The sequence below is a fragment of the Castor canadensis genome, chromosome 5, assembly GCF_047511655.1.
Source record: "Castor canadensis chromosome 5, mCasCan1.hap1v2, whole genome shotgun sequence".
NCBI lineage: Eukaryota > Metazoa > Chordata > Mammalia > Rodentia > Castoridae > Castor > Castor canadensis.
In genome coordinates, this window is record NC_133390.1 from 151885692 (window position 1) to 152029870 (window position 144179).

At 39.7% G+C, this 144179-nt stretch overlaps 2 long non-coding RNA genes and 3 pseudogenes across 2 annotated transcripts in view; 3 read left to right on the forward strand and 2 right to left on the reverse strand.

Annotated features, from left to right (window-relative positions):
• LOC109699375 (mitochondrial glutathione transporter SLC25A40 pseudogene) overlaps positions 1 to 866 on the forward strand; it is a 1095-nt pseudogene extending 229 nt beyond the window's left edge.
• A 6863-nt stretch (positions 867 to 7729) lies between these two features.
• On the forward strand, positions 7730 to 96877 carry LOC141423126 (uncharacterized). Its single transcript, XR_012447778.1, has 3 exons — positions 7730 to 7793; positions 7955 to 8080; positions 96747 to 96877. It is a non-coding gene; the product is annotated as an uncharacterized lncRNA (long non-coding RNA).
• Positions 69482 to 70029, reverse strand: LOC109674378 (double homeobox protein A-like; annotated as a pseudogene).
• On the reverse strand, positions 90288 to 90973 carry LOC141423125 (swi5-dependent recombination DNA repair protein 1 homolog pseudogene; annotated as a pseudogene).
• Positions 96878 to 134417: 37540 nt separating the features above from the next.
• LOC109702530 (uncharacterized) overlaps positions 134418 to 144179 on the forward strand; it is a 13821-nt gene continuing 4059 nt past the window's right edge. The window contains exons 1-2 of the long non-coding RNA XR_002213880.2: positions 134418 to 134628; positions 139365 to 139432. This is a non-coding gene — a long non-coding RNA (uncharacterized lncRNA). The remainder of the gene's footprint in view (positions 134629 to 139364; positions 139433 to 144179) is intronic.

A 144179-nucleotide genomic window follows, 5' to 3' on the forward strand; every position in this document is an offset into this window, starting at 1 on the left:
CTTTTTAAAAATCATTCGAAATGAGGGTATTAAATCCTTGTGGAGTGGCCTGCCTCCTACTCTAGTGATGGCAGTGCCTGCCACAGTTATTTATTTTACGTGCTATGAACAATTAACTGCTCTCCTGAGATCTAAATTAGGAGAAAATGAAACCTGAATACCAATTGTTGCTCGAATTATGGCCAGATTTGGTGCAGTAACTATGTTAAGCCCATTAGAATTGATTAGAACCAAGATGCAATCCAAGAAGTTTTCTTACAAGGAACTACATCGATTTGTCAGCAAGAAAGTGTCCGAAGATGGTTGGATTTCCCTTTGGAAGGGCTGGGCTCCGACTGTTCTTAGAGATGTACCTTTCTCAGCAATGTACTGGTATAACTATGAAAGTTTAAAGAAGTGGTTGTGTGAGAAATCTGGTTTATATGAACCAACATTTATGATCAACTTTACTTCAGGGGCATTGGTTCTTTTGCAGCTATTGTAACTTTACCATTTGATGTCGTAAAAACACAAAAGCAGACACAACTTTGGATATATGAAAGTCATAAAACTTCAATGCCTTTGCAATGTCAACCTGGGTTATAATGAAGAACATTGTTGCTAAAAACGGGTTTGTCGGACTATTTTCAGGCCTAATTCCTCGCTTGATTAAAATCGCTCCTGCTTGTGCCATTATGATCAGCACATATGAGTTTGGAAAGACTTTTTTCCAGAAACAAAATGCTCAAAGACAGCAACTCTAGTGATGCTATTTTAACATGAAATAATAACCATAGCCAAAAGAACTAGGCAAGAATTATTTTCACCATTATTCTCTTACAGTGATTTTATGTCTTTCTTCCCTATACTTAAATGGCAATTTATACTCTACCTTTAAATCATAATCTTAATTTTAAAATAATTTTTTTCTTATTTTTGGAGATTTTTAAAAAGATAAGAAATCACAGCCATTTAGTATTCTTCTAAAGAAAAGAAAATTACTCATTAGTATTGAAAGCAATCTCTTGAATTTGATACTACATTTCAGTGTAACTTAATCTTACTGTGAGTATGTCAGATACATCAGAACTTTTTGAATTGTGTGCTGAATGACATACAGTCTAGAAGGACAAAATTCAAGTTTTATGCACATTTAATTTAAATCACGTACATGGGTATTTTGGTATTTCAGTAGATAGTAAGAGGCCATCATTATTCACACTTGCCAACTATTACCCATTAATTTCTTTTGAATTAGGGATTTATACTTCCCACCCCTCCACACCCATGCCCACCATTGTTACTGTTTTACGATCTCACATGGATCAGGATTTCTCTGATTAAAGGTGAGGCTGTTTTATCTATACTACCCAAAATATAACTATTTGTGTGATGCAGATCTTGCCATTTTTTATGACTAAAGAACTTTATGTACTGTTTGTGTAAAAAAGGGAGTTTTTACAGATTAATACATGTTCACTTCATTCAAACTTGGGTTTGTAGTGGAAACCCACATTGCATTTAGACTAGTAAAAGTCAATAGGGCATAGGAATGGCCTCTAGTTTTTAGCCAACTTGTAATCGAAGTATCATTGTTTGTGGAGTTCTTTTGATCATTTCTGTGACTTTTTCTAACAAGAAACCAGTATGGGTTGAGCTTCCCTAATCTGAACCAAAGAGCACTAACATGCTACCACAAGTAGAAATTATATACCTGCCCTCATGTAAAGGCACATGAAATGCAGGCAGACAAAAAGTGCTGCATAAAATTACCTTCAGACTACATATGTATGTATAAAGTATATAAGAAAGGTGAATAAATTCTGTGTTTAGACTTGGGTCCTCTCCCTAAGACACTTCATTATGTATATGCAGATATTCCAAAATTGAAAAAAACTGAAAACATAAAACACTTCTTGTCCTAAGCATTTTGGATAAGAGGGTAGTGTATACACTAATAAAAGTCACAAAATATTTTCACAATGACCCTAGATTTTACATTGTCTCATATTGATGTGATAAACCAAAAAACTTAACAAGATGTTTCCATCAACACATTGTATGTGACCAAGTAAGTTAGCTCACTACTTTATGTAGGAATGAGATAAAGACATGATTGGGCTGGGGATATAGCTTAGAGGTAGAGTGCTTTCCTATCATATATGAGGCCATGGGTTTGATCCCTAGTACCAGGTTAAAAAAAACAGATGGCAGGACAAGAAAATGATATATTTTTTATATTTTTGTTTGATTTTCCCAGGATCCATGTCTTTCAGAAAAAGCACTTTATTGCATTCTGTGTGTGTATTAAAATGTAAAGCATTTTCCTTCCTAAAGGAAGCATAATGTATTTTGGTGACACATATGTGGCATGGTAAGGAAATTGATACAATTTGTATTATAGTAGAAAAGCATTTCACATGTTTGACCAGAAATAAACGATATAGGGTTTATACGTAACTTTGGGTGTTTTACCCTGTGTTGATTTACCTCAGATTTAGAATTTATATAACCATGTAAGTATTCATGACTTCTTAATATCTCTATTAAAATATTTATGCTCACTTGAAAAAAAAAAGAAATGCTGTTTATGAGGTCTTGGAATCTCCCCCTACTCCTAGTTCACTGAGAATTTTTAAAAAACATGAATAGATATTGAATTTTATTCAGCACTTTTTCTGCATCAATTTATATGATCATACAATTTTTCTTCTTTACGTTTATTGATATGGTAGAATACATTTCAAAACTTAAACTAGTCTTTTTGTCCCTGAAATAAATCTTAGTCTGTTAGAGTCTGTAAATATATCTATACATTTAATATTTTGTTAGATTCCATTTGCTAAAATTTTGTTGAGGATTTTGTTTTTAAGTGTATGAGAGATATTGGTCTTCTAGTTTCTTTGTTGTTTTTTAAATTGTGCTTTCTTAGTCGGGCTTTCTTATCAAGGTAACAGCGGCCTCAGGAAATAGGGTGGATGTGCCTTTCTCTCATATTTTCTGGAGGATATTGTTTAAAATTGCTGTTGGTTTTTCTCTGAATGTTTGGTTAAGTTCTCTAGCGAAACCATCTTGGCCTGGACTATCTTTTGGGAAATTTTAAATTATAGATTCAATTTGTTTAATAATTATAAGGCTATTCAGTTATCTATTTCATTTTGGCTAAGCTTGGTAGTTTGTGGTTTTTGAAGAATTCAACAACTTCTTCTAAGTTGTTGAATTTATAAATGTAAATTTGTTCATTCTAGTTCCTTATTGTCTTTTCATGGATGCGATATTCCTTATTTCATTCTGATATTATTGACTTCTGATTTACCTTTTCAAAGAACCAACTTTTTGTTTCATTTAATTTCTCTCTGATCTTCCTATTTTCAATCTCACTGATTTTTATTAAGTTTTTTCCTTCCTCTTGTTTGCTTTGGTCTTATTTTGCCTTTGTGTTTCTAATTTTCTTGAGGTAAGTACTCAGATCATTGATTTGAGATTTTTCCTCTTTTCTTATGGAAGTGGTCAGTACTATAAATTTCCTTCTCAGCCCTAGAACTTTACCCCACAAATTTTAATATGTTGTGATTTCATTTTCTTCTTTTTTTTTTTTAATTTTCATTAAATACAATTTTTTCCATAAATTTCCCTTAAAAGTTCTTTGACCCATGGGTTGTTTAGTATGTTGTTTAAATCTAAGTTTTTGGAGATTTTAATTTTGTTATTGGTTTCTAGTTTTATTTTGTTATTGTCATCAGGAAGCATACTTTGATTTCATTTCTATTGTATTTGTTCGGATTTGCTTATATCCCATATGTAGTGTGTCTTGGTGACTGTTTCACAGGCACTTGACAGGCACATACATTCTGCGATTCTTGGGTGTTCTATAAATGTCAGTTAGATCCTGTTGGGTGAAGGTATGGTTTAGTTCTCTTTGTGGATTTTCTGTACAATAGCACTTCTGTCAATTAGTGGGAGGACAGTATTGGCATCTCTAACTATAATAGTGGATTTGACAATTTCTCCTTTCAACTCTATCAGTTTTTGCTACATGTGTTTTAAAGATGTTTTTACTTGCTTATTAGTTTTCTTTGTTGTTTTTGGTGCATACATGTTTTATGTATTTAGTGTTGCTGTCTCTTGTTGGTGGATTGATCTTTCATTATTATATAATACTCTTCTCTGGTAATTTCTTTGCGCTGATGTCTACTTTGATATTTATGTAACCATTCTTCCTCTTTAAGAACTAATGTTTGCATGATGTATCTTTGTCTATCCTTTTACGTTTAATTTACCTAGGTCGTTATGCTTAAATTGAGGGTTATTTTTTGCTTATTTGTTTTGTTTCTTGCTGTAAACACACAGGTCATGTTTCCTATTGTACTCTGCCAATTCTATCCTTTAACTGGTATATTTAGACCACTCATGGTGCTGCTGTGCTAAGCCAGAGTGCACCTGACTTTGGGGAGTCCCAACAAACCAAGTTCAGCCACCCACCCCAGAAACCAGAAGAAAAAAGTAATGATGAAAAAGAGGAGAGGAATTTCACAAATATAGCTATCTCAGGGAAGACAAGCGGGACCAAGCGTCCTCTATCTTGTCTTTGGTGGTACTGCCAAAAGAGACAAATTGGGATAGAGGGCAAGAGGTATGTGCAATTAAGCCATCTTGGTCAAATTGTGGTCTGGTTGATCGTAATCTCAAGTCTGCTTCTGTGAGGTCCTGGAGAAGTCCTTATCTCTTCTGGCGCAATTCAGTTCCCTTAGGGACACAGACTTAGTTCTTTTCATGGGGTAATTGCTTCTAAGTATTACCTCTACATGCACATCAGCTGTTAGAACTTTTCCTGCAACATAAATATGATTGAGGAAACTGATGGGATGAAGGAGAGTCTGCTGAATTTTCTTCTACTTTGATCCATTCTATTCTTTGTTCCTTTCAGAAGGTCCTAGCCATCCATCATCATTTTCTTTCTGTTTTGAGGCCTTCCATGAACCATTCTTAAGGGTAGGTCTGCTGGCAACATATTTTCTTAGTTCCTCTGTCTATGTAGGATTTATGGTTCGTAGGTCTTTTTTTCAGTGCTTGAAAAATATGCTTTCTTCTGGATTCCATGGTTTCAATGAAAAACCTGTTCTTGTTCATATTGGTGCTCTTTTTTTTTTTGGTGGTACTGGGGTTTGAACTCAGGGCCTCATGCTTGCTCTGCCACTTAAGCCACACCGTCAGCCCCAAATTGGTACTCCTTTAAAGGCAATGTGTTGTTTCTCTTCAGCTGTACATAAGATTTTGTCTCTAGTTTTAAAAGTTGAATTATAATGGGTCTTGGTGTAGATTTTATTGTGTTTACTCTATTTGGAGTTTGCTAAGCTTTTTGGGTCTGCAATTTTACGTCTTTTGCCAAATTTGGACTTTTCAGCCAAATTGGTATTGCTTTAAATACCTTTTCAGGCCCATGGTCTTTTTCCTTTCCTTCTGGGACTTGAATGTCGGAACTTTTGTTATTGTCTCACAGGTCTTTGAGGCTCTGGCCATTTCTTTTGTAGTCTGTTTTCTCTTCATTGTTTAGGGTGAGTGCATTCTATTGATCTCTCCTCAAGTTCATTGGTTCTATCGTTGTCATCCACGGTTCCTGGCTCACAGCTCCTCTAAACCTTATAGTTTCCTAAGGGACTAGATCAATGAGAGCATCTTTTGTTAAAATGTTTAACCAACAGTTCCAGAGTGATGAAGGTGAAAGACGTGTCCTTTGTTCACAAAAAGGCCCTTTCAAGCACACCTGGGTTTATATTAAAAAGGTAAATTCTGGAAAGTTCCTAGATAACCACTGGATAGAAAGCCGGTTACCATGGGATCCAACCACAATTAGAGGGAGGAAAGCGCGGTTGAAGTTGAATTAATCCCCAATGACCAACTATGTCAGTTATGTCTGTATAACAAAGCTGCCACGAAATGCCCAAAGGACCAGGTTTGGAGAGCTTACTGAGGGCAGAGCACATGGATGTTCCTGGGGAGGGGGATCCTGGGAGAGGGCCCCATGCCCCTATGTCAGGCGCTAAATACTCTCCATATATTGTTATAGTCATTTTAGATTACCAGAGCCATGCCTATGCAAGTCAGATGGGTCAATCTTGCTTTATTTATTCTCATTTCAAAACCAGTTTAGTTAAATTTTATGTAATTAAGACTGGCTATTAATTTGAGGCAGGATCTCAGTATATAGCCCAGGCTGGCCTCAAATTGGTGATCCTCCTACTTCAGCCTCCAGAGCGTTGGGGTTACAGGCACACACCACCACTAATATCTTGGTAAAGACTGGCTATTTTAAAAATATTTTCTCAATTGTACTATTTGTAAACACTTGTAAACTAAGTCACATTTTAAATCATCATTTAAAATATGATGATTTATGTATGCGTGCTTTAATTGGCAAATAAACAATTATTTTTATAGCTTATATTCTTAAGTCTGCAGTTCTGTGGTATGTACTTAAGGGCCACTCTTTCTAAACCTCTTTGCTGCCCAAATTTCACAAACAAACAAACAAATGAAAAAAAAAAAGAAAGAAAGATGGTTGCCCTAATGTACATACCAATTCAGCAATAGACAGCACAGCACCCCAAATCCCTCAGGACTGAGGAATGGACAAAGAAAGGGGCCTTTGAATATTTTCTTTCTGCTTGTTCTTCTGTTGAGTGGAGTCCCCAGTAAATCTTTGATAGTGCTGTTAGTGAAGATGGAAAGCCATTGAGAACAAAATCTAGAGGTGTGGTTGCTGGCCTGTGGAAATCCAGGAGGCCAGAAGTGGAGGATCTGGGTGCCTGGTTTCCATTTCCTGCCTTTGAGTGAACCACGCTGCACAGGTATCTGCCTGAAACTATGATGGGCTAAGATCACACACATCTGCTTCTGTTTGCGGGCAAATCCCTTTACATCGTTGTATAACACCCCTCGCCCACCAAGATGGTTGAGATGGAAATTTTCACCTGTAACTACTCAGTGTGGGGTATTGGCCTAAGGTAAATATTTCATCAAAGATGATTCACATGGACCAGTTTGGCCTCCAAAAAGGTAGTTGAAGTCCTGACTGCAGTGCTTTAACAATGTGGCCTTATTTAGAATAGGGTCACTGAAGATGTAATTCATTATGAAAGTTACTTTGGAAAGTAATGTCAAGGGTTTGGGGATTTTGCTCAGTGAAAGAGTGCTTGCCTGGCAAGGGCAAGGCCCTGAGTTTTGTCCCCAGCACTGGAAAAAAAAAAGGAAAAATAGAAAAAAAAGCAAAAGGAAAGTAATGTCCTAGGACAGGTAGAAGAAAGCATTTCGTGAGAGCCAACTGTGTTCCAGCCAGCACACTGTGTTTGTCTCACTGAAGTCACCTCTGGTACCCTGTGGTACTGTGGTAGAGGGATAGTGAAGGAATCTTTTCAAATGGAAAGAATCTAGTTAAACCGCAGTGATGTGAATTAAAATATAAAAGAATATGCTAACTCTTCCTCTTACTAGAAACCCAGAACCCACTTTCTTAGAGTCTTATGAAATGAGCCCTTTCTTTGGAGACCCAATGACACCAGGGGTTTTGTAGCAGGAGCAGAATCTTGGCACGGGTTGGACCTTTCATCCCAGTGTAATGGATTCCTTGAGTCCTGCCAACCCAGGGGACCAGGGCTCCCTGAGAGGCCTGTTCGCAGAACAGAGGTCCTTTGTACTAAGCAATGTGATTCTGCCAAAAATTAATCCCACAAACTGCATCTTGAACAACAACCCCATCCCCACCCCTACCCAGGCTGCACATCCTGCAGACATTTGAGCTTGAAGGAGCCGGAAAGGTGGGAGGAGGTGGGGTGCTCAGTTGCCTGACCCAGGGGGGCCCATGGAGATCACTCTGCCGGCGATGAACAGAAAGTCTGGCCTTGATTCCTGGGTCATGATTAAGCAAAACTACATCAGGCTCTTAGCAAGTCCCTGACTGTTCTGTGTTTCCGTGCAGGTGGCCTGACTGCAAGGTCCAGGGACTTGGAATGAACTGGACTGGCCGTGTGTCCCGTGTGTCATATTTTTTGGCTGTCATTGCAGAGGTGTGATTATGGAAGCATCTTGACAAGACTTCCGGAAGGTGAGGTCATCTTATGAGACAAAACGATTAGCAAGCTCCCCCTGGTGGCTGATTTTGAAATTTTATTTTTAACTGACAACTATTTGTAGGTATTTATGGAGTACTGTGTGCCCAGCAGATGTTTCACTAAGGAAGTAAGCTTCCAGCGCAATGCCAATCTCTGCTGGTTCTCAAATGACAGTTACTATTTATACGTCCCCAAGAGTCTCAGGGCGTTATTTGTGGGAGCTGGCATGTGAAAGATGCAAACAGCTGTGACTTAGGCTTGCTGGGCCAGGCTCCATTCTGCCATATTCCCCTTCTTGCTCCTATCCTTTGTCCATCCCCCCACCCCGCCCCCTGCAACCCCCCCCCACAATTTGTGGAAGTGTAAGATTTGGGGACTTTGCATTTTGCATCTTTCTTTCTTTCTTTTTCTTCCTTCCTTCCTTCCTTGCTTCCCTCCCTCCCTTTCCTTCCCCTCCCTCCCTCCCTCCTTCCCTTCTCTCTCTCTCTCTCTCTCTCTCTCTCTCTTTCTTTCTTATAAATATTTTTGTTCAAACGTAAGTCAACCTGAATCACTGAATTTCTGGATGATGGAGGATAGAAATTTTAAACACTATCCTCCTGGGCAAATTTTACTAATATTAACCTGGGCAGGTGTGGCATTCTGGCCAAAGATGCCCCCCACACCCCATACATCCTCCAAAGTAACCAGTGTCCAAATATAAAATCTAGACTCTAGCCTGCCTTTCCAACTTGCCTACTCTCTCCTTACTCTGCAAAAAAACCCCCTAATCTACCTTGCCAAATGTCTTTTCCACTTACGTGTGTGTGTGTGTGTGTCTGTGCGTGTGTGTGATTCTTGAGTTTGAACTCAGGATTCACATTTGCTCCGTGCTCTACCACGGAGCTACATCCTCAGCCTTTTTGTTTTCTGTTTTGTTTTTGAGATGGTCTCCATTAACTTTTTCCATACTTGCCTTGAACTGTAGTCCTTCTGCCTCCAAGTAGTTGGTATTATAGATATGCATCACCACATCTGGTTCCATTTATTCTTTATTTGGAAAATCACACCATTTTTTCCAGAGTTATGAGAGACATGTTAATTTCCAGATCCCAAAAGTTCACATCCTCATAGCGGCCTCTGTGTGATTAGCACCAGGCAGCTGCCTACCTCTCCTGCCTCCCTAAATGTCTCCCTGCCTTACTTCCCACTCTACCACTCCCTCCTAGTTTTCAACAGCAGCTTCATTCTACCTGCCTCTTTGTGTGTATTTTCTTCCTTCTGTTCATTTTCCTTGGATTTCATAATGATAAGAATGACTAGCTACCACTCCTTGGGCTCTTCCCTGGTGTCAGGCACTGGGATCAGGGCTTTACAAATACATCTTATTTAATTCTCATGATTGCCTTGTATGGGAGGTTCTATTATTGTCCTCAGTTTACAGACTAAGGAATTGAGGCTCAGAGAGACTCAATAACGCACCAAAGTCAGTTTGTGACAGGACAGGACTTGAACTTGGGTCTAACATGTAGTCAATTATGTTAATTACCACCCTGAAAACTGTTCTTGGCCTTCCTCTCTTTCTGGTTTCTTCCCCTCCTTTTCTTCTCCCTCCCCCCCTTGTCTCCACTTGCCCCCTTCTCCTTTTTGGAAATCTCCCTTGACCTTGGAGCTTTTGCATGTCTGCCTAAGTGACCTCCCCTCAAAGCTCAGACTTTAGACTCCATGTTGTTATTGAACTCTGAATGTTCCCCCTGTTCGCCTCACACACACTGTAGATTCCTAAGGGCTATCTCTTCCTTCACAAGAGGCAGAATCCAAGGGAGCTCCTCACCTCCTCTGTCCTGCACTGCCTGAGTTACTCAGCCGGCAACTCTGTCCTCCTGCTCACTTAGATTCAGGGTCCTCTCTCCCTTGGGCCCCCTCCTCCCCTGCCAGATCCATATACCCAGCTAAACTCTCAACTCAGGCTTCTCCCCTTCCCTCCAGACTCACCTTTATTATCCATGTCAGGCTTGGTTACTGCTCATTTCCATCTTTGCAGGGGCCCCTGGTTTCAGAGCCTATTTTTCCAACTCTATCTAAATTCACATAGTGGTGTCAAATAATTGTTCATAAGACAAAACTTAAGTTGTGTAAAATCTCACTCTATATTTTACAGCTAGTAGGAGGCAGCACTGGTATTTAAATCCGGGCTGTCCGAATTCAAAGTGCTGATTAATAACCAGTACACATGCCTCATGCCACACTCCTACCCAAGATAGCTAGTGGTCCCCATTGCCTAGTGCAAACTGCCTCAAGGGCCCCTGTAATTTTGTCTCATCTTACTCACCTAACAGTAGCCCTTCTGCAATCCTTTCTGTTTCTGCTTCTTCAACCAAATGCCCTCCTTGCTGCTAAGCACACCTCTCTCCTTGAGACCTCCTGACTTCAGGTTTTGTTAACACCAGCCCTCTGCCAAGGAGTCCCACTCTCCTAGCACTACTGGCAAGCCATACTCTTCCTTTGAGGCCAGTCTCTAGTGTCACTGCCCCCATGTAGACCTGCCTAATTTCCTCCCAGGCAGGCAGGAGCGCCCTCCCGCCTCTGAACTCACCATCTCTTCTGCCACTACCTGTGTTCCCAACACTCCCTCCTCCCCACTGTAGTTGCTTATTTTCCTGCATGGGCTCTGCTAATAAATTCTGGGAGGCATCTTGCCATCCTTCTGTGTACTGCCCTGTGCCATCTGCACATCTGGAGCCCAAGAAGCACTGTCCAGTGAGGGAGCAAATGAATCATCAGAGTTGGTGTTAAGAATGTTATCTGGCACCTAAAAAACTAGCTAACATTTGTTGCCCTTAACGCAGAGAAACTAAAGCAGATACCTTAAAAGCAACTGAGGCCAATAGGAAAAGGGGACCAGGAACTAGAGAAAAGGTGAGATCAAAAAGAATTAACCTAGAAGGTAACACCCACGCACAGGAAATCAATGTGAGTCAATGCCCTGTATAGCTATCCTTATCTCAACCAGCAAAACCCTTGTTCCTTCCTATTATTGCTTATACTCTCTCTTCAACAAAATTAGAAATAAGGGCAAAATAGTTTCTGCTGGGTATTGAGGGGGTGGGGGGGAGAGGGAGGGGGCGGAGTGGTTGGTAAGGGAGGGGGTGGGGGCAGGGGGGAGAAATGACCCAAGCCTTGTATGCACATACGAATAAAAAAAAAAAAAAAAGAATGTTGTCTGGGAGCCGGCTCTCAGTGGCTCACACTTGTAATCTTAGCTATTTGGGAGGCTGAGATCAGGAGGATCATGGTTCGAGGCCAGCTCAGGAGAATAGGTTGAAAGACCCCCATCTCCAAAAATAACCAGAACTAAAGTGCAAAATGGACTGAGGTGTGGCTCAAGTGGTAGAGCACCTGCTTTGAGATCATGAAGCCCTGAGTTCAAACAAAACCCAGTTGAGAGAGAAAGAATGAGAGAGAGAGAGAGAGAGAGAGTGAGAGAGAGAGAGAGAGAGAGAGAGATGCCCATTTTATTGGAGAAGGGGAGGCCAGGGAAGAGAGACTACTTAGTGGGTATAGAGTCACTGGTGGTTCTGGAAGGGCCAGGCCCTGCCTACTCATCAGAGACAGTGGTTATAGATGGCAGAGAAGAGAGACAGGGTTGGAATCCAATTCTATACTTCCTAGCTTTGGAACCTTGGGCAAGTCATTTAACCTCTCTGCACCTTATGTATGCCAGAGGCCCTCACAGAAACCAGTGTTTCTAGTTCAGTGCCTGGCTCACAGGAAGGGCCTAGTAAGCCACAGTACTCATTCCCCACCACGTCCCACGCCGGGCATCCTATGCGATGTGGCTCAGGGTGTGGATGGAGGACCAGTTGCATCTACATCTGGGGGCTCGTCGAAGGGGAAACTTGGGAGTCCTATTCAGAACCTGCTGCCAGGGGATCTGTGTGCGGAACCTGGGAATGTGTTGTAGTAAGTCTTTCCTGGTTGATGTATGAGAAGCCTGAACTGGTGTTGTGGATGGTAAACATCCATCACTCAGGGCTAAAGAAAAGTGAACAGAGTCGAGGCTTAGCAACAGCTGGTTAAATTAGACTAGTCTTCAGAGATCAGCCCTTGGCAGAGGGCAGACCTCAGCCCCCACTGTCAAACTTGGTCCTTGTAGGTAGTCATGGTTTTATCACCATTCTATAAGCAGTTGACCCTATGGTGGGCAGCTTCTTGGGAGCAGTGAAGGGAGAGGACAGACTAGTGGAGAAGCTGGTGTCCTGCTAGCACTCTAGACATTGGGCACTGATGGCACCAACAGAGGGCTTTTTGCTCCTGCCAAGCAGTCAAGTGAATCTGTTGTCCCTCTTGGGGGCCTGTTCCCAGGAGAAATGCCAAGGGAGGCAGTGAGACAAAGATAAGGTGTCCATCCCACATTTATCTAGGGAGTTAGCGTTCAGATATGGTCTCCTCATATGGCTGTAAAGGGCAGAAAGAGCAACGTGACAACAATGAACACTGGCTACAACTAGGTTGATGTCACCAGAATGTGGAGGGGTCCAGGGAGCACTCTGTCGTCACACCTCCCTCCCTCCCTCAGGGGTGCTTACCTGGGGGAGGGAGAAAGACGATAACAACAGAGCCATCGGTTTCCCGCCTCCGTGTCTCGGACTAAGTCTGTTCCTGCTGCTGAGAAAGTCAGAGGGAGGCAACCCAGGACAAGACACAAAGCTCCATCCTCTACAAGCCCTGCTTTGTTTCACTGAGGTGATATGTGGGCCACTTATTATGGTTTAGGGGCAGATCTATGGTCTCTAGAGAAGGGACAAGTGTCCAGCTAGGACCCTCAGGGATTTTCTGGGGGAAGTCTCAGGGTCTGTTTTGCAAAGGACCCACCCCCTCTGGCACTGGTGCCTGTTGTTAAAAGAGCTGCTGTCATCTATCAGTCATAGACAGGGTTGATTCCCAGCCATGGCTCCTGCCCCTGAGCCCTGGACAAGGCCAAGGCCTTCACCTCCATGCCCTGTGTTAGCAATGTGAACTCTTAGCATGGAGGCCACGTACAGAATGGTCAGATGGGCTGGAGGAGCTGCTGATGCCTGGGATTCAAGGCACTGTGGGCTGCGTTGACTGTGGGAAGTTGGAAGACTCTGAAGTCTTTTATTTTTAATCACTTTTAAATTAGCATACGTTAATAGCAACAAGGGGTTTCACTGAGATAGCTCCATAGATATGTACAGTGTGCGTTGAACAGGTTCACCCCCTCTGTTATATTTCCTTTACCTCCCACCCCACCTTCATCCTTTTCAAACAGTATTTGGTGGATTTCATTATGCTACCTTCACACACACACACACACACACACACACATGCACACACACACACGTATGTATATGAAATATACTTCCATCTTCTTCACTTCCAATACCCACTCCTTTCCCCTTCCCCCTCCAGCCAATTCCCTCTCCACGGCAATCCTCCTTTTATACTTATGTCCCCATTGTTGTTAACACATTAATTTCTGCATGTGAGAGGAAACACGGAATATTTGGCTTTTTTGAGCTTGGCTTATCTTGCTCAACATGATGGTCTCTGGCTCCATCCATTTTCCTGCAAACAACAAGATTTCATTCTTCATGGTTGAATAATAAATACGTCATTGTGTATGTGTGTGTGTGTGGAAATATCTATCTACCTATCATCTATCTATCACAGTTTCTTATCCATTCATCAGCAGTTAAGGGCAGACTGATTCCACAGCTTGGCTGTTGTGACTAGCACAGTGATAAACATGGGTGTGCAGGTATTTCTTATGTATGCTGATTTACACTCCTTCAGCTAAGTGCCCAAGAGTGGTATGGCAGGATCATAAGGTAAGTTTACTTTTAACTTTTTGAGAAACTTCCATATTGATTTCCAAAGTAGCTATGTGAGTTTACATCCTCACCCACAGTGTATGAGGGTTCCTTTTCTCCTGCATCATTGCAGCATTTTTACTGCTCGTTTTTATAATTTTTTATTGGGAGATAAATTCATTTTATGGGGGGGATTCATAGTGACAATTCAGATTAGATTTACATTGTACACTAGTTTCATTGCCGTCATTATTTGTTCTCTTGAAGATGGCCATTCTGACTGGGGAGAGATGGAACCTCAGGGTAGTTTTGATTTGCATTTCTTTTACGGCTAAGGGTGTTGAACATTTCTTCATGTGTTTATTAGTCTTAAAATTTATTTAATTTTCTTTTTTACTGAGGTGAATTTCATACAACATAAAACTAACCATTTTAACACCCACAATCCTGTAGCTCTTAGCAGTCACAATGCTGTCAACCACCCAGCAGCAGTTAGGAGCATGGCTTAGAGGGACAGGGGCAAGCCAGGAGCCACCATGCTGCCAGAGGGAAGAGAATGAGGACATTTGCAGGTGTTGGTGGTGAGAGGAAAGCTTCAGAGGATCTGGTAGACAAGGCAAGATCTAGATCCAGAGTTGGGAAGAGAGCCAAGCCGTGGGACAGAGGCCCAGTTACAGCCAGTGTGTGAAGAGATTGTTGAGACAGAGAGCAACTGGGGGAAGAAAGGGGACCCTGGGAAGAGGCCAGGGACCTCTCACTCTTACGGGGGAGGAAATAGAATGGGGCAGAGGCTTCCACACAAGGTTGATGGAGGGTTCCTTTGAGACCGGCCTTCCTTCCTTTGTGCCTACCTCAGAAATGGGAAGCGAGGGGACTGCCATGACTTTCCCAGCCATTAGGGAGACTCAGTTAGCCCTTGCCAATGTTCCTTTCTGCCTCTATGTCTCACAGCAATACTGGGGATGACATCATCCTTCAGACTGTTGTTGAACAGAGACGCACTTTGTGACCACAACAGCACAGCAGTGGTTCTTGGGGTTCCTGTGGCCAGAAGAAGAGAGGCACCTGCCCCTGGCAGGGCTTTGGAGGCCCCTCTCTGGCCCTCTTCTTCAGAGAGGGAGCAGCCCATCGGCCCTGGGTTGTCTTGTACCCTTGTTTGTACATGCTCTGGTACCTTTTCCAGGCCTGGGGTGGATGCCTCCTGGGTCTGTCTTCCAGCATGAACTACAATCCACTTGAGCACCGCCTTTGAACTGAGGAGGCCGAGGGAAAACTTTTGGCGGAGGGTGTGGATACAGCTGCACTGTGCAGATAGATCCAAACAGACTGTGCTTATGTTAAATGCCCCTGGAGGCTGGATGGAGGAAGAAGGGCAGCTGGGGGTTTCTGCCTATGTTCTGTTGTGGGGTTCTAGGTGACCAAGCAGCCCTGTGTGTCCTTAGGAGGGTGCACTTGTTAGTAGAGGAGGATAGGCCAGCTTGATTTATCACCTGACCTCCTGGCTCAGGCCCTGTAGTGCCAGGAGCCTGTTGCCTCCTCCTTGGCCACATGGATGCACCCGGTGGAGCCATGATTTTGAACATACTTTCTCCTCTTTGGAGCCTGAATTGTGGTGGCAGGGAATCTTTCTTTAGGATCATAAGCTTGAATGAGGAGCTAGGTAAGTGACAGTTGGTCCCTTTGTAGCACTTTGTCCAGTGATGGATAGCCTTTCTGGCTTCTCCACTCCCTGATACCATCTTTTGGTGGGGGGGATAGGGAGCATAGATGTGTGTGTATGTGTGTGTGCGCGTGCGTGCCCATGTGCACGCGCTAGCAGTTCTCCCCCACTCAGCCTAGGAACCAAGTGCTCCTGCTTACATGTTGACAAACTGTCTCAGGGATTGAGGCTTCTAGAACCCTCTAGAAACCCTCATCCGGCCTGATATTAGATTCCACCTTTACAGAAGACCCTGATTAACCATAACACACTAAGCATCATGACCATTGCTACAGTATCTCCTTCTCAACTACTGTCACCTGCATCCCCCACATCAGCCATTGCCACCATTGCTACCACAGCCACCTCTGACACCATCACCCCCATCAATTTCCAAACCTCTCCCCTCATTACAAATCTCTTCTCATCAGCACCACCACAATGCAATCATTCAGCCAACAAACACTGGGTATCTGTGTCAGAAAGTGTCTTAGGCACTTGGTATACATCACTGTACAAAACAGACAACATGCCTGTAGAGCTTAAAATTAAGGGGGTAAAGAGAAGACCCCATAAATCATAAACAATAGATAAATAAATTATCAAAATTGTTGAGTTTGGGTTGGGCACCAGTGGCTCACACCTGTAATCTTAGCTACTCAGAAAGCAGAGATCAGGAGGATCATGGTTTGAAGCCAGCCCGGGCAAATAGTTCTGCGAGACCCTATCTTGAAAAAACCCTTCACAAAAAAGGGCTGGTGGAGTGGCTCAAGGTGAAGGCCCTAAATTCAAGGCCAAGCACTGCAAAAAGGAGAAAATGTTAGAACTTGGCACATGCTATAGAAAGAAAATATAGAGTCAGGGCAGGGAGGGTGAGGTGGAGGTCAGTGATAATGATTGGGTGAAGACATGAGTGAGGCGAGGGAGTTAGCTGTGCTCACTCATTGCATTTACTGAATGTTTATTATGTGCTGTTAATACAATCACTACTTTACACAGAGAACTCAGAGAAAGACTAAAATGTCAAGGACTAAGCTTTGAGAGTGCTGTAATCAGTCACATTTCCTGATGTGCAGAAACCGCACCAGGTTTCTTTTACAATGCTGCCCTCTAGTGCTTAGTAGAGGCACTACGGGGTCAGGAATTGAATTTACTTAGCATAGTAAACGTTTCAAACTATAGAAAAAAAAATTGAGATGCAAGCCAGGAGAGGCGAGGAACACCTGTAATTTCAATCCTTGGGAGGCTGAGGCAGGAAGATGATGAGTTTGAGGCCAGCCTGGGTTACAATAGTGAGACTTTACCTCAAAAAAACAACTAACAAATTGTGATACAAAAATGATTTAAATTTTAAAATCTAACACCGATAAGGCCAAAATAAAAGGCATGGGCCAATCTGAACAAATTTTTGCAATATTTGCAAAAATATAAATAAAATTGTATTGATTATATGAATAATTATTACATGTATTTGTGATATTTGTACAAGTTTTACCAAAATAGTTTATACTCATGGTCACATTGGGAAAAAAACTCAGAAGCACGACAGTGTTAACGAGAATTGAAGGAGCTGCACTTCCTGAGCACTTGCTGTGTGTCAGGCACTGTCTTGGTTTCCTTTAATTCTCAATTCAACTTCACAGCGTGCTCTGAGGGCGGCATTCCTGCATTTTACCTGAAGATCAAAAAGATCATTGGCATCCTAGAGCTGGTAGACAGATGTGGACGCTATCATTTAAGCAGGGCTTATCTAGTCTCAAACTTAAAGTTCTGACAGAATAGATGGTTTTTTTCCTTAGCCAGAGAGAGAGAGAGAGAGAGAGAGAGAGAGAGAGAGAGGATGTATTTTAACCAAGAATGAACCTCCTAGCTAATATGAAGAAAAAGGGATAGCTGGGCACCTCCTTCACAGGATAGCACACATCCACCTCAATTCAGATGTCAGCATCATGGATAATGGGAAAACATTAGAAGCCTCTTCATTTAGATAAGGAAGAGACAAGCCATCCAAGGATATCGTATTACCTAATATTCTGGAGGTCAATGCAATTAACCAGAAAGAATGATTTTAGTAGTTTAAAAATTAGAAATGAGGAGGTAAATCATTGATGAGCTGTACATTGTATACCCAGAAAGTCAGATGAAAAATATTACAGGTAGCAAGACAATCAAGTGTCAGGTGCGAAACAATCACTGGAAAGGAAATAAAGTCCATACAACAACCAGTTAGAAGATATAGCGGAAGAAGCCCCATTTACCATGCCAGTAAAAACATGAAATATATAGGCTTAAGTTTAATGGGAAGAGCTATTTCAGTAAGGCTTCAAAGTGCTTCTGAATGTACAGAGATTGAGACAAACAGAAAGGCAAACTATGTCCTTAAGATAGGAAAACTCAATATCCTAAACATCTCCCTAAATAAATTTAGCGGTATAAGGTAGCTGTAATGAAACTATCAATAAGAACTTTTGAGGGAAGAATTAGGTTAATCAATTTTATTTTTAGATTTATTCTAGAATTTAGGTGAAATAACCATTTGAGACTAGATTCATGATGTCTATAGGTAATAATTATGGACTATATATTTCAAAGTTGGTAAAAGAGTAAATTTCAAGTGTACTCACCACAAAAAAAATGTGACATGATGGATATGTTAATTAGCTTGATTTGATCATTCCACAATGCCTACACATAGCAAAGCATCGCACTGTACCCCTTAAGTATATTCAATTAGCATCTGTCAATTAAAAAAAGAATAGCTAAGAAACTTCTGCAATGGAGAATAAGGAGAGGGCAATCCTACAAATATTAAAATCTATTATAAAATTATAAGGATTTAAACACAATAGATCAATGGGATGCATTTGAGTAAGAAAGAGACTCAGTGCACACGGACATTTACTTATTTTAAAGATGGGGGCTCATATCAATGGGAGAAATAAAGCTGATTGGAATATTGGAATTAGGATAGCTGGGAGACAACCTGGTGAGAAGTGAAATTGGAGCAATGCCTTTCACTTCCATCATCAATCCTAGATGGACCAGAATTAATCTAAAAAAAATCTAAAGGGATCCCCTGGAAGCGAGAGAGTTTTTTATAACCTCAGAGGCATGAAGGCTTTCCAAAGTATGACACAAAAGCAGGAAGCCATAAAGCATGACTGACGACTCCACTCTCCAGCAATAGGCGAGAAGGAAACAGAGCGAATGAAAATGTGGACATGACACGGCACGGAGAAGGACAACACGGTTACACGATCTGCAGTAACAGAGCTGATTTCTTATGGTGCAAGGTGGGGAGGGGAGCAAGTGAGGGCTGCCTGAACCATGGACAGAAGTCGCTAGGGGGAAACTGCCAATTTCACGCATAGGGTTGGATCCTCGAGTGTTCCTGGCGAGGGAAGATGTGTTTAGCATCAACAAAGGCGTTCTTCCAATTGGCAAGGGTCAGCAGGTGTTCACTACACAACGTCATGTGTTCTTTGCGTATGAAAAAACAGCCAAAGATGAGAAATGAACTCAGTTGTCACTGAAAAGTCAAGATGATGGGGAGCCATTGTCTAGAGCACAAAAGGAGGAGGGACAGAGCACCCCGCGAAGCAGGAAGTCAGCCGTGCACTTCCATCAACACACTTGCACTTAAGAACCCCAATAAAATGGATTGTAATCCTGACAACACTCTGAGTTATTAGTCTAATGAACTGTAAAAGTAAGTGGCCAGGAGATTGTCTGAAACCACTGGGCTCTAATTAGCCTCTTCCTCTGGGACTTTCCAAACTGGAAGTAAAAGCCAAGGTCTTTCCTTGCTGGGACTGAACCTGGGAAGAGGGGACCCGAGCCACTATTTGGGGTCTGGTCTTGAGCAGTGGTGAGGTGATACAGAGACTGACATGAGGGTGGAGACTGTGAAGTGCGTGGTGTTTGAGCTCCTGCCTTGCTTGAAGCTTGCTACGTCAGCAAGCAAATCTTTGGCTTTGAATTAGGCATCTGTCCCTTTTGGCTGAAGAACTCTGATTAACAAATTGTCTACAGCATGGTACCATCTTTGTGGTAGGCTTGAGGCTTGAGGTCACCCATGATGATATGACTCCATCCCCATTTGATGACTTGTTGCCATAGTGTTGCATGATGCATGTACAGTTTTTAAATTTTTTACTTACTTATTTTTAAAATTTTGAAGCAAGGTCTTCTTATGTAGTCCAGGCTGGCTTTAAACTCATGCTTCTCTTACATCTTGCCTCTTGAGTGTTGGGATTATAGGTGTATGCCACCACACCCTGTTCCTATGTCCAGTTGCTTCAAAGTGAAGAGACTGCACATTGTTGAGACACCCACAAGGAAGCTCAGAATTCAACAGTGTGTCACCTTGAGAAAATTCATGGAGCAGAAAAGGCAAAGGTACAGAAGACTCTCATCTTGTAGAGTGGCCGCCAAAGAAAAAAGTGTTGGTACATCCTCATCCTCAGGTATCATCAAAAACTAAAGATGACACAGTGGTACTACTATCAGATCAAAAAGAATTTTAGAAGAAAAGCAGTAAAAAACACAAAGGGGATTATTTCATACTAAAAGATTCCACCAAGAAGACACACACACAAACCTGTATGTTCCAAAAAGTATAGTCTCAGAATTATAAGTCAATCACACAGTTACAAGCAAAGTAGAGACTTTAGGTTTTATCTCCCAGAACAGATTAAAAGGATAGGTTAAACAGATTGAAAGGATAAGAAGTAGAATCAGGATGAACAATGAATTCAGTGAATCAGGATTCATTGAAAATCAAGATTTCTATATCTAAGTAGAGGGAGGGGATTTGGGAAATCCAAATTCTTTCAAAGAGAGAGAAAGGGAGAGAGAGGGAGAGAGAGAGAGAGGGAGAGAGAGAGAGAGAGAGAGAGGGAGAGAGAGAGAGAGAGACAGACAGGAAGAGAGAGAGAGACACAGAGAGAGAGAGAGACAGAGAATCTTCAACTCCACAGAGAGTACACCTTTTTCCTCCCACAATACTGACCATAGACTGGGCTACAGAAAACATTTCAACAGATTCCAAAGAATTTGTTTACAGACCATATTTTTCTTTTCCTTTTTTTTGTTTTTTATTTCTTTTATTCATATGTGCATACAATGTTTGGGTCATTTCTCCCCTCTTCTCCCCGCCCCCTCCCTTTCCCTCCTCCCCCTCCCTCTCCCATGCTACCCCCTAGCTACCAGGGAAAAAACTATTTTGCCCTTATCTCTAATTTTGTTGAAGAGAGAGTATAAGCAATAATAGGAAGGACCAAGGGTTTTTGGTAGTTGAGATAAGGATAGCTATACAGGGAGTTGACCCACATTGATTTCCTATACATATGTGTTACATTCTAAATTAATTCTTCTCTAATTAACTTTTTCTCTAGTTCCTGGTCCCCTTCTCCTATTGGCCTCTGTTGCTTTAAAGTTTCTGCCTTAGTTTCTCTGCACTGAGGGCAACAAATGCAATCTTGTTTTTTGGGTGTCTTACCTACCCTCATACCTCCTTTGTGTGCTCACACTTTATCATGTGAGCAAAGTCCAGTCCCCTTGTTGTGTTTACCCTTGATCTAATGTCCACATATGAGGGAGAACATATGATTTTTGGTCTTCTGAACCTGACTAACCTCGCTCAGAATGATGTTCTCCAGTTCCATCTATTTACTTGCGAATGATAAGATTTCATTCTTCTTCGTGGTTGCATAAAATTCCATTGTGTATAAATACCACATTTTCTTGATCCATTCGTCAGTGGTGGGGCATCTTGGCTGTTTCCATAACTTGGCTATTGTGAATAGCGCTGCAATAAACATGGGTGTGCAGGAGCCTCTGGAGTAACCTGTGTCACAGTCTTTTGGGTATATCCCCAAGAGTGGTATTGCTGGATCAAATGGTAGATCAATGTCTAGCCTTTTAAGTAGCCTCCAAATTTTTTTCCAGAGTGGTTGTACTAGTTTACATTCCCACCAACAGTGTAAGAGGGTTCCTTTTTTTCCCGCATCCTCGCCAACACCTGTTGGTGGTGGTGTTGCTAATGATGGCTATTCTAACAGGGGTGAGGTGGAATCTTAGTGTGGCTTTAATTTGCATTTCCTTTATTGCTAGAGATGGTGAGCATTTTTTCATGTGTTTTTTGGCCATTTGAATTTCTTCTTTTGAGAAAGTTCTGTTTAGTTCACTTGCCCATTTCTTTATTGGTTCATTAATTTTGGGAGAATTTAGTTTTTTGAGTTCCCTATATATTCTGGTTATCAGTCCTTTGTCTGATGTGTAGCTGGCAAATGTTTTCTCCCACTCTGTGGGTGTTCTCTTCAGTTTAGAGACCATTTCTTTTGTTGAGCAGAAGCTTTTTAGTTTTATGAAGTGCCATTTATCTATGCTATCTCTTAGTTGCTGAGCTGCTGGGGTTCCATTGAGAAAGTCCTTGCCTATACCTATTAGTTCCAAAGTATTTCCTACTCTTTCCTGTAACAACTTCAGAGTTTGAGGTCTGATATTAAGGTCCTTGATCCATTTTGAGTTAATATTGGTATAGGGTGATAAACATGGATCTAGTTTCAGTTTTTTGCAGACTGCTAACCAGTTTTTCCAGCAGTTTTTGTTGAAGAGGCTGTCTTTTCTCCATCGTGTATTTTTAGTGCCTTTGTCAAAGACAAGTTGGTTATAGTTGTGTGGCTTCATATCTGGGTCCTCTATTCTGTTCCATTGGCCTTCATGTCTGTTTCTGTGCCAGTACCATGCTGTTTTTATTGCTATTGCTTTGTAATATAGTTTGAAGTCAGGTATTGTGGTACCTCCATTTTTTACTGAGTATTACCTTGGCTATTCATGGTCTCTTGTGTTTCCAAATAAATTTAACAGTAGATTTTTCAGTGTCTTTGATGAATGTCATTGGTATTTTGATGGGAATTGCATTAAACATGTAGATTACTTTGGGAGTATAGACATTTTTACTATGTTGATTCTACCAATCCATGAGCATGGGAGATCTCTCCATTTTCTATAGTCTTCCTCAATCTCTTTCTTCAGAAGTTTATAGTTTTCCTTGTAAAGGTCATTCACATCCTTTGTTAAGTTTACTCCTAGGTATTTGATTCTTTTTAAGGCTATTGTAAATGGAATTGTTTTCATACATTCTTCTCAGTTTGTTCATTATTAGTGTATAGAAATGCTAATTATTTTTCTATGTTGATTTTATATCCTGCTACCTTGCTATAGCTGTTGATGGTGTCTGGGAGCTTTTGAGTAGAGTTTTTTGGCTCTTTAAGGTATAAGATCGTATCATCTGCAAATAGGGATATTTTGACAGTTTCTTTACCTATTAGTATTCCTTTTATACCTTCTTCTTGCCTAATTGCTCTGGCTAGGAATTCCAGTACTATGTTGAATAGGAGTGGAGATAGTGGGCATCCTTGTCTAGTTCCTGATTTTAGAGGTAATGGTTTCAGTTTTTCACCATTAAGTATAATGCTGGCTATAGGTTTGTCATATATAGCTTTTATAGTGTTGAGGTACTTTCCTTCTATTCCTAGTTTTCTTAGAGCTTTTATCATGAAATGGTGCTGGATCTTATCAAAGGCTTTTTCTGCATCTATTGAGATGATCAAGTGGTTTTTGTCTTTGCTTCTGTTAATGTGGTTTATTATGTTTATTGATTTTCGTATGTTGAACCACCCCTGCATTCTTGGGATGAAGCTTACTTGGTCATAGTGAATGATCTTTTTGATGTGTTGTTGAATTTATTTTGCCATTACTTTATTGAGGATTTTTGCATCAATGTTCATTAAGGAGATTGCCCTATAGTTCTCCTTTTTGGAGGTATGTTTGCCTGGTTTGGGGATAAGTGTAATACTGGCTTCATAAAATGTGTTAGGCAGTTTTCCTTCCCTTTCTATTTTGTGGAACAGTTTAAGGAGGGTTGGTGTCAGTTCTTCTTTAAAGGTCTGATAGAATTCAGCAGAGAATCCATCAGGTCCTGGGCTTTTCTTTTTAGGGAGACTCTTGATTGCTGCTTCAATTTCATTTTGTGTTATAGATCTCTTCAGGTGATTAATTTCCTCTTGGTTCAGTTTTGGGTGATCATAAGTATCTAGAAATCTGTCCATTTCTTTTAGATTTTCAAATTTATTTGACTATAGGTTCTCAAAGTAGTTGCTGGTGATTTCCTGGACTTCCATGGTGTTTGTTATTATCTTCCCTTTTGCATTCCTGATTTTACTGATTTGGGTTTTTCTCTCCTCATCTTAGTCAGGTTTGCCAGGCGTCTATTGATCTTGTTTATTTTTTCAAAGAACCAACTTTTTGTTTCATTAATTCTTTGTATTAATATTTTGGTTTCTATTTCATTGATTTCAGCTCTTATTTTTATTATTTCTTTCCTTCTATTTGTTTTGGGACTTGCTTGTTCTTGTTTTTCTAGGAGTTTGAGTTGTATCGTTAGGTCATTGATTTGAGATATTTCAGTCTTTTTAATATATGCACTCATGGCTATAAACTTTCCTGTCAGGACTGCCTTCACCATGTCCCATAGGTTCTGGTAGGTTGTGTTTTCATTTTTATTGACTTCCAGGAACCTTTTAATTTCCTCTTCTATTTCATCAATGATCCATTTTCATTAAGCAATGAGTTATTCAGTTTCCAGCTGTTTACATGTTTTTTGTCTTTATTTTTGTTGTTGAGTTCTAGTTTTATTGCATGGTGATCAGATAGAATGCATATAATTTCTATTTTCTTATATTTGCTGAGACTTGCTTTGTGCCCTAGGATATGATCTATTTTGGAGAAGGTTCCGTGGGCTGCTGAGAAAAATGTATATAGTGTAGAAGTTGGATGAAATGTTCTGTAGACATCAACTAGGTCCATTTGATCTATGGTAGGTTTTAGATCTAGGATTTCTTTATTGATTTTTTTGTTTGGATGACCTATCTATTGATGATAGTGGGGTGTTAACATCTCCCACTACCACTATGTTGGAGTTAATGTATGCTTTTAGGTCTTTCATGGTATGTTTGATGAAATTGGGTGCATTGATATTGGGTGCATATAGGTTGATAACTGTTATTTCCTTTTGGTCTATTTCCCCTTTTATTAGTATGGCATGTCCTTCTTTATCTTGTTTGACCTATGTAAGTTTTAAGTCTACTTTGTCTGAGATAAGTATTGCTATTCCTGCCTGTTTTTGGGGAACATTGGCTTGGTAAATCTTCTTTCAGCCTTTCATCCTAAGCCTATGCTTATTTCTATTGATGATATGGGTCTCCTGTAAACAACATATTGTTGGATCTTCCTTTTTAACCCAGTTTTGTCAAGCAGTGCCTTTTGATGGGGGAATTAAGTCCGTTAACATTAAGTGTTAGTATTGATAGGTATGTGGAGATTCCTGTCATTTAGTTGTCTTAGTTGTTTGAGAGTTTGATTGTGTGTAGCTAAATCGATGTTAATCTCTACTCTCTTGCCTTTTCTTCTCCTGTGATTTGGTGCTGCCTGCCCTTTCATGATTATGTTGGGTTTCTCTTTCTGTGTGCAGAATCCCTTGAAGAATCTTTTGTAGTGGTGGCTTTGTAGTCACATATTGTTTTAATTTCTGCTTATCATGGAAGGCTTTTATTGCTCCATCTATTTTGAATGATAGTTTTGCTGGGTAGAGTATCCTAGGGTTGAAGTTATTTTCATTCAGTGCCCAGAAGACCTCACCCCAAGCTCTTGCTTTTAATGTTTCTGTTGAGAAGTCTGCTGTGATTTTGATGGGTTTTTCCTTTGTATGTTGTTTTTTCCTCTCTTACAGCCTTCAATATTCTTTCTCTAGTCTCTGTACTTGTTGTTTTAATGATAATATGTTGTGGGGTAGTTCTATTTTGGTCAGATCTGTTTGGTGTTCTAGAGGCTCCTGTACCTGTGTGGGCATAGTTTTCTCTAGATTTGGGAAATTTTCTGTTATTATTTTGTTGAATATATTATGCATTCCTTTTGCTCTCACCTCTTCTCCTTCTTCAATGCCCATGATTCTCAGTTTTGGTCTTTTGATGGAGTCAGTGAGTTCTTGCATTTTCTTTTCACAGGTCTTGAGTTGTTTAACTAATAGTTCTTTGGTTTTTCCTTTAATTACCATTTCATCTTCTAGTTCTGAGATTCTGTCTTTTGCTTGTTCTAGTCTGCTGGATTGGACTTCCATTTTGTCTTGCATTTCTCTTTCGTTCTTTTTTCTGAGGTTTTCCATATCCTGAGTCGTTTCCTTTTTAATATTGTCTATTTTCATCCTGAGTTCATTTATCTCTTTATTTATCATGTTGTTTGTTTCACTTTGGTGTTTATACAGTGCTTCTATAGTTCTTTTAGTTGTTCTTGTGCTTTCTCAAATTCTATTTTTGTTGTCTTGGAATTTCTTGAGTGTCTCCTGTACATTTTGATTGACCATATCCAGTATCATCTCTATAAAATTCTCATTGATTACTTGCTGGATTTCTTCTTTCAGAGTGTTCTTGTGGGCTTCATTGGGTTCTTTGGCATAGTTTATCTTCGTTTTGTTGGAGTCTGGATTGGGGTATCTGTTTTCTTCATTTCCCTCTGGTTCTTGTACTAATTTATTATTGGGGGGAAAGTGGTTTCCCTCTTTTTTCCATCTTCCCATTGCCTTTCCTACTGCTACTGTCCCTGTACTGTGTGTAATTCAGTATTGTCTAGCTTATAATAGTAACTGTGATGATATCTAGAATGGAAGGGTAAGAGGAGAGGGAAAGCAAAGAAGATAAAGAAAAAAGGGGAAAAAAACAGAGCCAAAGAAATAAATAGGGAGAGATAGTGTACTAATCAACAGTGAGCTAAACAGGCATTAGAGAGACAGAGAGAGGATAAAAAAAATCTCCAAGTACAAATGCAATAAAGTTTCAGTCTTAATAGTTTTGGTGTTAGTCCTTCAGCACCCAGTCCTGGTGTAGTGTCTAAGTAGTAGTTCTATTGTTGTCTCATCAAAGGGGGGAAAAAAATCCCAAGTTTATATGCAATACAGTTTCAATTAGTCCTTCAGCATCCAGTCCTGATGTTGGTGTTTAAGTAGTTTTGTCGTTGTCTCATCAAAGGAAAAAAAAAAGAGTCTGGAGACAGCTTTGTGAATGTCTACCTGAGGCTGTGGCTCACCTGCCACCTACTGTCAGCCTGCTGCTGCTGCAAGCTTTATTTATTGCAGATCTCAGGAATGAGCTTTACACTCACCTAGCCTTGCAGCCTTTGTTTATTTAGAGTTCTCCTGGATGCATGCCCCTTTTGCTTTCTCCGGTATACAGCCCTACCTGCCTATTGCAATTGCAGCCTTTTAAAAAAAATTTATTTAGAGTTCGCATGGGTGTGCCCCTCCCCCACTCTCTGGTGGAGTGTGCCACACTTTAGCTGCTGTTGGACGCCTTCTCTTCTCCAAGCACACTGGGGGAGGTGGTGCCACATTGCTTTCTCCAGCCAACTAGTTTATTTACAGTTCATGTGGGGGAGTGCCCCCTGCCCCGGTGGAGCTTTCCACAGGACAGCCACTGTTGCAAGCTTTCCCCACTCCAAGGTTGCTGGGCGGGTGCTGCAGCTCCTGCCTTCTCCAGCCGGCTTGTTTATTTACAGTTCCATGAGGGAGTGCCCTCCCCCACTTTCTGGAGCTCAAGGCACCCGCCCTCTTTGCTACATGTCTTTTTTTTTTTCAGCTGTTTGTTTATTATTCAGTTTGGTTTTTTTCCTTTTTTCCCTGGGCAGGGGTCAGTCTGTCCAGGGGGCTATGCTGATTTGTTCCAGGGTTCTCTGTGGGAGTACCACATGCCGCTTATCTGCTCACCTGAGGGTCTGCCAAGCAGGGTAGGAGCTGGCGTCTGCCAGTGTGGGAGCCCTCCTGGTTTCTCCGTTTAACATGGAGTGGAGATGCTCTGCGCAGGCTGGGGGTGTGGAGGTGTCAGAGTTTTGTCTATTCTTGGTGGTTTTTCCTGCCAGGTGTATCTCCAGCATCTCTCCAAGATTTTACTTTAGGAAGCACGCTTTCTGCTTCCTCCCTCTAGTTGCCATCTTGGACTCTCTGTCTCCAGAGCATATTTTTCTGGTCACAATGAAATAAAAATAGGGATAACTCAGGGTTTATACAATGAAAATTTAATAGAAAATCTGAAAAATTTACAATTAAGCAATAATGCTAGTTTTACTTATCAAAACATGTCAGATGGAACTAAAGTATCCCTTAGAGGTAAATTTTTTATTCTAAAATAAACTTGTTAGAAAAAAGAAAGAGTGAAAATAAATTAAGTCACTTGTTAGAAACTAACAAAATCCAAATAATTCATGAGTGAGAAAGAAAAACACTTTAAACATGTAAAATGTTTCTTAAAATCATATTTTCAGGGTGCTGGGGCTCAAATCCAGGGCCTCATGCATTCTAGGCAAGTGCTCCACCTCTGAGCTACATCCCCAGTCTTCAAAAAATGTATTTTCATTATCAAAATTTGTCAAATGAAATAATCCAGCTGTGAGTTGGTGACTCATGCCTGTAATTCTAGCTACTTGGGAGGCTGAGGTCAGGAGGATCAAGGTTCAAGGCCAACCAAGAAAAAAAGTTCTCAAGACCCTATCTTCAAAATAACCAGAGCAAAATGGACTGGGGGTTTGGCTCAAGTGGTAGAGTGCCTGCTTTGCAAGCATAAAGCCCTGAGTTCAGATTCCAGTCTCACCAAAAAACCAAAAACAAAACCTGTTCCCCAAAACAAATGTGCATATCCTTTGTATACATACAAGGTTTAAAGAAATGAACACAGCATAACACACAAAACTCTCCACAACTTGCCTTTTTGCTTACACTCTGTTTACGAGATTCTTCTATGGGTTTACAGGCATATCTCACACATGCATTTGTGGTGACTGTACACATAACCACATGGGAGTGATGACAGCCAGATTTAAGTAAGACAATGAGCAACCCTAAGAAAACTGGGGAGGGAGACATGATTCTGGAGACACTGGGGTGTATGAAACTGTGTTGATTACAGGTGTTACATTTTAATAACGCTTGATATTGGATGCATGAGGGTGCATCATTTATTATTCATACTTCTCGGTCACTTTAACAATTATACCGCAAACAGTCACTGCTACATTTGGTATTTGTCATTACACAAATGTGCTTTTAAAAAATGTCTTACCTGTCTTAAATCTATCCATGAGCAAGGAGCTTTGCTGACACCTGGGCTAGAAGCTGAGGTAGGGCTGTCCATGGTATAAGCAATAAGCAAATTTTGAATGTTCCATTTGTGTGCATTACTCATTGGGTAAATAAGGAAAATTGGTTGGCTGTCTGAAAAAATAATATGAGATGGTATTCAACCCAGTAAATTTTTATCTAAGGGATATCTGGTTAGTGGAAGCAGAATATCAGTGTCTCATGTGCATTTCAGCTTTTCTTCTGGGATCTCAAACCATTTCCTGTTGGTAGAAGTAATTGGCTGCTAGATTCAACCTGCACCTATATCCCATTGAGTTTAATAAAACATTTCTTTGTAATGGCCTCATTGAAGGTATTGAATGTACACAAGGTAGTCTTCAATTTGTATCACAGCTAAGTTCAGGAAAAGCTGCATAAAAATGGAACTTAAATTTTATGCCTTCCCCCAGGGATTTACATCAGAATTTCAGATGTTTTGATTTCCCTCTTGAAAGCTTTTCAGTAAAAGGTGAAAAGAGCCAGTAACACTTTAGCTGCAGAAATCTCTTGAAATGGCTAATGATCTACCAGAAGCTTTTCAATTGCATTCAGTTCATTTTTAATGGAATCCTTCCCTAATATCTGTATTTATAGCTCCTATTCACCAAACCCCTCCATGAACAAATAATTATCCATCTGATTACTGCCACACCGTTCTATTATCAGCCAGCTCTCTCATGTTATACACAACAAAGAGTGTGTTGTGGTGAGCTAAGCTTTGTGTGTGTGTGTGCATGTGTGTGTCTAGGAGATGAGCAGAAAACATGCAACTTCTCTTTTTCTATGGAAATGCCTTGTTTCTATTTTTGTTTCTGAATTTGGAGAAACCATCCTACCTAGCCCTATGTGTCAAGATGGTTTATGTTCTGAGAAATTGGCTGCTATAGCAATGAGAGGGGCTCAGCCCTGGCTGAACTGTGAATTAGAGGTACCAAGAAGAAGACTTCTGCATGCAGCAGGTGGGGCTCACAGACCTGGAACTGTGACTCCAGGCCAGGGATAGTTGTCAGACTAGGAGAGGTGAGGAGCTGGTGACAGAGTGGGACTTTGGTACCTGTGCACAAGACCTCCAAGAACGTCAAATAACCAAAATAACAGTATCAATAATAAAACACAAGAGTGCTCACTGTATCTCAGACACACATCTAAGTGTTCAATCTATTATCTTAGGTTGGGTCTCTCCCCAGATATTCCTCCAGCTTTCTGTGATTACTTAAGATCTGCCCCAGAGGATCTGTAATTGTTAATTTTTTACACCATCTTGTCTGGGCCACAGGTTGATCAGATGTTAGTCTAGCATTATTTTGGGTGTTTCTGTGAGAATGTTTTGGGTGAGATTAACATTTAAACTGGTAGACTGAGCAAAGCAGGTTATTCTCCTTTAATGCTCTTCAAGGTGAGACATTAGCTTTTTCTCACCTTTGGATTTGAATGGAAATATAGGCTCTCCTTGCGCCTTGAGCCTCTTGGCTGTAAGATTGGGATGACACCTGCAGCTCCCTAGGTACTCGTTAGCTTCCATGATCATGAGTCAATTCCTTATTCTGTCTGTCTATCTATCTAGCAATCATCTGTCTATCTATCTACAGTCACATGCCATGTGTTTTGCTGGTCATGGACTGCATGTACCATCTAGTTTCCTGAGATTATATTGCCTGGTCATGTCATAACTTTTAATTTAAGTGCACTGTATGATTTTTTCACAACCACTAAATAGCTCAAGAAAGCATATTTCTCAGGACGTACTCCCATCATCAAGTGAGGCACGACTGTACATTCTATCAATTCCGTTTCCCTGGAACGCTCTCACTAACACAGGAATAAACAGATCCCTTTCTAGGCTGCTGTGTAGCTGGGGAGGTTCCAGGATCCTGGGACCGAGAGAAGCAGAGGCTGACTGTGCTCACAGGGAAGGCACGTCAGGGACAGAAGAGCAGGAACTGGGAGAGGCATGGAATGAATAGGAGGATGGGGGCACAGGTATGCAATACATAAGAGTCATTTACCTTGTACCATACTTGGGACATAGGTACTACAGTTATCTCCCACTTCACAGATGAGGAAACTGAGGCAATCAGGGATGCTAACTCAGTCCCTGACCATTGCAATGGAAAGAAGATGTAAAATCTGTTAAGCTATAGTAAGGACAGTGATAATCATTTACACTTCACCAGGTTGAGTCAATTCCAGAGTGGGTAGAGGCAGAACAAAAGAGGCAAGGAGGGGGAACTAGGTGGGGGGAACTGTGGGAAAATGCTTGGAACAGAGAGGAGGCGTGTGGAATCTCGGTCACTCTGACCTTGCCATTCTCCAGTGAGGACTACAGAGGAGTTGCAGAAGGAAGATCTCCGTGGACAATCTTCATGGTCCTCCCAGCCTGAGTGGACAGCTGCCGGCGGAGCCTGGAGTGACCAAAGGCTCATGCTCAGCGCTTGGCCAAAGGAGAGCCACATGCGGCCGCTAGAGGGCGCGCCTGCCTTGGGTACCAACTGGATCGCTGAGTGTGCCAGCAGCCTGGCGACCCGATGGTCCCCTTCAAGCTGTCTGCCAAGAAAGGTCCCCCCGAAGGCATTTCCTCAGAGCCTGCCAGCTCGGCCTTATTTTGGAGCCTCTTCCCACTAGGAACTGTAGATTCCACCCTCTCCCTTCTGCCACTCCACCGTTTCCTGCCCCTTTTCCCAAGTGGCGAAGAAGTGGTGATATTTAGATCCTATGGGGCTTATGGGATGTTTACCCCCACCCCACCACCATCACCATTCCTGGCATCCATATTCCGGTGCAAAATTGGCCTTGTTGGGGTCCTGAAATGTAAATCTGACAGAGAAAACAAAATCTAAACACTGCCTTCTGAATTCACACCCAGTCTTTGCTTCTGTTGGCATGGGGGAGGGGGGTGTCAAAGACACAGGAAATACAATGCCTCCTGTGAAAGGTGAGTTCTGTGACTCACCCTGTTCACATAACAAGTGGCTCTTTCTGCATGGACTACTGCCCCCCAACTATCTAAAGCAAGCCCATCCCGAGGGCTGCCTCCTCCAGGAGGTCTCCTAGGCAAGAGGACCCTCAAGGTCTGCAGCAGTCAAGGTCTTTCTCACCAGGCGCTTCCTGGGATGTGGCCTGCAAATACACCTGGCAGGGGCCACAGACACTGGGCGGCTGGGGATTGGTGATAGTCCCAGCTTGGAATGCAGGCTGTAGTCAGTGAGCTCCTAGGGCCGCCTGACTCCATCTCCCACCCCACCACATCCACCAGGCCAGAGCTGGCTACAGGTGGATGAGCAGTTGGTGAAAGGGGGCTCAAAGTTGTGCTTAGATGGTGGAGGAAAAGGAGGAGAGGGTTAATGTCCCACTGAGGTACTCCCCTGGGTTCTGGAATGAGTACACAAAAGAGTGTAAGGCCATATGGGGAAAATGAGACCCCCCAAAATAGGGCTCCTCCTACTTAGCCTCACACAAGTAATCAAAAAAAAATTGATTTGTCCAAACAGATTGAACCAATAGTCCAAAGATTTCAGTCCTGGAAGCTGTGCTACCTTGGACAACTTGTTTGGACCCAAAGGCCTACAGGTTCCCCATATGTAAAGTGGTGAGTTATGGGGTGTGTGGTGTAATAGGGGGGCCCAAGAGCAGTAGCTGGAGGATGCTGTCTTGCCTCTGTCTGTAAAGTACCCACCATGCAGTCACTCTCAGGACCTAGTTCTCTCATACAGATACAGGATGATAGCTCCTGCCACCAGCCAGAATTTACCCCAAGAATGAGCACCGGTTTACTATCAAGAAATCAAACAGTTTACACATCAAATTCCAAAACATTAGGAAGCGAGGTTATCTCGGCAGATCCTCAACCTGATCAATTGCGATAGAGCCGTCACTACTGGGAAGAAACTATGGTGAGCCAGGAGCAGAACAAACAAGGCCGTAGTACAGAAGGCGTTAGAACAGTGTTACACCGACGGTCAGTGCCATTCTTTACAGTTAATCAGTAAAGGCATTGTTTTAGTCCTACTAACTCCAGAGTATTTCCTACTCTTTCCTGTATCAACTTTAGAGTTTGTGATCTGATATTAAGATCCTTGATCCATTTTGAGTTAATATTGGTGTAGGGTGATATACATTGATCTAGTTTCAGTTTTTTGCAGACTGCTAACCAGTTTTCCCAGCAGTTTTTGTTGAAGAGGCTGCTATTTCTCCATCGTATATTTTTAGCTCCTTTGTCAAAGACAAGTTGGTTATAGTTGTGTGGCTTCATATCTGGGTCCTCTATTCTGTTCCATTGGCCTTCGTGTCTGTAGATTTTTCAATGTCTTTGATGAATGTCATTGGTATTTTGATGGGAATTGCATTAAACATGTAGATTACTTTGGGAGTATAGACATTTTTACTATGTTGATTCTGCCAATCCATGAGCATGGGAGATCTCTCCACTTTCTATAGTCTTCCTCAATCTCTTTCTTCAGAAGTGTATAGTTTTCCTTGTAAAGGTCATTCACATCCTTTGTTAAGTTTACTCCTAGGTATTTGATTCTTTTTAAGGCTATTGTAAATGGAATTGTTTTCATACATTCTTTTTCAGTTTCATTTCAGTTTTTTGCAGACTGCTAACCAGTTTTTGAGGAGGCTGTCTTTTTTCCATCGTATATTTTTAATGCCTTTGTCAAAGACAAGTTGGTTATAGTTGTGTGGCTTCATATCTGGGTCCTCTATTCTGTTCCACTGGTCTTCATTTTTGTTTTTGTGCCAGTACCATGCTGTTTTTATTGTTACTGCTTTGCAATATAGTTTGAAGTCAGGTATTGTGATACCTCCTGCATTGTTCTTTTGACTGAGTATTGCCTTGGCTATTTGTGGCCTCATATGTTTCCATATAAATTTAATGGTAGATTTTTTTCAATATCTTTAATGAATGTCATTGGAATTTTGATGGGAATTGCATTAAACATGTAGATTACTTTTGGGAGTATAGACATTTTTACTATGTTCATTCTACCAATCCATGAGCATGGGAGATCTCTCCACTTTCTATAGTGTTCCCTAGTCTCTTTCTTCAGAAGTTTATAGTTTTCCTTGTAGAGGTCATTCACATCCTTTGTTAGATTTACACCTAGGTATTTGATTTTTTTTGAGGCTATTGTAAATAGAATTGTTTTCATATATTCTTTTTCAGTTTGTTCATTATTAGTGTATAGAAATGCTAATGATTTTTCTATGTTGATTTTATATCCTGCTACCTTGCTATAGCTATTGATGGTATCTAGGAGCTTTTGAGTAGAGTTTTTTGGGTCTTTAAGGTATATGATCATATCATCTGCAAATAGGGATATTTTGACAGTTTTTTTACCTATTTGTATTCCTTTTATACCTTCTTCTTGCCTCATTACTCTGGGTAGGAATTCCAGTACTATGTTGAATAGGAGTGGAGATAGTGGGCATCCTTGTCTGGTTCTGATTTTAGAGGGAATGGTTTCAGTTTTTCATTGTTAAGTATAATGCTGGCTGTAGGTTTGTCATATATAGCTTTTATAGTGTTGAGTTACTTTCCTCCTATTCCTAGTTTTCTTAGAGCTTTTATCATGAAATGGTGTTGGAGCTTATCAAAGGCTTTTTCTGCATCTATTGAGATGATCAAGTGGTTTTTGTCTTTGCTTCTGTTAATGTGATGTGTTACATTTATTGATTTGTGTATGTTGAACCACCCCTGCATTCCTGGGATGAAGTCTACTTGGTCGTGGTGAATAATCTTTTTGATGCATTGTTGAATTCGGTTTGCCATTATTTTATTAAGGATTTTTGCATCAGTGTTCATTAAGGAGATTGGCCTACAGTTCTCTACTTTGGAGGTGTCTTTGCCTGGTTTTGGGATAAGTGTAATACTGGCTTCATAAAATGTGTTAGGCAGTTTTCCTTCCCTTTCTATTTCATGGAACAGTTTAAGGAGGGTTGGTATCAGTTCTTCTTTAAAGGTCTGGTAGAATTCAGCAAAGAATCCATCAGGTCCTGGTCTTTTCTTTTTGGGAAGACTCTTGATTGCTGCTTCAATTTCATTTTGTGTTATAGATCTATTCAGGTGGTTAATATCCTCTTGGTTCAGTTTTGGATGATCATATGTATCTAGAAATCTGTCCATTTCTTTAAGATTTTCAAATTTATTTGAATATAGGTTCTCAAAGTAGTCTCTGCTGATTTCCTGGACTTCCATGGTGTTTGTTTTTATCTCCCCTTTTGCATTCCTGATTCTACTAATTTGGGTTTCTTCTCTCCTCATTTTAGTCAGGTTTGCCAGGAGTCTGTTGATGTTATTTATTTTTTTAGAGAACCAACTTTTTGTTTCATTAATTCTTTGTATGGTTTTTTTGGTTTCTATTTCGTTGATTTCAGCTCTTATTTTTGTTATTTCTCTCCTTCTATTTGTTTTGGGATTTGCTTGTTCTTGTTTTTCTAGGAGTTTGAGATCTATCATTAGGTCATTGATTTGGGGTCTTTCAGTGTTTTTAATATATGCACTCATGGCTATAAACTTTCCTCTCAGTACTGCCTTTGCTGTGTCCCATAGGTTCTGGTAGGTTGTGTTTTCATTTTCATTGACTTCCAGGAATCTTTTAATTTCCTCTTTTATTTCATCAATGACCCATTGTTCATTTAAGCAATGAGTTATTTAGTTTCCAGCTGTTTGCATGTTTTTTGTCTTTACCTTTGTTGTTGAGTTCTAGTTTTATTGCATTGTGATAAGACAGAATGCATGGTATAATTTATGTCTTAGGATATGATCTATTTTGGAGAAGGTTCCATGGGCTGCTGAGAAGAATGTAGATTGTGTAGAAGTTGGATGACATGTCTGTAGACATCAACTAGTTCCATTTGATCTATTGTATATTTTAGATCTAGGATTTCTTCATTGATTTTTTTTTGGATGACCTATCTATTGATGATAATGGGGTGCTAAAATCTCCCATGACTGCCGTGTTGGAGTTAATATATACTTTTAGGTCCTTCAGGGTATGTTTGATGAAATTGGGTGCATTGACATTGGATGCATATAGGTTGATAATTATTATTTCCTTTTGGTCTATTTCCCCTTTTATTAGTATGGAATGTCCTTCTTTATCTCGTTTGATAAATGTAGGTTTGAAGTCTACTTTGTCAGAGATAAGTATTGCTACTCCTGCCTGTTTTCGGGGGCCACTGGCTTGGTAAATCTTCTTCTAGCCTTTCATCCTAAGCCTATGCTTATTTCTGTCAGTGAGATGGGTCTCCTGTAAGCAACAAATTGTTGGATCTTTCTTTTTAATCCAGTTCAACAAATGGTGCCTTTTGATGGGGAATTAAGTCCATTAGCATTAAGTGTTAGTACTGATAGGTATGTGGTGATTCTTGGTCATTTAGTTGTCTTAGTTGTTTGAAGGTTTGATTGTGTGTACCTAAGTTGAGGTTACTCTCTACTTTCTTGCTTTTTCTTTTCCTGTAGTTTGGTGCTGCCTGCCCTTTCATGGTTATGTTGGATTTCACTTTCTGTGTGCAGAATCCCTTGAAGAATCTTTTGTAGTGGTGGCTTTGTGGTCACATATTGTTTTAGTTTCTGCTTATCATGGAAGATTTTTATTGCTCCATTTATTTTGAATGATAATTTTGCTGGGTAGAGTATTCTAGGGTTGAAGTTATTTTCATTCAGTACCCAGAAGATCTCACCCCACACTCTTCTTGCTTTTACTGTTTCTGTTGAGAAGTCTGTTGTGATTTTGATGGGTTTACCTTTGTATGTTATTTGTTTTTTCTCTCTTACAGCCTTCAATATTCTTTCTTGGGTCTCTGTGTTTGTTGTTTTAATGATAATATGCCGTGGGGTAGATCTATTTTGGTCTGGTCTGTTTGGTGTCCTGGAGGCCTCTTGCATCTGTATGGGAATAGATTTCTCTAGATTTGGGAAATTTTCTGTTATTATTTTGTTGAATATATTATGCATTGCCTTTGCTTGCACTTCTTCTCCTTCTTCATTGCCCATATTTCTCAGGTTTGGTCTTTTGATGGAGTCAGTGAGTTCTTGCATTTTCTTTTCACAGGTCTTGAGTTGTTTAACTAATAGTTCTTCAGTTTTTCCTTTAATTACTGTTTCATCTTCAAGTTCTGAGATTCTGTCTTCTGTTTTTTCTGTTCTGCTGGACTGGCCTTCCATTTTGTTTTGCAATTCTGTTTTGTTCTTTTTTCTGAGGTTTTCCACATCCTGGCTGGTTTCCTCTTTAATGTTGTCTATTTTTGTCCTGAGTTCATTTATCTGTTTATTAATTGTGTTCTTTGTTTCACTTTGGTGTTTATACAGTGCTTCTATGGTTTCTTTTATTTCTTCTTGTGCTTTTTCAAATTCTCTACTTTTGTTGCCTTGGAATTTCTTGAGTGTCTCCTGTACATTTTGGTTGACCATATCCAGTATCATCTCTATAAAATTCTCATTGATTACCTGCAGTATTTTTTCTTTTAGATTATTCTTGTGGGCTTCATTGGGTTCTTTGGCATAGTTTATCTTCATTTTGTTGGAGTCTGGATCTGAGTATCTGTTTTCTTCATTTCCCTCTGGTTCCTGTACTAATTTTTTGCTGTGGAGAAACTGGTTTTTTCTGTCTTCCCATCATTGCCCTTGGAGTTGTTATTGCCCCTGTACTGTGTGCAATTAAGTATTTTCTAGCTTGTAATAATAACAATGGTAATATTTAGAATGGAAGGGTGAGCTGAGATGGAAAGCAAGAAGTTAAAGAAAAGGGGAAAACAAATATACAGACAAGAGGGAGAAAGCAGAACAAGGTATCAGACAAGAGTTTCAAAGGTATAAACAGGGAGTGTTAGTGTACTAATCGACAGTAAGCTGAACAGACATTAGAGAGACAGAGAGAGGATTGAAAATCAAAGATAAAAAAATAAGTAAATGAAAGAAATATCTATATATAAAAATGAATTAAAATAAAATGGAAAATAGAAAATGAAAAAACAAAAAACTTCCAAGTTTATATGCAATGCAGTTTCAGTCTTAATAATTTGGGTGTCCGTCTCAATCTGCAGTCCTGGAGTTGGTGCCTCAGATGTTGTTCTGTAGTTGTCTCATCAAAGGGGATGCATAAAGTAGAACAAAACTACACACTCACACACACACACACACACACACACACACACACACACACACAAAGCCCCACCAAGTGTCCCAAGTTCAAATGCAATACAGTTTCAGTAAGTTTTTCAGCTTGCAGGTGTAATTCCGTTGTTCTCTCATCAAAGGTAGGGAGAAAAAGAAAAAAAAAGAGTCTGGAGACCGTTCTGAGAGTGATATCTGCAACTGTGGTTTGCCTGCCTGCGAGAGTGATATCTGCAACTGTGGTTTGCCTGCCTGCTGCTGTCAGCCTGCTGTAAGGTGTATCTCCAGCATCTCTCCAAGATTTTACTTTAGGAAGCATGCTTTCTGCTTCCTCCCTCTAGCCACCATCTTGGAAATGCCCCATTTTTTCCTTTATTTTAGTTTTTATTAGCATAAATTAATAGTACAAAGGGATTTCAAGATGATAATTCCACAGACACATATGGTTCTTTGAACAATCTTCTCCTTTTATTTATGATATGTTCTCTATACAACATAAATAAAAAGGTTGAAGAACGCCTACACATGTGTGCCTGTATATGTAAGTGCATAATTATTTGTATATATTTAAGTTCATGTTTGCATGTGAAGATATGAGCATGGAAGGTTGCATATTAGGTTGTCCCAACAAGGACCACTTTGGGGGCATCTGTGATGTGAGTGGAGTGAGTGGGGCAGCAGGAAAGGAGAGGGAGAAAGCAAAAACCAAGAAAAAAAGCCAATATTAACAAATTCCACAAAACTGGATGGACTGATTCTACTTCTCCTAGGGGTGGCGTGGGGTGGCACAGGGTGGTCCTTCTTCTGCTCTGGCTCTGCTTTCTCTGAGGGACTCAGGGCAGTGGGGAGGGTGAGATGCAGCACATCAGGATCTTAGCCTCCTGCAGGGTTCCTTCTGCAGTCTGGAGAAGCTTATGCAGCCTGTTCAGAAACTTTACCTTTAAAGAATAAAGTGCTTGACTGTCAACAATAGCCAAGCTATGGAAGCAACCCAGATGCCCGAGAACTGATGAATGGATTTAGAAAATGTGGTGTATATACACAATGCAGTTTTATTCAGCCATAAGGAAGAATGAAATCACATGGTCTGAAGGTAAATGGATGCAATTGGAGGATATCATGTTAAGTGAAGTTAGCCAGTTTCAGAAAGACAAAGTCCACAGGTTTTCTTTCATTTGTGGGAGTTACACATAATGCAAGTACAAGCAATATTATGAAAAACAGGTCCTGTTAAGGGGAGGTCACTAATGGGAGAGGGAAGGTAAAAGAAGGAAGTTAAGAAGGTAAATATGGGTGATGTGCTTCCTATACAAGAATGAATATAGAATTTTTAAACCTGTTGAAATCAGCAGGAGAAGGGGACTAAGGTAGGAAGGAGAAAAATAGATGGGATGAACCAATTTGGGTTATAATACCTATATACATGGAAATGTCACAATGAAACTCCCTGTATGGCTATCTTAAAAAACAAAAATGCCTTTTTTTTTTTCAAAAATGGAGAACAGGAAGATAAAGCAGATCCTGTCTGGGGTTGGTACCAGTGGGATGGAGGGAGGACATAAGGAAAGGGTGTAGGAGGATGAATGTGGTGGACTATTATGTATCCATGTATGAAAATGGAAAAATGAAACCTGTTGAAACTGTTCCAAGAAAGGGAGGAGGAGGGGTAAAGGAGAATGATGGAGGGGGTAAATTCAACTATGACACTGTAAGAACTTTTGTAAATGTCACAATGTACCCCCAGTGCAATAATATGATAAGAAAAAAAGAATAAAATGCTTGGAATTACAAAGGAACCAATTACATTGACAAAATACTTTACTAAAACAAGTTGTGCCATAGTAATAAACACTTTAGTGGGGTAAATAAGTGTGTCTAGCAGCCAGGAAGCTACAATTCTGAAGTACCATTTGAACATAAATGACACATTGAGATGGCTGCCCCAGCTGTCATGTGACTTGAAACTGTGGGATTTCTTAGGGACAAAGCTGTCACTTGGGATGGCTTGTCATCTGTGATCACAAATGAAGGAGACACTTAACTTCAGTTGGAGAGCAGTGCCATGTGAGTTTGCAGATCCCTGAATTTTACCCAGGGACTCCTAGACAGAGGAGCTAGAGGTTAAGCACCTCTAGCTGTCGAGACTCTGAGACCCCAGCTTCCTCTCCTGGCCCCTCTAGGGTACCAGGAGGCTGAACCTTTCTTGGCCTTTGTTTCCAGTCCTTTGGAAACTGGCCAGTTTGTGTCCATCATGCCTGGTAAAAAAAGCGCAAGACTAAGTAGACTGGCTGTGTTGTGGCTCATACCTTCCCCAGCCTTCCCTGGCTTCGCTGGCCTTCCCTAGCCTTCCCTGGCCTTCCCTTGTCTTGCACCAGAATGCCCTAAAAGCAGAAGTTCTCAAACACAGAGAGTGGATGCACACATTTGTCTCAAGTCCCGTTCCTTATCCCTGTTTCAGGTGCAGTCAGAGGCTCATAGGGCACTCATAGGTGCTTCTGACTCTGGAATTTTCTTAGTCTGTTTTGTGTTGTTATAAACAAATGCCATAGTCTGGTTAACTTATAAAGAACAGAGATTTATTTAGTTCATAAGTCTGGAGCCTGGAATGTCTAAGAGCATGGCACTGGGATAAGTTTGGGCTTTCTTACTCCACTGGAACATGGTGGAGGGAATCTAGCTCAGGTGTCCCTTCCCTTTTTTATAAAGCCACTAATGCCATCTCATAGGCCCCACCTTATGACATCATTTAATTCTGATAGCCTCCCCTCCAAATCACATTACCCTAAGAATTTGGTGATTAAATTTCCAACCCATTGTGTGTGGGGGCACATTCAAACCACAGCAGAGACTATTAGATGGAGCTTCTGGATCTTTCCATTCCCAACCTTTCATATCGTGGGAGTGGGACCCATTGCCATTCCTGTGAGTTTTCTTCACTCTCCTTTTTTGTTTCTACTTAGCAGAGGGCTACTCTTCTCATGTGTTTGACTTTAGTCCGTGTTTCACTGAAAGATTCTGAGAATCTACTTATAATTTTATTTTGTCCCATCACCTCTGTGACTCAATGATTAATAATCCTTTCAAAGGGACCACATCGATTCTCTGATGCCTCTCACTAGAGATAAAACCTGTTTAATGGCCGTCTGCTAGACTTGTTATATCTTCATTGGGGATTATACTTTTCTTCAGTGTGAAATGAATCTCTTTGTTCCTTTTAATGCTGTGAATTCTATGTAGTCTGAAATGAATTTTGTTATTCTGGCTCTTTTTGTGTTTGCCTGATAAATCTCAGCTGTTTTGTTTTTTTTTAACATTTATTTTTAGCTTTTCCATATCATTTTGTTTTAGGTTTATCTCTTGAAAGCACCATATAACTAGAGTTTCTATTTTAACATTATAATTTGAGAAGTCTTCTTCAAAAACCTGTTTATAGTGTTTTTCTTGTTGCATGTATACAAATTCTCTATTGAAAGTACAGAGAAGCAAAGAGAAGTTTCACTATTCAGAAGTAGCCACTGTTTTCTGAACCTGACTTTGCATTTTTTTTGTTTGGTTTTGTTACCTCCCCTGTAAATTTCCAATGGTTCATTTTCTTCCCAGATTACAAAGACTTAGTTCTTGCTGCTCGCCCTGGCAACCCCTCACCAGCCTGTCCTCCTGGCTCTGAGGTGTGGCAAAGAGAGCCTTGGAAAGGCTGGGTAGGGCAGCTTGGCTCAGCTCTGCTGTAGGACCCAGGGGGATGCCTGTTCTCTTCAATGACTGTTTCCTGAGGTTTACCCAACTCTTTCTTATCACAGAAATGGGATGAGTATTGGGCCAAGTTGTGGGGGAGGATCTAGGGAAACTGGGTCAAAAGCCAAATGTGGTGATTTAAGAATATGCTCACAGATTTTTTGACAAACCTCTCTTGCAAAGGCGGAAGCTACTTCTTTCCCCCATCACCTTTGACCACTTTTAGGGATTGGGATGGGTTGCTGCAAAGCTTGGTCTGTGAGGAAGGTGGTCTACTAAGTCAATGTTATTCTCAGGGGATAGCCCTTTGGGTTGCTAACCACAAGTTAGGGTTTCATTCTTTATGGGGACTGGACTTTAGTTTTTTTGTCCCTTTAGCCTCTTGCAGCTAAACATACTGTTCTGATGGTCTCTTTGTCGCCTTTTCCAGAATGGGCACTGTCCTCCAGACAAAAAAAACTCAATGAGAGTGTTTTGTGTGTGTGTGTGTGTGTGTGTGTGTGTTTTCCTGAAACTTGACTGTAATTCTTCACCAATTTGTTAGCTCATGGATGCCTTCCATCAGTTGGCTTTTGTCCATTTTTTCTATCCTTCTCACTGTGATGGCTTGTCCAGTTTACCTAGCACACTGCTGAGATGGCTACTTTCAATTTTTTAGCTACTTCTTCAAATATGAACGTCCATGTTTCTAATGTGTACATTACTGTTAACATTTCAAGAAATTGCCTACTATCTTTCTTTTACAGTTTCCCTTTCAATTTACCTTATTCAATCTTCTCAATATAGTTAAACAAAAATGATTAAAAATAAAACAGATTAAATAAATGAGCTCTAGTACTGTTTTCTCTCTTATGCGATTTAAAATTTTCTGTGGGGCCAGGGATGTAGCTCAGTGGTAGAGCTTGTCTAGTGTGCAAAAAGCCCTGAGTTTGATTCCCTCACAACAGAAAAAGTCTTTTTTTCCTGTGAAATTAATAGCTGCTCTGTTTTGAAGTTTGGTTAGCTTTCTCTGTGACTGCTAAGCATTCTCCCTACCCTGAATTCCTTATATATTTGTGAAATACCTATCAGGCAGTCTGTGAGGCAGGAGCAAAACCAGAAGGGGATCATATTTGGGGATGTGGAGCTCAAAGTTGAGAAACCCTTGGCTGGTCCAAGCTCCCAATCAGATAAAGGTAAGGAGACTGAAGTATGACACGGGCTGTACAGGATTACAAAATCTGGCCAGTCCTCAAACAGGACCCCAGTTTTAGCATCTACCAGCTAGATCGCTTTTCATTATTTTTCTTTAAAATGTTTTAAAAGAATGATTTAAAGGTTATGTGAATGATAGAAGCTTTAACCTTGCTTTAAAGTGACTCAACATTGTAGAGGGTTTTGTTAGAACTTAGGCATGAGTGGACTGGGCTTCCTTAGCTCAGCTCTCTGATCAGTTCTTCCTTCCCTTCTCTCTTCCCAAGGTCTCAGGGTCTTCCAAGGGTCCCCTTCCATTGCTTCCTCTCTCCTTTGTTCTACGTCTGTGTCCCTTCCTCTGTTCGATCTCAGAATGTTCCACTGTCACTCGGCTCTCTCATCTGTCCCAGCAGACTTAAATGCCCAGGTGGAAGAGAGACCTAGAGAATTCTTGGACAAAGTGACCTGAGCAAGGCCCTGAGGAGATGCAGAGTGAGCTCAGAGTCTGTGGTCATCCATTTGGAACCCCAGGAAACCCAGCATGAGCTCATTCGCCACAAAATGAATATGCCTTGCATCCTGGAGACTGGTCTAGAGCCCTTTTCACCCTCTGAAGGAGTTAAAAATCCCTGCAGGTGGCATTTTTGAAAGATATCTGGGGCTCCAGCTGAGTCTTTTTCATTAAGGTATTATTTTTTCCCCCGGTCTCTGCCAAAATGTCTTGTAAGGACATAGAGGGGAAAGGAAATAAGATGTTCCTGTTCTTCCTTTGTGCAGTAATATTTTCTACCACAGATGTCTTTTTGGGTCTTGTTGGTGCAGTTACCTGGGAAGGGACAGAGTCATGCTATGTGTTAGATGGCAGGATAGATCCTTGTATTGGGAAAAAAACACTTAGATAAAACTCTTTTAAATGATATTAAAGCTTTCCTGTGTAGCAGGTTCATTTTCTCCATGTTATTGAGTGTCAACTGTGTACTTAGGGGGAGAGCACAGGAGCATTTACACTTAGTCCCTAACCTCCAGGTGCTCTCAAAACACTTGGAGAGACATCCTGAGCTGAACACTCATTTAAGAGTTAGTTTGTAAGAACTGTGGTAGGTGGAATAAGAGCCTTCACCCCTGTCCTAATCCTTAGAATGTGTGAAATGTTACATTGCAGAGTCAGAGGAATTAAGGTAATGGATTTTAAAACAGGAGATTATTTTGCGTTGTCCAGCTGGGCTCATCGTCATCACATGGCTCTTAAAAGTAGAAGAGGAAGGCAGGGCTTGGTCGGAGGGATATAAGTACTGAAGAAAAGCAGGGGAGACGCAAAGTGTGAGTGGTGCTCCACCTGGCTTTGCAGGTGGAGGAAGGAGGAGGCCACGGGCCAAGGAATGTGGCCAGATTCTAGACATGGAGAATAGTCCTTTGGTGACAGACAGCAAGGGAATGGGGGGGGTGTCTTCCACAGCAGGGATCACCAATTCTGCCCAAGAGTCTGCACATCAGACTTCTGACCTACAGAACTGTGAGATAATAAATATGCCTTTCTTAAAGATAATATGTTACAGTAGCAACTGAAAACTAATCAGGTGTACAGATAAGACAAAACAGGTTGCAATCGTGCAAAACACAGAGGCATGTCATGTTCAATACCATAGAATGGAATCATTTCACCTGTGTGTGTGGGTGAGAGGGGGAGAGGGGGAGGGGAAGGGGGAGGGGGGGAGAGGGAGAAGGAGAGAGATCCAGTCAATGGGAATGTTTAGGAGTATAGTGGCAGATTGAATAAATGGTTCCAAAATTTTGTCTCTCCTGTATTCATGCTCTGTGCTATGTGACTCTGTAGTCCCGCTCACTGAAGGACTTTCACTACATTTTTCCCACAGTTGACTCTGAACTTGGCCATGTGCCTTGCTTTAACCTCCAGCATTCACGTGCTCGCTCTTCAGCAGACCGCTCACTTTTGCCCAGAGAAGCCACTCTTCCTCGTAATTACGTCATTGTTTCTGAGCCACTGTAGCTGAGAGATCTGATTGGTCCACGCCAATCATGGGTGTATCATTCCTCTTGTCAGGGATTGGTTCAAGGGTGGGCTTGTGACCTAGTTTTGACCAATGGCATGAGGCTTATCCTGGGACTTTCTAGGAAATTGTTCCTTGATCTTAAAAATAAGGGAGATAAGAGAATCCTTTCTTTTCCTGACCGTGATCATTTCTGCATGTGAAATGAGGGGGAATCAACAAGAAGACAATGTTGATCTATGGCCCGAGGCAATGTGCAATTGGAGAGGTGTGTTGACCTTGGCGTTGTTTCAGAGCCCCTAAATTACCATCTTGAAGTGGGTCCACTTTGGTACTCATCACATGATACATCTCCTGAGTCATTCTGAGTTGGTGCTTGTGTCATTTAGAGTTGAAAATATTGTACATATCCAAAGTGTCACTTTTCTGGTTAGGCTTCTCAGTGCTTTTCCTGTGCTCAGAAAGATCAAAAATCTTTAGTGCACTGGCCAGGCCCTACCCCCTTGACCTTCCCTCTGCTCTCCAGTTCCCCCTCATGCGTCACCCTTCTCGAATGTGCCATACTCTCCTGCCTCAGGACTGTGGCAGGTGCTGTTCCTCTGTTGAAGAATTCCATCCCTTCTATTTATATGGTGGGCTCTTTCTTTCTTCCCCCTCCCAATTATTGACGCAAACACCTCTTCTCAGGCAGGGACTTCCTGCAGTCCCAAATAGAGGAAATTCCCTGGTCATAGGTGGTCGATGGAATTCTTCACCCTTCCTTGTTTCTTGTGGCCACGTGTCTGCAGTTACTCCTACAGGTGCTTCCCAGCTCCTTGACTCTGGGTTTGACTATGTGGCTTGCTTTTGGCCAATGGAAATGGTGGTTTGCTGGGTTCAAATTTAGGCCCTAACAAACCTAAGGAGTTTCTGGTTGCTCCTTTTCGCTTCTGCCATTTCCATGAGAATATACCCTGGCCAGTCCGTAGGGCCAAGGAAGATGAAATAAAAATAATGCAAACCTGGATCCTACTTGCCACTTAGAGATGTCCACCAGTGTCCAACCCAGACCAGGTAAAACCCAGCTGCAGAATGTGAGAAAAATACATGCTTATTTTTGAGAACCACTGAATTTGGATGGTTGTTGGACAGCAAGAGCTAATATGTCAGCTCATTTTGTATGCCCTTTTCTTTTCTTTTTTTATTGTTATTTTAAATTTTTTATTAGGATATGTCCATTATATAGGGGGATTCGTAGTGACAATTCCGATTAGACTCATGTTGTACACTATTTATGTTGCCCCCATCAACCTGTCCCCCTCAGCCCCCCCTTTTCTTGATATTATTACAAAATAAGCATACGTAGAATGGAGGGATCTGCTGAAGATTTAACCAGGAAACTCTATGATATTTAAAATTTTTTTTGAAATTTAAAACTTCTGAGTCTTCATTTATTAAAAAAAGCTAAAATATTAATAGAACCATTAAATAGGCAATGAAGATAACTGGGCTCCCCCTTGAAGTTTTTGTTTGTTTGTTTGCTTGTGGTGCCAGAGTTTGAACTCAGGGTCTCACGGTTGCTAGGCAGGTGCTCTATCACTTGAGTCATGCCTCCAGACCTTTTCACATTAGCTGTTTTTTTGCACAGGGTCTTGCATTGTTGTTTAGGCCAGCACAGACTGTGATCTTCCTGTTCAAGCCTCCCGCATAGCTGGGCTGACAGCCATATGTCGTTATGCCCAGCTTTTTTGCTGAGATGGAGTCTTGCTAACTTTTTGCCTGGACTGGCCTTAAACAGTGATTCTCTCAATCTCTGCCCTCCAAATAGCTGGGATTACAGGCATGTGCTGTAATCCTGACCCAATATTTTTCTTTCATGGAAGGATCAAAAACAATTTTCTCCCAAGTTTGAGACCCAGATCTGGGTTCAGCAAGTCAATGAGTTTTAAAGAATTGATTGAGGGGGGAAATTAATCCTTAAATTGAGAGAGTTAGAAAAGAAAATAACTCAGCCCAACTATTTTGGATACTTCATATAAATGGAATTATGCAGTAATACTGTGGCTTGTTTATTTCACTGCACAGTGTCCTCCAGGTTCATCCATGTTGTCATATGACAGGACTTCCTTTTGTTCTTAAGGGTGAATAATAATATTCCATCACGTTTATGTATACATATAAACATATAATTTTATTTATCCATTTGTGTGTGGATGGGCATTGAGATAGTTTTCATATCTTGACTATTATGAATGACACTGCGATAAATGTGGGAGTACAGCTATCTCTTCAAGACACTTGTTTCTTTTGGGTATATTTCCAGTAGTGAGATTTCTGGATCATATGATAATTCTATTTAAAATATATATTTTTTGTATTTTGAGACAGGATCTTGTTATATAGCCAAACTGTCCTGAAACTTACTATTTAGCCCAGGCTGGCCTTGAACACATAATCTTTGTGCCTCGGCCTCTAGAGAGCTGGGATTACAGGTGTGACCCACCATGCTCAGTTCTATTTTAATTTTTATGAGGAACTTCCACATTGCTTTCCACAACAGCTGATCCATTTTACATTTATAACAACAGTGTACATGGGTTCCAACTTCCCCCCATTCTTGCCTGCCAACACTTGTCTTTTGTGTTGTGATGATAGCTATCTTAACAAGTGAGTTTATACCTCATTGTGGTTTTGATTAGCATTTTTCCTGTTTATTAGTAGTGTTAAGCACTTTTCCACATATCCACTGGCCATTTGTATGTCTTCTTCAGATGAAAAATTTCCAGACATCTGTTCCACAATACTGTGCCTATAGTTATCAATATTTTATTGTGGACTTTAAAATTAGTTAAGAGAGCAGATTCCACAGTAAGTGTTCTTACCACAATAAAAAAGTAGAGTTTATTATTTTAAAATCCCAATTCTCCTAATCTAAATCAGATGGTGATGAGGTTCTGAGGTATGAAAACTCAGGCTTCCACAATTCCTCTCCACCTGTGGGCTTGTGAAAATAAGTAGTCAAGTGATCTGCTCCCAATCTTCCCAGCATTCAGCGGTGAGTTCAGCATAGGATATTAGGGAATTCTGGTTCAGAGGGGTTAGTAGGGTGGAGAGTGAAAAGAAAAAAAAAATTAGTGCAAAATAGTTCTGAAATTCTGCTAGGAGGATGCCAGGCAGTCTCAGAGGTCAAACCCTAGTAATAATCACACAGGAGGGCTCTTGGCTGTGCCATCTGTGTCTTTGGCTCTGCCCTCTGGGCTCTAGTCTCTTCTCTGTGAAGCATTCCTTTTTTTCCCCCATAAAATATATGTTTTTAGGTGAGTAGCTTTAGACACCTGTTTCTACCAGTAGAATTTGGGGAAGCAGGGGTTGAAAGTTTCTTCACATTTGTCTCTGGCTATTTCAATCCCCAATGGTACAGCTTTTGTTGATGTATTTTTTTCTCAAGAACTTTGTGGATCTCCTGTGGATAACATAAGGCTTCATTATGACTGAGCCAAATTCACAGATATTTTAGAGATGATATCTTGTCTACTTTTGGTTTCTCTGAGATGGATAAAACACATTGATTTTAAATTTCCTAGAGTCTCTCTTGGTTGAGATTCACAAGGAATATCCTTCAGGTCTAGGAAAAGATTTGTGTGTGGTTGAGTACACTCACCTTTTGATCTCCTCCTTTTCAGTTGATGAGATGAGATCTGAGGATTTTGCAAAGGGCTATCCAGTCACACTCACACTTTTCTCTTTACTTTCAACAGCCATTTTGGGCATTTAGCTTCTGTTGACATTGTGAAGAGCTGAAAAAAATGCCAAATCATCTTGGTTGATTTTTATTTAATGGTTATTCCTTAAGATTATCTCTCATTTGCCTTTTACTGTAAGCATTATGAAGAAATCAGGTAGCATCTTCAACTCAGCTAAATAGCCAGATTTGTCACTTGAAAGTTATGTTTTCCACATAACTACCGGATACAATTTTGGGAAGTATTTTGCTTCCACATAACAAGGATCTCCCTTTCTCCATTTCCAATAACAAATTACTCTCTTCCTTATCAGCATTCTTGCATTCAAAATTTCTATTAGATGTTTCTTCATGGGCTTACAACTTCCCTCCAGTACGCTTACAGTCTCTTTCTTGGAAACTGGATCTACTTTGTATGAGCAAGTTCATGTTAGCCTGCTGGAGAATGAAACCATGTGGAAGAAAAATGAGTTGTTTAACTGAGGCTATTTTAGACTATTTGGCCCACAAAAAACCCACCAGTTGACTGGAGACACATGAGTGAAGCCAGCCAAGATCTGCCAAGCTCAGCACAAACTAGAACACCCTATGTGGCCAATAAACTTGTGAACTAAATAAATACTTATTGCTTTATACCATTGAAGTTTTGTGATTGTTTGCTGTGCAGTATTATTGAATAGTGTATAACTGAAACACATAAGATTTACATTTAGTCTTTGGATTCTTCTCTCTCTCTCTCAGCTTAGACTAAACTTTAGAGTCCTCAGGCTTGTGAAATACACTACTGTTCTTCATAACTGCAGAAATACACATCAGTTTTCCAAGTAGTCACACTGAAGATCTCATTGCTGGCCTTGGATGACTTTGGGGGAATCCTTTCATCAATGCTCACAAGAAATTCTTCTCTCAAGTCCTCCACTTCTCTCCAACTATCCATGTCCCTTCTATTTGTCCTCTTTAAGGAAAAGTCTTAACAGACCTTTTCAAACTCATATGTTGATCTGACAACTCATTTTGGAATGTGTTAGGATACCTTATATGACACTTTCATTTTAATACGTGGTTACACTTGATTCGATTAACACCTGTCTCCTCCACTACACTCAGTTATGTGAGGCAAGAACTCCTTCTGCTCAATCCTCTAACATCAGCACCAAGAACAGTGCGAGACACATGCCGTGATCCACAAATGCTTATTCATGGAATCCTGTGATGAAACTGTTAGATCTTAGGTAATCAATATGAATGTGTAATTTGCCTATGTTTCTCTTTTGTAGGATGTGGCCACTTTTCAACACATTTTTTAAGTCTTTTAAGAAGTCCCTCATTAAGGAGTCCTTGTCAGAAATGCTTACTAAGGTGGGATTCCAGTTGATTTTCACACTGGAGGCCTTGAATTGGGCACAGTGAGGTAAGTCTTGCATGAAAGAGAGGTCTTTTCTGATAAGGTTCCCCTGAGAATTCTTCAACCTTAAAATCAAAGGGCAAACGAGTATATTAGGTTTTGCAGACATTACTAACATCTGTTCTTTGTTCTACCCACTTGTGTATATGAAGTGTCAACTCCAGCTCCTCTCTGACCAGAACATCCTTCCTGAGACTGACTATACAGAGGAGTGGTAATGAATCTCCTTTCACTCTAATTTTAAGGAAGCCCAATTAAAATGTGTGACTCACCCAGGCTGTTCATGGGGAGCATTCATGTGTCCATAAATTATGTGATGGGCTGTAAGGGCTCTGAACACTCCCTGGCAGCTGTCTTAGTATCTTTTTAGATAAGAAATGAATCCAGATTCTCCATCTTTTCAATTATTACCATTACTCATTATTATTCAAATTACATAGCATGATTCATGTCTGGAGATCAAGAGACAGAGGACTTTAAGGGTAAACTATGAAAATAAGAGGGAAGGAAGGAAGCGAGAAAGGCAGGGATCAAGAATTGAGGATTGGTGGGTTTTTTTCTTCCGATGACTTTTGACTTGGTGGTAAGTTGAGAGTCTCAATAATTTAGTAACTATTTACTGGTGGCATTAGTAAACACTTGTGGTGCTCTGGTAACAGATAAAAATATGACCCATATTGATATGATCTAAGTCTCAAGCCTAAAGGAAAAAAAATTATGATCTGAACAACCAATGGCTGGGGACAGAATGGGGTGAACGTAGCCATTCAGGAGTCATCTTCAGTAGGTGGAGTCTACCAAGAAAGGGATGAAAAATTACAAAAGACTAAATATTTCCCCTATGTGGTAGTTCAGATAATTATTCAAGAAATATTTGCTCTCCTTCCACCTCCAATTATGGGCAGAGTATACCTCCCCACCCCCACTCATATTAAATTTGGCTAGATAACTTTCTTGGGCTAGTGAAATGTTAGTGACTGTGATGCAAGCAGAAGCTTGAACTTGGTCTTTTCCTCTTGTACTTCTGCTATAGCCATGTGATACACATTCCATGGTTCATCTCTTGGAGCCAACCTAGACCCTAACACAGCTTCAAGCTGTGCTCAGTTAATCTCACCATAGATCAGTCAATCTACAAATGTGTGAGAACAAGTAATTGCTATTCTAAGCTACTATGTTTGGGAGAAGTATTATATAATAGAGGTTTGGTTGGTCTTTGTCCCCTACTTTTGGGACTTTTCTTACTGCTAGGTGTTGTCTTTGTTATTCATGGTGGACTGCTTAGACTAAACATAACTTTATGCTAATGAGATGACTTTGAGTGGGGGTTGGCCATGCCAGAAAGATCAACCTTGGGATTAGAAGGTTGAGCCTTTAATGACACTAGCCTCACCTACAGGAGAGGAGGGGAGATGGAGATTGAGTTCAAGTATATTTAATAAACTGTGCCTTCATAAAGAAATTCCAATGTAACATCAAAGCATGTTGAGTGCCCCTTGATTCATGTGTAGAACCCTTCCAGACCTTACCAGTGGGTCTTTTATTTGGGCTGGTATCAATTTGTATCATTTATAATAAAATGATAATCCTAAGTACAGAGTTTTCCTGAGTTCTCTGAGTCATTGTCATCAATCATTGAACCTGAGAAGGTAAGAGAATCCCTGAATTTGTAACCAGTTGCTCTGTCAGAAAGTGTATGTAGCCTGGCAACTCTTGAGCTTGTAGATGGTGTCTGAAGTGAGAGAGAATTTCTGACTAGACATCTGGTAAACTAATAATAAATGTCTTAATATGCTAGATAGTGTCAAGAGCTATGTGGGGTGGTTGTTGTTTTCCAGAAGAGGATGCAAAAAAAATGTTTGCTGAGTATATAACATTTGAACAAAGACCTGAAGAAAAGGAGATATTGAGCCTTGTGGATATCTGAAAGAAGATGATACCATGCCATAGCAAAGGGTCAGAGGTGACAGTGTCTTGGTGAATGTAAGCATTGGCAAGATAAGTGAGAGTGAGACAAAATGAACAGAGAGCAGACATGCTGAAATTGAGGCCAGAAATATTCCAAGGATGATAATGCAAGTCAGAGTGAAAATATTGGCTTTGATATTTTTAAGATTTTTTTTTCATTGTGCTGGGAGGTCAAACCCAGGCCCTTGCACATCCTAGGCAAGTGTTCTACCACTGAGCTGTGGTCTCACCTTGGCTTTGAGTTTTAAAATGAGATTTTTGAAGTCTATCTCCATCACCAGCTGCCATCTGTTTTTGGCCTTTTCCAGCCTCAGTCATCATCTCAGAACTCTCTATTTTAGCCGCAGTCCCTGATAACTGAGCCTCCGACCAGACCAAGAAAGCCAGTCCTGGACCCCTTTGAGACAAGAGGCAGAGTTGCATCAGCATCGGAGTTATCAATCATAAGCCATCAGTCACCAATATCAGTGTTGGATAATATCAGCTCCCTCCCTTCCTCCTTTCCTTTCTCCCTCACTCTTTCTTTCTATCTTTCATTTACATTTGAGGAAGTGGAACCTCAGAGAATTTATCAATCAGGTTTCTAGCAAGAAACAGATGGTACAGTCACAGGGTATAAGTGACAAGAGTTTGGCTTATTTACAAAGCAGTGGTCTTGGTTCAGGAAGCCAAAAAAATGTGACGAAGCACCAGGGATTGATAACTGATAGAACCGCTACCTCATTTGGCCTGAAGAGGCAAGAGAAGAGACATCTGCTATGTGTGGAGGGTGACACCCAGAACCCACTCTTGTCCTCAGTCAAGGATCACAGCAAACTCAGAGGCCTAGCAGGGAGGGAGCCAAGGGTGCAAATACCCCAACCTTTTTCTCCCCCTTCCTTTCTGGTCTTTTTGCTAATGCCTCCTATTGGCTGAACCCCACCGGAAACCAGAGGCAGAGAGCCCATTGTTTTGTAGTTGGCTTTGCAGACAAAGAGCAAGATGGGACAGGATAATGGAGCATCTTAGCAGCAAACAAAAGCATCCAGAGAGAACTTGAGAGTACACAGGTAGTCAGGCTTGAATTTTCACCTAGTTCTGTCCTGAGCCCATCCCCCCCGAATGACCACACTTTGCTTTTCTCCATGACATTTGCTATTTTTATTTGAACATTTCTTTTATGATACCATCATAAACTTCTCTTACTGAAGACCTCTCGGTAGAACACACGCTACCAGAAGGCCAGGACTGTGATCTTCCTGCCTCAGCCTATCGAGTGCTGGAATTACAGATGTGTGCCACCACACTTACCTGGGAGGAGGATTATGTTTGAAGCCCTGTATGCTCATAGTTTGGGAGTTGCATCCCACATATCTCATGAACTAAAGTCTAGAATCAAGTCTTTGTCCTCATAGTGATACTGGGGACTGAAAGAACCAGGGGACAGTGGGACAGAGGTCAGGCAGGAAAAGCGCTGCTTGTGTTCTCCAATCTCAGAACAGAGACAGCTTTGGACCTGATACAGTCCTGAGCAGACTTCCCAACTTTTCTCAGCCTCCTTAAATTATGTGAAGGCCTTTCATATAAAACAAATGTTACAGTGAATATTGTGTACTTCTCATTACCCAACAGTAACTAGATCTGTAAGGCATGTTCCCCAAGGTGGAATTGCTGGGTCAACGTCAGCAGCTACAGCTCAACCTCACTTGGCAATGTACACTCCTGTGATGGCACACAAAAGTGCCATTTTCCTCTTATATGTCAACAGGATGTGGGCCCATAAGTGAGTTAATAAAATCTTCGTGCCTCAGTTCCCTCATCTGTACAATGGGGATAATAATTGGATCCATGTCATGGGTTGCTGTGAGGACTGAATAAGCAAATACTTGCAACAGAGTCAGACATATAGCACATGCTATAGAAGTAATGGGAATTACTTTTTTTTTTATCATTGTCAAACTCTTGTGTTTTTTGAGGCAAGTTCTCACTATGTAGTCCATGCTGGCCTCAAACTCAGGATCCTCCTAGCTCCACTTCCAGCGTACTAAGATTACAGGTGTGCACTACCACTTCTGGCCTAAAACTTTTTGATACCTTCAGTCTGGTTGGTATAAAGTGGTATTTTGTTATAGTAGCTTTAGCTAGCATTTATTTTATTATAAGAAAAGTTAAGTATTGTTTCAATTGTTTAAAAAACATCTGTGTTTCTTTTTTTTTGTGGATTTTTGGTGTAAATTTTCTTATACTCTCATGTTACCTCCACTAATATTCTACTGGTCAAAATTGGCCATACGGCCACACCTGGGTTCAAAGAGGACACTGCTGGGAAACAGAGTCCACAAGAGAGCCTCTTTCTAGAAACAATTCTGTCTGTGTATGTGTCATATTTTTTATTATCCCTACCTTTTAAAACAAACTACTTGGGCTAGAGGTATGGCTCAAATAGAAGAGCACCTGCCTAACAGGTACAAAGTGCTGGGTTCAAACCCAGTATCACTAAAAAAAAAAAAGTAAAATAAAGTGAACATAGTTAACAGTTTACTAATTCAGTATTTTTTCAAACAATTTGCTAATGGACTTATGTATTTTATTTGTTGTTTTAAAATTTTAACTCATAAGTTTCTGTTTTAATTATTTTTCTTTCAATATGCAATCTTTAGGTTTATTTTGTTAATTTTAACACTCTTGACTTGGGTGCTTGCTTCATTTATTTTCATTTTATCTCTATTATTTTTGAAGTCTAATTTTTTCCTCTGAACTCTGCTCTAGCTTATCCCATGTATTATTATATAATCTTTGTTTTTTAGATAGTTGTCAGTTCTGAATTTTATATTTTTAGCTAAGAATTGGTCAAATTTTTAAAATTAAATTATTTTATTGGTTTACATTTCTGGGTGTATTGTACTAGTATCAGAGAATAGTACTAATTCCTTTTATGAGGATCCTGGTCTAGGGAGTCATTTTATGAGTATTCTGTGGGTAAAAGTTTATTCTTTAGTTTGAGGCACACCTCATTACAAAATCTATATGTATTTTATATACATCTTTATTACATATATACAATTCATAGAGGATGTAACATGAATTCACCTTAAGATCTTCAAAGGAAGCCCCAAACCAGAAGAGTGGGCACCTATAAAGGCATCCCAAGAATATTTACATGTGTCCTGAACTCCTTGGAACATGACATGTTTTTATTTTCCTTACAACTAGGGACAGATGTTATCCGTTTATCATGTTTTTAATTCTCTAGAAGGTAATAAAGCTCGCTTACATCAGCAAATTTGCAGTGTTTCGTAAATATTAATATATTTAAGAACATAGCTTTCCTTAAGAACTCTATGAGGTCTATGTACTCAAAGTTTATTTAGGTAGAGACCTGTCTCTGCATACCAAATAAATCAGATGACTTAATGAGATTTAGACTGGACAGAGATATATATAGACTTGGTCAAGGAGTAAGCACTAAGTAAATTTTGCCCTGAGTCTGAAAGTCCTATCTCAGAAATATTTACACCAGTGCTCAAAACCCCAACAGAACTTTGGTTAAAGTTTATGGGTTGTCATTGCCTATCTACAGTCACTAGAGGGGAAGCACTAGCTTGTGAGTGAATGAAGCCATCCACATGTAGGCAGAACTGGAAGAATCAAGGACAGTTAGATGCCAGGTAGCTTGAGTCTTGCATTTAACTGAGGGTGAAGAAGAGGTGAGATCTTTGGATCATGCTTTTTTTTTTGGCTGTACTGGGGTTTGAACTCAGAGCCTCACACTTGCTAGGCAGGCACTCTACTGCTTGAGCCACTCCTCCAGCCCAGATCATGCTTTCTTGATGTCCTAAATTTCCATCTCATTGAAAATAAAGAAAGTCTAATAGTTTCTGCCCCAGAATGGGAGGCATCTTTAATCATGTCAGATCTAACAGCAAAGGGAAATCATCATTGGGTCATCAAGAGTAACTCCTTCCAAAAACCAGCTTAGAATTCTCTAACTGCAAAGGTTGCCCCCCTTAGAGAAGAGGGTGGTCAGCTACACTGACCAAGAAAGGGAAGTAGAAATAGACTTTAAGACTTAAAGGAAACTCACTCACTAGTGGTGCAGACCCTCAGACATGTGAGGGGTCACGAAGTGGGGAAACCCAGTCTTGATCCTTAAAATCATTTGGTGATCTAAGAATTGGTTGTACATATGCACAAAAATAACTTAGCAACCAAGAACTGTAAGTTTGGGACACAGATAAGGACAGAAAGGTCCAGAAGGGCTTTTATGCACATCATTCTAGAATGACAGTATCTTGTCTATTATTTGGAAACTTAAAAAAAATTCTTATTTTCACCATGAGTTCATGGAGCAATTCTTAGTGATCAACTTATCTCAATCAATCCCACCTTTTCCTTCTGAATATGATTATATAATTTAGCATGATGTGGAAAATTATCCCAAGTCTTTCATCTGAATGTACAAACTTGCCTATAATTTCATGAGATTCTAGGAATATCTGAAACTTATCCATGACCCTCAAGTTATGGCCATTTTCATCATGAGGCAGGAAAAACTAACATTATTTCTGCCTTATCAATGAAGAAATGAGGAACTTAGAGTGGTCCAGTGACTTGTTTTATGTCACATTGCAATCTAATATCAGTTTCTAGTCTAGAACCCTGGTTTCCTAATTCCTCATCACTATAATAGCATCCACTGGAATGCAGTCAGCATCCTTCAGCAGAACGTGGAGGGGGTGCGTGCTGGGGCACACTGTAGTAATGTGAGACGTGCTCCTGGTCCACGTATTCAAAGAGAGAGCCGAGGCTGGGGGAGACTGCACTGCATTCTGCTTAATTTCTCCATCAATAACCTTGACAGTCTTGCCAGTCCTTGAAAATGCTGAGAAATTGCCTTGGCTTTGAATTTTTCTGTGCATTACTATGCTCCCAATCAATATGTGAATCTCTACAGGCCTCTTGCCCTTGGAAAAGGATGTCTCAGAGGACATTCATATTCTAATACTGCCTTGCAACTATTTGATGGAAGAGAAGTCCAGATCCAGGGCTTTCGAGAGGACAGGAGACAATTTTCATTGTGCCTGCTAGGCGCCTCTTGGTTCTGTACACGCCTGCCACAGCACCACCACACTTTCTCTTTAAAAATCGGTCAGAGAAGCCCCAGAACCTGATTGTGTAGAAGAATAACTCGCTTTTCTCCATCCTGTCACAATCTAGGGCTCTTGTCCCTTTTCCAAATGCTTGCCTCTCTCTCTGTCAACTGCTAACTGACATTGGCGTACATGTTAGTAACAGATCACAGATTTACATGTTTGATTTTGTGGCATTGTTTGCATGTTAATAAGACGCTCATGGAGAATATCGATAACAATGCTGTAATACTAGGCTGGCAGGCAACGTGACAGGCAAAGAGATACACTTTGGGGTCAGGGTATCCCCTGACTAGTATCTTGTAGAGAATCCCCTTTCCTCCTATGCATAAAAAGAACTTATTTATGGTGGACATTCTAGTGGCTTGCTCATCCTCCATTAAAACTCCTCCTATCATTATACAAACAGTCAGGAACTAAGACCTAGAGCAGTGACTGGTGTCTGTAATCCCAGGTAATTGGGTGGCAGAGACCAGAAGGATCACAGTCTAAGGCCAGTCCAGGCAAATAAGGTAGTGTGGTGGTACACACCTGTAATCGCACCTACACAGGAGGCATAGGTAGGAGGATGATGGCCCGAGGCTGGCCCTGGGCATAAAAGCAAAAATGCAAGACCCCATCTGCAAAATAATCTAAAAGCAAAAAGGACTAGAGGAATGACTCAAGTAGTAGAGTATTTGCCGAGCAAGCACAAGGCTATGAGTTCAAGCCTCAGTGTCACCACCACACACACAATAAAAGGTCAGGAACAAAGGCTTTATACCTCCCTAGAGTTAAAATCCAGTTATGTTTAGACTCCACCAATCAGATGAGTTTATGCAAAATTTGACTTGGAACTGAGTGGCAGGGGAAGAGAGGAAAGTGGGGGATATCTCTCTTGCTGGTAGGAATTCTTCAAGAGGTGACTTAGTTGGGAGCAGGTCCCTGGGGATAGGTTTCTTGGTCATGTCAGTAAATGACAGTGGGTAGCAGTGGGAAGGATTTCCTGACTCATCAGTTCTGTGACGGGGTGTAATTGTAGCTCAGGAACAACTGGATGCTTACTCTACAATTTTTTTCTTTGATCTTTTCAATAATTTGGAAGCATCAAATCCCCAGCTACACCAGCTACAGTGAATTCTGTTGCATGCACCCGAAGTCTGATAAATTTAGTAATTGTTACCAGAAATGGCCACAGGCAACAGATTTTCAAGGCAATGGGAACCTAGGTTTGACTACCTGACAAAGGTGGATTTGAAAATTATGTGGACTTGTTGTTCAGTTTTAAGTGGACAACTACATTTTTTATTAAAATAGAATAAATAAAATAATAATATAGTAAATAATATAATAATAATTATAAATAATAATAAATAATATAATAAATAATATAATTTCTAGCATATTATAAATACTAAATTGAGATTTCAAAATATAACAGCCACATCAGTTTTAATCATATCCAGTGAAATCTAGCCACCATGTGATTTCTTATCCTCAATAGCTCGCTTTTAGACATACGCAAAGTCTTCTTTAACAGTTAGAAAATGTATAATGTTTACATTTTATCCATGAATTTTTATTTCCATCTTTTACCTACCATTAATTATGTCTGAGTAGTATGTGTTTATACTCAAGATTCTTTTATTGTTTGTCCTAATAGAATTCTCTGTCAAAGAATAAGTTTATAAAAAGACATTTTAATTATTTGATACTTTCTGTGACTGTAAAATTTCTTAAATTTTAGAATTTACTTATGAATTATACTATCAAATTTACTAATATATGTTATCAATCAAAACAAAACAGAAGAGAATCAGGAATTCAAAGCCAGTCTGTGCTACATAGCAAGATGTTCCCTAACCAAATAAGCAAACAAACAAACCAAACTAAAAACCAAAAGCAACAAAATATATTTTTTAATTGGTACATAATTTTACATACTTATGTGGTACAGTGTGATACTTCAATACAATATGCAATGATCTGAATAGAGTTAATTGGGATATCCATCATTTCAAATACTTCCTTTTTCTTTCTCTCTCACTTTCCTCCCTTCCTTCCTTCTCCTCCTCCTCCTTCTTCTCTCTATCTCCTTCCTTCCTTCCTTCCTTCCTTCCTTTCTGCTGTGCTGGGGATCACTGTACCACTGAACCACATCCCCAGTCTTTGTTCTTTTGAGACAGGGTCCCCTACCTAGTTCAGACTGCCCTTGAAATTCCTATGTAGCCAAGGCTGGCCTAGAATTCCTCAGTCTCTTCAGTGCTGGGAATACAGGTATGTACCATCACGCTCAGCCATTACCTCAAACATTTATTATTTCTTAGTGTTGGGAACATCCCCAAAGCCTTGCAACTAGCTATTTTGAAATATACAATTAAGTGATGTCAACCATACTTACCCTACTCTGCTATAGGACAGCTATTGGAAGTTATTCCTCCTATCCAACTGCACCCTTGTATGAAAGTAAGGGTTTTGTGCAAAGAAATGGCTTAAATTTGTGTGTGGGGGGATGGTATTGGGGATTGAACTCAGGTCCTTTTGTATGTTAGGCAAGAACTCTGTCACTTGAGCTATATCCCCAGCCCTTTTGTTTTTGTTTTGTTTTTGTCTAATTAACTCCCTGGGCCTTAAAGTCATGAACCTTCTGCCTCCACCTCCGGTAAGTATGGTTATAAGTGTGCGCCACAACTCCCTGCTGTGTATTTTTAAACAACGTAAGTATATTACAACTTCAATAGGCAATTATTAAACATAATCACCGAGGTGCTGTTGGAAATATTTCTTTTGAGGAAATGAATAAAGCTATTTTTCCATTTATATTATATACATGAATAATACTATTTTTTACAAGAATGACAGAGTTTCAACATAAATTCTACTCTGATTTTTATCTCTCTATATAAATATATATGACTATTAAGTAGTGGAAATGGAAGGAATTTCATTCAATTTTTTTTCAACTACTCCCCAAAATAAGATAGCTACTATATTATTTTAATGATTGGTAGAAAATTCTAATGGCTCTTCTTCAACTTTTTAAAATATAAAAGCAGAAGCCTCTAAGTTGCAAATGATAAAAAAGGCAAAAGAAGTGTTGCTTAGTCACCAGATTTATCCACTTTCTCAATTACTGGGAAATGTACCAAAAAGGATTCATTAAGACTTAGAAATGACTATTAATTATACCTATTTCTCTTTCCCTTAAAGAGATTATTTAACTTTATAATTTGGAAAGATTTGGTAGAATTAAAAATATTCTTAATTTCAATATACTTTTACCAATTCTTTTTGGTGGTAAAGTACTTTTACCACACACTTTAAATATATTTTTATTAAAATCCTAGAGCTGAAGATTAAGCTCATTCAACTCATGGAGAACACTTGCCATCTATTCTGATTGACAAAGCCAATATTCACGGCCAAATGAAAGAGCAAAGTCAGACCTAATCTCTATCAGAAATACTCCGACCTCATTTTCCAATTCAAATAAGCACGTGATTATGTTTTCCTATGACAGCCAATTAACTTCTGAGTCGCTTTGTCTGAGACAGAAGGAGAAATAGGATAAGGCATAGATCCTTCCTGGAAGCTTGTCACCCATGTGAAATCACATGCCTCCATCTTCAACTCTTACTTAGGGCTTTTGCTTAGTTTTCATGGCACTTTCCGTAGGGATTGATACATCCTGTACCCAGAGCCAGGGAGCACAAGTGGTGAAGTCTTTATAATACATATCCTATTCCTTAAGATATGAAGACACCTTAACAGAAATCACCCATCTCTGATGTCACAGCCATTTCTTAACAGGTATATATGCAAGATAGGAAGTATTGGTTGTGATACACTTTGGATTAAGGAGGCTTCTTGGCACAAATATTTAGGATTATACTTTTGGTTGATGCCCTACAAATTTCCAGATCATAGGCCAGTGCTTCATACATAGATGAAATCTGATGTTCTCTTGAAAAGTAATTAATGGGTTTAAATGAGAAGTTAGAAATGGAAAACTAGTATGACATCCCAAGTCCGGGTAGATAAATTTTATTCAACACATGTGAAAAGTGATAATCTAGCTGATTATCTAACTGATTCCCTTAATAGATCACACACTTAAAATTTGACAAATATCACATCAATTTTCCTGGAAAATATTGAAAACAAGCAATAATAAAAATATATAACGTCCATATCTTGGAAAAGTGGGAGACATACTCTGTTGTTTAAAATGCTGAAAGAGGAGGGAGGAGGGGCTCTATTGTCTGCAACTGGAATCTGACAAATGAGAAGTATTCAGAAATGTTACCTGTAAAACTAGGTGTGTCTGGAGCATTATCATGGGAGATGGTGATGAACCTGGATGTGAACAAGGAAGGGGAGAATAACTGATAGTTTTCTCTTCCCAGCTGAACACTTTGCACCTTAGCAGTTATTTGTAGACCCGTCATCTCCTTCTTGGCCATGCTGAGGTGGATGTCTTATGAACCTCCTACCAATTCTGCTGGGGCAACCTTATATTTTAGTTTGTACCCAAGTATTCCTCTGCCACTGACTTCGGTCCTTCCATGTGTACACTAGGTGCTGAACAAATCTTTAGAGTCAGAAAGTGTCAAAAGTAGCTGAAACTTGAGTCCACATCTAATCTCATGATCTCAGTGTGGACTCAAGAAAATTGAGGTGCTAAACAGGGAAGTGATGGGTCAAAGGTGATAGTAGTCACTGAAGAGTGTTCAGCTAACTTGGCTCTTCTCTGTCCTCTTGCTGCTGAAAGTTTCCAACTCTAAGGTCAAATATACAAACTACAGATATAAATCTTATTTTGATTGTCTAGTAGTTACAACCATGTGATTCTTAGCCCCAGGAGGCTTCTGATCTGGATAGAGGCAGTATTGGTATGGCATAGAAAGAAGAGTAACTGGGGTCAGGCACTGGGCAGACAGAATCTGCTCCACATAGGAGAGAAAAATCTTGAGTTGAATCCATAGACAGCAAGTCTTAATATAATACATGAGCTTCAGATCTTTTTCATATTGGATTTCAGAAGTTATAACCTGTTCTAAATAAGAGGTAGTGGTTATCATTTACAAAACCATTACAATGGATCATTTTCAAAGCGAAAGACTGCTGAAGCTACTGAGTGGTGGGCAAGGCTGGACCCATAGACAAGTGAACAAGTGCACTGAACTGCAGGATAAATAGTGGAGGTAATGGAGTCGTGTGTGCAAAAAATTCATCAGTTGTGGAGAAGAGAAGCTTGGGTAGAGTGGGAGGCCTGGGCCCAATAGGGCATCACTCTTGACAAGAAGATAAGCATCTTTAAATAAGTCTTTCAAGCACCATCCAGCAGGGTTCAAATGAATTGGGATGAAGGACCAGGCAGATCTCAGTACCCAGCAGAAGAGCAGCAGACTAAGGTGGAGACTCTTCATATAATAAAGCTAAGATCCAGTTACAGAAAGAAGATAAATCATTGATAGAAAGGCAGTATGTCAAAGTGGTCAGGGTGCTGGCTATGGAGTCAGAAATGGAGGTGTGAAGGTTGACTACATAGGCAACAGGGTAGATTGATGGTAAAAAGAATGGCTTCGATTCTCTACATTTTCCTATATTTTTTATCCCTTCTAAAATAACTTTGCAGGTCTTTGAATCAAGAGGAGGCATCTATTTTTCCAACTTTTGAATCTAGGCTTGCCTGAACTATACTGTGGGCATAAGAATGGGACAGAATTGTGATGCCATGCCAGTGCTAGCCAAAAGCTCAAGAAGTACTTTGCTAGCAGAGTGGCTCAAGTAAGTGGTAGAGCACTTGCTTACCAAGCATGAGGCCCTGAGTTCAAACCCCAGTACTGAGGAAAAGAAAAAGAGCATGTCTGAGCTTCCTGTCTTGGAAGCCAATCTAGCTGCCATGTAAATCAGCTTGCATTCGCCTACAAGAACATAGATGAGTCAGTCTAATTGCATCACTTGAGTCCCAAGACATGTGAAAGAGCCCAGCTGATACAGAAAATGTGGTATGTATTTTGACAATAGACGCTATAGACAGCTCATTCAAGACCAGAACCACCCATCTGAGCTCAACCCAAACAGCGATCATGAGCCAAATAAATGGTTTTGTTTTAATTCAATTCACTAGGTTTGGGGTGACTTGTTATATACCAATAGGTAACTGATACAGTGATCCTAGGAAGTTAACTAGCTATTTTGTGCCTCAGTTTCTCCTAAGTAAAAATTCAGTGCCTGCCTCAAAGAATTATTTGTAAGAATCTACTGAATTCATGCTTAAAAGCATTACAAATGCTGTTTGGGAATTTCTAAAGACTCAATAATTGTTCTTGTGGCCATTATTACCAGCTTGGGCATAAGCAGAATATGGTGTGGTGACACAAGGGGGTCCTTAATCCTTCTCCCCCCATGCATTATCCTAAGATCTGGTAGGAAAGTAGCTTAGCAAATGCATCTTTGGGTAACAGGCAAGGGGAGAAAGCCAGCCTGCCTTTGTATTGAGTAACTATCTTCTTATTTATAAGGTTTGTGAATATGGGTTTTCAATATTTCAAGTTTTCTGGAAACTGGGATTGCTTGTTTTAAGGATCATAGGAACCCCAGCTCTCTGTGAGGCAGTGAAAACTTATTTTTAAAAAATGAATCTGAAGGTTGTTTAGGTACTAATTGCACTCAGACTATTTTTAATAAACCATTTTGGTTCAGTGTATGATTTTCCATCTGCTGATAGCTCTGCACAGGTATAATGAATTACAGTTCATCTTTCCAGACTAAAGTATTATCCATCTCTCACAGAATGGGTTTTAATCCCAAGCAAGAAATTAATTGTCATAGCCTAGTAATTACCAAGCAGGATGAGATTTCATAAAAATTAGTTTTGGATAGAACCACGACTCCATCCAATTTTGAAATTCTTTTTTGGCCTTCATCTCTGATTTATAAGCCAACTGTAAATGGCTGCAGCAGAATTTGGTGCCAGCCCTGTCCAAGTAAAATCTTACCCTCCATTTGGGTAATTAATGGAGGCCACTACCATTCAGGTCTGTGTGAGGCTTCTTTGTCACCAATTGCTTACAGTGATTGAAATTGAGACTTTCGGTTGGAGAACTTGAAACCAATTCAGTAACCTTAACATTGTCATTACTGTTTGTAAAACTTAAGTCATTTGAACTTGCCAAATATATTATCAAGTGCTAAGGGATGTCGAGGTCAGCAAGGTAGCCAAGGATGAAAGATTGGCAATAGATTCAGAAGAATCAAGATGTGGTTTCTAACAGCGGAATTTCTGCATGCTCTTAGGCAAGTGCTGTTATGTGGCCAAGTTGTTTCTTTCCCATTCAGAAAGGCAAACTCTGACAGTTGGATTAGTCTTTTCCATTAGAATAGCTACTCAGAAAAATTTTAAAAGTTCAAAACTTCTATTGTACAAAAATATTCACTGAGGTATTTTTCAGAAAATGCATGTGAATGGATATATGCTTGATTTGGTAGGTCTGAAGTAAGTATCTAGAATCTGAATTTTTAACAGGGTCACTCTTGTTGATTGAAATGTCATGTACTGCATGACTGTGGATAGTGTACAGCTGTACAATGGAACATTATTCAGATAGGAAAATTTGACACATACTGCAATACAGATGAATCTTGAAGACATTGTGCAAAGTGAAAGAAGTCAAACACAAAAGGGCAATTATTGCATCATTCCACTCATATGAGGTACCTTGGGTAATTAAGTTCACACTTGGTTAAGATGCAGTTGTCTGCATTTCTTCACTGTAAAATTACCAATTGTCCTTTTGTAATTAAGAAGTCTGTGACAGATGTAGTTTGCAAATATTTTCTCCCCTCCTATAGGTTGTCTCTTTACTCTGTTGATTGATTCCTTTGCTGCAGAGAAGCTTTTTGCTTTGATGCATTCCTATTGTCTATTTTTGCTTTTGTTTCTGGTGCTTTGACATCCTATCTAAACACATTTGTCCATACCACTGTCTTAAGGCATTTCTCCTGTATTCTCCCAGCACTTTCATGTGTAACATTTAATATCTAACATTTGAGTTGATGGTTGTATATGCTGAGAGACAGGGTCCTAGCTTCATTCTTCTGCATGTAAACTTCAACTTTTATCAGAAAGGCTACCTTTATTAAGGAAATGCAAATCAAAACCACACTAAGATTCCATCTCACTCCTGTTAGAATTGCCATCATTAGAAACACCACCAACAACAAGTGTTGGCAAGGATGTGGGGAAAAAGGAACCTTTATACACTGCTGGTGGGAATACAAGCAAGTACAACCACTCTGGAAAGAAATTTGGAGGCTTCTTAAAAATCTAAACATAGATCTGCCATATGATCCAGCAATACCACTCCTGGGGATATACCCAAAGGAATGCAACACAGGTTACTCCAAAGGCACTTGTGCACCCATGTTTATTGCAGTGCTATTCACAATAGCCAAGTTATGGAAACAGCCAAGATGCCCCACTATTGATGAATGGGTTAATAAAATGTGGTATTTATACACAATGGAATACTACTCAGCCATGAAGAAGAATGAAATCTTATCATTTGCAGGTAAATGGATGGAACTGGAGAACATCATCCTGAGTGAGGTTAGCCAGGCTCAGAAGACCAAAAATCGTATGTTCTCCCTCATATGCGGTCTTTAAATCAAGGGCAAACACAAGAGGATTGGACTTTGATCACATGATAGGCAAGAGCACACAAGGGAGGTATGAGGATAGGCAAGAAACCCAAAAAAAAACAAGATAGCATTTGATGTCCTCAACGCAAAGGAACTAATGCAGAAACTTTAAAGTGACAGAGACCAATAGGAGAAGGGGACCAGGAACTAGAGAAAAAGTTAGATCAAAAAGAATTAACCTAAAAGGTAACACACATGCACAGGAAATTAATGTGGGTCAACTCCCTGTATAGCTATCCTTATCTCAACTAGCAAAAACCCTTGTTCCTTCCTATTATTGCTTATACTCTCTTTACAACAAAATTAGAGATAAGGGCAAAATAGTTTCTGCCTGGTAGCGAGGGGGTGGGGGGGGAGAAGGAGGAAGCAGAGTGGGGGGGAGGAAGGGAGAGACCCTGGGGGGGAAGGGGGGAGAAATGACCCAAACATTGTATGCACATATGAATAAGAGAAATTAAAAAAAACCAAAAAACAAAAAAGGCTACCTTTCCCAATGTGTGTTCTTAGCATCTTCGTTGAAAATCAGTTCACTATAGATGTGTGGCTTACTTTTAGGCTCTCTGTTCTGTTCCACTGGTCCATATATCTGTTTTAATGCCCAAACCATGCTGTTTCGATTACTATAACTTTGTAATACATTTTGAATTCAAGTAGTGTAATGCTTCCTGATTTGCTCTTTTTTCTTTGCCTACTTGAGTTGGGTTTTTTTGTTGTTGTTGTTGCTGTTGGTCCATACAAATTTTAGTATTATTTTATCTATTTCTGTGAAGAATGTCATTGTATGTTCTTAGTAGTCATATTGAATCTGCAGATCACTTTGAGTAGCATGGAAATTTTAACAGTGTTGATTCTTCCAATTCATGAAAAGGGAATATCATTCCATTTTTGTGTCCTTTTCAATTTCTTTCAAAGTTTTATCATGTGCTCAAAGTCCAATCCCCTTGTTGTGTTTGCCCTTGATCTAATGTCCACATATGAGGGAGAACATATGATTTTTGGTCTTTTGGGCCAGGCTAACCTCACTCAGAATGATGTTCTCCAGTTCCATCCATTTACCAGCAAATGATAATATTTCGTTCTTCTTCATGGCTGCATAAAATTCCATTGTGTATAGATACCACGTTTTCTTGATCCATTCGTCAGTAGTGGGGCATCTTGGCTGTTTCCATAACTTGGCTATTGTGAATAGTGCTGCAATAAATGTGGGTGTGCAGGTGCCTCTGGAGTAACCTGTGTCACATTCTTTTGGGTATATCCCCAAGAGTGGTAAAAGCGAGAGCACACAAAGGAGGTTTGAGGATAAGTAAGACACCTAAAAAATTAGATAGCATTTGTTGCTCTCAATGCAGAGAAACTAAAGCAGATACCTTAAAAGCAACTGAGGCCAATAGGAGAAGGGGACCAGGAACTAGAGAAAAGGTTTGATCAAAAAGAATTAACTTAGAAGGTAACACACATGCACAGGAAATGTGAGTCAACTCCCTGTATAGCTATCCTTATCTCAACCAGCAAAAACCCTTGTTCCTTTTTTTTATTATTGCTTATACTCTCTCTTCAACAAAATTAGAGATAAGGGCAAAATAGTTTCTGCTGGGTATTGAGGGGGTGGGAGGGAGAGGGAGGGGGTGGAGTTGGTGGTAAGGGAGGGGGTGGGGGCAGGGGGGAGAAATGACCCAAGCATTGTATGCACATATGAATAATAAAACAATAAAAATTTTTAAAAAGTTTTAATAGTTTTTTTTATTATGGAGAACTTTTAGCTCTTTGGCTAAATCCATTCTTCAGTATTTCATATTCTTGTAGTTACTATAAATGGGATTACTTTCTTGATTTCTTGGGTTAACATTTGGAATATATAAGGGGCTCATACAATTCAACAGTGAAAAAATAAAAACATAGTTTAATTAAAAATGGGCATTAGATCTAAATTGAAAGTTTTCACAAGAAGACATGCGAGAGACCAAGAAGTATATGAATAAAATGGTCAATATCACTAGTCAGCAGGGAAATGCAAATAAAAATCACACCGAAACAATCACTTCAGTCCAGTTCACATGAGTATTTTCCAAAAAATAAAAGATAACCAGTGCTGGCAATTTGGAGAAAAGGAAGTCCTTATACCCTGTTGGTAGGAATGTAAACTAGTATAATCATTATGGAAAACAGTATGGACATCCCTTAAAAACTAAAACTAGAATGCCAGATAATCCAGCTATTCTACTACTGAATATATTTCCAAAGAAAAGAAAATCACTATGTTGAGTAGACATCTGCACTCCTATTTTATTTCAGCACTATTCACAATAGCCAAGAAATAAAATCAACCTACATGCCCAGTAACTGATGGATGGATAAAGAAAATGCAGCATATTCCACACTATGGAATACTATTCAGCCATAAAGATATAAAATCCTGTCATTTGCAACAACATGGATGGAATTAGAGGTGAAATTAGAGTGGAATTAGAATGAAATAAGGCAGGCACAAAAAGACAAATGCCACATAGTTGCATTCATATGTGGAATCTAAATAAAAGTTGATATAATAGAAATCAAGAGTAGAATAGTGCTCACTAGAGGCTGGGGAGAGCAGAGGGAGGGGGTATGGAGAGTGGAGTATGAGAAACCTATGAGAACGTGACATAAGCACGGCTATGTCAAATAATCTGCAGGCTGGGTTGGCACAGCCCCAGCTGCAGAAGGGGGTGAGGGTAAAATGCAGCACAGCTGCTTTTCCTAAGATGGTTACGTCCAGAGAGTAGCAATCGCAGGTTCCTCCTGTTCCCAATAACTATAGTGTCATGCCCCTGAGAACTGCTGCTCTACTTCTTTGTTTGCCACTGTATATAAGAAATTCTCTGGAGGTGGACGAGATTGTTGTGTCTCCACCAGAGCACCCAGCCAACCTGACCCCAGCTTTCTGCATGTCCATCTTCTGTCTTTAGTCCTTTCTTAATCTCCCGTCACTTCCAGTTAGGTTTCTAGAAGAAGTTCATGCAGGCTTCAAGAGGGGGGATGTGGAAATGTTGGTTAATGGGTAATAACTTACAGTTGGAAAGGAGAAATAAATTCTGGCATTTTATTGCACAGGAGGGTGATTATAGATGATGGCAATGTACTGTGTATTTCAAAGAAGCTAGAAGAAAGAATGTTGAATATTTTCACCACAAAGAAGTGATAATTTTTTAAGGAGATAGATATGCACACCCTAATTTGAACAATACCCCAAAAATATATGCAATTTTTATGTGTTAATTATAAAAAGCAGTATGTGTGAAGAGATTCTTTGAGATGATGTATATATCTTGTTCTTCATTAAAATTTTGCTCTAAGATTTTAATGTCAATCGATGATTTTTTTCCTTTCTCAATCATTAATGTAATTACTGAAAAATGATCATTAGTAAGTGTGCTTTCATCCTTTCAAGGCTTGCTAAAGATTGAAGCCAGGCTGGATGAATAGAGCGTTGTGGTGCCTTTTGTTTCTGTTCTGCCTCCTGAAGTCCTATTTAGCATCTTATATCATCTCCAAGAAGACTTACTGTGCAGCCTCAGCAGAGGGGTAAATTCCCAGGAAGACTATGGCCTGAGTTGATGATATCAAATGCTCTGAATTTGTCTCTGTGTCCACCATGCTGTTGCTTCAGAGAAGTAAGAGTTCCTGGTGAAGATGGTGCTAATTTATGTGCCTTCTGTGCCTTGAACTTGTATGTCAGAGAGCTTATCCCTGGTCTTCTTCTGAGGACTTATCAGGTTCTCTTTTTCTCTGGAAGTGGAATTTATATCTTTAATTTTGAAACCAAGTTTGGTCTCTTGATTCAGGAATGCTAGTTTCTTTAGCAAGTTGTTCTTTGGAATCAATCTCAGGGTAAGAGTTTTCATAAATGCCTTAATGAAGGTGTGTAATAAAAGGAGCTATAGCTGATAGGACACCATCTGACATCTCTACTTTGACTCTGTTCTTGAAGGTTATCCTGTTCATGGCCTTGGTTTGATTCTAAAGTGTCCTTAAGTTCTGGTCTTTTCTGGAATTTGATGCCTAGTTTTTCAATTCTAAAACCAAATGTTGATTCTTGAGTCTTCAGTGTTGATTTCCCAAGCAAGTTTTCATTTGGTAGTATAACTGGATTAAGGTTTTTGGTTGAAAGTGTCAGTGAAAATTTTCAGTTGCTCTTCTGTAAATTTGATGTGACTGTGCCTATGGCTTTTTGGCACAGACTTGTTGGAAGAATTGTCTTGGGCCAAGTTGGAAGATGTCCAAGCATCCATCCTTATTGGTTTCCCACATCATTATGTGTTTCTTTTCATTAAATATAATCTTTTCTGTCATTTCTTAGAATTTTTGAACAGGAAGGAACACAGTGATTCATCTCCATAATTAGTTTTGCCAGCAATTTAGTTTCTAAGTATTTTACCTTCTCTCTCTCTCTCTCTTGCTCTCTCTCATACTAGGGGTTGAACTCAGGGCCTCATGTCTGCTAGGCAGGTGTTCCACCTCTTCAGCCATGCCACCAACCATTTTTGCTTTGGTTATTTTTGAGACAGGGCCTTGCTTTGTACCAGAACTGGCCTGGACTGTGAACCTCCTATTGTGCTTCCCTATGTAGCTAGAATATCAAATACGTACCACTGTGTTCAGTCATTGATTGAGATGGGGCCTTACAAACTTTTTGCCTAGGCTGGCCACAAAACATGATCCTTCCAGTATCCACCTCCCAAGTAGCCAGGATTATAGGCTTGAGCCACCACACCTGGCCATACCTCTTCTTTTTTCTGTATTTTTCTTATCCAAACAGTTATCTCTCCCCATACCTGTTTTGTTAGTTAGCTTTGTGTCACTGTGATAAAGTACCTAATAGAATCAACTTTAAGAAGGAATTTATTTTTTGGCTCATGGTTTCAGTGGTTCCAGTTCATAGATCAATTGTCCTCAGTTGATTTTAGGTCTGTGACAAGGCAGCACATCTTGGTAGGGGCACATGTTGTTGGAGGCTGCTCACCTTATCGTATACCAGAAGCAAAAGAGAAAGACAGGAAAGGGCTAGGGTCCCAATATTCCCTTCAAGGACACATCCCTCATGATCTAACTTCCTTATGCTAGGCCCTTCACCCTCACCTCGTAAAGATCCCAATAGCTCCATAGGCTGAGGACCAAGCCTTTAACACATAGGCCTTTGGGGGACATTCAAAATTCAAACTACAACACCTGTGTAATGTAGACAGATTTGGGGTTTGGTAGTCTTGGATTCCAAAGTCCTGCCACTTTCAAGTTGTTATTTGAAAAAATAACATACCTAAGGATATATAAAGATGTGCTACAAAATTCACCACTTAAGTTACATAATTCAATACATTTTCAGTATATTTGCAGAGTTGTGCAACCTTCACCACTGACTTTAGACCTTTTTCATCACCACAAAAGGAAACTCCACATCCATTTGTAGTAATTCTTCATTCCCTGCTACCCTTTGGAAATCACTGGTATTTTCTGCCTTTCTGGATTTGCCTACCGAATGGAAGAAAATATTTGCAAATCTCTTATATGACAAGGGACCTATATTCAAAATATATAAAGATCTGTTAAGCTCAACAATACAAAAATGAAAGCTTGCTCAATTTAAAAGTGAGCAAAGGTACCTAAAAATGCTCCACAGTACTAGTCACTAGGAACATGCAATTAAAATTCCATTGAGATCTGTCTCCATATCTATAGGACAGCTATTATATTTAGAAAACAGACAATAGCAAATTCTAGCAAATATGTAGAGAATTGCAGCCCTCAGGTATCGCTAATGAGATTGTGAAGTGCTACAACTTTGGAAAAGAGTTTGAAAGTTCGTCGAAATGTTAAACATAGATGTTAAACATAGAATTATCAGGTGGCCCAGTGTTTCCATTCTTAGGAATCAAAAGAAATTTAAAAAAACCATATGCCCAGTACACATAAAAACCGTATGTGAATGTTCATAGCAGGATTTTTCATAAAAGCCAAAAAGTGGAAACAACCCGAACGCTCATCAGTGATGAATGGGTTTTGAAACTAGGGTGTATTAATGCAATGAAGTATTATTTGGCAATAAGAAGAAATGAAGTACTGATGCATGCTACAACATTGAAAACATTGTAAGTGAATGAAGCCAGGCATGAAACACTACCTGCTGTAAAACTGCAAGGTGTTTGGTTTGGGGATGCAAACTTTCTTTTTCTGTAAGAGGAGAACAATAATGCCTATCTTGAAGGATTGTTATAATATAAACAAATGTATGCAAGGTGCCTGGTGGGATGACTGGCACAGGATAGCATGTGAGTAGAGACGATAATGTTGCTGTCATCCTCTGACACTGAATTAGTTAGAGCAGATGTTATGAAAAGACATTTTGACAGCTTGATTTTCAGCTCCAAGGAATTCCACAGTTGGCTAAAATTCTGGGACACATCTGAACCAAAACTGTGAGTTTAACCACTGTTGGTTGGATAGATAAATACTTCTGATTTCTTGATCCAAGTCCTTTGCTTCAGCTCTCATGAAATTTCACACATCCTCCCCCATGGAGTATGCCAGCCACTACCAGCCTGATTTGCAAAAATGCTTTTTGAGCAGTGAAGTAATATAATATTCTCAGAAGATTTAAACCTGGTCTTCTGGGAAACCCAGTTTTCAGTTTCTTTCTTCCCCTGGCATTTTGTTCAATGTAACCTTCCTATCTCTTCACCCAGAATTAAACAGCACAATTTTATGGAGCAATTAACCTGTGGAAGACCTCACAGAGAAAAAGTTTGTGAGCCAAGGCAATAGAGTCCTTCTTGCCGTGGTAACTTAATCCTTAGAAGACAATATCCTTAAAAGACAATCCAGTTTTGCTTTTCTTGGGATCTGATTGAAGTAGAAACTTTAATGGGCTTTCTGTGTTAATATGGGCCTCTTGGAGTATTAAATATCTATGTAAACAAGTACACAGCACTCAGGGACATGGTGTAGGCATACACAAAGTTAAGCTTCCTAACTCTGATCTAGGGCACTTAAGAATGGTTATTCTCCAACTGGAGGGAGGAAAAAAGTTGAAAGGTAAAGAAAATAATCCTTTATCCCAAAGTTAAACAGGATTATGCGAAGGAGAGTTGGAGTGTTGATAAGAGCCCCAGGTTTGAGAAAGCTCTAAGCCTACCTCACTGTGCAATCTTGGATGAGTCTCTTCATGCTTGTTCTCCACTTCCTTATTAAGGATTTCAGCTTTGTTATCTCCAAGCTTTTTCTGTTTCTAGTTTTTCTGTTCTTATACTGTGATTCAAAAATTTGTAATAATAACCTCTTGGAAGAGTAGATTATAGCTGTGAAAGTGTGTTCACATTCTTGATTTCATTTGTTTGCAGCTCCAAATTTATGATGTCATCAGAGCTTGAATGTTTCATCATGTGAGAAACAAGAAAGACATTGAGAAATGAGGGATTTGCCCAAAGTTCCAGTGAGGAAATGGAAGAGCAGTGACCAGATAGTCAGGTAGTCAAGTCAATTCTAAGACACAAATAATCAACAACATTTGCAGTTAAGACCCTTGATGTTTGCTTCTTCCTTTCCCCCAGAACTTTTAAAAATTATTATTGTGTATTAATTGTACAAATTAACAAGTTTTATTGATACATTTCCATACACACAGATATTGTGATTTGATCATGTCTATCCTCCTTTCTATCCTCTCTTTTCCTTTTTTCTCTGCCTTCTCCCTCCCTTGTCCCCTCCCCTTTCTCTATAGTCCCTCTTCTACTTTCAGGTCTTTTTTAAAAGTTTTCACATATGAGAGAAAAAAATGATACTTGTTTTTCTGTGTCTTATTTTGTTTAATGTGATATTCTCCAGTTTCATTCATTTTCCTGCAAATGACAGGATTTTTTCATTTTTATGGCTTAATTATCCTCCACTGGGTATATATAATCACATTTTCTTTATCCGTTCATTTGTTGACTGGCACCTAGGTTGATCGCATTACTTGGCTATTGTGAAAATGCTGCAGATATCAAGGGTGTGTTAAGTATCTCTATTGTGTGATTTCATTTCCTGTGGGTAAATACACAGGAGTGGTATAGCTAGATCATATGGTTGTTTTGTTTTTTGAGACAGGGTCTCTCTATGTAGCCAAGGCTGACCTTGAACTCTTGATCTTCCTACCTCAACCTCCCAAGTGCTGGATTTATTGGCCTGAGACATCAGGCCCAGCTTGGTAGTTCTACTTTTAGTTTATTTAGGAACCTCCACATGACTTTCTAACTTACAGTCTCACTAACAGTGTATAGGGTTCATTTATCTCCACATCATTTGTTCTTGTTGTTTTTCTGATAATAGCTATTCTGACTGGTGAGATGGAATCTCAGTGTAGCTTTGGTTTGCATTTTCCTGGTGGGTAAGGATGTTGAGCATTTCTCATATTTTTATTGGCTACTTATATTTCTTCTTTTGAGAAGTGTTTGTTCATTTGCCTATTTAAAAAATTGGATTTTAAAAATCATTTTGCTGTTAAGTTTCTGTTGTTGTTGCTGCCTTCCTTAATTCACTTAGCTATTTATTCATATCCTCTTTTAATTAATTAATTGATCCTTTAGAGAATTGTTTTTTTTTGTGGTGCTGGGATTTGAACTCAGGGCCTCATGCTTGCTAGACAGGCACTCTATCACTTGAGCTACTCTGCTAGCTCCTAATTTATCTTTTAAATGTCATTCTTTTGGGTTCTTTGTCCAGCTTTTCATCCACTTTGATATCTTTGTAATCTATTATTAGAGAGTTATTAACTTTAGGAAGTGTAAGGTTGCCTTATTTTTCAAATTTCTTGTTTCTATGTTGAGATTTGTATATCTGTTGGTATGGGTATCTCTTGTTATTATCATTGCTGATATAGATGGGATTGTTTTCTTAATTCTCCTTTCAGAAAGTTCATTTTTGATGTATATAAACACCACTGATGTGTATGTTGATTTTGTATACTGCAACTTTACTGAATTTTATCAATTCTAACCGCTTTTTAAAAATGAAGTATTTAGCATTTTCTGCATATATGATCATGCACATTTGCTAACAAAGATAATTCTTCCCTTCCAATTAGAACATCTTTTATTTATCTTTCTTAATTGATAGCTCTGGCTAGGATTTCCATTATTAACCTGAGTGGAAGTGGAGTGAGTGGATATCTTTGTCTTGTTCCTGAGCTTAAAAGAAATGCTTTAAGGTTTTTACAGTTAAGTATGATTTCAGCTCTGAGTTCATCATTAATTGCTTTTAATACATTGAGCTACATTCCTTCTATACTTAGTTGCTGGGCATTTTGTCATGAAAAGGTATTGAATTTTGTCAAATGCTTTTCTGTATCTGTGGAGATGATCATGTGATTTTTTTCTTTCTTTTTGTTAGTGTGGTGTATCATATTTATTGATTTGCATATGTTGAAATATCCTTGCACTCAAGACATAAATAACATCCAATCATGGCTTATGATTTTTTTGCTGTACTATTGCATTTGCATTTGGTTTGCTAGTATTTGTGTGTGTGTGTGTGTGCGTGCACATGTGTGTTCTTTGCTCATGACATCATCCTCCACTTCCCAGGATCTTTGTTTTCCCAAACCGGGGACAGCTGCTTCCTCTGAAATAAAGCTTTTGTAGTCATGTGAGTTTCTTCTGCTGCACCTTAAAATAAGAAACCTTTAAGTCTTTATAGACACCATTTCTGTGCCTATGCCCTTTTTTTTATGAGACAAGGTCTCACTGCATAGCCCAAACTAGACTTGTACTCATGATCCTCCCGCCTCCACTTCCTAAGTGCTGGAATTAACCACCTATGGCTTTCACCACCACACCTAGCCAGGCTGGACTTACCTATTTACAATACCAATAAGACCTAACCACAAAGATAAAGTTCTTTCATTTTAATCCTTTTAATAGTCTGCAAATGTGTGACTAAGTTCTGAGGACTGAGGGAACTGAATCTGAACCTCAGGCCTTTGCTGATCCTGAAGACACTGGCCTGAATACTTCCCAGAATGGCTCCCTCCTTTCCTTCACTTTTTTTTCTTTGCCTTCCTCCTACCTGATTTTTTAAGGTAACCTATGAACTACCTGCCAAGATACAGACAGAAGCCTTTGTTGACTCTGATGTTCTCTGGTTTTATGATGGTTACTTCTAGGTCCATTTCCTATGACACAAAACCCTGCCCACATCAACTGCCATTAAAGCTGGACCTTAGGATAAACCAGAGACCTTGGAGGCTGAGCAGTTCCTCTTTCTTGGCAGTGTAGGCCTGGTCCATCTAGGGGGCGTTGTTGGCCCCAATTGTGTAATCTTACAGGGTACCTTGTTCTTATGTGTGGGTCATTTCCCTCTCTTTCTAGTATTTACTAGCCCAAGCATTGTCTGAGGCAGGAGGCCTGGAACTCCAAGTGGGCTTGGAAATAGAATTTAGGGAGCCTGTGGACTTGAACAGGAAAGAATAAAGTCTTAATTTTCATGGACTTGTGGTTGAAATTTAGTATTTCCTTCCATTAGTCAACATACTTTAATGAAATTAACAGTCACTATGACCTTTGTCACCAACAGAATCCAGATATTTTCATGTCATATGCCAGTGACGGACTGTCATAATGACTTCAAAATTATAGTCATTATTAGACTCAGAGTCTTATATTAATGCAGAGTCACTCAGAACCTGATCCATGGACCATGTCTATGGTCTATAGTGCCTATATTAATACAGGTTCATGGGTAGTAAGTACAGGCACTGAGAATATTTGGAAAATTTCCAAATTATTTAATAAAATAATTTAATGTGTTTTGTATCAAGTAATTAAAAATTGGGATTTATGTTCCATATTCTCTTTCATGTCATATTTTCATTTTATAAAAGTTGTCATTTCAAGATCAGTTGGAAAAATAAACTGGACTTTCCCCTCAGACAGTTTGAAAAGCACCCATTTAATGTGGTTAACAAGGAAGAAAACATTTTTAAAATATTTTGATAACTGTATCTTGACATAATTGGCTTCTTTTGTATTCCTACAAGAGCCTAAGGAAGCATGATTCTGAAACAGTCAGCTGGTCAACTTCACCAGACTGCCAAAAGAGTTCAGGCATACATAACAAGGTTGACATTAACTCTAGCAGAGTTTCTGTCTGATACCTACACATTGGAATTGTCTTGTTGACACGGATCCCATTCCCAGAGACAATGGCTTGATAATTCTGAGAAGCAGGATTGTTTTTTCCTTTTCACTTTTTAAAAATTTATAAAATGATCACTATGTTTTGGCACACTGCTCCACGGGTCTTCATAAATGCATTCACCCACGTTTCTACCTCCAAAGTTGTGATATAGAACAGTTCCATTGTACACAAAACTTCCTCCTGCTGGACCATTCTGTTCAAATTTCCCCAAACCTCGGACCCTGAAACCACTGATTCTTTTCTTTTGGTCTTTCAGTTCAGGTAATTTCTGTTGTTTTATCTTCAAGTTAACAGATTGTTTCCTCATCTGCATTGAGTCTGCTGATGAACCAGTCAAAGGATTCTTCACCTCTGTTACTGGAATTCTTGTAACTAGCATTTCCATTTTGTTTTATTTCTATACTTTTCATCTCTGTGGAAAGTTCATATCTGGTCTGCATGTAATACAATTTTTTCATTAGAAAAGTTGTTACTTTAGATTCTGTCTGATAGTTTCAATATTTGTGTCATGCCTAACAATGATCATATTGATTGTTTTGTTTCTTGGCAGAGTGTTTTTTCTTCTTGCCTTTTATATACACTTGATTTTTTTTGTTGTTGTTAAAAGCACCCAGACTTTTAAAGCAGGATTGGTTGAAGCAAAAGGTTTCATACTGAGAATAAAAAGGTTGTCTGAGCAAGGGCTCTAGGACATCAAAGAGACTTCCTCCTACATCTTACATCTCCTCTCAGTCCCATGGCTTGAGTGAAGGGCCTTCTCTGTGATCTCCTGGCCATGATGGGATGCCTGTTTGTCCAGAGGTTGTTCACATCCTTGCCTTAGTGCTTTGATTTCTAGTCCAGCCACAATTACTTCCTAGATCTGTAGAAAAGTCTTCTAGCTCCGTGGACTTGTTGCTGCTATATTCTTTCTTATAATTTCCTAAAATCTGTGCTTGCCTGAGTTCTATCCAGCTGACGCCCAACTTTCTCAAAAAAGATCAAGAAGAATGTGCTCGTCCTACACAAATCTCATCATTCTCTGAGCTTTTTTCTAGCCATGACCTGGCAGGTGGACAGAAGAGTGACTGGAAGTAGAGCCAGGTGATAGAGTCAAGCTCCAGCCATACTAGTTGGGGTCAGAACAATTATAGCCAGTTTAGTGAAGGAAATGCATTACTAAGCAACGTCAAACTGTGCCAAGACTTACACAGTACCCAGGTCAAAGAAGTCATTTGATTTATTTGTGTTATGTTAACACACTGCTGCACAGTGAGTCAAATACACGTTAGGCAAGCAAGTTTCTGGAAAGGTAGAAGAGGTAGAAGTAACAAAAGCAGAGATACTTTACTTGGAAAGTTCTGTAGTTAAATTTGTGTTCAACATAGGAAAAGTAAAAAAAAACCTTTCCCTTATTATAAGTATTTTATGTGTGTGTGTCTAATTACTGATGACTGTGATCTTGGTCAAGTTACTTTATGTCTTACCTGCAAAATCTCATAGGATTCAGTGAAGATTAAATGAGTTAATATTGGTAAAATGTATAGAATAGAGCCTAGTACTATATATGTCCTTGCTAAAAGCAGGGAGTTAGAATGCATCTTGTGAAGGAAGGGCATATCTCCTTTTCCTTCTCTTCTGATGGGTTTTGCCCACCATTACTACTGCCCATATGTTATCAGAGGCAGAGCTGTTCATCTGAGTGTGCAGTTTGCCGATATGATTGGACTATATCTCTTTGTTGGTTATAATCCCTGGATTCAATGTCTCTTTTTCTGGCCCCCTCTTCTGCCCATTTGGTGGGCCTCCCTCTCTTTAGTCATCACAAGCATAGGTGCGAATGTTGCTCTTTGCTTTCACTTAGATTTGCATTCACCACACAGTTTTGGTGGTCTCTGGTAATTAATATCCAATCACTTTTCCCCACTGCAGAGCTTGATTGGTTGTCTTCTGATGGTCAGATTGGCTTTTCCTAAACTCCAGCCTTATCTTTCCCTTGAAGAGGCAATGGAGATAGGCTCCTTATACATCTATCATTTGGTATCAGCGGCGTAGCATTTAGAACATGGTCAGTTAGCCTCAGGACAATCTGAAATTGGGGTCTGGATGAGAAGAAAACCTGTTGTAAATATCAAAGCACTGCCCCCAATCCACCCCATACCTTCCACTTCCACATCTCACTATACCATAATCACTCCAAGATCAGGCTGACTTGCAGAGTTCTAGGGGATTAAATAGCAATGTGACATCTTAAACTCAAAAATTAGCCCCCTGCTTAAATTCTATATTGGCTAAGCTTTCCTCCAAATTATAGAGTATTCTCCAGATCACCTCCCATTTCTGCTTCTTTTCACAATGATAACTACTCACCTTCCATAGTATGCAGCTGTGATCATTATTAAAAGAGGCAGCCAGGAGAAGTTTTTACTGTTCCTCTTCCTCCTTCTTTTCTTCTTACTCTGTCTCCTCTTTGTTCTCACCCTCCTTTCCTCTTACAGCACCAGCATCATGTTCCTTATCATTACTGTCACTAACATCAATCTGTGTGCCACAGACTAAACCTAAATTACTTCAGCTCATTCTCTCAGTGTCTGTTAAGACATATGCTATTATTACAATACTGTTCTCTTTCCTCATTAGAGAGGTTGTGCAGCCTCATGGTTAAGAGTTCAAGGCTCTGGAGTCAGAGGATTTGAATCAAATCTCACTCCAGTATTTATTATCTATGAGACCAGTTATTAAAACTCTTTAAGCTTTAATTCCCCCATCTATAAATAAGACAATACAGTGCCTACCATGTGCTTAAGAGTCATATTGAAAGTAGAAAAGAAAAAGGAAGAGCAGAAATGGCTAAATAATGATGATAGAAAGTCCTTACAGGTAAATGGTATGATTTCGCTATGAGTTGTGGGGGGAGTTAAAACAAATACGTGATTATAAGAGAGTTGGTTAAATTGGAAGAATTGAAACTTTGATCCAGAAGGTAATGGGAGGTGTATGGGTCATGATTTCCAGAGACTGGAAATCTGTGTTCTAAGATGGACACATATGTTAGTCAGCTTTCTATCACTGTTCCAAAATACTTGAGATAATCAACTTAGGAAGAGAGATGGTTTATTTTGGTTCATAATTTGGGGATTCTAGTCCCATGATTTTTTGGCTTATTACTTTGGGGTGGTGGTGAGGCAGCATATCATGGCAGAAATATGTGGCAGATTAAAACCACTCACCTCATGGCAAAGAAAAAAAGAACAAGGATGGAGCTGGGACTCCCACAATCCCCTTCCAGTGTATACCTGACCTAAAGATTTCTCACTAGGCACCCCCTTTTAAAGATCTAACCACCTCCCAATAACAACACCTTAGGGACCAAATCTTTAGCACATGGACCACTGGGACACATTCAATATCCAAACTATTTTTTTCTTTCTTTTTTTTATTATTCATACATGCATACAATGTTTGGGTCATTTCTCCACCCTTCCCCCACCCCCTCCCTTACCACCCCCCCCCCCGCTCCCTCCCTCTCCCCCCCACCCACTCGATACCCGGCAGAAACTATTTTGCCCTTATCTCTAATTTTGTTGAAGAGAGAGTATAAGCAATAATAAGAAGGAACAAGGGTTTTTGATGGTTGAGATAAGGATAGCTATGCAGGGAGTTGACTCGCATTGATTTCCTGTGCATGTGTGTTACCTTCTAAATTAATTCTTCTCAAACTAAACTTTTCTCTAGTTCCTGGTCCCCTTCTCCTATTGGCCTCTGTTGCTTTAAAGTATCTGCTTTAGTTTCTCCGCGCTGAGGGCAACAAATGCTATCTAGTTTTTTGGGTGTCTTACCTATCCTCATACCTCCCTTGTGTGCTCTCGCTTTTATCATGTGATCAAAGTCCAATCACCTTCTTGTGTTTGCCCTTGATCTAATGTCCGCATATGAGGGAGAACATACGATTTTTGGTCTTTTAGGCCAGGCTAACTTCAATCAGAATGATGTTCTCCAATTCCATCCATTTACCAGCAAATGATAACATTTCATTCTTCTTCACAGCTGCATAAAATTCCATTGTGTATAGATACCACATTTTCTTGATCCATTCATCAGTAGCGGGGCATCTTGGCTGTTTCCATAACTTGACTATTGTGAATAGTGCTGCAATAAACATGGGTGTGCAGGTGCCTCTGGAGTAACCTGTGTCACAGTCTTTTGGTTATATCCCCAGGAGTGGTATTGCTGGATCATATAGTAGATCAATGTTTAGCTTTTTAAGTAGCCTCCAAATTTTTTTCCAGAGTGGTTGTACTAGTTTACATACCCACCAGTAGTGTAAGAGGAATTCCTTTTTCCCCACATCTTCGCCAACACCTGTTGTTAGTGGTGTTGCTAATGATGGCTATTCTAACAGGGGTGAGGTGGAATCTTAGTGTGGTTTTAATTTGCATTTCCTTTATTGCTAGAGATGGTGAGCATTTTTTCATGTGTTTTTTGGCCATTTGAATTTCTTCTTTTGAGAAAGTTCTGTTTAGTTCACTTGCCCATTTCTTTATTGGTTCATTAGTTTTGGGAGAATTTAGTTTTTTAACTTCCCTATATATTCTGGTTATCAGTCCTTTGTCTGATGTGTAGCTAGCAAATATTTTCTTCCACTCTGTGGGTGTTCTCTTCAGTTTAGAGACCATTTCTTTTGTTGAGCAGAAGCTTTTTAGTTTTATAAAGTCCCATTTATCTATGCTATCTCTTAGTTACTGTGCTGCTGGGATTCCATTGAGAAAGTTCTTACCTATGCCTATTAATTCCAGGGTATTTCCTACTCTTTCCTGTATCAACTTTAGAGTTTGTGGCCTGATATTAAGATCCTTGATCCATTTTGAGTTAATATTGGTATAGGGTGCTATACATGGATCTAGTTTCAGTTTTTTGCAGACTGCTAACCAGTTTTCCCAGGAGTTTTTGTTGAAGAGGCTGTCTTTTCTCCATCACATATTTTTAGCACCTTTGTCAAAGACAAATTGGTTATAGTTGTGTGGATTCATATCGGGGTTCTCTATTCTGTTCCACTGGTCTTCATATCTGTTTTTGTGCCAGTACATGTTGTTTTTATTGTTATTGCTTTGTAATATAGTTTGAAGTTGGGTATCCAGCTCAATATCCAAACTATAGCAGCATATATCCTTGGCTGTGGGAATCTGGGAAAGGGGAGGGAGGCAACAGGAAACCTGGTTAAGCCAACTCTGCTGCTCAACTCTCCCCTTGGGGCACTCCTTGTTGGCCCTCTTACTGGCAATGTGTAGTGTTGGGAGCCTTGAGATAGAAATGGCTCCCCCCACCACAATAGCTGTGTCTCATTCTGCCTTCTGGGCTCTATTCAGTCAACTAGAAGTTTATTTCCCACATAGTCTTATATGTGGTCAAAGAGATATATTTGGAGGACAAAATGTAATCATCTCTTTTATTACTCATCCCTTCGTACACACATAACACACACACACACTCACAAAACTCACACACACACATATAGATTGCAAGATTTGCCATGTATAAAAGGGATCAATGCTTATTCTCCCAAAAATCTGATTAATGTTTTATGTATGAAAACTACACCACCTTGTAGACCCAGAAAATGATGACACCTCCACATCTGGAAATCTCAGTTTACAGATTGGCCTCCAAAAGGATGTTTCAGGTTTGATGATTAGAAACTCTCACTGAAAATTTTCTTATTAATAATTTTTTTGAGACAAGGTCTTGCTGTGAAGCCCAGGCTGCCCTCAAATTCATAATCCTACTTCTTCAGCCACATGAGTGCTGGGATTGCAGGTATGTGCCACCACACTGAGCACATTCTTAATAGAAGCTGTGTCCCCATAAAAGCCTCTATCACTCAAAGAGGCTGAAATGTGTATTTACAATAAAAACACAAAGTTACACTCTTTCATTGTTCATAAATGGAGTACTACATACTAATATTGAATATAATCAAGGCTTTTTGTTTTGTCTTGGATGTTGATAAGAAAACTTATTAGAGGAGGAAAGAAAGTCAATAAGGAATTTTATAGTCTTTGGACATAGCTAGACATCATTAAACATTTCCATTTTCTTGAAGTACAGCCCAAGTATTACTCATTTCAACCTTGGTTAAGGTTGTGTTTGGCTTATGTTTAGACCACAAAGGGTGGGAGAGAAAGCAAGAAAATACAAAGGAAGAGGAAAAAAAGTGAACATGGAGGAAGAGGGCATTTTTAAAGATGGATTTATAAATGAGAAATGTATTGCTTGATTTAAATTCTCTGAGCATGAGTGGGAAACAAGTTATATAAAGGTGAACATATTTAGAAATAAATACCAAGTTAGACAAATATTTGTACCAGCTTTCTTCTTGATTGTTTTCCATAACTGCAGGGGAGGGAAGAGAACAGAGTGTGGAGGAGATTTCTGAGTGGTCAGAAAAAAAGTGGAGGTAGTAAATGAAAATTAAACCTTGAAGGGTTAGGGTTAGGACCAAAACCTAAATTTAAAAAAGTGAAATTTTTGAAACTAGATCCATGTTTATCACCCTATACCAATATTAACTCAAAATGGATCAAGGATCTTAATATCAGACCACAAACTCTAAAGTTGATACAGGAAAGAGTAGGAAATACCCTGGAATTAATAGGCATAGGTAAGAACTTTCTCAATGGAATCCCAGCAGCACAGTAACTAAGAGATAGCATAGATAAATGGGACCTCATAAAACTAAAAAGCTTCTGCTCATCAAAAGAAATGGTCTGTAAACTGAAGAGAACACCACAGAGTGGGAGAAAATATTTGCTAGCTACACATCAGACAAAGGACTGATAACCAGAATATATAGGGAAGTTAAAAAACTAAATTCTCCCAAAACTAATGAACCAATAAAGAAATGGGCAAGTGAACTAAACAGAACTTTCTCAAAAGAAGAAATTCAAATGGCCAAAAAACACATGAAAAAATGCTCACCATCTCTAGCAATAAAGGAAATGCAAATTAAAACCACACTAAGATTCCACCTCACCCCTGTTAGAATAGCCATCATTAGCAACACCACCACCAACAGGTGTTGGCGAGGATGCGGGAGAAAAAGGAACCCTCTTACACTGTTGGTGGGAATGTAAACTAGTACAACCACTCTGGAAAAAAATTTGGAGGCTACTTAAAAAGCTAGACATTGATTTACCATTTGATCCAGCAATACCACTCTTGGGGATATACCCAAAAGACTGACACAGGTTACTCCAGAGGCACCTGCACACCCATGTTTATTGTGGCACTATTCACAATAGTCAAGTTATGGAAACAGCCAAGATGCCCCACCACTGACAAATGGATTAAGAAAATGTGGTATCTATACACAATGGAATTTTATGCAGCCATGAAAAAGAATGAGATGTTATCATTTGCTGGTAAATGGATGGAATTGGAGAACATCATTCTGAGTGAAGTTAGCCTGGCCCAAAAGACCAAAAATCGTATGTTCTCCCTCATATGTGGACATTAGATCAAGGGCAAACACAACAAGGGGATTGGACTTTGAGCACATGACAAAAGTGAGAGCACACAAGGGAGGGGTGAGGATAGGTAAGACACCTAAAAAATTAGCTAGCATTTGTTGCCCTTAACACAGAGAAACTAAAGCAGATACCTTAAAAGCAACTGAGGCCAATAGGAAAAGGGGACAGGAACTAGAAAAAAGGTGAGATCAAAAAGAATTAACCTAGAAGGTAACACACACGTATAGGAAATTAATGTGAGTCAACTCCCTGTATAGCTATCCTTATATCAACCAGCAAAAACCCTTGTTCCTTCCTATTATTGCTTATACTCTCTCTATAACAAAATTAGAAATAAGGGCAAAATAGTTTCTGCTGGGTATTGAGGGGGTGGGGGGGAGAGGGAAGGGGCGGAGTGGGTGGTAAGGGAGGGAGTGGGGGCAGGGGGGAGAAATGACCCAAGCCTTGTATGCACATATAATAATAAAGGGAAAAAAAAGGGGGTGGGAAGAACTAAGGGAAAAAAAAAAAAGAAAGTACACCCAACAGTTGACCTTCATTTGGATGGACCACCTGCTTGGCTGCAGATAACAACTCTAGAACCTCTGCCAGAACAAGGACTGAGATAATGACCAGCCAGACCACACCTGTGACTGAACTGTTTAGCTATGCATACCTTCTGTCTCCTGACCCCAGTTGTTTTGTCTACTTAAACCTATAGCTCATGTCTGTACCCTGAAGATGGCTGAGGATGAGCTGAGTGCTTACTCTGCCTCTTCCCATGGCATGTCCCTAGCTGTGTAATGAATCTCTTTTCTCTGTCAAATAAAATAAAATAAAATAAAATAATTTTAAAAAGTGAAATTTTGCATGTATAAGTCTTTGGAGAGTTAGATATCTCTAACTCAGGGAGTTCCTGTATTTACTTTATCCATGTTTTATGATATCTCATTCTGGTATCATTTCCACTGTCTAGAGTTTGACATTGACATGCCAGAAAGTGAGATTTCTGGATCTGAGTTACATTTTCTTATCCTTCCTCTGTGCCAGTGTGTTCCATTCCTTCACACATATATATGAGTGACCTTTTCCCAAGCATCACCAATCCTCTTGATCCACACCAATCTGCATCTCTAATTGTGTTATGAGTCCTCACAAATTGAGAAATACATGATGTCTCTCTACCACAGTGGTAAGAAAGAAGAATTTTGTGAATGGAAATATTTCTCTCAGCTAGACATAGCAGTTCAATAGAAATAAATGGTTATCAGATGAGTCATCCTTGACTCATCCTCTATGAATGGGAAATGAAGCTGCGCAGTGAAGTTTCTAGCCTTTGTTCTCAAGTCTGGAACATGTCTCAAATGATAGGTTATTGCCTAGGAAATTAAGATAATAATAGTTGGGTTCTTGAATAATAGAAATGCTTCTTAAGGTGAGGTGGAACTAAAATGCATGTCCTTAATATCAAGAACAAAGTCAGGTGTCTAAAAGACTCTCAATAAATATTTATTGGATGAACTAATTTATGAATGAATAGGTTGGTGAGGAAGAGAGAAAAGTTGAGGATCACTGTTGATTTTCTGGTTTGGGGGACAGTGTTGGCATGTGACAATATCAACTAAGAGAATATAAGAGGAAGTCTTGAAGGTTGACTATAGATCAATATATACAGTCGGCTCAGTTTTTAGCATGTTGAGTTGAGGGGTCTGTAGGGCATCCTTGCATATCTGGGAATGTGTTGTGGTGTATATATAATGAAAATAAAAAAGATCTTGCTACATAAGGGAACCTTGCCAGGATTAATTTTCCTTCCTTTCCTTTTACTCATTCAATCTTCTTTCTTTCTGGCTTTCCCACTTTCCTTTCTCAAACATTCCTGTGGGGTCTGTCATTAATTTGCAGAACTTTGTGATATATTCACAAAAAGGAGCAATTTTAATTCCATCATTTAACCAAGTTGAGCCAGGTACTGTCCCACAGCCGATACACTAGGGTGCCAAACAGACCTATTTCCTTCTCAGAAAGAATTTTAAACCATTTGAGTTATAAAACACAAACTCATGAAGCAAGTAAGTAATTGTTCAAGACCAAAGACCATTTTTTGCTCCCAGTACAAGATGTGTATATATTAAATGCTTATTCCACAATCAAATAAGTGATATATTACAATAAGACAATGACTTCCTCTTCAGCAGGATTCAATGGGTCATTCAATCCCAGTTCTTCTTGCTACATTGAGATTTTTAAGAATATACTTTTTAAGTGGGCAGAGAGCAACTTTATCCATTGTATTGATGGTGAGAAGACAAATCCCATGAGGTTTCCAAGGTTACCAAGAGGAGACTGAAGCCTTCAAAAGGGTCCCTTAGGAATGGAAACCTGATGACTACTGAAGTCCATTACTTTAATTGCTATTTTTGCAAAGCTGAGTAATAGATGACCTCATTCAATCCATCAAATACTGCTTTATAAATCCAAGAGAGAAAATTTAAAAACAACAAAATTAATTCAATTGTTCTGCTTTTAATACTACTTCTGAATGTCATAATTTAGCAAACATTTAAAAAATATTAAAAGGAAATACAAATTAAAAGCACATGGACATCCAATGGAATGTAGAATAACTAAAATAAACAGGCTGAAAGGTTGGAGAAGGATGTAGGGCAGTAGGAATTGTCATATGTTTCCATTGAGAATAAAATTAATGCAAATACTTCAAAAATTGTATTAAGTTTCTTGTAACATTAAATGCAATTGCCTTATGATTTCTGGCAACATGGTCAACAGAAATGAGTGCCTATTTTCATGAAAAGGCACTGACAAAACTGTCTATAGAGGTATTTATTAGTATCTCAAATGGGAAACAACTCAAACACTTACCTAAAATAAAAAAATAAACAAAGTAGATATAATCATGCTACTACACACTGTTACTTGGGAATAGCATAACACATTACTGCTGATCCATGCAACAACTTGGATGAATGTTTAGTAAAAGAAGACACATATTTAAAAACACATGCTTCAAAAGCGAGAGCACACAAGGAAGGGGTGAGGATAGGTAAGACACCTAAAAAACTAGCTAGCGTTTGTTGCCCTTAACGCAGAGAAACTAAAGCAGATACCTTAAAGCAACTGAGGCCAATAGGAAAAGGGGACAGGAACTAGAAAAAAGGTGAGATCAAAAAGAATTAACCTAGAAGGTAACACACACGTATAGGAAATTAATGTGAGTCAACTCCCTGTATAGCTATCCTTATATCAACCAGCAAAAACCCTTGTTCCTTCCTATTATTGCTTATACTCTCTCTACAACAAAATTAGAAATAAGGGCAAAATAGTTTCTGCTGGGTATTGAGCGGGGGAGAGGGAGGGGGCGGAGTGGGTGGTAAGGGAGGGGGTGGGGGCAGGGGGGAGAAATGAACCAAGCCTTGTATGCACATATGAATAATAAAAAAAAATGAAAAAAAAATAAATAAAAACACATGCTTCATGAGCTGGGGGCGTAGCTTAATGTCAGAGTGCTTGCTTAGCACATGCAAAGTCTTACTGGGTAACATCCCCAGCACACACACACACACACACACACACACACACACACACACACAAGATGCCTAAAACACAAGCTTCATGTTTTCATGCATATGACGTTCAAATACAGGCAAAACTAATGGGTGATGACAGAAGTTAGAATAGAAGTTGTCTTTGCAGGATATTGGTAGAAGGATTTTGAGAGTATCTTTTGGGGTGCTTCAAATGTTCTAGATCTTGATCTCGGATGTGATTATACAGGTACACACTCCAAAAAATTCACTGAGCTATATACTTAGAATTTGTGAATTTTACATAATGCTATTATTTGTTTTTGAGGTTTTTAAATGAATAAAATGAAAGAAATTTGCCCTATTGTGTTCTCCATTGAATACAGACACAGGAGTGACTAACAGCAATCCATTTGAGTGGTTCCTGAAGATACCCTTACCCTGCCACAGCCCTGACCACTCCTCCATCAGTTTGCTAAGTACCTACGGAGTGCTCACATTGTGGCCAATGACTGTAGGGGGCACTGCATAGCCCAGATGCTCCCCTAGCTCTTTCTTCTCTGTTTTACAATTGATGCTCACATCAACCCTGGTCTGGTATTCTCTGCCCTTCTCTCCTCCCACCTCTCTCCACCCACACCATTTAGAGATGAGGACATTCTACAATCCAGAAGCAAAGCCACACCATGGTAGATTTCTAGGCTATTGCGTCGAATCACCCTATTGAGAATCATTCCCTTACTATAAACAAAAGGAATAGGAATTCTCACCAGTTTGCCACAATGAAATGCTCGTTGTTCCCAATATAACCACATTAGCATAAGAGAGTAGACTTCTATGGGAATCTCTACTTCAAATATCTCTATTTAATAATCTTCCTAAGAATCTAAAGAGAAAAGTAGAGACTAATCCAATTAGTTATTCTTATCACTTTTAATTCAGAGATTCTTTAAAAGCATGAGATGATAGGCAAGTGAACTTAAAAAGGAACAAAGATAGAAAAAAACATGATGAAATAATGTAACTAGCAGTAATCACAATGATCTGAGCCCATAGTAAGTGACCAATACAAGTTAATTAAAGTCATGACCCATCTTCAGCATCCAGACACCAATTGGTATCAAAGGAAGCAGAGAGTGGGGTGGTAGGATGGGCAGAAAAAAGCAAGTGGGTGGGACAATAATACCACATGCATGGATAGTCTGAGGATTTGCTCTTTGTTGAATGAACTGGACATTTCCCAAGGACTGCAGGTGTGAGCACTGTATGGAGAGATGTGAGATGTGTTTCTCTTCCATGTGAGGAAGTGGGTGCTCATTTTGGAGAGAGCCAAGACTGCTTTGGCCCAGATATGCCAGTCTCTTTCAGTGGCCATGTGTTCTGCCATGTTGGCTGGTACAGAGCAGGTACCTATGGAAGTCCCACTAAGGTCTGATTGGGGGAGCAAGGGTGTTATCTTCCCATACTTGCTCACACCATGTGAAAGTCTCAGGTATATAACTTGGTCCCCATTGCCTGTTGTTTTCCCAGCATGATAGCCTTTTATGGAGAAAGAGAGTGGATCTTGGAGAGAATAGGATAAAAAGATCCTGTCTCTGGGTCCAGCCACTCCCTCAAGTAGCTGTGAAGCAACCTCTGAACCTCAGCATTGTCATATGTAAAAACTGATTATTACTGAGTCATCGATCTCTCATGCTTTTTTTTTTTAATTTTGGATATGAGTTTAATAACCTGCAAGGTAGTAGATGGAAAGTTATGGTAAATGGATGAAATGAGATTCATAAACTTATAAGAGGCAGGCACTTTCAAACCAGTTTAGGTTTAGACATTTACCAGACTGGACTATTTAACACTGAAAATAAAACCTTTTGCCCAGCAAACAAAAGAGTTATACTACAACTGATTTCCAGGATTGTTCAAATTGCCTTTCAAAGAACATTTAAATTTTTTTCTTATTTCTTTAAATACCAATTTTTCTTTGGCAAATCTATCTAAAATATTAAATTTCACTTTAGAATTTAGGTGATATATTAATTTAATGTTCATCAAGACACCTTCCAGAAAAAAAACCCAAAAAACAAAAACAGACACCTTCCTCTAAGCTGTACTGGCTTTCATTCTTCCTTTAAAAATGTGCTAATTAACTTCTCATTAAGTTTTCAAAGATATTCTGGAGCGGAGTTAAGGATGTGACTCAGTGATAGAGAGCATTCAAGGGTCTGAATTCAATCCCCAGTACTGAAAAACTAAAAACAAACAAAAGAAGATATTCTGATGAAAAAAAAAAAAACGGAATCAAACACCTATAACTTCTTCTTCAGTTCCGTTATAATGTAGCAATTTATCATCTAACCCATAGTGATCTATCAATTGAGTAAGGCTTAGTTTCTTGTTCTCTTCAGACATAGCTGGCTGCAATTCATAAAGTACTGGCTGCAGTTTTGCCTCTTCTTTGTTAATAACTGTAACTGTGACAGATCATTCTTTGATCTATACATTTTGACTAGTTTTAGCCTCCGAAGGTCTTCCTTCTCCTGAATTTGCTTTGCCAATTTTGCTCTTTCTTCCTTTAATCCTTGTTTTGGACTCTCATTCACAAAATCATTTTGGACAGCACTGTGTGACCCAGTATCAAGTGACTTAGATTCACATGCACTGATATCCTTCATGGTATTTTTCAAGTATGTGCTTTCTTCAGATTCACTGTCTATGTGTTTAAAACTTTCTTGAAATTCCGAACAGTTTTCTTCTGTTGAAGATGCTGTTTTTTCTGAAAGGATCTGATCATTTTCTTCATTCTCTACTTTAAGACGTTTCACCACACTGCAATTGGAATTAAATGAAGATCTTGCTTTCCTTAATCTTCCTCTAAGTATTGCACTCACAGGTTGCTTCCGTGAGCTGTTTGCATTGGGAGTTGGATTCCCACAGGCTGGAGCAGTGCTAGGGAAAATCACAGCTGAGTCTGATGGATATTCCATCTTGATAGGGCAGTCTTTATTAATTCATAAAGCACACACATCTCTCGCTTATGCTTTTGAGGATGGTAGAATGAGAAGGGCAATATGAAAATACCTGTACAAAGTTAAACATTTTCTCAATTAAAATGATATGGACAGAACTTTTACAAAAGAAAATATATGAGTGCCCCCAAAGCAAGTGGAAAGACACTCACCATGATACATCATCAATAAAATGCAAATTAATTCCACAAATATCACACTATACTGACTAGAGGGCCTAAAATTAAGGACTGGCAATGCCAAGAGTTGGTGAAAAGATAGAGCAACTAGAATTCTCATAGATTGCTGATGGGAATGGTAGGTTTCACAGCCACTTTGGAACTTTGTATATACAGCTGAGAGAAATAAAGGCGTATGTCCACAAAAACACTTGTACAAAAATGTTTATAGCAGGTTTATTCATAATAACCCCACATAGGAGACAGCCCAAATTCTGTCACAAAATAGTGGATTATGTAGCAATAAAAAAGCATCAACTTCTGACATAGCAAGGATGTATCTCAACACAATACGCTGAGAGATTGCATACCTTATGTTCCTGCTTATGTGAACTTCAAGAATAGATCAAAGTAATGCATGGTACTGAAAATAAGAGTAGAAGTGGCTCTGGGGTAGGATGGGATGGATTGGAACGGTGCAGAGAGAACTTTCAGGATAATGGAAGTATTCCACACCTTGATTTGACTGTTCTGCTGCATGGGTATATCCACTTGCCAAAATTTCTCCAACTCTGTATTTACAATTCTGTGTGTTTTATCATGTAAATCACATGCTTTCAGTTTTAAAATTGTATTTCTATGACTCAAAATAATTTAAAATCTTTAAAAAGTATAGAAAATACGCAGCCAGGTGGCACATGCCTGTAATTCTAGCATTCAGGAGACCGAAGCAGGGAGATTGTGAGGTTAAGCTCACCTGTGATATATAGTAAGTTCCAGGCCAGCCTGAGCTATATAGCAAGATCCTGTGTCAAAAAAGTATAGAAAAATCAGGGCATATTACAGAAAGTATAAAGAATAAAAATCCCTACAGAGACAACCACCATTAACTATGTTAATTTATGTCTTTCTGATATTTTTCTACAAGTACATTCTTTTCTTTGATGAGTCAGACTTTTAAAGGTAATAGTAAAATGCTTTTATTTACAGAAGATACCAAAATCTAGATGGACAAAAAAAAAAATCAAGGTAGTCCCTGTCCAAGCCAGATGGGACTCTGGCCCAATTCTTCAAACTCTAACCCTATGGTATAATAAAGAATATATCAGTCTGGTGCCAGTGGCTCATGCCTGTAATCCTAGCTACTTGGAGGGCTGAGACTGGGAAGATTGTAGTTTGAGGCCAACCTGGGAAAATAGTTCTCAGGACCCCATCTTCAAAATAACCGGAGCAAAATAGACTGGAGGTGTGGCTCATTCCACAAAAAAAAAAAAAAGAATGTATCTGGTTTACAATAATTTATATACTAGTAAATATTAATTTATATGTAATAAAGAATGCATCCCTGCTCTCTGGTATGGAGCTTCAAAAGCTCTTGGATTTTTTTTTTCATTTTTAAAATAGAATCTAATCAAAGGATTGATAACACAGGTGTTGGAAGAGAAAACACAAAGTAAAAAACTATAGAAAACAGTTACTGCTACCTTGCTTTGAGGAGAAATTGGAAGCATTTGGGTTTATCAGAATCTACAGGCTTGGCCTAAGACTTATGAGGTACAACACTTAGTTGTAAAAACCTCTTAGATTTTAGATGGGTCTGTAGATAGTACAAGGATGGGAGTTGGTTACCAAAACACTAACCACGTGGCTAGAGGATTGTGACTTTCAGCCACCAGACTTCCCAGGGAGGAGAGGAGGACTGGAGATTGAAGTCAATCCTTCAGCCAATCATTTAATTAATTCTGCCTTTGTAATGAAAACTCTAGCCACTGAAGCTCAGTGGAGCTCCTCCCTGGTTGGGGAAGATACCCAGTGCTCAGGAAGAGTGATGCACCACAACTCCAGAGAGAAGGAGCATGGGACCTCTGTGTCCAAGGCCTTTGCAGCCCTTGCCTACAAGTATCGTACATAATACAAGTGCAGCTATGATAATGCTTCCAGTGAGTTCTTTAAGGCATGTTGGTGAATTATTTAACCTGAGAGGGTCATGGGAGCCCCCAAAGTGATAGCCAGTTGTTCAGAAGTGGCCTGAGGACCCTGAAGTGCAGCTGGCATCTGCAGGGAAGGCAGTCTTGTAGAGGATTTGCCTTTCACCTGTGGGGTCTGTGCTAGTTCCAGGTAATTATTATCTGGATTGAATGGTAGAACATCCATGGAATCAGAATAGTCAGGGTGGAACCAGAACAACCCCCTTTTTCTTTCCTATTTCTTGCTTCTCTGTTTATTTGATATCCATCCCAAAGCCATCTCCTTCCCCTCTCCTGCTAGGAGGTTCAGCTCTCAGTTCTCCACTTTTGTGATTTACAACCAGAAACATGGATTAAGCTAACCACTTAGTAAGCTTCCTAGGTGGTAAGGAAGCTTACCACTTCCTTCCTTCAGAATGTAAGCTTCCATTCTGAACTAGGCCTTAACACCTCTCTCCCTTATATGCATGTGACACTAGTGGAAGACACTACCAATATCCCTCTTATGCGGACAAGGAAGCTGTGGCTCAGAGAGGAACACACAAGACTACAGAAGTTAATAAGTGCTGGCTCCACACCTGTGACCTCCCATCGCACATCACCTTCCAAGCCCAAATTCTCTCCCTCCCCTGTCTTTCCCTATGACTCCTGTTCCCTCAACTCCACAATATCTTTCCACACCCCACCACTATTCCAATAAGTATTAATTAATTGATTGATTAATATTAATCAATTAATTAATTAACAATTTTTATTTGATTACACATGTATTTACCTAAGAACTAGAGACTTTGCAGAAGCAAATCAGAGATCAATAAGAGACAAACTTTGCTTTGCTCCTTTGGACCCTGTAGCATTTGTTGCTTTTCCCACTGAACTTGTCGGCTAAGGTCAAGTCTTGTTAGCTTTGAAAATTCCACACTGGCCTCTGAGGGCCAAAGAGATGACCTCTGGCTGTTGGGATCATGATTCTAGTTCCAAGAGAGAAAAACATCTCCTTGCAGATTGCTAAGGGGTTTTGCTCTCAACGATTGTTATTTTAATCAATTTCCTTGTGTTTACAATGCAGGACGGCAGCCTTCCAAGCATTCAGGGAAATTAAACACATAAATCATTTAATCGCCTTCCTTCTACCCCTTCAAAACACACAGGCACTATGGAGAATTGTATCAATAATTATTCCAAGGAAGAAGATCTGGTGTCCCTTCATCTGATTGATTCAACAGCAAACTTCCTACAAATTACCTCAAATTTTCTGCTTCTATTACCAGCTTCTCATAGTACATGACTAAGCTCAGCAGATTTTTCTATTAAAAAGATTTAAATAGCACACTCTTCAACAGATTTAATTATATTATTCCCTTTCCTTCACAAGTCTGTGTCATTTTAAAATAGTCTGTGGCAAAAGTAAAGATCTAAATATTGGAGACCATGTCATGGTGTAAAAGGAACAACTGGTTTCTAGAAGGGGCCCTTAACCTGCTTACTTCCTTCTTGTGACTCAAGGAAAGCCTATTTGATTCTCTGTGAAGGCAAGTTAAAATAAATCATGTTTTTATTCCTTTGAAATTTAATCAGTTAATTCTTTCTTTTTTTCAATTTGCTAAAATACATATCACATAAAATTTACCATTTTAATGGAAGGGGTTGAATGAACCAAAATAAAGTATACCTACAGCAGGGATACATAGAGAAACCCCTTTGAACATCAACTTAGATATTAAAATGAAAGACAGGACTATAAAATAGGTATAATGTGTGGCAGGGGGAGTATTAGTGGGAGGGGAGAGAGGGAATGAAGGAGATTAAGGTGAAGGTATATGGTTGATGGACTTCATATACTTATATGAAAGAGAACAAAGAAACCTCTTGCAATTGCTTTAAATGGAGCAGGGTTGAGGGAGAGAGACAATGGGGGTGACCTAACCAGAGTACAATATAAGCCTAATTGAAATTGTCAATATGAATCCCCCCCCATGTAACAAATATATCCTAATAAAAATTTATTAAAAAAATTCAAAAGGAAAAAATTTGCCATTTTAGCTATTTAAGTGTACAACTCAATAGCATTAATTATATCTACAGTGTTACATTACCATCATCATTTCTAAAAATTTTCATCATCCCTAACAGAAACTCTATACCCATGAAACAATAATTCCCAATCCCAACTCCCAAGTCCCTGATCACTTCGGATCTACTTTTTTTAATGGATTTGCCTATTCTAGATATAAGTGGAAGCATTCCACATTTTCTTTTGCATTGGCTTAGTTCACTTAGCACATTTTCAAGGTTCATTCATTTTGTAGTAGGTATCAGAATGTTATTTCTTTTTATGGCTGCTTAGTGTTCTGTTACATGTGTATATCACATTTTGTTTATTTATTCACATGTTGATGACACTTGGGTTGTTTCTACCTTTTGGTTATTGTGAATATGCTTCTGTAAGTATTTGCATGCAAACATTCGTTTAAGCCCTTGTTTTTAATTATTTTGTATACATACCTAGAAGTGGAATTGAGGCAGGTTAGTAACAGAAAAAAAAAAATACAAACCTGCCATAGGACTCAACCCTCCTCAACAAAAGATCACTCCATGCTAAATTTCTCCTTACTCCAACCTCCCCCACTGCCACCTCTCCCTTTGCGATTTGTGTTTCTGTCCAGTTCTCTATTCCAGACAGAAAGACCTGAGATCTATACCAGGGATCTCCTTAGACCACTATCTGGTAACAGCATTAATGTATCCTTTTTGTTATGAGTATGGGGTCTGCTTGAGTCTGTACTTGTTCAGTCATCAAATCTTTATGTTTCTGTGGCTGTCAAGCCCTCCTCCCTCCCTCCCTCCAGTCCTTTCTTTCTCCCTGGAATTGACTATTATTTCCTTTTGGTCCAAGGGCCTGCAGACTTTTCCCCTCTTCATTACTAATTTTAGAACAATATAGAAAATACATGGTACTTACATCTATTGTTATTATAAACACTAACATACCTAAACTCATTTAAAAAATTCTTGTATTCACTCAATAATGTGCCTACTTCCTGGCCAATGTGGGTAGATCTATCTTGTTAAAAACTGCTGCACAGTGTTGCATAGCAAAAAGAGACATGGCTTGCTTGGACTTTTCCTTGTGGGTAGACATTTTGGTTGTAGTCATTGCTGCAACAATATCATAATAAACATTTTAGTGGGTGCCTTTTTTGTGGTACTGGGGTTTGAACTCAGGGCCTTGTGGTTACTAAGCAAGCACTCTACTACTTGAGCTATGTGCCCAGCCTTTAGGGTATGCCTTTTAAGGCCCATTTGTTAAGGCTTCTCAGATTAGTGCCAAGAAGTAGAGTTGCTGAGACACATAACAACCATGATTTGAATTTTAAAAGTCAGTGCCACATGTTCTGCCATTGACCTGTAATCAATTCACACTTCTGTAAGGTGCATATGGAAAACTCATTTACCTACATCCTCACCAACACTGATGTTCCATGAAGAGGTAACCAGCTGTCCACTAAGGAATCCTGCTCTTGTTCTCTACTCTAGAGTTGTTGCCAACAGATAGTCACCCAATTAAAGTCTTCATTTCCCTATGTCTCTTGCCCTTCCCTTTAGGCAAGTCCCTGTCACTGGGATGCTCAAAGAAAACTGGACAGAAGTAATGAACTGGTGCCTATAAACCTCTGGCACAGTCTGTCTTCTGAAGAGAGGCCAACAATCTAGGGAAGAGCTCTAAGACCTTCAGGAGACAACAGAGCCCCAAGAGGGAATCAACCTGAGTCCCCAAAATGGTAATATCTCTCCCACCATTGCTGATTGGTCTTAACTAGAGAGAAAATTATGTTTTGTTAAGTCACTGAGATTTTGATATTTATCTGTCAACAGCAGCAAGCATTGCCTTACTAACATCTTATCACACTTTAGTGTTTTTACCAGTCTGTGGGTAAAAATGATCATGTTTTATTTTGCATTTCCTTGGATGCTGGTGAAATTGGGCCTATTTTCATATATTTACTTTTACAGGCACTTTATATATGGACTTTTAAAATCTGTAATAGTTTAATAAGTAAGTTGCTATAGCCATTTCAGAATAAATATTTTGCCCTGGATGCTATTGCTAATAAGTGATGAAGGCAAATTCTAAACTTATCTGCCTAGCTCCAAAGCCATTTGGGTTGGTGGATAGGCAGGGTTTGGGGAAAGATGAACACTCATTCACCTCTACCAGGCATTAGTTTTCAAACTTTTATTTTTTGTCACAAAAACCTGTCTTTAAAGAAAAGAAAATTTTATATGAAGGCTTACTATCACTGGTGAAGATGATGCAGATGACAACGATGACGGTGGTGGTAATGATGGTGACAGAGATGATGAAGAGGAAGATGATGGGGTGATGAAGAGGAAGAAGATAATTAGCATTGGACAAGGTCCTAGACTGAAAAGAGACTAGATAATCCTTATGACTTTCTTTTGTTCATTTTTTTTGTTTATTCAAGTAATATTTGTTGAACATCTATATTTTATCTATATCCTATATCCTAGACACTTAAGAAACAACAGTAAACCAGACAATATTTCAACCCCCATAAAGGACTCTTACATCATACAACTCCAAGGGGGACACTATTCACTTTAGATTATATACGAATGGTACCTTCTGAAGCAGGGCAATTTGATAATGCTCGGCCAAGGACCTTACACTCTAGAGGTGATGACAGATAATAGACTAGGTAGACAAATGAGTGCAGACTGTCATATCTGGTACTCTCTTAGTGCTATGAAAACAAAATAAAGCAGGGCAAAGGTGTAGATGAAGGTATGTCTCATTTAATGGAAGTTATAAAACCAGTGAAGGATGAAAATGAGAAGGACTATGGAGAGTAAGAAATGGTGAAGTTTTCTGAGAATGCCTTGCATTGTCTGCTGGACATAGGTTCCTCTGGGCTCCCACAAATATTAATTGTAATAAAAGCAATGTTTCTTAAACTTGGCTGCAACTAAAATCAACTGGAATATTTTTTTAAATTATTTAATTCCTGAGGAAATTGAAAAAATTATTAATTCCCAGGGGTTCTTATTTAAATGATCTGGAGCACAATGTGAGCACCAGGAACTTTTCAAACCTCCCTGTCTTATAATAATGTCTTATCTTCTGAAAGATCTTGGCATTTGAGACAAGGAGCTGGATTTAGCCTCATCTTTGATGAGGGGAGATCTCTTGGGCTCTCCCTGTTTCCCCACCACCCCACCACCACAGATGCAGAATAATTGAAGGGTTTGTGGACAGGTTCATGTGGTACAGACATAACACCTGGTTTTGTGGTGACCAACTGTCCCAGGTCACTAATCAGTTGACAAGCCACTAGATTGGAGAAGAATTCTCCAAAAGCTCTGCTTGCAGGTGACAAGTTCCCCTCTCCCTGTTGTTAACTTGTAACCCTACCATCTGCTTACATGTAAGATTGACATGTTTTCCTCCTCTGTGTTGTGACAGTGGCTTTTTCCAAATCAGAAAATATTAAGAGAGTTTGTTCCAGTTATGCTGTTTTGAGATCAATCCTAGCTCTGCCAGTTATTTGATGTGGGGTCCTGAGAAGGTTACTTACTCCACCCTGACTTCCTCACCCATGAATGGGAATAATAATATCTACTTGAAACCACATTTGCAAGGAAGGGTTAAATGTAAGGCACATAGCAGTTTTCCTGGCATCCAGGCTTCAAAAATAGTAGTCCTCCTTCTCCACACAAACTCAAAAGCAATTATTGGGAACTATGTGTAGAATTCTCCCAAAATTCTCAATGAAAAAGTCCTATGACTTATTAGGCTTCTCTGATTTCTAAACGCACTCAAAGCCCGTCAGTCCATGGGCCAGGACCATGTTGTTCTAGTCTGACTTACCTCTAGGTTTACTCAAATCTAGCTTGGTCCAGTTAATTGTGATCCGTATGGCCACACAGTGAAAGTATGGCTGATTCCATAGTAAATGTGAAGGAGGGATTTTTCTGTTCCTGTGAGGGAAGTTGAAAGTGACTACAATTAAAGATTTATCATTCAAATATAATTTCTTCATTGATCCCAAAAGAAAAAACAATGCCCTTCCCCATCAGATGGATTGTGTTACTGTTAATGACTATGACAAATAATATTTTCCAAAGATGGTCACCATTACGTAACTCTATCCCATGTGTGCTTCTTATAATATGACATTAACTCTCCTCTCATTGGGTGGTACTTGTCCACATTCTCTCTCCTTGAACTTGAGTGGACTTTTGTGACTATCCACCAGTATAGCAAAGCAGGAGCAAAGCTCTCTGACTTTTGAGGGTAAATCACAAAATTCTGTCTTATTCTCTTTGGGTACTTAACTCTTGAAATCCAGCCAGTAGGCTGTGAAGCCCAGGAAGCCCATGGAGAAGACACATGTAAGTGTTGTGATCAATATGTGAGGTCCCAGCCAATAACCAATGTCAACTGTCAGGCATGCAAGAGACAGAAGTGTCTTCAGATGACCCTAGCTCTCTGCTATCAAGTTACCCCAGCTTTCAAGCCACTCCAGTTGATATCACACAGGGTAGAGATAAGCTATTCCTACTGAGCCCTGTCTAAATTATAGATTCATGAGCAAAACAAATGATTGTTGTCACTTAAAACACAAAATTTTGAGATGAACAAACAATGGATGATGGATACAGTAGTCATTTTGGCATATTGGTATTTAGTCATCTTAGGACCAAGCCACACTGTCGTTGGCTGAACAGGGTTCTGTTAGAAGGGAAGGCCTCATTCCTTGGACACAACTTTGTATTTCAGAAGAGAAAATGAAATTTAGAGTCAGGACTTAAGGAGGAATGTTGAACAAATTACTACTTTCCCCCATTGTGGATGGAGGGTTCTTCCCTGTCCTTCCTTGACTAGAGGCCAATTGGCTGTGGGTCAGTGGAAATGACATTGTGCCAGTTCTGATATGAAGCAGCATAGCGCATTTATCCTTGTGAGTATTTGCCATCTACCATGAGAATATGGGCCAGTAGTCACTGTTTCTGAAGCCTCAGTTCTAGAATGAAAACACATTTATAGACCTTGATCAGTTCTGAAGACCAAGGCCATCTAGGCTCATCTCTGCCCAGACAACCCACAGCCAAGCTACCGCTGACCCATACACCTGTGTTTCTTGCTATCAGCCACTGTGGGGTTGCAGCAGTGAATGACAAATTCAGGGGGCAAATGGAGCAGATCTATAAAAAGCATGTCATGTGTACAAGTACATGTCTAACCTTCCAACTCAAGTACATTGAGTCTTGGTTTTGCTACTGGTCAGTTGTATGACTTTGGGAAATTTATTGAACACCTCCGAGCTTCAATTTTCTCTTTTAAAAATAGGGATAATTACATTTACCTCATAAGATATTGTGAAGACAGTGTTTCTAAGTTATGCAATGCTGAATATTTGCTCCTTCTTCTTCCTCACTTTCATTCCCTTTCCCATTGTGGTTCCAAGAGTTTTTCTTTTTTTCTTCTTCTTGTTTTTTTTTTTTTCCAGTGCTAGGGTTTGAACTCAGGGCCTACACCTTGAGCCACTTGACCAATCCTTTTTTTGTGATGGGTTTTTTCAAGTTAGGGTCTCTCAAACTGTTTGCCTGGACTGGCTTTGAACCATGATCCTCCTAATCTCTGCCTCCTGAGTAGCTAGGATTACAGGCATGAGCCACTGGCACCCACTTCTCACAGGTTTAAAAGCCTAAGAAGTATTTCTAGGAAGGAGTTTAAGGGTAACATCCACCAAACCCAAGATGTATGACAGAATTCAAGAATTTCTCAAATTAAGTAGTTCTGATGGAATCCCAGCCTTCTCTTTCTTTGGAAGTTGTCTTGTTTTGATCTGTGAGCATTTTGTTTCTTTCCCTTAGGGTTTAGCATTTTTCATGTTTCCAGTTATCTGAGCCATGTTGAAAGGACTGAAATGAAGGGGAGTTTTGTTCCCAAGTGGGCCAGGGTGTGACAGGGGAGCATCCTGGTGCTGGGAGCAGTGGGTTGATGGCATGAGATTCTCTAGGGGGAAACTGAAATTCAACTTTCCCATCAGAAATTTTCCTTTCATGATATCTCTCTCTCTCTCTCTCTCTCTCTCTCTCTCTCTCTCTCTCACACACACACACACACACACACACACCTAGGTATAAGTATCAGTCAGGATATAACCAGGGAGGTGAAAACCACTGTGAATATTACAAAGTAAGGGATTTATGTTGAAATTAAACTTATGCAAATATGGAAGGAGTTTAGAAAGTAGAGGTCCAGAAAAGGGAGTTGCAACAAGAGGAAAGTCTTTCACCAGCTTCTGAAGCACCAGCTTGGGAGGATAGGTTGGAGCTTTCTTGCAAGGGAAGAGGGGGCTTTCAGAGACACCAGCTGCTGAAGAAGGGCTGCAAAGGAAGGTGGACTTCAGTGGAAAGCTGCTGCCTCTCATAGCTAACATGTCTGCAAGATGGCACCCCAGAATTGGTAGGAAGGCTGCTGTTGTCCTGCAAGGGCAGGGTTGAGAAGAGCTAGATGTAGAGTAGGAGAGAATTAGAACAAGGTAGAACCTGCTGCTGCCTCTATGTTTTTGTCACTATATCTGACTATGACACCTTTCAGAGAATAAAGGCTGATTTCCTCTTGCCTTCCCTGTCTCTTAAAAACTTCTTTTTTCAGATAACTTGAACCCAGAACACACAATGATGGGGATTCTGGAAAGCAGCTCCAGTTCAACCAAGTAAACATCATAGGAAAAAAAACTGTACATACTGTGGGGAGTGTGTGGCTGTGTATTTAATTACAAAATTCATACATGCACGTGTCTGCTAAAACACATTCAAATGAAATCATAGAATAAAAAATGAAACAGGGAAGTTAATCCTTCCATTTCCATTTTGGGATAGCACTATAAAAGTCTCTATTTCCTGCGTGTGCGCGCACACACACACACATACATAAATATATCTAATTTATGTCTGTGCATTCATTGTTAATAAATGTGGAGAATTTGCCTATTCAATGAATGCCTTATGTCCTTTTCTCATCAATTTGTGGGGTTGTACACCATTGTTTCTATAAACTATATCACATAGCATTTTGTTGGCTTGAATATCATGTGTACGTATTCTCTAGTTTTGATTATCTTTTCATTTTGCTTATGGTATCTTTTTTAGTTCAGAAACTTAATATTTGTATGGATATTTCCTTTTATGGTTTATAGGCTTAATGATATGTTTAGACAGAAGTTCTATATGCTATGATTATAACATTTTAACTCCATTTAATTTTTTTTCCATTTATATAAACCTTTATTTATTTTATTTTTTTATTATTCATATGTGCATACAATGCTTGGGTCATTTCTCCCCCCTTCCCCCACCTCCTCCCTCCGCCCCCTCCACCCCCTCAATACCCAGCAGAAACTATTTTGCCCTTATCTCTAATTTTGTTGAAGAGAGAGTATAAGCAATAGTAGGAGGGAAAAAGGGTTTTTGCTAGTTGAGATAAGGATAGCTATACAGGGAGTTGACTCACATTGATTTCCTGTGCGTGGGTGTTACCTTCTAGGTTAATTCTTCTTGATCTAACCTTTTCTCTAGTTCCTGGTCCCCTTCTCCTATTGGCCTCAGTTGCTTTTAAGGTATCTGCTTTAGTTTCTCTGAGTTGAGGGCAACAAATGCTATCTAATTTTTTAGGTGTCTTACCTATCCTCATATCTCCCTTGTGTGCTCTCGCTTTTATCTTGTGATCAAAGTCCAATCACCTTCTTGTGTTTGCCCTTGATCTAATGTCCACATATGAGGGAGAACATACGATTTTTGGTCTTTTGGGCCAGGCTAACCTCACTCAGAATGATGTTCTCCAATTCCATCCATTCACCAGCGAATGATAACATTTCATTCTTCTTCATGACTGCATAAAATTCCATTGTGTATAGATACCACATTTTCTTAATCCATTCGTCAGTAGTGGGGCATCGTGGCTGTTTCCATAACTTGGCTATTGTGAATAGCGCTGCAATAAACATGGGTGTGCAGGTGCCTCTGGAGTAACCTGTGTCACAGTCTTTTGGGTATATCCCCAAGAGTGGTATTGCTGGATCAAATGGTAGATCAATGTTTAGCTTTTTAAGTAGCCTCCAAATTTTTTTCCAGAGTGGTTGTACTAGTTTACATTCCCACCAACAGTGTAAGAGGGTTCCTTTTTCCCCGCATCCTTGCCAACACCTGTTGTTGGTGGTGTTGCTGATGATGGCTATTCTAACAGGGGTGAGGTGGAATCTTAGTGTGGTTTTAATTTGCATTTCCTTTATTGCTAGAGATGGTGAGCATTTTTTCATATGTTTTCTGGCCATTTGAATTTCTTCTTTTGAGAAAGTTTTGTTTAGTTCACTTGCCCATTTCTTTATTGGTTCATTAGTTTTGGGAGAATTTAGTTTTTTAAGTTCCCTATATATTCTGGTTATCAGTCCTTTGTCTGATGTGTGGCTGGCAAATATTTTCTCCCACTCTGTGGGTGTTCTCTTCAGTTTAGAGACCATTTCTTTTGATGAGCAGAATCTTTTTAGTTTCATGAAGTCCCATTTATCTATGCTATGTCTTAGTTGCTGTGCTGCTGGGGTTTTGTTGAGAAAGTTCTTACCTATACCTACTAATTCCAGAGTATTTCCTACTCTTTCCTATATCAACTTTAGAGTTTGTGATCTGATATTAAGATCCTTGATCCATTTTGAGTTAATCTTGGTATAGGGTGATATACATGGATCTAGTTTCAGTTTTTTGCAGACTGCTAACCAGTTTTCCCAGTAGTTTTTGTTGAAGAGGCTGTCTTTTCTCCACTGCATATTTTTAGCGACTTTGTCAAAGACAAATTGGTTATAGTTGTGTGGCTTCATATCTGGGTCCTCTATTCTGTTCTACTGGTCTTCATGTCTGTTTTTGTGCCAATACCATGTTGTTTTTATTGTTATTGCTTTGTAATATAGTTTGAAGTCGAGTATCGTGATACCTCCAGTATTGTTCTTTTGACTGAATATTGCCTTGGCTATTCGTGGCCTCTTTTGTTTCCATATAAATTTAAAGGTAGATTTTTCAATCTCTTTAATGAATGTCATTGGAATTTTGATGAGAATTGCATTAAACATGTAGATTACTTTCGGGAGTATAGACATTTTTACTATGTTGATTCTATCAATCCATGTGCATGGGAGATCTTTCCACTTTCTATAGTCTTCCTCAGTCTCTTCAGAAGTTTATAGTTTTCTTGTAGAGTTTGTTCACATCCTTTGTTAGGTTTACACCTAGGTATTTGATTTTTTTTTCTTTTATTATTCATATGTGCATACAAGGCTTGGGTCATTTCTTCCCCCTGCCCCCACCCCCTCCCTTACCACCCACTCCGCCCCCTCTCTCTCCTCCCCACCCCCTCAATACCCAGCAGAAACTATTTTGCCCTTATTTCTAATTTTGTTGTAGAGAGAGTATAAGCAATAATAGGAAGGAACACGGGTTTTTGCTGGTTGATATAAGGATAGCTATACAGGGCATTGACTCACATTGATTTCCAGTGCGTGTGTGTTACCTTCTAGGTTAATTCTTTTTGATCTAACCTTTTCTCTAGTTCCTGGTCCCCTTTTCCTATTAGCCTCAGTTGCTTTTAAGGTATCTGCTTTAGTTTCTCTGCGTTAAGGGCAACAAATGCTAGCTAATTTTTAGGTGTCTTACCTATCCTCACCCCTCCCTTGTGTGCTCCCGCTTTTATCATGTGCTCAAAGTCCAATCCCCTTGTTGTGTTTGCCCTTGATCAAATGTCCACATATGAGGGAGAACATACGATTTTTGGTCTTTGGGCCAGGCTAACCTCACTCAGAATGATGTTCTCTAATTCCACCCATTTACCAGTGAATGATAACATTTCGTTCTTCTTCATGGCTACATAGAATTCCATTGTGTATAGATACCACATTTTCTTAATCCATTCGGCAGTGGTGGGGCATCTTGGCTGTTTCTATAACTTGGCTATTGTGAATAGTGCCGCAATAAACATGGGTGTGCAGGTGCCTCTGGAGTAACCTGTGTCACAGTCTTTTGGGTATATCCCCAAGAGTGGTATTGCTGGATCAAATGGTAGATCAATGTTTAGCTTTTTAAGTAGCCTCCAAATTTTTTTCCAGAGTGGTTGTACTAGTTTACATTCCCACCAACAGTGTATGAGGGTTCCTTTTTCCCCGCATCCTCACCAACACCTGTTGTTGGTGGTGTTGCTGATGATGGCTATTCTAACAGGAGTGAGATGGAATCTTAGCATGGTTTTAATTTGCATTTCCTTTATTGCTAGGGATGGTGAACATTTTTTCATGTTTTTTTGCCATTTGAATTTCTTCTTTTGAGAAAGTTCTGTTTAGTTCACTTGCCCATTTCTTTATTGGTTCATTAGTTTTGGGAGAATTTAGTTTTTTAAGTTCCCTATATATTCTGGTTATCAGTCCTTTGTCTGATGTGTGGCTGGCAAATATTTTCTCCCACTCTGTGGGTGTTCTCTTCAGTTTAGAGACCATTTCTTTTGATGAACAGAAGCTTTTTAGCTTTATGAGGTCCCATTTATCTATGCTATCTCTTAGTTGCTGTGCTGGTGGGATTTCGTTGAGAAAGTTCTTACTTATACCTACTACTCCAGAGTATTTCCTACTCTTTCCTGTATCAACTTTAGAGTTTGTGGTCTGATATTAAGATCCTTGATCCATTTTGAGTTAATCTTGGTATAGGGTGATATACATGGATCTAGTTTCAGTTTTTTGCAGACTGCTAACCAGTTTTCCCAGCAGTTTTTGTTGAAGAGGCCGCTATTTCTCCATCGTATATTTTTAGCTCCTTTGTCAAAGACAAGTTGGTTATAGTTGTGTGGCTTCATATCTGGGTCCTCTATTCTGTTCTACTGGTCTTCATGTCTGTTTTTGTGCCAGTACCATGTTGTTTTTATTGTTATTGCTTTGTAATATAGTTTGAAGTCAGGTATTGTGATACCTCCTGCATTGTTCTTTTGAATGAGTATTGTCTTGGTTATTCGTGGCCTCTTGTGTTTCCATATAAATTTCACAGTAGATTTTTCAATCTCTTTAATGAATGCCATTGGAATTTTGATGGGAATTGCATTAAACATGTAGATTACTTTTGGAAGTATCAACATTTTTACTATGTTGATTCTGCCAATCCATGAGCATGGGAGATCTCTCCACTTTCTATAGTCTTCCTCAATCTCTTTCTTCAGAAGTGTATAGTTTTCCTTGTAGAGGTCTTTCACATCTTTTGTTAGGTTTACACTTAGGTATTTGATTTTTTTTGAGGCTATTGTAAATGGAATTGTTTTCATACATTCTTTTTCAGTTTGCTCATTGTTAGTGTATAGAAATGCTAATGATTTTTCTATGTTGATTTTATATCCTGCTACCTTGCTATAGCTACTGATGATGTCTAGAAGCTTCTGAGTAGAGTTTTTTGGGTCTTTAAGGTATAGGATCATGTCATCTGCAAATAGGGATATTTTGACAGTTTCTTTACCTATTTGTATTCCTTTTATACCTTCTTCTTGCCTAATTGCTCTGGCTAGGAATTCCAGTACTATGTTGAATAGGAGTGGAGATAGTGGGCATCCTTGTCTGGTTCCTGATTTTAGAGGGAATGGTTTCAGTTTTTCTGTTAAGTATAATGCTGGCTGTAGGTTTGTCATATACAGCTTTTATAATGTTGAGGTACTTTCCTTCTATTTCTATTTTTCTAGAGCTTTTATCATGAAATGGTGTTGGATCTTATCAAAGGCTTTTTCTGCATCTATTGAGATGATCAAGTGGTTTTTGTCTTTGCTTCTGTTAATGTGGTTTATTACGTTTTTTGATTTTCGTATGTTGAACCGCCCCTGCATCCCTGGGATGAAGCCTACCTGGTCATGGTGAATAATCTTTTTGATGTGTTGTTGAATTCGGTTTGCCATTATTTTGTTGAGGATTTTTGCATCAATGTTCATTAAGGAGATTGGTCTATAGTTCTCCTTTTTGGGGGTGTCTTTGCCTGGTTTTGGGATAAGTGTAATACTGGCTTCATAAAATGTGTTAGGCAGTTTTCCTTCCCTTTCTATTTCATGGAACAGTTTAAGGAGGGTTGGTATCAGTTCTTTTTTAAAGGTCTGATAGAATTCAGCAGAGAATCCATCAAGTCCTGGACTTTTCTTTTTGGGGAGACTCTTGATTGCTGCTTCAATTTCATTTTGTGTTATAGATCTGTTCAGGTGATTAATTTCCTCTTGGTTCAGTTTTGGATGATCATATTGTCTAGAAATCTGTCCATTTCTTTAAGATTTTCAAATTTATTTGAATATAGGTTCTCAAAGTAGTCTCTGATGATTTCCTGGACTTCCATGGTGTTTGTTGTTATCTCCCCTTTCGCATTCCTGATTCTACTAATTTGGGTTTTTTCTCTCCTCATTTTAGTCAGGTTTGGCAGGAGTCTGTCGATCTTGTTTATTTTTTCAAAGAACCAACTTTTTGTTTCATTAATTCTTTGTATGGTTTTATTGGTTTCTATTTCGTTGATTTCAGCTCTTATTTTTGTTATTTCTCTCCTTCTATTTGTTTTGGGATTTGCTTGTTCTTGTTTTTCTATCACTCCATTTAATTTTGTTTGTTTTTTCTGGGACAGGTTCTCACTATGTATCCCAGGCTAGCCTAGAACTTTTGTTCCTCCTTCTTCAGCTTCCAAGAGCTGGGGTTACAGGCATGTGCCTGGTTTATAATGGTTCCTTTCTTTTTTATTTTTGGTAGTACTAGGGTTTGAACTCATACTAGCTAGGCTTGCTAGGCAGATGCTCTACCACTTGAGCAGCCCTGTTTTGTATTTGGTTTTTTGAGATAGGGTCTCGAGAACCATTTGCCTTGGCTGGCTTCAAACTGTGATCCTTGTGATCTCTGCCTCCTGAGTAGGTAGGATTACAGACATGAACCACCAGTGCCAGGTTAATGGGTTTTTGTTTGCCTTGAATGCATATGTGTGAGTGTATAGTAAAAAATTTAACTTTGCCCCCAAAGAGATTATGCCTTTAACTTTGGCTTTTGGGAGTTGATCCCTAAGCCCATAAATATGATATTCCTAAAAGAAATGTCTTAGTTTTCCTGGGAGCTTTGGGTCACACTGGATAGTCTAACATATGATTTATAGTAGGCCTTATCTTAGCTACACCAGAAAGACCAAACGTGCATTTTAGGGTGGAAGTTTTGGGTCATGTGGTATTGCCAGGCCTGGTACAGAATTCAACCACATGGACAATCAATCATAACTGTGTAATGAAGTCCTAATTAAAAAAAAAACTCTGAACATGAGGCTCAGTTGAGCTTTCCTGGTTGGTCATATTCTGTGCATATTGTCATTCATAGATGTTGACAAAATAATGCAACCTGACTCCATAGGGAGAGGGCAAGAAATGCTCCATGCTTGGTTCTTCCCAGATTCCACTCAATGAGCTTCTTTTGGCTGATTTTAACCTGTTTTCTTTTGTAATAAACCACAATCATGTATTTAACAGCTTTCAAAGAGTTCTATGAGTTCTTCTAGTGAATTATTGAGTATAGCTTTGGGAACCACTCAAACTTAACAGTTGCTGTCAGAAGTGAAGATGACCTTGCACGAATAGTTCTTCTAACATTGCTGTGGGCTGAGCTCCTGCAGAGAGAGAAGGTAGGAATCCAACACATTTTCTTTCTTTTCCCAGATGAACAGCCAATGTTGTCAATTCCTCTCCCAACTGACCTCGAAGGAAAGCTCAATCATATATTAAAGTTAGGGAGTTGTTTAGGAATAAAATATTGATCTGTTCAAACAAGAGACAAAACTGCTTATGGATGTTTGTGACTGCATTGAGCTAGACAGCATATGGCTTTATGGTGCTTCTTGGGGCCTTGATGAAATTAGCATTGTTCTGAGAGAATGAATAATGATCCAAGAGACTCTTCCCACATCCATGCCTTCCTCATTCCCTGTCCCCACAGTTATTACCATAGGTTTCATGCCCTGCCCTACCTCTAGGCCACCAGCTGCCACACAAATGAATCTTCAAGCAGGAAACTGACTAGACTCTTTTGGATGACACTGTGGAGCCATCATGACATGGAGGACTCATCTGAACATTCTTGTTTTACTGTCTGAGTCAACTTTATTCCCCAGAATCCCATTCTATGCGTCCCCTCATTGACTATGTATCGAATGACAGGAATGATCTTCAGCAGAGTCTTAACATGGGTCTCCTGGCTCCAATGGATACGTAGGTCCAGGAACCCTAGAATTTGCCTCAAGCAGTGGTCAAGTTTTTCCCACAATTCCACTGTTTTGTTTTGATATTTAATCAAAAGCACGTTATGCATAATTGCACAAGAATCATCTTGAAACTAGGGGGTCACTTCTCTCAGAGGAGAAAGTCATGGGAGAGAACAGCTTTTCTGACCCATTCTGTTTGGATTCTGGAAGCCCTGCCACTTACTCTTCATTTCTTCCTTTTCCTTCTTCTGGCCATGAAGATAGCACATTTCTGAATGCCTCATTTTTCTGTCTAGAAAGGACACATTCCATTGAGGGCAGACTAAAAATCTGGAAATTTCTCATTTCGGCTTCTCTTTCCCTCTGCACCTGGAGGCCAACTACCTTGGCCTTCATGCACTTTTATGCTTGTTGTCCAACTTTCCCATGCTGAGGTTTGCCCCTTCAGGCTGGCCACCTCCAAAGTGACAACTATTCCAACAACCCTGCATTCCTGAGCCCCTGCCACAGGGGATGGAACACAGCCAAACACTCCAAACAGCTCGAGTTGACACAAGAAACACTGGTGAACCCAACAGAACAAAAAGCAATTCGTAGAAAAACCCTGACTCTAGACCTCATGGTACAATACCATAGTCACTAGTCACATGTGGTTATTCAAATTCAAATTCAGTGAAATCTTTACAAAATTAGCAGTTCAGTTCCTTGTTGCACCAGCCACATTTCAATTGCTCAATAGCAATGAGAGACCAGGGGCTGCCATATTGGGCAATGCAGGTAGTAACTTCACACAGGAACTTCATAGTCAGGGAAAGCCTTTCCCTGCTTTCCTGGAGACCCAGATGCCAGCTCTGAGTCTTCTTGAACTCTGGCTTCCTTTTGTGACTAACACTGTCCCTATGGTTTTTATCTTTTCTATGGTTCTGAGTTTTGTTTTCACCTATGTATCCCAAGCCATATATTTTGACCAAGAATTTTATTTTCAAATTCCTGATGAATATTTACATTTGACTCTTAGTAGACCAGCTAACATGAGAAGGAGTGCCATCAGTTACAAGCATTGAAAATGAAGTAGATTTAAATGAAAATACATGCAATGGAAGAGTCCAGATTCTTCAAGAAACAGGTTTATTTCCTTATTTAGTACATTACTATATGGGTAGAGGCGAGGCTTAGGAAATCAGTGTTGTAGTGCCAAAATAAATTTACTAGGGAGAGCATTGTACATGCCTTTATACCTCAAAGCTGTCCTGGGAGGAATGTCTGTGGGTGGTAACAGCAGGCTGTCACTACTGCAAGCCTTCCCCAGTGATCACTGAAGTCCAACTCTCTCATTCTGACTTCCGCACCCTGCTCCTCTTATAGGCCATCTATACAGTGTGGTGACATTTTTATTTCATTGCCCAGAGCTTCCCAGATTTTCTCATTCTTGGGTTTCCTCCCCTGGGGTGTGAGTGGTGATGTTTCATAGCTTCTGCAGCTGGAGCAGGAAGCTTGATGGCATTTCCCTCTATCCATTACGATCAGTGACTGTTGCACCAGTGTTTTTCACTTCCTTTTTGGCTTCTGGTCTTTGCAGTGTTACTAGCATCTCTTGGAAATGCACCAAAGTTGACATAACAATTGCCCAGGAGGCTGGCAGAAAAACAAGTAGAAGTAAAATAACTACCTTCTGAAGACAAGCAAGGTATTCCTCTGTGCATTCCTTCAAAAACTAAAGCTCTCAGCCACTGGAATACTAGCTGTGTCCTTGCCCTGGGAGGACTGGCTGTCCAAAGTGGCAGAGAAAAAGGGAGGCATGGCTTCCCAGACATGGTTTACCTGGATTCTCAGATGTCACATACTGCCCTTGGAATGGGGTGGCTAAGGATGGCTGCAGGGACCAGTAGGTACAGCCAGCCAGAGGCAATTGGAAGGGCAGAGGAGACTGAGGGCATGGGGCCTGAGAAGCACTGCTGTCTGGGCACTGCCTTTCTCAGAGTGAGGCCTTGCACAGCCTCAGGAGAAAATGAAGATCTCTTTCAGGGCATCTCATGGATTTGTAGTGCTAAACTGAGGTGCACACATAATTGCATTTCTCAGATTGTAGCCAACTTTTATTGGGTAGGTGCTGGAGAAGCATCCTTCTTATCTGGTTCTCTGAAGGACCAGAACCTCTGAGAATCTCACAGCTGGCAGAATGTTTCTCTTAACTTGTTTAATTCATACTCACCCTGGGAAATCCCCACTCTGAGTTCTTCATGACCATACAGGTAAGTAGAGTATTCAAGTAGGAACACAACTACCTTACCTCGTTGTAGAATGAACGCTCTTTTTTAAATTAACAAGGAACATGGAGAATGTTACTCCTGTGATATTCTCACTCATTGATGGCCCTGATTCCTCACCTCTCCCCGTAGCTGCACTAATTGTGATGTAATATTTCAGTTTCTTTTGCTAAACAAGTGGTGTCTACTTCTCCACCCTTTGAATCTGGGCTCAACCATGTAATTTGCTTCAGCCAACAGAATGTTGTAGAAGTGACGGTATGACAGTTCTGAGCCTAGACATTAAGAAGCCCTGCACAGAGTTGATCTCATGGCCCTACTAGTTCTAGCCAAGACCAGCCTTTACCAGCTGACAGCCAGTCCCAGTCCCACAAGCAAGCCCTGCCAAGATTAGCAGAACTGCCTGGCTGACCCCAGCTGACCTCTGAAGCATGAGCAATAAACTTAGTGTGGAACACTGCTGAGGTTCTGTGACAGTCTCATCATTGTGGCAACAGGTAAGTGATTTCTCTTGTAGAATGAAGGACCCCCTTGTAACATGGGGGATAAACTGAGAGAATGTCTCTGAGAAGGGAAACAAGATTTTGGAAGCTTTTCTAGAAAGAAGTATGGACTTCAATGCTAAAGTCTCTACTACTGCAAGTTTTTAATTTTCACAAATGAGGTCATTGACTCCCCATTAGGTCCAAACTTGCCATAGCCCCTGAGTCAGTCCTTTTCCTAGTTAGCAAGATTTAGGTAACCCTACCTACAGCATTGCTCCATGATTCAGAAGGTCAGCATCAAGGCTGCTTTGCTGCTTTGCTGTAGGGTTTGTCTCTGACAGTGACACTTATTCTGCTAGTGTTCCTGTACCTGATCTCTGTTTTGCTCTCAGGTTCACACAGCTGTGACTACCATGGCTCTCAGGGTCCACCCATCTCTCCTCTCCTTTGAGTTACTGGAGTCCTCTGACCAAAGTGTGGTTTCTGAAAAGAAAGCTTTACCTATTACCCATGTGCTGCCAAAGCTACACATTTAGAGTGTAAGTAATAAGAGCAAAGCCAAAGTGAAAAAAAACAAAGTTTAGTTTTTCTAGTATCAGTGTTACTGAACCAGGACTGTTTTACCCACAGCTCACTATGCCAATCACTGGGAAAAATCTTTTACAAAAGAGGGTTCAATTCACAACATGGCCAAGTTTGTGGAGATTTGGAAGCAAGTCTCAAACCTGACTCTCTGAGGACAGGGTTTAAGGATATGAGTCAGTGGTCTACACATGCATAATCAGTCTTCATAGCTCCTTATAAGACGTGTTCAGAAAATGTTGGTATTAGCATTGACCCAATGGTAGAGTTTTAGGCTCCCTGATATCCCTGATGAGTACTTGCCATGAGCCCAAGTGAAAAGTTGGTGATTTCAACAAAAGCAACCCAGAAAAATAACCCATGTAACTGTTATCATCATGAATCATACATTAGAGGTATTTTCTACAGCAAAGCTGGTGGGAGACTTAATAATACATTGCTCAGCTGTGTGACCGCTAAAATTAGTGATTTTTTTAAAGTCATCTAAAAGCAAGTACCTAAAAGCATGCCTGGAGGTGTATTCAGGTTTTCCCTTGGTTTCGTTAGATCCAGACCCATGGGTTGTCTTTCTCTTTTCCTACCATCCTGGGCTGCTTTTACTCTCTGAGTTCTTCTCTACATTCACAGCTGGTCACTCTCTCATCACCACGCCCCAAGTGTCTGCTTTGCTCTCAAGGAGTGGTTGTTCTGCATTAAATGTCATCCTACCACCAACCGGAATTTCATGTCAGAAACAGGAAGCTATTAGGGAAACTGGCAGTCGGAGATAAATACTGTGACACTGACAGATGCCAGACAATGATGGTGTTGGGCATCAGGCCAGTGGCTTCCCCCCAAAAATACTGGTTTAGAATAAAAGCTGAAGAGACCTCTGATATTTTTTTTTATCAGAGGTCAGAAACCACCTTAGCAGCTGGAGAATCATTCTATTTTAAGCAGTCTTAACAGATGGTGAGAAATTAGGGCAGAATCTCCCCCAAGGGTGGTATTTGGGGATATTAGACATTACAGAAAAAAAATGCAAGGGGTAGCCCCATGGTCAAACAACATGAGGAATACTGAGCTCAACAGCAGGTCATTCTTCTTTACTGCAGTTCTTGGAAGTTTTTTTTTCTTCTTGTGGTGCTGGGGATGAAACCCAGTGCCACTTTTATGCTAGGCAAGCATTCTATCACCAAGCCACACTCCTCAGCCTCTTCTTGGAACTATTTATAAATGATTATGTATTCTCAGTCTCCCAAATGGAGGTTTCTAAAATTCATTTATCTTGGGGCTCTTCATCACAAAGCCTCTCAAGATACATTGTATAGCACTGATGTAGAAAACAGGTGTAATGGCTAACATGCAGCAAGGACAAGGAGCAAGCGGTCTACGCAGAGCAATCCCATCCTGGGAGAGAACGCAGGCTCTACAAAGCCAACATGCAATTCAGCCTGGAGAAGCCTGGAAGAACCAGAACACCTTCCCGTAGCCAGGGCTGATAGCAATATGGTGGCTTGGAGATAAGTCAAAACCAAAAGATCATTCTAGAAAATCTGAAGCCATTGTTTGCCAGGAGAGTGAATCCAACCCAAATCTCTCTTAAAACAAAGGCTGGAGTGTGTGCATCAGGAAGCATCCTGGAGTGGCTGAGCCACAGAGACTGAAATTCTCCTCTTCCTGTCACTTCCAGGACACCTCAAAACCCATGTCAGTTATTGTTATCTGTTCAAAACCAGGATCCGAAATCTGTATGCTAAATTGGTGCTTTGGAGTCACTCTCTCCAAGTCTTAACACTCCCCCTTTCATCTGTTTTGTGACTTTCACCTGAGAATTTTTATGGAGAATTTTGTTTTTTAGACATTAAAATTTTTTTCTACAGGCTATTTACCTGGGCTATTTACAATCCCCCATCAAGGACATAGGCTTTGCTTCCTGTAGAGATACAGTGCAATGAGGAATTTGCTGTTCAAATTGAGATGTTTTGAGAAAAAGGGGAACATAGTTCCTAGGACTGAGAAGACATCCTGAAGGCAGGACTGACCTGGCCCTCTGCAATGTGTGGTCACCCTGCGCATAGCTATATAACATCTGTGTGGCAGAGGACTTTGGAAAACAGATGTCAGGTCTGGTGCATCTGTGAGATGAGGGGACAGGGAGAATAAGTGGGTTAGTGACATGGAGGGACTTTAGGAGTGATGGGGGCCAAGGATCCTGGAAAAGGAAGAGACTCTGGTTATTAAGGGGCATAGATTGTCATAGTTCTGGAAAGGTTGTCTTGGTCTATCTTAAAATGCAGAGAAAAGGCTCTGTTTGTGGGAAGTTTGGAGAAGTGATATCTTTGAATTAGACTCAAGTAGCATAGCCTCTTCTCAGGTGGGTGAACACATGCACTGTAAGCTATGCAGGCTCTGGCTTCTCTACATCAGTCCAATACACTTATGGACCTTGCCCATAAAGTACTAGGGAACGCCCACGGAGAGGGAAAGTTTGAGTGGGGATTCTGTGTTTTAGTATTATTAAAATACATCCTATTTTTCTACCATGTGGTATCAGGATTTGTAAATTATTCATCATAGAATGCTTATTATCCATTAAAATATGATCATTGATGACAATTAAAATAAACTGGGGCAATTAGAGGTGTGGCATAGATCCAGGATTAGAAAATAGAAATTTCTTTAAGTGGAAGAAATATACTAATTTCATCAACATTGGTTATCATAAGAATTTTTTTTGTGTACGTGGGCCTGCGGTTTGAACTCAGGGACTCACATTTGGTAGGCAGGTGCTCTACCGCTTGAGCCAGAAGGATCATGTGTTCAAGGCCAGCCTCAACTATGTGGAGAGACCCTGCCTCAAAAACGCAAAGACAGCTGGGGGTGACTCAAGTGGTAGAGCGCCTGCCTAGCAAGTGCGAGGCCCTGAGTTCAAACCCCATTATCCCCCAAATAAATAATAAATGAATAAATAAAAACCCAAGGATTAGGGCTGTAGCTCAGTGGTACAGTGCTTACTTAGCATATGCAAGACCCTGGATTCGATCCTCAGCACTACAAAACAGCCCACAACTCCAGCTCCTAGTAGCTACTTAAAGGACAGTTGAAATAACTCCACTCTGGTTTCTCTTTTTTAGAATCGCTGTGAACTTCAAATCTACTGATTAAAGGTAGGAATATACAGAAACACAGGGTTTGAGACAAGAATAGCACTGAAAGAGAGATCACATGATCTGGGACTGTCACGAAGTGACTCTTAAATGAATGTGTGACACCGAGCCCATGTGTATGTCAGAGCCCACATTAAAAACCAGGAGAGCTTCAAACGGACTTCTATGTAGAATAGCATGCTTATGAAGGATAAGTGGTAAAAATGTGTTAATATGAAGCTTCCATTCACATTACTAAACCTTGTTTAGAAACTAGTCTAACAAAAGAGTTTTGGGTAGAGAATAATTTTTATCTCAGGGATTGTTTGGAATTGCTTGCACATGTGAAAATAAATAGCTTATTTTTAGTATTGATTTTTTTAAATTGTTATTTTAATTATACATATTTATAAGGTAAAGTGTAATAATTCAATAAACGTGTGTAATTTGTACTGATCAGTCAGGTAGTTTGCATCTCCATATCCTTAAGTATTTAAAAAGCACTTCTAATTAACACATAATAGTTGGGCATATTTATGGAGTACAGTATGATATTTCAGTACATCTGTACCATCTGTACTGATCAAGACAGGGCAATAAGTGTTTCCATTTCCTTATCATTACTGTGTGTTTGGCGCCTTCTAGCTCCTCCTAGTTATACAAAATATATAATAGTTTATTGTAAACTATTGTCATCCCACCGTGCTGTGTAACACAAGAATTTATTACTTCCAACTAACTGCATTTCTTTGTTTGCTGTTTGGTTGCTTGTTTTAGGTGGGGTTTTTGTTTTATTTTGCTTGTTTGTTTAAGACAGGGTCTTGCTGTATAGCCCAGGCTGGCCTGGAACTTGTAATTCTTCTGCCTCGGCCTCCTGAGTGCTGGGATTACAGGTGCATGCCACCATGCCTGCTTCACTGTATTGTGATACCTGATACCCAACTTCCCTCCCACCTTTCCCATTCTCTAAAATTCTCTGCAGACTTTGTACCCTTTATTGCCTTTACCCTGGCAGAACACTCCCAAATCTTGGTACCCCATTGCTTTGGGGAACCCCAACGTGTGCAAGGGCCATTGTCATCCCTTAGAGAATGCCTATATATCCAGAAGCTTTAGGAAGCATCCTATTTTAATAGAGGCCAATTCTTTGGGGGGAAATTCTCACTGGCTTACCTCTTTACAGAGAAGTGAGGTCAGGAAAACACAGCTGCTCTGGCAAACTCAGTCTGGTTTGGACTACAAGACAGGAGTGGGTACCATTCATTAAATAGGCCCTTGCCTTCTGCATCTGGTGGACTGCAGGCTTGCTGAAAGCAATTTCTGGATGCAGCTCTAGGGCTCCCCAGGGACCATGGGCAGGTGATGAGAGATACTGGCTTATCATCCAATCACCCTTTACCAGCTTGCCAGAGCTGAGTGGGATGGATGGGACTGGGTACAGAAGGTACACTGTGTTGAAGCATCAAATGTCACATATTCCTCCGAGTCTGCCAGATGATAGAAAGTAACAATTACACAATTCTGAACAAATTACAGAGGGGGACAGCTTGTGAATACTTACATGAAAGTTGGAAAGGTTGGATGCTTTACTGTTCTCGGTTATAAACTGCTCTTCTAAATTAATATCCAAAGCACTAGTGCCAAGTAGAGGTCTTGCCAAATGTACTTTAATGAATGAGAAATAATAATTTGTGATTATAATTCATGGTTGTATTCAATTAGGGCCCTGAGTGATTTAAAGAGAGTTTTCTTTACAATGTTATTTTCCTAATTCTGAAAAACAAAATCATTATAGAAATCACAGGAAATTGTTAAGAAGTCATAACCGCCCACTATGTTATCTCTCAGAACTCGTGACTATTAATATTATAGTACAATATAGATTTTAAAACCTTGCTCTTTTCACTTAATGGTAAGCTTAAGCATGTTCCTCTGTCATTCATTCTGTGGCAAGCTACTTCTAACAGATGTGCGTGACTTCACTGTGCGAGTTTGCCATCATTCAGGAATGCTATCCTTTAACATTGGCCTTTTATATTTTCATTTGTATATAATAGTGTTATGACAAGCATCCTTGCAGACAAATCTCTCTACAAGTTTCTGAATGCTCCCTTGTCATACATTCTAGATCATGGAGTTACTGCAGAAATGTATAGACGTCTTAAAACTCTTAGTGTATAATTCCAGGTTGCTTCTGTTACAGAGATTTTGGCCAACTTACCCTCCCACCCACCATCATGGAAAAGTTCTAAATCTTCCCCTCCTTTTTTTTTTTTTGCAATACTGGATTTGAACTCAGGACTTCACACTTGCTAGGTAGGTGCTCTACCACTTGAGCCACTCTGCCAGCCCTCTCCCAATTCAATTGAACAAAAGGGCATTGTTTGACTGTAAGTCGTTTAGGATGTCTGTGGGATAGAACAAATAATATATCTGTTCCTTTTTTATTAGCATACATTAATAGTACAGGGGGTTCTTTATGATAATTCTATAGATGTGTACTGTGTACTTTGCACAAGTTCACCTGATTTTTTTTTCTTTTATTATTCATATGTGCATACAAGGCTTGGGTCATTTCTCCCCAGTGCCCCCACCCCATCCCTTGCCACCCACTCCGCCCACTTCATCTCCTCCCCACCCCCTCAATACCCAGCAGAAACTATTTTGCCCTTATTTCTAATTTTGTTGAACAGAGAGTATAAGCAATAATAGGAAGGAACAAAGGTTTTTACTGGTTGAGATAAGGATAGCTATACAGGGAGTTGACTCACATTGATTTCCTGTGTGTGTGTGTTACCTTCTAGGTTAATTCTTTTTAATCTCACCTTTTCTCTAGTTCCTGGTCCCCTTCTCCTATTGGCCTCAGTTGCTTTAAAGGTATCTGCTTTAGTTTCTCTGCGTTAAGGGCAACAAATGCTAGCTAATTTTTTAGGTGTCTTACCTATCCTCACCCCTCCCTTGTGTGCTCTCGCTTTTATCATGTGCTCAAAGTCCAATCCCCTTGTTGTGTTTGCCCTTGATCAAATGTCCACATATGAGGGAGAACATAAGATTTTTTGGTCTTTTGGGCCAGGCTAACCTCACTCAGAATGATGTTCTCCAATTCCATCCATTTACCAGCGAATGATAACATTTTGTTCTTCTTCATGGCTGCATAAAATTCCATTGTGTATACATACCACATTTTTTTAATCCATTTGTCAGTGATGGGGCATCTTGGCTGTTTCTATAACTTGGCTATTGTGAATAGTGCCTCAATAAACATGGGTGTGCAGGTGCCTCTGGAGTAACCTGTGTCACAGTCTTTTGGGTATATCCCCAAGAGTGGTATTGCTGGATCATATGGTAGATCAATGTCTAGCTTTTTAAGTAGCCTCCAAATTTTTTTCCAGAGTGGTTGTACTACTTTACATTCCCACCAACAGCGTATGAGGGTTCCTTTTTCCCCACATCCTTGCCAACACCTGTTGTTGGTGGTGTTGCAAGTGATGGCTATTCTAACAGGGGTGAGGTGGAGTCTTAGTGTGGTTTTAATTTGCATTTCCTTTATTGCTAGAGATGATGAGCATTCTTCTTTTGAGAAAGTTCTGTTTAGTTCACTTGCCCATTTCTTTATTGGTTCATTAGTTTTGGGAGAATTTAGTTTTTTAAGTTCCCTATATATTCTGGTTATCAGTCCTTTGTCTGATGTGTGGCTGGCAAATATTTTCTCCCACTCTGTGGGTGTTCTAATCAGTTTAGTGACCATTTCTTTTGATGAACAGAAGATTTTTAGCTTTATGAGGTCCCATTTATCTATGCTATCTCTTAGTTGTTGTGCTGCTGGGGTTTCGTTGAGAAAGTTCTTACTTATACCTACTAACTCCAAAGTATTTCCTACTCTTTCCTGTATCAACTTTAGAGTTTGTGGTCTGATATTAAGATCCTTGATCCATTTTGAGTTAATCTTGGAATAGGGTGGTATACATGGATCTAGTTTCAGTTTTTTGCAGACTGCTAACCAGTTTTCCCAGCAGTTTTTGTTGAAGAGGCTGCTATTTCTCCATCATATATTTGTAGCTCCTTTGTCAAAGACAAATTGGTTATAGTTGTGTGGCTTCATATCTGGGTCCTCTATTCTGTTCCACTGGTTTTCATGTCTGTTTTTGTGCCAGTACCATTTTGTTTTTATTGTTATTGCTTTGTAATATAGTTTGAAGTCAGGTATTGTGATACCTCCTGCATTGTTCTTTTGACTGAGTATTGCCTTGGCTATTCGTGGCCTCTTGTGTTTCCATATAAATTTCACAGTAGATTTCTTGATCTCTTTAATGAATGTCATTGGAATTTTGATGGGAATTGCATTAAACATGTAGATTACTTTTGGGAGTATAGACATTTTTACTATGTTGATTCTACCAATCCATGAGCATGGGAGATCTCTCCACTTTCTGTAGTCTTCCTCAATCTCTTTCTTCAGAAGTGTATAGTTTTCCTTGTAGAGGTCTTTCACATCTTTTGTTAGGTTTACACCTAGGTATTTGATTTTTTTTGAGGCTATTGTAAATGGAATTGTTTTCATACATTCTTTTTCAGTTTGCTCATTGTTAGTGTATAGAAATGCTAATGATTTTTCTATGTTGATTTTATATCCTGCTACCTTGCTATAGCTACTGATGATGTCTAGAAGCTTCTGAGTAGAGTTTTTTGGGTCTTTAAGGTATAGGATCATGTCATCTGCAAATAGGGATATTTTGACAGTTTCTTTACCTATTTGTATTCCTTTTATTCCTTCTTCTTACCTAATTGCTCTGGCTAAGAATTCCAGAACTATGTTGAATAGAAGTGGAGATAGTGGGCATCCTTGTCTGGTTCCTGATTTTAGAGGGAATGGTTTCAGTTTCTCTGTTAAGTGTAATGCTGGCTGTAGGTTTGTCATATATAGTTTTTATAATGTTGGGTACTTTCCTTCTATTCCTAGTTTTCTTAGAGCTTTTATCATGAAATGGTGTTGGATCTTATCAAAGGCTTTTTCTGCATCTATTGAGATGATCAGGTGGTTTTTGTCTTTGCTTCTGTTAATGTGGTTTATTACGTTTTTTGATTTTCGTATGTTGAACCGCCCCTGTATCCCTGGGATGAAGCCAACTTGTTCATGGTGAATAATCTTTTTGATGTGTTGTTGAATTCGGTTTGCCATTATTTTGTTGAGGATTTTTGCGTCAATGTTCATTAAGCAGATTGGCCTATAGTTCTCCTTTTTGGAGGTGTCTTTGTCTGGTTTTGGGATAAGTGTAATACTGGCTTCATAAAATGTGTTCGGCAGTTTTCCTTCCCTTTCTATTTCATGGAACACTTTAAGGAGGGTTGGTATCAGTTCTTCTTTAAAGGTCTGATAGAATTTGGCAGAGAATCCATCAGGTCCTGGGCTTTTCTTTTTAGGGAGACTCTTTTTTTTTTTTCTATTTAACTTTTTGTATTTTATTCCTTATATCAATTAAGAACATAAAATCAATTAAGAACGTAAAATTTTCCCAAGTACTGATTTATAAATAATGTTTATAAGTGACACAAAAAGTTCAGTTTCGAAAGAGTAACGTTCAGTGATCTCTTTAAATGCAATTTTGATCCTTAGTTTAAACTAGTACAACAATAATTTAATGCTTAAGCTAATACACAAATCTTGCTTGCACCCACATCTGGTTTTAATCAAGCACACACTTCCACAATGAATTGGTACTTACAAATATGTTAATAAACACCACCCCAGCTACTCATAGGGAGACTCTTGATTGCTGCTTCAATTTCATTTTGTGTTATAGATCTATTCAGGTGATTAATTTCCTCTTGGTTCAGTTTTGAATGATCGTATGTATCTAGAAATCTGTCCATTTCTTTAAGATTTTCAAATTTCTTTGAATATAGGTTCTCAAAGTAGTCTCTGATGATTTCCTGGACTTCCATGGTGTTTGTTGTTATCTCCCCTTTTGCATTCCTGATTCTACTAATTTGGGTTTTTTCTCTCCTCATTTTAGTCAGGTTTGCCAGGGGTCTATCAATCTTGTTTATTTTTTCAAAGAACCAACTTTTGTTTCATTAATTCTTTGTATGGTTTTTTTTGGTTTCTATTTCATTGATTTCAGCTCTATTTCTCTCCTTCTATTTGTTTTGGGATTTGCTTGTTCTTGTTTTTCTAGGAGTTTGAGATGTATCATTAGGTCATTGATTTGGGATCTTTCAGTCTTTAATATATGCACTCATGGCTATAAACTTTCCTCTCAGGACTGCCTTAGCTGTGTCCCATAGGTTCCGGTAGGTTGTGTTTTCATTTTCATTGACTTCCAGGAACTTTTTAATTTCCTCTTTTATTTCATCTATGATCCATTCTTCATTAAGTAATTTAGTTAGTTATTTAGTTTCCAGCTGTTTGCATGTTTTTTGTCTTTACTTTTGTTGTTGAGTTCTACTTTTACTGCATTGTGATCAGATAGTATGCACGGTATAATTTCTGTTTTCTTATATTTGCTGAGACTTGCTTTGTGCCCTAGGATATGATCTATTTTGGAGAAGGTTCCATCGGCTGCTGAGAAGAATGTATATTGTGTAGAAGTTGGATGAAATGTTCTGTAGACATCAAGTAGGTCCATTTGATCTATTGCATATTTTAGATCTTGGATTTCTTTATTGATTTTTTGTTTGGATGACCTATCTATTGATGATAATGGGGTGTTAAAGTCTCCCAAAATCACTGTGTTGGCGTTTATATATGCTTTTAGGTCTTTCAGGGTATGTTTGATGAAATTGGGTGTGTTGACATTGGGTGCATACAGGTTGATAATTAGTATTTCCTTTTGGTCCATTTCCCCTTTTATTAGTATGGAATGTCCTTCTTTATCTTGTTTGATCAATGTAGGTTTGAAGTCTACTTTGTCAGAGATAAGTATTGCTACTCCTGCCTGTTTTCAGGGGCCATTGGCTTGGTAAATCTTCTTCTAGCCTTTCATCCTAAGCCTATGCTTATTTCTGTCGGTGAGATGGGTCTCCTGTAAGCTACAAATTGTTGGATCTTCTTTTTTAATCCATTTCGTCAAGCAGTGCCTTTTGATGGGTGAATTAAGTCTGTTAACATTAAGTGTTAGTACTGATAGGTATGTGGTGATTCCTGTCATTTAGTTGTCTTAGTTGTTTGAAGGTTTGATTGTGTGTACCTAAGTTGAGGTTACTCTCTACTGTTTTGCTTTTTCTTTTCCTGTGGTTTGGTGCTGCTTGTCTTTTCATGGTTAAGCTGGGTTTCACTTTCTGTGTGCAGAATCCCTTGCAGAATCTTTTGTAGTGGTGGCTTGGTGGTCACATATTGTTTTAGTTTCTGCTTATCATGGAAGACTTTTATCGCTCCATTTATTTTGAATGATAGTTTTGCTGGGTAGAGTATCCTGGGGTTGAAGTTATTTTCATTCAGTGCCTGGAAGATCTCACCCCATGCTCTTCTTGCTTTTAATGCTTCTGTTGAGAAGTCTGCTGTGATTTTGATGGGTTTACCTTTGTATGTTACTTGTTTTTTCTCTCTTACAGCCTTCAATATTCTTTCCTTAGTTTCTGAACTTGTTTTAATGATGATATGTCGTGGGGTAGTTCTATTTTGATCTGGTCTGTTTGGTGTCCTGGAAGCCTTTTGCATCTGTATGGGAATATCTTTCTCTAGATTTGGGAAATTTTCCATTATTATTTTGTTGAATATATTACGTATTCCCTTCACTTGCACCTCTTCTCCTTCTTCAATGCCCATGATTCTCAAGTTTGGTCTTTTGATGGAGTCAGTGAGTTCTTGTATTTTCTTTTCGCAGGTCTTGAGTTGTTTAATTAATAGTTCTTCGGTTTTTCCTTTAATTACCATTTCATCTTCAAGTTCTGAGATTCTGTCTTCTGTTTGTTCTATTCTGCTGGATTGGCCTTCCGTTTTGTTTTGCAGTTCTGTTTTGTTCTTTTTTCTGAGGTTTTCCATATCCTGGGTGGTTTCCTCTTTAATGTTGTCTATTTTTGTCCTGAGTTCATTTATCCATTTATTCATCATGTTCTCTGTTTCACTTTGGTGTTTATACAGTGCTTCTATGGTTTCCTTTATTTCTTCTTTTGATTTTTCAAATTCTCTGTTTTTGTTGTCTTAGAATTTCTTGAGTGTCTCCTATACATTTTGGTTGATCCTATCCAGTATCATCTCTATAAAATTCTCATTGAGTACCTGTAGTATGTCTTCTTTTAAATTATTCTTGTGGGCTTCATTGGGTCCTTTGGCATAGTTTATCTTCATTTTGTTGGAGTCTGGATCTGAGTTTCTGTTTTCTTCATTCCCCTCTGGTTCCTGTACTAATTTTTTGCTGTGGGGAAACTGGTTTCCCTGTTGCTGGAGGCATTATTTATGCAGATCTCTGGGGTGAGCTTAGCACTCACCTGGCCCTGCAGGCTTTGTTTACTCAGATTTCTCCTGTGCAGGAGCCTCTGCTACAAGCTTTCCCCTTTCCAAGCACACTGGGAAAGGTGACACTGCACCCACGTTCTCGGGCCTGCATGTTTATTTACAGTTCATGTGGGAGGTGGGTCTTCCTCCTTCTCCTGTGCAGTTTTCCTCCCACCACCACTTTCACAAGCTTTCCTGCTCCTGATTACTGGGCGGTGCTGCTGCTCCTGCCAGCCGCCATGTTTGTTTACAGTTTACGTGGGAAGTGGGTCTTCCCTCCTCTCCTGTGGAGTTTTCCTCCCTCCTCCACTCTCACAAGCTTCCCCGCTCCTGGTTGCTGGGCGTGCGCCCCCCACTTCCGCCAGAGTCTCTCCAGCCCACCCGGCTTGTTTATTTACAGTCCTGGGAAGGATTCCCTTCCCCCAATCTTCAGCGCTCAGGGTGCCCCACCCTCTTTCCCGCGTGTCTTACTTGTTTTTATTGCTTATTACTCAGTTTCTCTTTTTTCCCCAGGTAGAGGTCAGTCTGTCCAAGGGGCTATGCTGCTCTGGCCCAGGCTTGTCTGTAGGAGTACCACGGTACCGCGAAGCTCACCTGGTCCACGTCTTCCCAAGCCATCTGGGTGCTGGCGACTGGCGGCCCTGGGGCCCTCCTGGTTTCTCCATTTAATGTGAAGTGGAGATTCTCTGTGCCGGCTGGAGGTGTGGAGGGGTCAAAGTTATGCCTCTTCTCAGTGATTATGCCTGCATAGTGTGTCTCCAGTGTCTCTCCAAGATTTCACTATAGGAGGCTCGCTTTCTGCTTCCTCCCTCTAGTCGCCATCTTGGAATCCCTCACAAGTTCACTTGATATATCTCTTCTTTACCACCTGGTTTCTGTCACAAAGCTTCAGAAAACTTTGGAATTTCCTGACTGAGAGGAGTATTATTGGATATGACCTCAAAAGGACAGTCACTAAAAACAAAAATGAAAGTGGGACTACGTCAGATTTAAAAGGTTTCACACAGCCTAGGTAACAATCAACAGAATATAAGGGCATCTGGCTTATTTTGTAAGCCAGATATCCAATAGCATTAATATTCCAAAGATAAGAAGAGTTCACACAACTCAATAGAAAAAGCACTGATTTTAAAATGAGCAAAGGGCTTGTAGAGACATTTCTCACAGGTATACGAAAATATACTTAACATTACTAATTATCAGGGAAATGCAACTTAAACCACTATTGTGATGTTACCTCACACCTGTTAGAATGGTTGCACACTGTGGGTGGGAGTGTAAATTAGTACAGTCATTATGGAAAACAGTATGGAAATTTCTTCAAAAATTGAAAACAAAGCAACCAAATGATCCAGAAATTCATTTCTGGGTATGTATCCAAAATAGTTGAAATTAGAATAGCTTGAAAAGATATCATCACTTCCATGTTCATTCACAGAGAGCCAAGGCAGAGAACCAACCCAAGTGTTCTTTGATGGACTAATGGATAAAGAAATTATGCATCTATGTGTGTGCCTTTGATAGATACCCACAGAAATATTATTCAGCAATAAAAAGAAGGAAATCCCACCATTTTCAACAATGCGGATGGACCTTGAGGGCAGTAAATTTACTTTACTGAAGTAAATCAGACAGAAAAAGACACATACTGCATGATTTAAATGTAGAATGTAAAACAGTTGAACTCATGGAAGCAGAAAGTAGAACTGGAATGGTGGTGGCTAGATGCTAGTGGGAGGGGAAATGCGGAGGGAGTATTGATCAAAGGGTCCAAACTTCAGTTACAAGATGAATATGTTCTAGGGATCTAATGTATAGTCTGGTGAATATGGTTAACTGTACCATATTGTATTGCTGAAATTTTTTAAGCGTGTGTCTTAAATATTCTACAAACACAAAAAAATATGAAGTGATGGATAGATTAATTATCTAGCTTGTGGTCATCATTTCACTGTGTATACATATATCAAAACATTACATTGTACATAGCAAATATAGTCTGTTTTTGTAAATTATACCTCAATAAGGTGGAGGAAAAGATTCTTATAAATCCTAGTTAAATGAGAGTAAGTTGACTTGCAAGGAATTTTATAGTTGTATAAATTTACCTCACTCTAGGTGCATTTTATAGAAAGAATATTGATATTTCAGCATCAAGTCTTACTAAAAAGGCTTTGAATATTTTAAAGATTAACAATAGCTACTTGCTCCTTCTAACTCTCAACTAGAGAGTCCATCTCAACCATCCATCCCTTGAGTTTCAAAAGAAAAGCTACATTCTATAAGCACACATTGGACAAATGACTTCACATAATGCAGGTCTGTAAAACTGTGCTCTTGTGTCTGTGTATGCACATGAGTGCAGACATGCATGCAGGTGTGTGTATGATGGCAATACAGAGTTGCCTGTCTCAAAGATTTGGAGTGAGTTTCATTTTTTATTTTAAAATTATTCATTTAGTTAATTTTTTTTGTGAGCCACTCTACCAGCCATTTTCTATTTTACTTTTTTCACTGTCTTAATTTCTTTGTAATAAATACTACTTTCATAATCATAAAAAGTAGTAGCATTATTTCTGTTTTAAAAAAGATAGATGGCAACTTCTTGGCCAACAAAATTATCCTTTGTTTTCATCTCTGAGAACTGTGTTTGTGGACAGCCAAAATCTAAATGTAACTGGTCAGAGTGACGAGAGAAGTGTCCTGCCCGGGACTCAGGATTAGTCACTTCTCTGATCTGGTCAGTGCTCTGTCTCTGTTGTGCCCCATCCCTACAGCTCTCCCATCACACCTCATAAGATATTACAGGCATGCTATAATTTTTAACAACATGGGTCTCTTTGGACTTGGGATGTCACAAAGGAAGACAATTACCCTGATGCCACTGAGCATGTTTCCAAACAAATGAATGGGAGACTATTATTTGGCTCTTTCCAACTTTGTGCCCATCAGATGTGACAAGGCCTCTCAAATTTCTATTTCAAATGAACAGATCCTGCTTATAATTTACCTGAGCTAAATTTTAAATTGTCTTCTTCCCCCTAAGGGAGGGGGAACCTATTTTGCCTTATTTTTTTCTGAGTCTAGCTGGCTGTTTCTTTTGATATTCCACCTTCTATCTTTTCTTCTGGCTTATGTTTTCTAGTTCAGTGCTTCTCAAAGCTTGATGCATATAGAATCATCTGAATATTTTGAACAGTGCAGGTTTTGGCTCAGAGGGTCTGGGGTGAGGCCTGAAACTCTGTATTCCTAAGGAATACTCAGGTAAATTGCTAGACCAGAGACCACGTTGTAATGAGTTGCACTTCTGTGGCTCACACAAGGACGCATGGAAGAGAAATGTGGTACCGTTGGACTCTGATGGCCTAGGTCTTTAACATCCTGTTTGCCACTGTTCCCCAGTGTTAGGTGCCCCCATTTTTTATGATCCAGGTGAACTCCGTAAGTTCATGGGCCAGGTTTAACTGATCTAAGCTTGATATGCCATGTGTCCACATGTTCTTGATAAAATTTGGTAAGTTCACAGGTGGTAATCTTTTGCTTGCATAAAGAAGTTATTTATCTGTCCCATGGTTTGCGCTGGACAGATGGCAGTTGTAAAACAAGTTGTAAAATCATTCCCCTCAGCATGCACACTCAAAAGGGAGCAAAGTGTTTTGGTTTTTTTTATATGTAAAATGGAGTCACTCAGGACAAAATACAGCCTGGAAGCTACTGTTCTACAGAATATGGAGTGACTATGGAGCAGGGCACAGCCTGATCGCCATGAACAGGCACTGGGAGGAGGGCCATGGCAGTGACCACATGGCTTTAGAGAAGTTGTTCTCAAATTTGTTCTTCCTCATCCACCCACCCCCCCACACACCAGGCCACAGCACTTTAAGGGCTAGGGAGAGACAAAGGCTTTAGTTGGATGTCACTGGGCTGGCACACTCCAGGGTGACTGGCTGGCTCTCTTCATCTGACCCTCAGGGGGCCCCTGGGATGGCCTTGGAACCCCAGCCTCAGAGCAACCGGCTCCTCCCTCTGGGCACAATTGGCAGCCTGCCCTGCAGCCTAAAAGTGGCCACTGACAGAAGTTGAACTTGAATAAACACTTGCTTTGTACCTTGTGCTCAGTGCCAAATGTTGAAGGAGTGACAGTGGCATTGCTCAGATATCAGCTTCTCTCTGTGGATTGGCCCTGAGGTCCTTCCACTCAAAGCCCCCCAGGGGGCTGAGCCTTACCAGCAACCACCTTGGCTTTGCCTGGTGCTGGCCTTTCTCTCTTCAGGTCTTGATGGCCTTGTTTCTGACCTTGCTGTATGTCTGCTTTGCCTCTTCTCTGCTCCTTTGGTCATCCATGGTAAAGGCGTCATTTGGCTTTAACAGTTTTCAGCTACAGGTTCCCAACAGTCCCTCCTTCTTCCACGACACCACAGCATTTCAGGCCACATATCCTGGGTTGAGGCTTTGGAACTTCCACCTACCCCCTTTCTATTTGCCAAACCAATACATCTGCATCACCTTAAAGAAAGTGGTGATTCTAGGGCATTAGAGAAAAAGCACAGGTTGTTTTCATTTCAGCCAGAAGTGCAAAGAAAGATGGCAAAAATCCCACGTGGAAACCCCACAGATGTGAAAATGTTCACCAGAGGATAAAATCCAGGGTGAGGGAAGGGAAACAAATGCTACCTTTAGAGTCACTTTCCTGTGCTGTGAGAATAGGGTCTGAGGTACCCTTTTAGGAAAAAATAATTTGTAATAGAATTCTTGGTGATGTTCCCAGATTCTTTTTAAAAACACAAACAAAATGTAACCCAAAGGCAAACACTACCTTCCTTCTCTGTCTCTCTCTCTCCCCCCTCTCCCTCCTCCCTCTCTCCCTCCTCCCTCTCTCTCTCAATTTGAGCTGATTTTAACCAATCCATATACAGAGGTTGCCAGCCTCCTCAGGGCCAGAGCGAGAACTTGGCTCCAAGCCACCTCTTCTGAGTCACAGGATGACCAAACTAAACTGAACTGAGGTACTGCAAGTGGTGGTCACTTTGCAGGTCTCATTGGCAGCAGAAAAACCTGGCAAACAAACTCTGGGCACTAAGAAGGGAAAAGACAGTAACTGAGCTCCAGGTAGCATTTATAGGTCTCTGGGGCTGGACTGATGTGGGTTCCAATAAGGCAGTTGATTTGGTTGAAGACCTTGTATGAGGTTGTCCCGTGAACCCTGTGGCGCAGTGGATTTTTGCCTCTTCCTTTGTTTGGTTTGGTATGATTTATGGCTCACTGGTCGTCATCTCATGTTTCTTCTTGTGGATCCACAGAAGGTGAACTTGATCTCATTCTCACTTTCTTCTGCCCAGCGATGAGGACTTCAGTAACAATACCTTAAACAGATTTTGCTTACTTTTTAGAACTGTTCTTAAAAAAATCCAGTTGAAAAGACAATATTTCAGGTGAGGTGAGCTGCTCAAGATCACTAGAAGGGAGGAAGAGTTAGAACTGCTTTCTGCCATACTCTTCCTACAAATCACATTCACTTGCTGGTCTTGCTGTGGCTCCCTGTGCTCTGTCTTAGTCACTGCTGATGCTTGAATGAATGACTGGGTGTACATTCTACTCTGGAGCCTGGGCATTGGGCTATCCAGAGTAGTCTGTACTATGGATGGATCATCTTCCTTTTGTGTCTAATGGTCTCGTTTCCAGTATTCCAGAGATAGAGTAATTGCTTGAAGTTGTATATTAAAATAAAGTGGAATAATATTTATAATTCATTCATTCAGTAATAAATAGTAATGCCACTGGAAGATTTGTGCTGGAGATCTAAGAGTGTTCAGAACATACTTACCAGTGGCCACACATTTTTAATAAAAGATAGAAAAGATCACAAGTCAGGATGGGCCCTATTGTGGAAAAGAATATGGTGCTTTGAGGGCATATGATAAAAGACTGGAATGGTCTATCCCCAGTCTAGAAGGCCTCTCAGCAGGGCAACATGTTAGTTGAGACCTGGCAGGTAAAGGGAGGCTAAGGAGACAGGGTAGGATGAGGAAGGAAGGCCACTCCAGCAAAGATCCTGGTGGTAGAAGACCCCTGATTAGTTCAAGGAGTCACAAATGCCTAGAGTGGCAGCTGCAGTAGTACAGACAGTATTGAAGGCTGGGCTAGGTTCCCCCTTGAGATCTCCCCCAGAGCCAAGACAAAGACAGCTCTTGGGCCCCTTGGGAGCTCAGCTGAGCTGGGAGAGGGCACACTGAGCTGCTGGGTGTTGGAGTTGTGGGTTAAAGCAACAAGCCAAAAATGGAAGAGTTAAGCCTTGAGTCACTTTCTGCAGTGGTTCAAACCCGAGGCCCAAACCAGTGAATGCCCAGCTTCTCCTGTACTGTTTGCCCCCGTGAAAGAGCTTGCCATTGAGATCAGGTGGCTCCACCACGACATAGGGCTAGCTCATCATGGAGGGAGCCTCAAAAAGACTCTGCTGAGTTTGTGGGACGAGGAGAGGGAAGGGCTAGGAGTGGGAGGTGCTGGGCATTAAGGATGACAGAGAAAAGACTTTGAGAGAAGCAACATATTGGGTGTCATCATCACAGGCCTTGTATGGCTGGGGAGTTTGGGTTGAGACAGTTGCATCATACAAGGATAGCCTGTTGGGGACAACCACAGCCCTGGTGCTGACTTGAGGCTGGTATTATGGGTTGGGGAGACCATGGGTCTTTGCTCATTTTCTAAGTTAGAAGTCAGGATACTTCTCACAGGGAGCAATGGGGGCTCTGCTGTGGGCAGCTCAAAGCTCAGACAGATGAAAGAAGTCTTTTTTGGCTCTGCCAAATAGAGACTTTTCAGCCCCATGGGGCTCAGACCCGATGCCTGCAGCATGCACAGTTTCTGGGAAGCCTGGACCCACCAGACTGAAACTCTTTCAGAATCTAAACTCAACGACTACTCCATTGTCATTGGCATAATTCATATCATAACTAACAATTTCATCTAACAAGAATTATAGCCCTTATTCTGGAAATAAGAGATAAGGACCCAATTAAAAGCTGTTATAAAAAATTACCCAAAACTTGGAAATAAGGCAAAAGAATGGCTATCTGTCTTTTCAATGTTAACAGAGGAGCATCCTCTAACAGGCTCTCTAATGAATTATTTAGGGAAATGCACCTTTATTGGACTTACTGCTTATGATAACATATGATCCAGACTCTATGAAGAACACACACGTCCATATGTGTCTGATAATCACACAGTTTATGTGTCTCTCCCTCACACTCTTCAATTTAGCATTTCACTGCCACTTAATGTCATAAACCCAGTGAATTTAATCCTCTGCTAAATCTCTCTGAAGAATTTCTGCCCTGTTTTATTAGGCCCTGTTTGTAATCAAGGGCTTCACATCAACTTTAATTATTTTTGGACAAGTTTCTAAGCTAAAAGAATCTGAGTCTTGTCCAAAGGTAATTATGAGAATGAAACCAGGCCCCTAAAGACATATTATTTACTTGAATCTTTTATAAGTCTGCCCCAAGGAAACATGACTGGAGCAATATCTTTTTTTCACAAGCAAAAGGAAGAGTGGGAAAGCACTGGGAATATGTCTTAGCACCTTCACGGCTCTTCCTCACACTGGATCTGTCCCACATCATGCATTTGAAGCAGCCATTGAGGGAAGATAAGAAAGGAAGAGAGCAGGAATTTCCCCAGGCACACAAGCAGAAGTCAGAGGGAAATTTAATTTGAGGCAGCTCTACCCTACAATTTGATTGATTTGGAGAATGAATTGTGCAAATTGGCCACTGGTTGGGGGGTTTCACATACAAACTACATCTTGGATCTTGATTCCAAGACTTCTGGCAGCAAATCAATTCAATGAGTTTTGTCCAAACTTGAGCCAGGCAACCACCTGGATGTTTTTGTATCATTGTTGAATTTAACTGGATCATTGCCTGAATTCACAGGATCTTTTGGTATAGGAAACAATGTTGAAAATGTGGTTGAAAAATGAGTTTTTAATCACCATATAAAACTAACAAGATATTTGGGTGTGGTGTGGCCAAAACTACAACCACGGCCATAATTTCTCTGTATACAGTTTCTTCACTGATAAACTGGACTAAAAAAAATCTACTAGTCTGAAGGTCTGTGACCCCCTCCCTCAAAATTCGTATGTTAAAACCTAATCCTCAATGGGATAAAATTAGGAAGTGGAGCTTTTGGTAGGTGATTAGGTCATGAGGGTGGAGCCCTCATGAATGTGATTAGTGCTTTTATAAGAAGCCCTGGAGCACTACCTCACCCCTTTCACCATGTGAGGACACAATGAGAAGTTGCCCTCTATGAACCAGGAAAAGAACCCTCACCAGACACTACATCTGCCAGCACCATAATCTTCTGACTTCTTAGCCTACAACACAGAAATAAATTTCTGTTTTATGTAAGCTACCTGGTTTACAGTATTTTGTTATAGCAGCACTAATGGTTCTCTCACATGGTATCACATGAGAAAAGAATGAAGCTTTTTACCATACAAGGTATATGCAATGGAGCTAGAAAACTATAGTGAAAGTTCCCATTGGATCAGGAAAGAAGAGAAAACACTCAGTAGTCTTGACCCACAGTGTGATGGGATCCTCACAGGCAGGCATTGGGAGACTGCCTTGGTGCTGGTGGAAGCTGCTTCCTGGACCATCTGGGTCCTGTGGAAGATGCAGTTCTGGGTTAATAGAACTTTTATAGAACTTGCTTACTCTTGCAAGTTGGAGGCCTCTGTGTAGCTTTACAACCACAGGAATTTTAGTTCAAGTTTCTTGTTCCTCTGACAATTGCTTCAAAATGTGGCATGCCTATAATCTTAGCTACTTAGGAGGCAAAGATCAGGAGGATCATAGTTCAAAGCCAGCTGTGGGCAAATAGTTCACGAGACCACCCTATCTTGAAAAAACACAACACAAAACAGGGCTGGTGGAGCGGCAAGTTTCTCTTCAGTTTGCTTTCAGTTGTTTTCATGTCCAGAAACTTTACCTTCTGTACTCTTTCCCAAACATATTCCTTGAGCCTGCTTTCTTTCCTTGCTTCCCAATTCCTCCCTTTCTTTTCCTTGGTGTAATATACTGTTTTGAGGCTGACTGGCTCAACAGTTTTGAGAAGCCAGTAGTCTTAAACTGACCTTTATCACTGATGTGAGACCCTTGGTTTTCCTGAGATGCTTTCTTTCTTTGCTTCCCAATCACTTCTTTTCTTCTCTTCATTATAATGTATGCATGTTGCTAAAGCCAATGTGATACCATTTTAGTATTTTGAAAATGGCCACATCCGACTTCAGGGTAGATTTTTTAAACACTGATTTGGCTAGGGTAGACTATGGTGCCAAAAAAACTCCAACATGTAATGGTTCAACACTTGGGCGTTTATTTCTTATCCTCGGAATAGTCCAGGATATTCCTGATTGACAGGGTAAGGGAAAGAGATGTGTGTGTGTGTGCACACACAGCACTTCTTCACACAGTCACTTTAGGAACTAATGTTTCCCGTGTGGCCTCCAAGTTTGCCTGGGAGGATCAGGTGCCATCCCATTTGCTAGATGGGAAAAAGAGGATCACATGTGGAAGGTTTTTATAGGGTGAATTTGTAGGTGGCATGCATCATTTCAACTTACCTCATATTGGCTGGACTGAGGCGTATGGCCACACTGACTGCAAGAGAGACTGGGAAATGAACCCAAGAAGAAGTGGATTTTTGTAAACAATGAGCAGTGTCTGCCACTGAGCCTTTCTGAGATATCACATCCTTAACATGTGAGGAGGTGCTGGCATCACCAGTGTACAGGAGGGAGAAGGAGAGACCAAGTTGGGAGACAGCACCTGGAAATGCAAACACATGGGCGAAAGGCCTTGAGGATAGCATAGTAGACATAAGGTATGAGGTGATTGGACAGAGAAACTGCTTCCACCTGAACTACATTAGTAACTTTCCTCCTTATTTTAGACTGTTCCTTTATGGGAGAGGTGCCTCTCTATTGCTAGAAATAAGCTCCAGACATGTTTATACACATCCACGCATGCCTTATACCTAGCAGATCATTTTCTGCCATCATGAGAGGGTGGAGCGTTCATAAACCGAAATTGAGGAAGACTGTGTCAGCCTTTTGCATGATAATGTGATGCTTGAGTCATTTCCGGATACTTTGTCTACAGCAAAAAAAATGTGAGCTAGAAAAGCAAGCTGCTTGTCCCACACCTCTGCAACATTGGCTACCTCCTAATAGAGAGCTCGGTGGAAGAGCCCAGTCCTTCAGGAGATGTTTTCAAGGTGAGTGCTGGGAGTCTGCTCATCCGAGTGCTCTCTGAGCTCAGGCAGGATCCAGGATATGTAGAGATAGAAAGAAGGATTCTGCTAGCTTTTGGGGATGAAAGAGTCAAGCTGAGTCTTTAGGAACACCTGAGGAGCTTGCACAATCTAGTGGTGGTGAAAAGGAGGTTTGTTAGGAGAAAATCTGAGTATTTGTCCACCTTCCTGGTGGATAAGGATTTGATTGAATATTTATGGAGTCTTCTTGTTTAAAGGATAAGAAGAAACCTCAAAGTCTATGTAAAAGGTGGATCTCATTTCATTCGTTTTTTTTGGCTTTACTAATGAACTAAACATTTATTTGTTATTTTATGAGCATATAATAATTTTACGGGGGGATACATTGACATTTACATATGTACTTACAGTATGTCTTAATTATATTCACCCCTGCATCCTTCTCCATTATCTCCCTCCCTCTTTCTTAGAACAAATTCAAATAGTTTCATTATTCTATTTTCATACATGAATACAAAATACATCTGCCATATTCACCCTCCTTCACCCTTCTTACGTCCTCCCCCCTCCCACTGGTACCCATCCCTGGAAAGAAGCTATTTTACCTTCCTGTCCTTCAATATACAAAAATGTATATTGATAGTCCAAGGGGATTTTGCCTTGGCACTTCAGACATGAATATATCATGCTTTAATTAGATGAATCCTTCTCTGTTATTTACTCTTTCTCTATTGCCCTATTGTTCAACAGTTCACACTATATTACCTTGTAGTAATACAAGTTCACACTGTATTACCTTGATACATAGATGCAATGTCTTAATATTTTTCACTCTCAACATTCTCTTTCCCTCTCCTGCCTCCCATAGTCTCCTCAGGCAGGCCCACTAATACAATCATGTTCTATGTATGTACACATGTATGAGTATATGTACATATGTATGTATCTATCAACCTACCTATTTACCGTCTATAAAACAAAGCTTTCACTTCATTTTCCCCTCCTTCTTCTTGGGTCATACTAACAAAAAAGCTTTTGGCTACTTTCCCAGAACAAAATGAGGTAGGTGTTCTGTGTTTATATGCATGCTATTCTAAGTCATATGTGTTTCTTGTCTGTCTTTTCCATAAGGTTATCCAATAGTACAAGGAAATAGAGATTTTAATCTTTCTCTATTTTTTTTGAGATGGGGATCTCACTATGTGGCCTCAAACTTGTGTGAGCCTCCTTGTGCTGGGATTATAGACATGTACCACGAAATCTGGTTTTTCTCTATATTTTAAAGATTGAAACAAAGCTGTAACTTTAGTTTTGTATTACATTTCTTTGTCTAAATATGTGCACTGTTTGTGTATGCATGTGTGAGCGTAAGAAGTAATATATCCCCAAAAAAAGTGCATAAGCCAGATAAGTATTCAAGGAGCTAGGATTGCTCGTATTAATAATGTTACTGGTGATTAGTGTAAATGTTATTGTCACTATTGCTGTCAATATGAGTATTAATGTTAGACTGGTGGAGTGAGTGACCTCTAAGGAGTAGATCAACCCTAAGATATTAAGATTTTGTGTTACTTACATTGAATTATCCCTTAGCCAACTGTATCGTGCAACTCAAAGTGCTTTGTTTACGTTTAGGTCATTAATTCCCACGTTTACTTACATTCAGAAGGGGAGAGAGTGTTTTAGGAAGGGACAGCCCATGCAAAGGTCGAAGTTGGAAATGATGATGGTAAGGGGACCTCCTGGGACAGGTTCCTCCTGTCAGATCTCATCTAGGATCCATGGTTGAGAGCACAAGTGGGGAGTGGCCCAGCAGTGCCCCAGCTGGGCCATTTTGGAGCCTGAGTTTGAAGATGGTTCAGTCCATGAAGGGACCTACATGAGAAGGGGCGGGGTTTTCATTTGGGCCAAAACTAGGGCTAGCTGGGGGCATGCTCAGAAGCTTGTAACCTTCTAGTATATGAACCTTCTAGCACAGAAACACCCTTGTTCTCTTGGTGAATTTCTGATAAGAGTAGTCTTACCTTGATAAACACAACTGATGCTGTTGGACAAGCCATGGAACACTTTAGATAGCTTCCTTTATTAAAGCAGTCAATTCCATGAGCATCTCAGAAATACTAGAATGTCAAACAGGAATAAATGTTGCACTGTGGGAGCTTCTAGCCTGGCTCAGGGTTTCTAAACAAACATTCCACATCTGGGCTTCTAGGTACACAATTTCATAGACTTGTGCACATGGCTCTCCTCCCCCAAGGATGAGGGTTCTCTGGCTTTCATAAGAGTTTCCAAGGGGTCCATGATCCTAGAAGGTTAGTGAACGCTTGTTTGATGCAGAAGATGGACATACACAGGTCAATCTTTGATTATGTCATTGCTTGTGTCCACTTAAAAAATGGACCATCCTGCTCCTTCTCACATGCCCTCCCAAAAGGGACCCAGAGTTCATTCTCTAAGTGGTAGAATTGCTTATCATTCTCTGCCTTCCTTTTCTTCCTCTTGTTCCAGTCACAAAAGTCTCCATAGTTGATCTCCCCTCGGGTTCAGCAGTCTAGCCTGAAGTACAAAGCTACATTCACAAGAACCTAACCAATCTTTTCCACTTCTTTAGCCTAACCACATCTCTAGGTCACTACAATTATTTGCTCTGTCAATAAAATATTGACATTCATTGGCGGTATATTTGATATATTGTAAGAACTTTTGTAAATGCCACAATGTACTCCCAGCACAACAATAAAAAAAGGAAAAAAAATATTGACATTCATGCTATCTTGAAACTCAGTAGATACCAAGCCTGGCTCACTTCTGCACACCTGACAATAATATCACAGCAATATATATATTTTTTACAAATATCACCATCCCATTACCATTAATAACAAACATTAATGTTTATAACTATAATACCATGTATTTATTAAATGAGCTGTTTTGCTTCAGGTATTTCCAGATGTGCTGTCTCATTTGAGCCTTGCAGTACTGCTGGTGGCAGGCAGGAGAGGTACTCCTCATATTTTCAGGGATGAGACCATAGAATAGAGCCTAAAGAGTTAAGTGTGTGGCATGCAGTCCCAAGTAAGTTAGAGGCACAGCCAGGAATAGAACAGAGATCTAAATTTCCCTTCCTGCTTCCTGCCGCACTATACCTTTGTGTACATTTTTTGACGAGGAGTCAGATTTTATTTTAAGGCACTCTGAGGCTCTTAACTGGCATCTTGTTTTAATTATGTCACTTATAAACTTAATGTATTGTGATTGCCACAAGGAGACTTGACCACTTAAGTCACTCTGGAGGAAAGCTCTGGAATTGGGCTTTTAATTAGATTAGCTAAAGACAAATCAGGCATAACCACATGTGAATTTTTAAAATCATTTTATTTTTATTAGGCAGATAGAGCTAGTGCTTTTACCCCTGCACATAGCAGTTAGTAATGGTCTCTTATTCCCAACATTTTTTCTTATCTTCTTTCTTTTCCTTTCTGTTTCTTTTCTTTTCACTGATCTTCTCTGCTGGAGGGCCAGTGCTTCATGGAGTGGAAACTTGGATTATTGTGTTGATCTTTTCATGCAAAGAATGCTGAATTTACTTTATTCAGCACCCAACAGCAGGGTCTTTGTACCTCTGTGTCCTTATTCTCTTCCCTTCTCCATGATTGCCAGAGCCAAACCTAGGATACTAGGCAAAGCTTTGAATAGTGTGGGATGTGGATTAAGAGCAGAGCCCAGCAATGGCCCAGAGGGAAGAAGAGAAATAAACCCTAACATTGAGAAGTCCACACTGTCAGTACGGAACAGTCTATGGAGCTCCTGAACTGATGGAGGTGACAAAGCCTCACCCTCAATATAATTATTGGCAAATACCCGTTAATCACCCATTTGATCACTTTCTGCTGGTACCAAGTCTCTCCAGTATATAAAGACAACTAGGAGCTAAAAACTTGGTAGGTAATTATACATAGTGTGGATAGTCCTATGAATAAATAATATCAAAATGCCTTGTGGACCAACCAGAGTGAGCCCAGATGGCAATCAATTGTCTTCATATGTGCTAGATGATAGCATTTATGATGCAGAGGAGTTGGTGGAATGGGTTATAGAATGAAGAATATGAATACCTGGTCTTCTCAGATACCCTTTCTTTTGAAAGGTCTCAATTCTGGAGCAGATGTGGTATGGGGAACAATACTGTAAAGAAGATGGGTCACATCACAGGGAATCAGCCTTATGGGAAGGGAGTAACAGAGAAGCTGGAACCCTGGATTTGGGTTCCTGGCCTGAGGCCTGGGAATGAGCAGGGTAGCTTAGGGATAGGGAAGCACATTCTTATCCCTGCAATTTATCAAAAAAAAATCACAGTTGAATTAAATAAGTCTAAAGTAACTTAATTATTGCTAATCAAAATATTTCCAGCAGGTTATGTGAAAATACGACAACCTTCTAGCATCACTTACGTTCCTATTGACAATAATCCCCATTGCCTCCAGGCAAACAATGGAGTCATTAGTTACAATTGGACTATCCAGAGTCTTTCTGATTTAAGGGGATAAAATTCCAAAGGCTGTGGGTGATCTTTCAAGCACCTTTGGAAAGCAAGAAAAACTGTGCAAGTATGAGTGGGCTTATTTCATTATTAAATGAAAGGCCTATTTTGAAATTTCTCAAAAACTCAAGTAACAATTAACTCCTAAGATATGCCTTGACTGTTAACCACATTTAGAAGGTGCATTTTTTTTCAGTAGCCTAAAATCAAGTGGCCTGCAAGGATGCATACTGGGGGCCATCAGAAATATGGAACAAGAATGAGGTGAGTTAGTAGAGGAAGGAATTCAGTATTGTGATGTGCTCCACTTGGAAAATAGACATTCAGTAGACCAAAGCTTTGCCTTATGGTAGAAAGAGAATTTATGTGATAGGTAATTTTAGCAATTGAAAGCACAGCCGGTATTTCTCAATAGTGACAGTCCCCCAAAACACGTAAAGTTGGTTATGTTTGCCTTTGGGATCTTCAGCCCTACCCTGTACTCCATCCCTTTCTTCCATATGCCTTGTGTCCCAGTTTCTTCCATATACCTTTGGATACTATCTGTCAAAAACTATTCTTAGCTCTGATGTGGCTTTTCTATGGTCCACTCCTCCTGTTTTCTTCATTGTCCACTCCACATTCAACCAAGTGGGTGAATATTATTGTTTCCTCGCTTAACTCCCTTGTATGTAGAGAACATACTCTTTAAGATATTGGTATTTTGAATTTTGCTGAAAATTGATTTATATTCCAGCATATAGTCAATTCTGACAAATGTTCCATATGCACTTAAAAAGAATGTGCATTGTGCAGAAAGCTTCCACCAGAATTATGGATTTTTCTACTTTTATTTCGCCTGTCAATATTTGCTTTAGATACTTCAAGGCTGTGTTATTGGGTACATAGAAATTTAAATTGTTTTTACAGTCCTGTTGGATTCTTTTATTGTATGAAATATTCCTCTTTATCTCTAGTAATGCTCTTATCTTAAAGTCTACCTTATACAATAACCATATATCTACATTCTCTGACTGTTATTTATGGGGTGCATGATTATATATTGTCACTTTCTATCTTTCTGTGTCTTTGTTCTTAAGCAATAAGTAGTTTGTTATCTAATTTCACAATCTTTGTAACTGGAATATTAAGTTTACAATTGTGTTTAGTGATATATGTGATCTTAAGTATTCTATCCTACAACTTTTTTTCTATTTAATCCAGTTCTATTTCCTCTTTTTTCTTGACTTTATTTTGATCAATCAAAAATTTCTCCCTCCACCAGCTTGTTAGTTAGATAATCTTTTACTGTTTTTTAAATGTTACCCTCAAAGTCACAGTCATTATTCTTAAACTGGAATCTATAACATGACTCTGGCATGGTGGTGCACACCTGTAATACCAGCACTTGGGAGACTGAGGCAAGAAGATTGTGAGTTCAAGGCCAGCCTGGGCTACACAGGGAGATGCTGTCAAAAAATATAATAAACAGTGACATTTTACTATTCTCTGGACAAACCTTTCTGGATTCTGTTTTATAAACTAGGTTTTCAATACTATTTAAACTTCTCTTTTTATCCTTATTACTAATCTTTTTATGACATCATGTCATTTCATGCATTTTTATTTTGTTTCATCTTTCTGTTATTTGGCATAAAACATAAAGTAATTTTTTCAATGGTTTGTGAGAGGTATGTTTTAGTTTTTGAATACCTAAAATTGTTCTTTTCTTGCCTTTCCACAGGAATGGTGATTTCTTTGAATATAAAATTGTGACATTCACAAACTTCAATTCTTATTGATAATCTCATTTTGTTTTTAATCATGAAATTTAAAGGAGGTTTCTCTTCATTGTTTAAATATTTGCCAGTTTTTTTTTCTTTTTTGTCTATGAGGGCACTTCTCATTGAAATAACAGTCCTCTGTTTATGTTTTTTAAGAGTCTTTTAATCCTTTACACTGAACGATATAATTAATGCTTTAAAGACATGTATTTGGATAAGAGCGTAACAGTTCCTGCTCAGAAGTGAGGGGGTGGGGGAAAAAGGGAGGGGAAGGGGAAAAATGACCCAAACATTGTATGCACATATGAATAAAAGGAAAAAAAAGTGTATTTGGAAGACAGATAAATAAAATATTGATTAAATGTAAGGGTTAAGATAGAGCAGTCTGGGATCCCAAAGCCCAGATGAGGGTCTCAGGTAAGGCTTCCTGGAGGAAGATCTAAGGTCCTGTACATCACAGTAACTCTGGTTGTGATGATTATGTTGGTGATGACAATGAGGATATCAGCTGTAAATCTAGCCTCTGCCTGTCTGAATAGAGCCATGATTGCAATTATAATAAACACATCTTTGAGCTCCTTGCTGAATCTCCCCCTAGTTGACCTGAGAAAGCCTGTCTTCTCAACCAGTTAGCTTTGGAGGAGGATCCCCAAATTACAGCTGCAGGAGAAGTTGTAGTTTAATACTACATGTGGCAGTTAGTGACCGGAAGATTGCTCGTTGATCTCAGTACAGCTAGCTGACTATAGGCAGGACTTTTGAACTGAGTGATAGCTCCTCCATGCTCCAAGGATTTCCTGAAATACACTGCTGTGGCCTTATCAAGCAGAATGTCATAAACAACTTGTGTGACATGTTCGAGTTCCCTGGAGCCACATGGCTTCTTAACTTGCAAATTGCTCAACTTCTTCCTCCAGAAATTCTTATTTACGAAGATTGATGAGGCCAAAACAAATAATAAACATTATTATTTTTAATTTGACTTTTCCCAGAAGACCTTAAAACAAGGTTCCAAGGGCAAGTAATGAACTTGGAAGGTGCAGAGGTGGGAGAGGCACTGAGAAGGGATCAGAATGGAGTCAAAAGGGGTTGTGATTAAGCCATAATGTGCAGCTGAAGTAGCATCCCAATGAGAAACACTGGTCACCAGTGTAGAGCACATGCTGTGTTAGTACAGTGCATTACATGGTGAGGTTCAAGGAACTCTCATATGTCCTCAGGTCTCTTTCCTTCTTTCCTTCCTTCCTTCCTTCCTTCCTTCCTTCCCTTCTTCTTCTCCTCCTCCTCCTCCTCCTCCTTTTCCTCCTCCTCCTTCTTCTTTCTAGTACTGGGGGTTGAACCTAAGGCCTTAAGCTTGCTAAGCAAGCGCTCAACCTCTTGAGCCATACTCTCATCCCCCTTTTTTTGTATTTTTTGTTTGTTTTTGAGATATGATGTCACTAATTTTTCCCAGGCTGGCCTGAAACGCCAATCCCCTCCTGCGCTTCCACCTTCCAAGTAGCTGAGATTACAGACTTGTACCACCATGCCTGACTTCTCTCTCTCTCCCCTTCCCCCCTTTTAAAGCCACCACGATTAAATCAAGGGGGCTTCACCTTGATGATTTTATGTGATCCTAACCAGTTCTCTAAAGGCCACCTGTACTGTCATAATCAGATAAAGATTCCATATTCTTAATGCCACACAATAGGAATTAAACTCCAACATGGGATTCAGAGGGGTCAAACCAAATTCAACAATAGCATCATCCAAGCATGAAGAGATTCAGAGTATTTATACAGTAGCTCTGGGTAGGCAGTGGTTGAAGGCTATTCCCAGAACAGTGGATATGAGCACTTGAAACTGACCTGTAATGGCTGTGGGTGATGTGACCCTCAGGGGATGTGGAGAAAATCCTCACACAGAGTGGTAAAGACACTGGCAACCAAAGTGGGCTAAAGGTCTCTGAAGTAGTGAGGCCCAAGGGATATGGGCAGGACTAGTGTCTGCTTCTGGTTCTTCTTGTTTGTTGCCCAGTGTATTCTAAGCCTCACTGAACAAATTCTGAAAATAAAACAAAATCTCCTTCCACTTGGCTCCTTGAGGAAAAATCCATGTTTGAAGAGCCCAAGCTACATCAACTGTGCCTTCCTCCTGGACCACATAGAAACTCATGAGGCATTCAAGATGGTTCCTAGGTGCCATCTTTTCCTGTCCAGTCTGCCGCTACCCCTGGGCCTACTCACTATACTGCCTTTGACACAGCTCATTTTCAACTCAACAGTTTGGGGAACAGACCCATTCCTTCATGGAGCAGACAGGTACTGAGCACCTTCTCTGTGCTCCAGCAAGGCAAACATGGGACAGTCATAGTCCTTGGTGCTCTTTTGCCACCTTGAGCAGGCTCCTCCTAATACAACAAATCACTCCACTGCTCTTTTGCCTTCCTGTAGCTTCTACCCCTTGCAATTTCCCAATATCAGTTTCTCAAACTTTAATCTTTTCCACCACAGAATATATTCAAATAATAACAGGAATGATTGAATGATATAATTAGTAAAGTACAATTTACGACTGTTTCAAAAGTTGCAGTATAAAATTATCATTTGCTTTATAAAATAGCATTTATATTACAAAAATCATTTTTTCTTGCTAAGTGGCCATGGGTTTAAGAAAACGTTAAAAAATCCAAAATAGTCAGCCATGAGAAAAATAACAAAATCATAAGCCATAAAGATGAATAGATGCAATCTGGTTCTCAAAGGAAAGTATAGCAGTAGAAACTAATAAGAAAAGATTAACCAAATTTTATGCATATTTTTGAGTAAGTATTGGATTAAGGAGGAAATCAAGTGTATGAAAACAGCTAATTAAAAATAATGAGAATCAGGGTTAATATTTAAAATTATAGAATATACATATCAAGTTGTTCTCAATAACTTGTAGTATGAAATATTTTTAAAAGTGAAAGCAAGAAAAGATGTTATTGTAGTTAAAAAATGGAGGAAAGAAAAAAAGCATCCAAGAAAGCAGAAAAATAAAATAAATATAAAAGAAAAAAATAAATCAGTAGCAGAAAAAAAGTTAATGGGTAATAAACCTCAGGAAAACTTATTTGAAAAGAATCAGTAAAATGGTCCAGCTCCTAGAAAATCTTATTTAAAAATCCCATCATTAAAATGAAAAAAAGAAAAAAAGGATAGAACTTATATATGAGTTTAAAAATTATGATAAAATTCAGGTTTGTTTTCTAAGAATTTGAAAGTCAT